The following is a 144,179-nucleotide window of genomic DNA, read 5'->3' on the forward strand; positions in this document are numbered from 1 at the left end:
TAAAATGTTAATATTTGGAAAGAGCTTTCTTTTGTAAAACACTTTACACGACCTCAGGTCATCCCAATGCCCTCAAAACTCACTGATATATTTTTGCTGAATTCAGTCACTGCTGTAATGTTGGAAACAGAGCAGGGAATTTGCGCACAGCAAGATCCCACAAACTGAGATGTGGTAAGTGACCAACTCATCTCTGGTTTTTGTTCAAGAACGGGCATTGGTCGAGGATACTGGGAAAAGCTTCACTACTCTTTGGCATTATGTCAATGAGGCAATCCACCTGAAATGTGAATATGTTCCTCTCTCTGCTGATGCTCCCTGAACTGCTGAGCAGCCTTTTTTTTTGTTTTTGTTTGAGTTTTCCGGAATCTGCAGCACTTTGCACAGTTTTTAACATTCCTTTCCCGGCCTATGACCCTCACTGGTAATGTCAGCATTAACTGTCCATTCCGAGAAGTTGGATGTAAACCACCTTTTTGATACGGTGCACATCGGGCGGTTTAATTCACATTTGACTTTCTGTAGCAGCTTTCCTTGAACTGATTGGCTTGCTCGGCAATATCATAGGTAGGTAAGGGTCAACAACATCACTGCTGAACTAGTCACATATGGGCCAGACAGACTAAGGAGGGACGATTTCTTCTCCTGAAGGATGTTGGTGAACCTGCTGAGCTTTGGGAAATTTCGATACCCTCATGAGTATTATAAATGACACGACGATTTTTATTTCTGATTCATTAATTAATTCAATTGAAAGTCCCCCGGCTGCCATAAAACCAGAAGAGGGAGGAGGAGAAGTTGGCGATTCGGCCCATGGAATCTGATCTGGCATTCAATGAGATTGTGGCTGAACTGATAAAATCCTCAACTTCGCTTTTCTGCCTTATCCCCATATCGCTTGATTCCCTTACTGATGAAAAATCTGTCTGACTCAGCCTTGCACATATTTATTGACCCGGCCTCTCCAGTTCTCTGCAGCAAAGAATTCCATAGGATCACTCCCCTCTGAGAGAAGAAATTCCTCTTCATCCTCCTCTGAAATGAACGACACCTCACTCTGAGATTGTGCCCGATAGTCCAAGACTCTCCCACAAGCGGAAACAACCTCCAGCATCTACACAATCAAGGTCACTGAGAATACTATATATCTCAGTAAGTTCGCCTCTCATTCTTCTAAACTCCAACGCGCCTAGGCCTAACCTATTTAACCTCTCCTCATATCAGTCGCTTTGGTGCAATTGGTCAACGTGTTTGGCTGTAAACTGAAAGGTCTGTGGTTCAAGACCCTCGAGGGCCGTATTCATCTCTATTTGATGACAGGCGCAGTAACGATGGGCCGAGGGAACTCTTTATCTGCTGTGAAATTCCAGCTACCTATAAATATCCATCCATACCCGAGATTAATCTAATGACCCTTCTCTGGACTGCTTCCAAAATATCTATCCTTAGGTAAGGAGACCAAAACTGCTCACATCATTGCAATATGCCCTGGTGGAATTTGTACTCGAGTCTCTGGAGTAATAGTTCAGGCCTCTAGATTACCAGTCCAGTAATAATATTGCGAAGAAGCCCAAAGACTGTAATATCATCACATCTAAAATATGGAGCAACATAAAATACTCCTGAATTGGATCACAGGTCTGGATCATCGGCTCAGGTATCTGTTGTGAGAGGTGATATTGATTCTACTGAAAGAAGACTGTTAACCTATCGCGGTTTGCATTTGACATTACATTCTCAAATATTGCTCAGTGTATCTAAACTTCTAACACTGGGTCCAGCCTTACAGGGGTCAATTTCATTTTCAGAGGCTAGTCCTTTATTGTCTTGTGTCTTATTCGGACACGTTGGTAATGGTGAATGGGAATTCGAGTAGCTCCATATAAAATATCAGTAATTCCAAAAATAGCATCTGAACAAAAGCAAGGCAGAAACATATGTATTACTGGGCCTTCCCACTGCATGAGCTGCACGGTCAGAGCGGTTGAAAGCTGGGATTATTTTTTTAAGAACGGAGCATGTTATGGGAGGCGTGGTAACAATGTTAAAAATTATGAAGGGTTTTGTTTGATAAATTGGGAAGACACTTCATTCACTGGCAGGAGGGTCAAAAATCAGGAGACACTAATTTATGAAATATTAATTTCCCCCTCTGATTATAAACCTATCATATTGCAACATGACGAGACAGGGCGGATGCAGAAAGAATGTTCCCGATGGTGGAGGAAGCTAGAACGAGGTCGCCGTCTAAGGACACGGGGTAAACCATTTAAGACTGAGATGAGGAGCAATATTTTCACCCTGGGAGTTGTGAACCTGTGGAATTCTCTACCACAGAACGATGTTAAGTCCAAAGTATTGTATGTTTTCAAGATGGAGTTAGATAAAGCTCTTGGGGTTCAAAACTCTGAAGGGACCATTTTTTTACGGGAAAAGTGGGAACAGGTTACTGAGGTGGATGATCAGCCATGATCAGAATGAATGGCGGAGCAGGCTCGAAGGGCAGAATGGTCTACTCCTGCTCTATTTTCTATGCACTGTATTAGATCAAATCTGTTTCTTGTCATGTTGAATGAGACCCTGTCTTTATTTCTATTAAAGTAACCACTGTCCCTGTCTATACTACACTGTACTGTTTGTGCTGCACTCTATTAATAATACGTTAGAACATCCAGAGGATTATATAACATTAAGTTCCTCCTCATTTATATTCCACATAAATTTGTATCTTTATATCACACTAGGTCCTGTCTCCCGATTTATATTACACCGACCATGTTCCTTTTGATCTCGATATTATAAATGATTGTACATGTTTGCTTGTTTCTCCAAGTACAATCATCGTTGATTTTGAGATTATGTTAATTCTAGTTAATATCTATAAGTAGTTGTCTAAAATGTGTATTTCCTCTGCTATCATGTGGGCAATATTGAGTTGAATACTTTACCAACATCCCAGTAATGAACTGGTCTTGGGAGACATGTCTACATGTGGACACCGGTGTACTGCAATTTCCAAAATTTAGTGGAAATCTCTGTTTTGTTCAAAATGATGAATTTACTCTTGTGTTATACTCTATCGATTGGAAAGGTTTTTTTCACGATGATGATTATTTTCCTGCCTCGATGTATATTAACCAATCACCGGATGCACTGGCAGAGTTAGACAGAACCGTGTTCTCACAGTATCGCCACGATGGTAATGGTGGCACCCATAGGAGAAATGTCCACCCAATCATACAACACTCATCTGGTTAAGAAGAACTAAAATCGCTGCAAAAACGTATTGGCGGTTAGTGTACGTGTGCATATGAAACATTTTGCTTAATGTTTGCAACTCCAATCATCACTGCGACGGTAATCAAGCACCTATCTATTCTAAGATCGTCCATAGATGCTCTTCCGACCATAAAATCATAAGACATAGGAGCAGAAGCCGTCCTTTCAGACCATCAAGTCTGCTTCGCATTCAATCATGACTGTTATGTTTCTAGTCCCCATTTTCCTGCCTTCTCCCCATAATCCCTGGTCCCCTTATTAATCAAGAACCTGTGTATCTCTATCTTAAAGACACTCAGTGATTTGGTCTCCATAGCCTTCTGCGGGAATGAGTTCCACAGATTCAAGACCCTCTGGCTGAATAAATTGCTCCTCTTCTCAGTTTTGAAAGATCGTCCCTTAAATCTAAGGCTGTGCCCTTGGGTTCTAGTTTCACCTACTGGGTCTCTCGCTTTTCTGTAAGTTTCAATGTGACCCCACCCCCACCGACGCCCCGCGCCCCACTCCCCTCACAGCATCTCATCCTCCTAAACTCTATCCAGTACAGATCCAGAGTCCTCAACCACTCCTCATATGACAAGTTCGTCATTCCAAGGATTAGTCTTGTGAATCTCCTCTGGAGCTTCTCCAAGGCCAGCACATCGTTTCTTAGATAAGGCGACCAAAATTGCTCACAATATTCCAAATGGGGTCTGACCAGAGCCTTATACAGCCTCAACAGTTACATCCCTGCTCTTGTATTCTAGCCCTCGCAACATGAATGCTAACATTGCATTTGCCTTCCCAGCTGCCAACTGAACCTGCATGTTAATCTTAAGAGAATCCTCAACTAGAATTCCTAAGTGCATTTGAGCTTCTGATTTCCTAACCCCCACCTCAATTAGAAAATACTCTATGTTTCCTCCAAAGTGCAGAACGTCACACTTTTCTACATTGCATTCAATCTGCCACTTCTTTGCCCACTCCCTTAGCCTGAACAGGTCTTTCTGCAGCCTCTCTGCTTCCTCAGCACAATCTGCCCCTCTATGTATCTGAGCATCATCTGAAAACGTAGCATCAGTGCCCTCAGTTCAAAAGAAATAATAAAAATCTTTATTAGCTTTTACATTACATCAGCCTTTAAAGGCTTCCGTATCCTCTGGCATCCCATTAATCTTCACCACATTGTATGCTTATTCCTTTGCTTTTATGCTGTCCTTGACATCCCTTGTCAACCATGGATACCCTGTCCTCCCCTTAGCATGGTTCCTCCTCTTTGGGATGAATTTGTGCAGTGCCTCGCGAATAATCCCCAAAACATCCTGCCACTGCTGTTCCACTGTCTTCCCTGTTGGGCTCACTTTCCAATCAACTCTGGCCAGCTCCTCTCTTTATTTTTTTAGTTACCTTTATTAATTTGCAATACCTTTACATTTGATTCCAGCTTCTACCTCCCAAACTGCAGGGTGAATTTGATCATACTGCGGTCAATGCCCCATGAGTGTTCCTTCGCCTTAAGTTCCCCACTCAAGTCTACCTCATCACGCATCACCAAATGAAATGAAAATCGCTTATTGTCATGAGTAGGCTTCAATGAAGTTACTGTGAAAAGCCCCTAGTCGCCACATTCCGGCGCCTGTCCGGGGAGGCTGGTACGGGAATCGAACCTGCTGCTGGCCTGCTTGGTCTGCTTAAGAAGCCAGCGATTTAGCCCAGTGAGCTAAACCAGACCCTAAATGCAGAATTGCCTGTTCACGACTGGGCTCTATCACAAGCTGCTCCAAAGTAACTTCTCGTCAATATTCCACAAATTCCTTTTCTTGGGATCTATTACCAAACTGACTTTCCCTGTCCTCCTGCATGTTGACGTCCCCAATGATTATTGTAATATTGCCTCTCTTATATGCGTTTTCTATCTCCTGATTTATTTTCTGCCCCACATTCTGACTACGGCTAGGGGCCTGCACATAACTCCCATCAGGGTTATTTTCCTTTCCGATTCATCAACGCTGCCCACAGGCATTTACGTCTTCTGACCCTAAATTGCTTGTTGCTATCTAGTTAATTTCATTCCTTACTCACAATGCAACCCGCCCCCTTTTCCCATCTGCCTGTTCTTTCGATAGGACACATAACCTTGGATATTTAGATCCCAGCCCTGATCCTCTTGCAGCAACGTCTCCGTGATGTCCACAACATTGTACCGGCTAATTTCTATGTGCGCAACAAGCTCACTTACCTTGTTCCGTATACTGCACACATTTAAGTCCAACACCCTCAGCTCTGCGTTGACCACCCCTTCTCATCATTGTGCCTTTTTCTGCTGTGCCTGAAGTTGCATACCTGCCGCTTTCCATACTCCCTACTCTAGTACGTGTTCTGGAAACTTTACTAACCTCCCCTGAGCCCTCGGCCCGTTTTACTCGGTCAATGTCTTGATCATTGACCTGCACTCTCACCTTCTCTTTTAACTTTGGTTTTCTAATTTTTCATACAAGCGACCCCCCCCCCCCCCCCCCCCCCCCCCCAATATTTAGTTTTCATGCATCACTTCTCTGCCTTGAATTTTATCTGCCACCTATCTGCCTGTGTACATGAAAAAGCCAGTGACCTGTTGCAGCCTAGGCTGGACGCATCCTTGTTACAACGCCAGGGACGGCGGGACTGTTATATGAGTAGAGATTGACTACGTTAGGATTGTTCTGGCTGGAGTTCAGAAGAATGTGTGAGGATCTTTTAGAGACTTATAAAATTCTAACAGGAGTAAACGGGGGAGACGCAGGCATGATGTTACCAATGATAGGTGTGTCCAGAACCAGGGGCCATAGTCTGAGGATTCAGGGTAAACCATTTCGGACAGAGATGACGAGACGTTTCTTCACCCAAAGATTCTGCTCTTGCCCCTTTAATCACCTGAGCATCAATTTTCCCCACTTTTCATATATGACACAGACATTAAGACATTTGTCCCAGACATTTCCATTCCTCGTGTCCCATTGGAATTCCAAGGACAGATTCAGTAACGCTCTGCTTATCTAAACGATTCCGTCAAATTCTCGCAGGCCAGGTACAGTACGGGGTTGTATACAGAGCAAAGCTTCCTGCACTCTGAACCAGCAAACACTCTCAGGCCAGACGCATCACAGGTTTCGATAAGGAATAAAACTTCCTAAAACCTGTCCCATTATATACTCCCAGGGCCCCAACAGTAAACATTTAGTTACTGAGTAAAGTTCTCTTAACAATCTCCCCTCAAATACTCGAAGGACAGGTACAGTACAGAGCAAAGCCCCCACCACAACATCCGCCATCTATCATGTGAAGGACAGGTAAAGCACATGTGAGGAACAGAGTAAAGCTTCCTCTTTGCCCTACCATCAGATACTTGCAGAGCAGGAAAAACGCAGGGTATGTGAAGAGTAAAGTTCCCCATACTCCGTCCCATTAATCGGTGTATAAAACAAAGGAATTATCTGTGCAGGAGTTTGGTGTGAAAATATCCACACACACGCACAAACACTCAGAAAAAAGGGACATCTGTCTTAATGTGTATAATCTCAAGCGTGTAACGGTGAACATCACAGTCGGCTCTATATTTATTAACATTAATCTTGGGCCGTCCCTGCAATCGACCCTGTCTTGCTTTGTACGAATGTATATCCTGAATCAGTAATCACTGCATTAGACATTATCTCAGTTTTCGTTAATCTCGACCCTGCATCAATAATTACGGCACTGGAATCTGTCTCACTTTATATTAATTTCCGCTCTATCAGCAATTAGTGCTCTAGAACCCTGTCTAAATTTACAGGAAGGAAGGAAGGAAGGACAATACTTTTTATTCGTCCATGGGATGTGGACGTCGCTGGCTGATCCTGCAGTTCTCACCCATCCCTGAGGGCATTTCAGAATCAACGACATTGCTGTGGAATCATCTGGAGTCATATGTAGGTCAGACTAGTTAAGGGCGACAGGTGCCCTTCTCTGAAGGACATCAGTGAACCGGATGGGTTTTGATTACACAGAACAAGGTTTCATGGTCATCATTAGACTTTTAATTCCAGATCTTTCTTGATTCAAATTTCACCACCTGCCGTGGTGGGAGCCCGGGTCCCCAGAGCTTGACTCTGGGTCTCTGGATTACGAGTCCGGCGACAATACCAGTGCACTACTGCCTTGTGCGTGGAAAGGGGAACTCACTTGTGTTTGGAAGAATACATTTTGTCGTGTCAATAACTATTAGCTGTTACGGAAGTTCGTTGCAAAGGCAAATACATATTTAAAACTCCTGCCGATCTGTTCTCATATCTTTGTTTCAGACTACACCTAGATTAATTAATGTCTCTATTCTCTCTCAGGCTTAATTCACTTACAAAAGCATAATGAATAACTATTTGGTGTTGTGTGATTGGTCTGGTAATGGGTGTGTAATATTTTGCTGTAGGTTGGAGCGAATCTTGTGACATTCACTTCATCACCAGGCTGAGGAACAGAAACACAGGAGCCATATTGAACTTCACATTGCACAACACAGTCACAAACTCCATTGTGTTGGATATAACTAATTCAGCCTTGTGTTCATCTGTGGAAATTACCCATTGTTTCCTTTCATGATCCGAATTGTCTTTCACCCTGTTTGCTGAATGGATTTCTGTTTGCTTTTGGTGTGGCCACTGATTGTGAGAGACAGAGTCTGAAACTGTGTGTGTATGAAATGAAATGAAAAATGCTTATTGTCACGAGTAGGCTTCAATGAAGCTACTGTGAAAAGGCCCTAGTCGCCACATTCCAGCGTCTCACCCGGAGAGGTTGGTACGGGAATCGAACCGTTGTACTGGCCTGCTTTAAAAGCCAACGATTTAGCTAAGTGAGCTAAACCAGTAATATCAAGGTGTTCATTCCATTGAAAAGACAAATATATTTTTCAGATTATTTACATATCGGTTCAGCTCGCTTTCTCTGTCTCAGGCTGCACCTAAATCAGTTGAACCCTCTTCTCTCTCTCAGACTTAACTCACTCACACAGGCACACAGCAGCCGAGTCTGGAACCTAGTGTTTAAATGGAACCTCGTGTTTAAATCTTTTTTGTTGAAGACACTTCTGAAAATAATTAAGAACCAAAACGTCATCAGAGGAAAATTCTGTGCCAGAAAGGCACCAGCTCATTAACTTAACCGCTCTCCCTCCCACCCCCCCCCCCCTCTCTCCCCCCCCCCCCTCGTTCTCAGACACCAAGTGACTTCAAACTTTCTACATTAGTATAACCTCTGTTAACAGATTGTTGCTTTAATTTCCCTTCATCTCTCCAGATTATTAATTGTATTATGACCAGTGAAGATCATCTGTGCATCTCCCGATCGGTTACTGTGTTTCCAAACAAATAATATAACTTTTTAAAGGGAATGGGAAGTGAGGTGAATGTAATGTTGAGGCCGGCGGCAATCTGTGTGGGTGTTCTTGATGCTGTCAGAGTGAGTTCACCCTCACAGGCAGGAAGACTGTTCACGGTGATAACATGAAACTGACGCCTGCTGTTTCATTCTCAGGCAACACAACTTCCTGTTTCTCTGCTGCCGGTTCCAAACCGCACATCTCACTTCTGAACAGAAAATAAATCCAGGGACCACAATCTGGTGAGAACATCTGTTAATGCGGCTTATATCTGCCCACAGAGTCAGGGCAGAGTCACACAGATCACATTGTGGTGACATTTACAAATGAACCTGTTGTGATCTGTTTAAAACTTCCATTCTAGGACATAACTGGATGGTCAGTGGATCAGTCACTGAGTTTCCCCGGTTCTCTGAAGCCAGGAAATGATATCTTGCTCGATTTCACTATTTTATCATTCTCCCTCTCCCTGTGTAATTTGTCTTTACTGTTTCTCAGCTTTTATCGCTCAACCCCGCGTCTCTCTTTCTCATTTCTTCGCTCAGTTTCACTCTCTCTCTCTGTATCTTTCTCCATCTTTCTGTGTGTCTATTTAATTAAACTTCTAAAACAAAACCATCAAGGTTTGAGTACAGTGATTAAAGAGAGACTATTACAACTGGCAGGAGGGTCTCTAACCAGAGGACACAGATTTACTGTATTGAACAGGAGGATTGTTTTTACACAGCCAGTTGTTATAAACTGGAACACACAAGGAGAAATTATGATGGAATCAGATTTAACAGCAACTTAGGAAAATGATGGATAAATATTTGATGGTATTAAGATCTGAAGGATGAGAGGGAATGGGACCAGTTGGATGGTTCATCTCTAATCATTGTCCCAGCACCTTTTCTGTATCTACCCCTGTCCTTCATTGAGGCCGAATAAAATACAATCATTACACAGCTTTGATCTTGTGCTAATCCTGGCTTTAGGCAGAACCTTGGTGTGTGTAGATAATTGCCACGAATCCTTCAGAAGGTCGTTGCTGTTTGCAATCCACTACTTTGGACAAAGTAACAGTCAATAGCACTTGTTTCGAAAAAGAACAATTATCGTTAACATTTGTGGCACTGATTCTTCCTGTGATGTGGCTTTGGCTTTTAGTCTTTGTGTCCGAAACTGATGGTTTAAACATAAGTATCCATAAACTGGGACGGTACGGTGGTGCGGTGGTTAGCACTGCTGCCTACGCATCTAAGGATCCGAGTTCGATCCCGGTCCATTGCATGTGTGGAGTTTGCACTTTCATGATAGATAGAATAGTACAGCACAGGCCCTTCGGCCCTCGATGTTGTGCCGAGCAATGATCACCCTACTCATATCCACCCTACACCAGTAACCCAACAGTCCCCATTAACCTTATTGTTTAGGACACTAAGGGCAATTTAGCCTCGCCAATCCACCTAACCCGCACATCTTTGGACTGTGGGAGAAAACCGGAGCACTCGGAGGAAACCCACGCAGACACGGGGAGAACGTGCAGACTCCGCACAGACAGTGACCCAGCCGGGAATTGAACCTGGGAGGCTGGCGCTGTGAAGCATTTATGCTAACCACAGTGTTACCCCTAACTGCGTGGGTTTCGCTCCCACAACCCAAAGCTGTGAAGGGTAGGTGCATTGGCTAAATTGTCCCTTAATTGAAAATATAAATAAATGGATACTCTAAATTTACAAAATAAATATGGTGTTCATAAGCTGCCGGAACCGGCTCTTGCATGTCTGTGTAAATAGAGAACTGTTGGTAAGAATGAGAAGACCGGTCTCTGTGATTATTATTATACCAGACCCCAGTCTGACCCCGGGCCCTGCAGTCTCTGTTATTGATACACTGGAGCCGGTCTCTGTGATTATTATTATACCAGACCCCAGTCTGACCCCGGGCCCGGCAGTCTCTGTTATTGATACACTGGAGCCGGTCTCTGTGATTATTATTATACCTGACCCCAGTCTGACCCCGGGCCCGGCAGTCTCTGTTATTGATACACTGGAGCCAGGCTCTGTGATTATTATACCTGACCCCAGTCTGACCCCGGGCCCGGCAGTCTCTGTTATTGATACACTGGAGCCGGTCTCTGTGATTATTATTATCCCAGACCCCAGTCTGACCCCGGGCCCGGCAGTCTCTGTTATTGAGACACTGGAGCCTGTTTCTGTGATTATTATTATACCAGACCCCACTCTGACCCCGGGCCCGGCAGTCTCTGTTATTGATACACTGGAGCCTGTCTTTGTGATTATTATTATACCAGACCCCAGTCTGACCCGGGGCCCGGCAGTCTCTGTTATTGATACACTGGAGCCGGTCTCTGTGATTATTATTATACCAGACCCCAGTCTGACCTCGGGCCCGGCAGTCTCTGTTATTGGTACATTGGAATAACTGACCCGAGTGTGTTTCCAAGCCCCAGTCTGACCCGCGGCTCGGTTCTCCGTAATATTAATACACTGGAGCCGGACTCTGATTCTTACCAGGCCTGAGTGTGGCCCAGGGCCGGGCAGTTGTGACGTGCTTTGGAAATCCACGTTGGATGAAGTTACCTCCTTATCTAGAATTTGCAACAATGACTCAGGAAGCCGTCCCCCGCTCTGTGGAGAGATGCCCGGAGTTGCAATATCTTTCATTTTTCTCCCTCCCTCTGAATGTCCGGAAATAATGGATAAAATAACAGCAAAATTATCGATAAAAGTACAGAAATACTAACATAGAAATGTCATCTTCGTTCTTTAGTGGAGTGTCTGAACTGTGGTTTGGACCCACAACCTTCTGACTCAGGAGTCAGAGTGGTACCAGTAGTGAATTAGATCCCTGCCTAGCTCCCAGTAGATTAGCACAGAGGTCACATTGTACAGCTGCTAGAAATCGAAAACAGAAACGGAAGATGTTGGAAATACTCAAAAGATCATCTCTAGATTCTGTTTCCTTTGCTCACATTCTTTATGGGCAGCACGGTAGCATAGTGGATAGCACAATCGTTTCACAGCTCCAGGGTCCCAGGTTCGATTCCGTCTTGGGTCACTGTCTGTGCGGAGTCTGCACATCCTCCCCGTATGTGCGTAGGTTTCCTGCAGGTGCTCCGGTGTCCTCCCACAGTCCAAAGATGTGCAGGTTAGGTGGATTGGCCATGCTAAATTGCCATTAGTGTCCAAAATTGCCCTTGGTGTTGGGTCGGGTTACTGGGTTATGGGGATAGGGTGGCGTTGTTGACCTTGGGTAGGGTGCTCTTTCCAGGAGCCAGTGCAGACTCGATGGGCCGAATGGCCTCCTTCTGCACTGTAAATGCTATGTCTATGCTCTCAGAGAATGATATCCAGTGGCGGAGAAATTTGGTTAACAACCGGCGTTGAGTTCCACTTCTTCCATTGTCAAACAAATCCAAGAGTGGGAATCGAACGCAGACTTAATGGGCCGAATGGCCTCCTTCTTCACTGTAAATTCTATGACGCCTATGAAGTTAAACGCATGCACCGTGTCACAATGGTTAGCACGGGGACGTCAATGAGCCAGGGCTCCGAATGATTCCGAACTTCGCAACTGTGTGGAGTTTGCAGGTTCTCCCCGTGTCTGCGTAGGTTTCGTCCGGGTGCTCCGGTTTCCCTTGACATTCCAATGGTCTACAAGTTAGGTGAAATGGCCATTCTAAAATTCACCCTTTTGTCTCCTGAGATGTGCAGTTTCGATTGGGTTACGGGAAAGTGCCAAGGGAGGTTCCTCTTTTGCAGGGTCGATGAAGACTCGATGAGCCGAATGGCCTCCTTCTGCACTACAGGAATACTATGAAATTCAGAAGCAGGAGTCTTCCCAAATGTGCCACTCTGGAGCGTAACATTGTCAGCCAGAAAGATATTTGCAGTTTGAAATCGATTATCATCCTTCTGATTAAGTGCCATCGCCAGGAAAAGTATTTCTCTCCTCAGATCATGCCTAGACTGCAGGGAAATTCCAGCAGATTCTGATCTTATCTATCATTCCACTGGACGCTGTCTGTGTAATACCATAAACCCCATCCCAATCATGAAGGCTGTTAGCGTTATCTCGCATTCGATAAAGCATTTGCTATTATATCAACAGCCACAGGAGCACATGCACATGTGCATACACACACAGACACGCACACAAACACACACACACACACACACACACACACACACTATGTATCAGACAAAACCTCGATTTCCGTGCTCCAAACACTGACAGTGTTTTCATGAAACTGGGCCCAGTGATGTGTTCCGTAATGCACTGGAGACTGATTTAGCACCTCAAGCAGTATATTTGTTACACTCTAAATAAGCCATGGCTTTGCTGTTTCTATTTGGTCTTACACAACAAATGTGGACACAAAGATGTGGCCTTTGTAATGGTTGCATTAATAGCCTCGCTGCCATTCAAATTTTAGTGCAATCCTCTACTAATAGTTCTGGAAACATTGGTCCTGTCAGTTCTGAATGAAACATCTTTCTGGTATTGCTAATTTGGACCCTGTTTCTGTTCGTGTTCCACCTTGATACTTCTCGCTGAATGTTGCACACAGTGCTTTTCTTAATATGGAGACACAAATAAATGCTTATTTCATCCTGTTTCTCATTCTCAACTAGCCATATCTGTTCATGTTCCTACAATGGTCAGTCCGTGTTATCACTATGCAGCTGATATATTCGTTTCTATTCGACCAGGTACTTTATTTATTATTACTGTACTATTTTAATTAATTGATGGGGTGGGAGCGTGATATGCCGTGATATAATCACAAACACACCTTAGGTAATGATAGGTAGAAGATAGAACAGTACAGGACAGAACAGGCCCTTCGGCCCTCCATGTTGTGCCGAGCAATGATCACCCTACTCAAACCCACGTATCCACCCTATACCCGTAACCCAACAACCCCCCTTAAACCTTACTTTTTAGGACACTACGGGCAATTTAGCATGGCCAATCCACCTAACCCGCACATCTTTGGACTGTGGGAGGAAACCGGAGCACCCGGAGGAAACCCACGCACACACGGGGAGGACGTGCAGACTCCACACAGACAGTGACCCAGCCGGGAATCGAACGTGGGGCCCTGGAGCTGTGAAGCATTTATGCTAACCACCATGCTACCGTGCGGCCTGATGTAAACAGAAACAAGGTCTAGTTTATTGTGAGTAGATAGCAGTAATAATTGATACAACCTCTGTTTCAGTTGAGATCACCAATAACGCTGCCATCTAATGGACAAACGTAGCTATGTCGTGAACATGATATTTCTTGTGCTTTCATCATGCGATATCGGCCTCACTGGCAGGATCACCTGCAATCTCATGATTGTTTTGGCTCTCCAGAATATTTCAGAGGGCAGTTAAGTATCAAGCACTCGACTGTTGGACTCGCATCACATAGAGGCCGTACAAGATCAGGATGGGAGGTTTCAGATTTGCTTTGATGGCCCTACTTTCCACAGATAATAGCTTTTTACATTCCAAGGTCTCATGTGGTGGGATTTGAACACATGTCCTCAGATAATTAGCTTGGACGTCCGAATTACTAGCCGTATAACATTAGCACTACGCCACTGTCGCCTGTTTTAGCAATAGCATAGAATTCTACCAGTTCAGAAGAATGCCAATCGTGTATTTGCTGCCGCAGTGAAAGAGCAATTTATCCAATACCACTTTTTTCCCCATGGTCCAGCATTTTTTTCAAATAATAATCCAATGTCCGCTTGAAAATATTAATTGAGGCCATGTCTACCACAATCACAAGCAGGCCATTCCAGATCATGGCCTCTCCTGCATTAAAATAGGTTTCCTTTTCCATACTTCCTGTTCCCAATTACCTTCACTATGTCCCCCTTGGTGCAAGATCCTTCCACCAATAGGAACAGTTCCACCCTATCTATTATGTCCAGATGACTCGTGATTTTGAATACCTCTATCGGCTCACCTCTCATTAGGAAAATCGTCGTAACATTTCCAAACTACCACCGTAACTGAAATTTCTCATCTCTGGAAACAATCTCAGCAATGTTTTCTGCATCCACCTTAATGGCTTCACATCCTTTCTTAGTTGTTGTACCCATAATTGGAAATATTTTTGCTGCACCAAGGTCTGGTACATTCATGTGTAAGAGGCAGAGTAGAATCGTGCTCCCGATCGCTGTGAACTTCACGACAAACCTCCTTTAAGTCCAAAAAATAGCTCTTCAAAACTCCTGGTTGTTTTCTGGCTCTTAGTCGATTTCTTATCCATATTTCTACTGCCCATTCTATTCTGTGAGCTCCAGATTAATGCAATATTTGACGGAGGATGGCATCAAGTAGTCTGAGATGAACTGGAGTTAATGGGAATCGGGAAATATTTTTTGCTGGATGGAGTCATAACTGGCACAATGGAAGATTGTTGTGGTGATTGGATATCAATGATTTCAGGTCCAGGACATCACTACAGGAGTTCCTCAGGGTAGTGTCGTCGGCACAACCATCTTCAGCTGCTTCATCAATGACCTCCCTTCCAACGTAAGGTCAGAAGTGGGGATGTTTGCGGATGACTGCACAATGTTCAGCACCATTCGGGACTCCTGAGATAATGAAGCAGCCCATGTCCAAATGCACCAAGACCTGGACAATATCGAGGCTTGGACTGACAAGTGTCATGTTCGTTCCACAGAGGTTCCAGCCAATGACCATCTCCTACAAATGAGGATCTAACTATCGCCCTTTGACATTAAATGGCATTACCGCCACTGAATCCATCATTGTCAACATTCTGGGGGTTACCGTTGATCAGAAACTGAGCTGGATTAGCCACATTAACACTGTGGTTACTAGGGCAGGTCAAAGGCTAGGCATCCAATGGCGAGTAACTCACCTCCTGACTCCCCAATGTCTGTCCACCATCTACAAGACACAAGTCAGGAGTGTAGTAGAATACTCTCAAATTGCCTGGTTGAGTGCAGCTACAACAACACTCAAGAAGCTCTACACCATCCAGGACAAAGCAATCCGCTTGATCGCTCCGCCTTCCAGAAACATTCAAACCTTCCCCACCGATGAACAATGGCAGCTGTGTGTACCGTCTACAGGATGCACTGCAGTAACTCGCCAAGGTTCCTTAGACAGCACCTTACAAACCCTCGACCACGAACATCTAAAAGGACAACGCAGCAGGGACCCCACCACCGAGAGGTTCCCTCCACGTCACTCACCACCCTTATTTAATATATATCGATGTTCCTTCACTGTCGCTGGGGCAAAGTCCTGACACTCCTTCCCTAACAGCACCATGGGTGTACCTATACGACAATGATTGGAGTGGTTCAATGAGGTAAATCCACCAGGACATTCTGGGGATGGGCAATAAATGTTGGTCTGCCCAGCGACACACACATCCCGTAACGTTTTTTTAAAATAGCAGGAAAGTTATGATGGAGCCGTATGAAACGCTCGTTAGACCACAACAAAACCATTGTATGCAGTTGTCTTCGGCACGCGACAGGGATGGTGCGACTGTCCGAGAAAGGGTGCAGAGGATATTCACCAGGATGTTGCCAGGGCGGCGGAGTTTCAGCTATGAAGAGCGGCTGGTTAGGCTGGCTTTGATTTCCTGAGAGCAGAGAGGGCTGAGCTTGGGCCTCATCGCATTGCAGAAAGGAACATAGACATAGGAAGAAACATATCCTCTTAGGAGACGAGTCAATAACTGGGGGGCGGGGAGGGTGGGAGCTTAAGGCAAGGAATAGGGCTTTCGAAGAAATACGTTTTCATCCAGAGGGTGATGGGAAACTGGAACTAATTCCCCGATAGTGTGGTAGAGGCGGGAAACGTCACAGTATTTAAGAAGCATTTGGATTTGAACACGAAATACCATAGCATACATGACTAGGGACCAATAGCTGGCCAAATGGGATTAGAATCGATCGGACTTTGATGACCAGCGCATACACGATGGGCCGAAGGGCCTTTTTCTGCGCTGAAAATCTCTATGACTTGATGACACTAAAATACTTCGGTTATTGAAAATATCAATAGCGAGAAGTATAATTTGGACGAACAGAGATGTTTAGATAGATGGATTGATGGACAATTGAACAGAAAGGAATAATCTGCATCTATCGAGTGACATTCATTCGTTCAGGAATTCCCGCTTCGCAGCCACTGATCTACCCTTTGAAATAGGCATTGTGATGACATCGGTATCAGAGCAACCAATTTGCATACAGCCAATTCCTGCAAACGGCAATGGGATAATTCCACGTAATGTGATTGGATTAGATTTAATTTGTTTACTGTCACGTGTACAGAGGTACAGTGATTTGTATTTTTCTGCGTGTAGCTCAAACAGATCATTAAATACATGAAAATAAAATATGTAAAAGGGGAACACAAGGTACACAATGTAAACGCATAGACACCAGCATCGGCCGAAGCTCACAGGACTGAAGCAGTGATAATAACGAAGATTGTCAGAGAATACGACAAGATATAGATAGGCTGCAAAATTGGGTGGATAGGCAGATGGAATTAACCTGGACAAATGAGAGGTGATGCATTTTGATAGATGCAATTCATGTTGGATGTATAACATAAAAGGCAGAACCATCAGGAGCATATAGACACAGAGAGATCTGGGCGTGCAGCTCCACAGATACTTAAAAGTGGCAGCACAAGTGGAAATGGTGGTAAAGAAAGCATATTATAGGACGGAATATCAAGTATAAAGGCTCGAAGATTCTGTTACAATTATATAAAACGTTGGTTCGGTCACATTTGGAATACTGTGCCCAATTCTGGTCACTACAACACCAGAAGGACGTGGAGGCTTTGGACACAGTTCAAAAAAGATTTACCAGGATGCTACCTGGTATGGAGTGTATTAGCTATGAGGAGATATTGAATATGTTCTCCCTTGAGAGACAGAGGCTGATGGGCGACCTGATAGAAGTTAATGAAATTATTAGAGGTATAGATAAGGTGAACGGTTAGAGGCTTTTCCCAGGGCGGAATTGAAAATTACAAGGGGCACAATCAAAGTGAAGGGAGAAAGGTTCTCTGGACTTGTGCGGGGTAGGTTTTTTTACACAAAGGGTGGTGGTGGCCTGGAATGCACTGCCAAGTGAAGTGTTTGACCTTTACGACTTATCTGGATAAGCACATGAACAGACGGGGTGGAGAAGGTTACAGGCTGTTGGTCTAGATAGGACACGTGATCGGCGCAGGCTTGGAGGGCCTAAGGGCCGGTTCCTGTGCTGTATTGTTCTTTGTCCTTTGGTCGTGTTCTGTTAATCTCAAAGTGTGTCGTTTAGGAGTCTGTTAACAGCGGGCTAAAAGCTGCTTTTGAACATGTTTGCGCGTGTTCGCAGACTTTCGTATCTCTTGCCCGAGAGAAGAAGTTGGAAGAATGAGTAAGCTGCTTGGGAAGGGTCTTTGATTGTGCTGCCCGCTTTTCCCAGGCAGCGAGCGGTGAAGATGCAGTCAGTCGATGGGAGGGGGTTCAGTGTGATGGACCGGGCAGAGTTCACGGCTCTCTGAAGTTTCTAGCGATCTTGGGCCGAGCAGTTGCCATACCAGGCTGTGATGCAGCCCGATAGGATGCTTTCTCTGGTGCATCTGTAAAAGTTAGCAAGTGTCAATGTGACTTGCCGAATTTCTATAAGGATGAATATTTGCATTAGCACTGGCGACTAATCCGCTGCTCATCTTCGAAATTGTGCCTTGGGGTCCTGTTACACTCACACAGAAGGGAAGAAAAAGTATTGTTTTAGTATCTTGGCCAAAAATGAGGCTGTTGATTCGTGTCAAACAACAATGTTGGCCTCAAGCTGGATAGATTGATAGTTCGACAGAGCGATAATAGATGTAGATGCGACAATTAGGCAGATAGGCATAAAGGGAAATTCCATGTTAAAACAAAATAAAAATAAGATAAATGACTTTGTATAAAACAACATATATTTGCAATTCGTGTTGGGTTTGTGGAAAATGTGCACTGCTTTCATTATATACGGAAATCTCTGTGTACCCTAAGTTAATTTGCTGCACGGCACATCCTGGATAAACTCTGTAATGATGTACTGGGGGTGGGGTGGGGTGGCGTGGAGGTTGGGATATCATTGGTTGAAAATCTGTATGAGTACCAAGGCTATGTCTAAGTAAATTGGCTCAGCTGTAATGACAAGCTGCCTCACGCCAAACATCATGGAAGAGAAGAGTTTGCAGCTGGAATTCAATCAAGTGCAAAGGGTGAAAAAGAAGATAAAGTGGTCCATACAATCCGCCTTTCGAGAGAGGAGGCTTTAATCATGACTGTTTCTGAAATGAAGATAATTTACAAGCCAACACATAAAACCCGAACGGAGATTCTTGTCAAAACTCACCTTGATTCCTGAATGTCAATGATAAGGAAGGATAAATAAAGCCAATATGTGATTTTGAATATCAATCTCCCTTTATTTGCAGTGCGTGTTGAGATTGTGGAATGGTTATAATTCATGATAATGCTATGGAAATTTTAAAAGGCCGTGAACTCCAACAGCTTTTTGTAACTGTTGGGAGGTGGATGAATGAGTCCTTGAAACATCCCACATCTCACATCTTCCACTCAGGGCGGCTCACTACACCAACAACTACTTGATTTGTGAGTGCTGGCAATCTCTGACTCCAATACAACCAACAGATAAAGCGACAACTGCTTCTGTTCAAAGCTCGATGATCAGGGTGAGCGGGACAAGATTGTTATTTTCAGTATGAGAATCCACAGGGCCAGTTTTCACGTTGGCACTTGTCACGGTGGATGAGAAAGAATGGAGTGACCGCGTAGACACTGCCGATTTAGGAAAATGGGAGTGAGAGAATCGGGATATCTAAGTAATCGATGGATGAAGAATAGGAGTGGGCAGGTTGTTGGCAAAGATCAGGAAGTGTGTAAAGGTGGGCGCAGAGATATGTAGGTGGCCGAACAGCATGGGTGGAGAGGGGGGAGTGGGGATGGGTACAAACATAGAAAATAGGAGTATGATGAGACCATTCTGCCCTTTGAGCTTGCTCTACCATTCATTATGATGATGGCTGATCATCCAACTCGATAGCCTGATCCCACCAGCCCCTCAAATCCTTCGACCCACTTTGAATTGCTTATTGAAAACATACAATATTTTGGTCTCAACTATTTTCTGCGGTAGCACATTCCACAGGCTCACCACTTTCTGGATGAATAGATCTCTACTCATCTCTGTCCTAAACAGTCTACCCGACTGTCCGACTGTGACCCCTGGTTCTGACCCCTCCCACCATCTGGAAAATCCTTCTTGCATCTACCCTGTCTAATTCTGTTCTGATTTTATACGTTTATATGAGATCGCCGCTCTTCTGAACTACAGCGAGTACAATCCTAATCGACTAAACCTCTCCACTTACGTCAAACCTATCATCCCAGGAACCCGTCTGGGAAACATTATCCGCAATCCCCTAGAGCAACACATCATTCCTCAAATAAGGAGACGAGAAATGCACACAATATTCAAAGTGTGGTCTCACCAACTTGTTGTACAATTGCAGAAAGATATCCCTGAACCTGCACTTGAATCCCTCGCTATGAGAGACAAACATATCATTTGCCTTCTTTACTGCAAGCCACACCTTCACCATTACCTTCAGAGGCTGATGTGCGAGGATACCCAGGTCTCTTTGTCTGTTCCCCTCTCCTAACTTATGGCTATTCAGATAATAATGTGCCTTTCCGATTCTGCTACCAAAATGAATAATGTTACATTTATCGAAATTATACTGCATCTGCCTTTCATTTGGACACCCACTCAACTTGACAAATCATACTGAATGTCCGCAGCATCCTCCTCACTCTCCCACCCAGCTTTCTATGGACTGCACATTTGGAGATGGTGCTTTTGCCCCTCATCTAAATCATTCATTTAGAAAGTGAATAACTGCGGACATAGCACCGATCCCTGCAGCACCCCATTCACCACTACCTGCCATTTGGGAAAAGACCTGTTGATTCCTACATATTGTTTCCTCTCTGCCAACCTATTTTCCATCCATGTCAATACATTACCCCTAATCCCATGCACTATGACTTTACGCTTTAATTTTCCTGCTAATCTCTTAGTTGGGACTTTGTCAAAAGCCTGTAAGTCCAACTAAACCACATCCACTGTCTCTCCATCATGAAATATACTCCTTACGTCCTCTAAGAATTCCAGACGTTTTGTCAAACATGATTTCTGTTCCATAAATCCATGCGAACTCTGCCTGATCCTGCCACTGTTTTCCAAATGTTCTTCTATAAAATCTTTGATAATAGATTCTAGAGTTTCCTCATGACCGACGTCATGCCTACTGGCCTATAATTCGCTGCTGTCTCGACACCTTCATTTATAAATAGTGAGGTTAGATTAGTTACCCTCCTATCCGGTGTAACTGTTCCAGAGCCTGCAGAATATTGGGCGACGACCTCCAAAGCCCCCACTATTTCTAGCGCTACTTCCTTAAGTACTCTGGGATGTAGATTACCAGGCCCTGAGGAGTTATTGGCCTTCAATCCGATTATTCTCCAGCACCATTTCTCTGATAATACTGATCTCCTTCTGTTCCTCCCTCTCTATATCCCCTGTGTTCCCCAACATTTCTGTTGTCTTATTTGTGTCCTCCTTTTTGAAGGCAGAACAAAGTATGTATTTACTTGATCAGCTATTTATTTGTCCCCATTATAAATTCCAATGTGTCTGACCGTCAGGGATCAACAATTATCCTCATTAATGTGTTTGTCTTCACATGGCTGTAGAAACGTTTACGGTCAGTTTCTATGTTTCCCTCAAGCTTACTCTCATACTGTTACCAAATTTTAAATCAACATTTAGGTCACCCTTTGCTGAACTCTAAGCAGCTCTTAAAATTCAGCAATCTTGGATGGCTTGCATGCATCTTCCTTGGATCTAATACGATCTCTAATTTCCGTTGTAAGCCATGGTTTGGACACCTTTCCATTTTTAAATTGTGCCAGTGAGGAATAAATAATTGCTGCAGTTTGCCCATGTCTTCCTTAAATATATGCTATTGGCTATCTACCGTAATCCTTTTAAGGAATATTTCCCAATCGACCATAGCCAACTGACGCCTCATATCATCTTAGTGTCCTATATTAGGTTTCAGGCCCTGAGTCTCAGAGTCAACTGTGTCACTCTCCAGCTTGTCGAAAAATTCAATCATGTTACGGTCGGCCATCTCCAAGGGGTCTCGCACAACTAGATTGTCATTGACGCCTTTCTCATTGCACAGTAACCATTTTAGAATGGCCTATTCTCTGGTTGGTTTCTCAACGTATTGGGCCATAAACCTATCTACTGTAGGAATTCCTCTTCTACGGTATTGTGACTAATTTGATTTGCCCTGTCTATGTGCAGATTAAAATCACCAATGATTGCAGATGTGTATTGATTGCATCCATCTCTAATTTCCTGTGTAATACCATTCCCAATATCACCACCACAGTTTGGGTGTACATATACATTCCCTACTAATGTTTCCGTGCTTCTTGGTGCTTCTCAGCTCGAACTATGCAAATTCCACTTCGTCTGAGCTAATATCCTTCCTCACTATTGCGTTAATTGCCTCTTTAGGCAGCAAATCCACTCCACCATCTTTTCCATTTTTCTCTTCTTCCTAAATAGCGATATGATACTCAACAAACTATTGGGATTGAAGGCTGACACGTCCACAGGACCGAATGGCCTACATCCTAGGGTGTTAAAGGAAGTGGAAGTATAGCTGGTGGATCGATTGGTGATAATATTCGAAAATTCCCTGGCCAAGGGAAAGAGTCCAGTGGATTGGAAAAATGCAATCTCTTTGTAATGTTTATCCAAAAATGGAGGAGGGCAGAATGTAGGAACCTACAGACCAGTTGTTTTAAAATCTGTTGTCGGGAAATTGGTGGAATCCATTATTAATGAAGTAATATCAGGACATTTGGAATGTCAAAATACAATCCATCAGCGTCAGCATGGTTTAACGAAGAGTACATCATTTTTGACAAGTTCTTCGAAGATATATCAAGCCGAGTGGATAATAGGGATGTAGATGTAATATATCTGTACTTCCAAAGGCGTTTCATGAGGTGATGCACAGCAGGGTAATGCACAAGGTTACAGTAAGACATTTTACAACATCAGGTTAAAGTCCAAATGGTTTATTTAGAATTGCGAGCTTTTAGAGTGTTCCTCCTTCATCAGGCTACATCACACGGGGTAAGGGAAATGTATTGGCTTGAATAGATGACTGGCTGACAGACAAAAGACAATCAGGATAAATGGGTCTTTTTTCTGGATGGCAAGATTTAACTAGTGATTTAGGTTCTCGGAGCCCAACTATTTATTATCTATATTAATGACTTATATACATGGCTGGAAGGTTCTATCGTCAAATCTACAGATTGCACTAAAATAGGTGGAACCAGGAGTTATCACGAGGCAATAAGAACGTTACAAATTGTTATAGTATGTTAGTTGAGTGGCAGATGGCGTATACCGTGGATAAGTACGAGGCAACATTATCTAAATGGGAATAATCTTCATGGTGCGCAGGTGCAGATGGATTTGGTTGTCCTCGTGCCTGAGGCGTAGAAAACTAACATGCAAGTACACAGATAATAAAGAAAGCGAATGGAATGTTGGAATTTATAGCTCATGAAATACAGTCAGTGTAAAGGCAAGGAGGTGTTGTCGCAACTATACAAGGTATCGGTGAGACCACACGTGGAGTACTGTGCACACGCTTGCTCCACGTTTTTGAGGAAAGATGTTGTCGTATTAGAGGCAGTTCAGTGGAGGTTCACCAGATTGTTGTCAGATATGAGGGGTTTCTCTCCTGAAGAGAGATTAAGCAGCTTAAGCCTCTACTCTCAAAAATTGAGAAGAATAAGAGATCAAAGTGAGGTATAGGGGATGATAAATTGCATGGATAAAGTGGACGTTGAGTAGATACTTTCTCTTCTGGGATATTCTGGAATAACAGGTCACAACCTCAGGATAAGAGCCAGCAAATTTAAAACAGAGATGAGGAGAAAATACTTCTCCGAAAGGGTCGTAAATATGGGGAATTTGCTACCCCAGAGTGCGGTGGACGCTGGGAGAGAGGGCATATTTAAGAAGGATTCGGACAGGCTGTTAATTAGTAGTGGGTTGAAGGGTTACGGAGAAAGGACAGGCCAGTGGAATTAAGACCATGATGAGATCAGCCAAGGTCGTATTTGAATAGTGGAGCAGCCACGAGAGTTTAAATTGCTTACTCTTCCTCCTAGTTCTTAAGGTCTAAGAAATAATTCTTCTGTTTTGTACCACCTGCTAGCTCTTGATCTGTAGCCGTGAAGGTAACAGCTCATCAAATAGAAATCAGGTGTGTTCTTAATTAATAAGGGGTTTTGTCGATTAATAAGGGAGTCAGTGGTTATGTGAAGAAGGCAGGCGAATGAGGATGAGAAACACATCGGCCATAAGACCATAAGACATAGGAAGTACGGTAAAGTTTGGCTCTGAGAGAAATGATTACCCTTTAATATTTTTGGTTCTAACTATTCTGAGGGCACGGGAGTGGGTTAAAGAACCCTACGCTTTTCGAGAGATGGAGATCACTAAATTTTTAAAAAGGGTAATTGAGGATTGTCAGATGGAGAAGTATTGAATTTCAGACAAAGCAAAGCTGAAAGTCGGCCTGGAGATATAATTCGCCAGAGCGGAACTGAGAGACACCGGTCAATATACATATCTGTTCCTGAAGTAAAAGTGACAATAGACAGAGGGCACAAAATCCCAAGCGGGGGTGGACTAAGGTACATAAGCGAAGGTATCTAACACTGTAACACATAACACGTCATCTTTCGTACTTTAGCAATGTGATTTAAGTAGGTCAATTCTGGGGCTGCAGAAACCTGTGTTCCGTGCACTTCTGAGACCCGGTACTACAATGATTCTTTCACCTTATAGTTTCCACTGGTTTCGGGAAAAATGCTGCATCCAAGTTGAATCAATTAAAAAGACTTATCATCATGGAAAGCCATTTATTCCCTCATTAACCAATAACGTGACAATGTGATCCCATCTATTAATGGTCAATATACCATCTAGATTTCTCCACGTTTTAATTGGCTGTTCTTTATTGTTCGACATAGGATCAAATGGCCTATTATCTGAGCTGGAATACAAGATTCTGGTCGCAGAGCAACTCAACCAATCAGACTGGAAATTGTAGTTTTGGATCATCGATTGACAGCGCCGAGAATGCAAACTTCCTGATGAAATTGTCTGCCTTTCCCACTGTTCTTGGCCTGATCATTGTTTTGGGTATCCCTATGAATTCAATTGCTCTCTGGTACATATTACGAATTAAGAAGTTCACATCGCCAACTGATATCTTCCAGTTTGACTTAACAATCCTTAACGTATTCGTCATCGTAGCTTCTCTCACTGCCATTGTGCAAATCACACAAATTACAATTCCACTGCTGCCATTCGGTTACGTGAGAACTATCGTGTGTCTAATCAACTTGTACGGCAATCCTCTCTTCATGACCTGCATTGCTATTGACCAATACATGGCAGTTGTCTACCCGAGCAGCTCTCGTTCATGGCGACATTCCAGATGTTATGTTGTTCTGTCCATTGCAATTGGGCTGGTAGTATTAGCCATGAGCTTGCTGGTAGCATTACACGCAAATTTCCACTTCCAGCCCCAGTTTCATGCAATACTATGATTTCTGTCTGGAAAGGGATTCTCATACATTTCCTCTGCCCCGAATTGCTAACATTTTTTATTCCAATTCCTTTTCTGTTCGCCTGCTATTTTCTGACAACAAGGAAACTAATTGAAGTCGGAGCTGGGAAGGAATCTATGGAAATGATGAAGAAGAAAGTGCTGAGAACCATTTGGGCGATTCTTGCTCTTCTGCTTTTTCTGTTTTTCCCCCTTTCATATGACGGAACTGTCTTTTATGTTGAATAACCTGCTGCGCCCCTCAGGTAAAATGATAATGCGATACGTTTGCTATATCGGCCATATACCTGGGCCTCCACTGCTCTCAGAATCGTCCTCAATCCCATTCTGTATATTTTTCGATCCAAAACGTTCAGTGGAGACCCAATTTCTGTTGTGTATAGAGTACCTAACTTATAGCACCATATAGCACCACTGTCACCAGACTCCTAAATGACCCTCGTATTGACTGACCTCATTAACACTACACCCTGTATGCTTCAACCGATGCCAATGCTTATGTAGTTACATTGTATATCTTGTGTTGCCCTATTATGTATTCTGATGTATTTTCTTGAATTTTGTTTAATTCCCTTTTCTTCCATGTACTGAATGATCTGTTGAGCTGCTTGCAGAAAAATACTTTTCACTGTACCTCGGTACACGTGACAATAAACAAATCCAATCCAATCCAATCCATTACAAACGGCGGCGCACTCCTTTTATTCCTAACTATTCCTAAACTGACTAGAGTCTCGGTTCCAATGCAGAATCTGACTTGCTATTTCGCCAAAATATGTGTCTGATGAACGTGAGGCCACCAGGTGCACCATGGTTTGTAACTGTCACTATAAATATTTGAAGGCTCTCAAAATCAAATATGCGAACTTTGACATGTTGCATTTACTCTCAACAAGTACTTGTTCTTCTCCACACTGGAATACATCTGTCACGCTACCTCTATCGATTATTTCCTTATATTTACCTAATGGATAGAAACGTTTGTCGAACATGTACTTCCCGTTGACAAACATCCTCCCCTAACTGATTTCGATCACCCATTGCCTCAACATTTCCACTGGCAAATGGCGATATCCACATTTCTCATTCAGTGCCGCAATGTCCTCACATGGGTGATTTTATGTAAGGAATTTCTAATAATGAATAATGAATAATAATAATTTATTTAGCTAAATTCATAACGTCATGGTGTCCCTGAGTAATTTCTAATCCAATAAGTAGTTTCTGAAGTATAGCCTCTGCGTAGGAAATGAGACAGCAAATTCCGGCAAACAGTAATGACAGAGTGAGCAGATTATGTGTTGCAGTGGTGATAATTGAAGCATATGCAATAGTCAGAGAATATTCCCCCTTGCTCTTCTTGGGAATTTTTATGTTGGGGTTTACATTCAAATAAAGGAGCAGAGCTGTCTCCTTACTATTTCACTGTCTACATGGCAGTACGATTGAGACTGGACTAGTAATCCAGAGACCAAGGGTAATGCTCTGGGGCCTCGTGTTCCAATACCACTATGGCAGATGGTGAAATTCGAATTCAATACAAATCTGGAATTAAAAGGGTAATGATGACCATGTAACCATTGTCGATTGTCTTAAAAAATCAATCTTGTTCACTAATGTCCTTCAGGGAAGGAATTAACCACCCTCACCCGGTTTGGCCTACATATGATTCCAGAACCACACAGCGATGCAGTGAACTCTTAGCTGCATCCCCCCCCCCCCCCCGCCCTCAAAATGGCCGAGCAAGCCACTCAGGCCAAAGACAATAATGGATGGGCAAACGAATGCTGGACCAGCCAGCGACGCCCACACCCCAAGAACGGGAGAAAAACAAGATATATAAATCGTTAGAGTTAAAGTAGTCAGCAAGATTACTTTTGGATTAATGCAGAGTTATGTGGATACTTTGGTGCATTGGAATGAGTTTGGAATAATATATGACTGTGTTTCAAGTGCAGTTTAAAGTGTGGGAATAGATTGGTTCCATTGCAAGAGACTGGGGACGTTGGAAATAAATTGGGATTGACATCGGCTTGGGGGAAAACAGGATACATGTTGGCACAAGGAACCGTCGAATACAGTGATTAGGACCTGAGCAGATCGTTTGATTTGTATTATTTTCATTCTAATAGCTATCGGGTGATTTCCCAGTTTCTCCGTGTAGACTCCCGTTAATGATAAAGTGCACACTCCATGTATTAATTGCTTCTTCAAGAGTATCAACAGTTGGTTGTCAACATAGATAATCACACTCATCACCAGATTTCAACGGTTTTTCGAGATTGAATTTAAATGTTGCTTGAATATATGAAAGTTGTGTTGTTAAATGGGAAACAAATAAAAATTGTTTGTTATTATTAATTAGACTATCTATATTATTTCTTAATCGCGTGGCATTAAATCAAACAAATTTGAATCCTTTGTTTGTTTCCACTGCTTTGCATTTATACACTGGTTCTAATGAAGTAAAACATCCTTATGCTCTTCTCAGGATAATTCAGAAATTCTGCTTAACAGGCTATAATGGGCGAAAATATAAAAGCTGACGACCAAAAGCTTGGTTACAGATCGAGGGTTTAATGAATGCCTTACAGGAGAGGACGGAGATAGACAGGCAAAACAGGCTATCGACTGAATTAGGACATATAATGCTCGGCACAACATCGAGGGCCGAAGGGCCTGTTCTGTGCTGTACTGTTCTATGTTCTATTTACCACCTTGGGAGCTAGAATGGTGGCGGATTGTAATCGAGTGATTAAGATAGTGGGTACGCTAAACGTCAGAATGGCAGAAGTGCACAGATACTGGAGAACTTTATCGCTGGAGGACGTTAAAGAGGCCTGGCGGCGAGAGGATATTGACGTTTTGAAACAAAATCAAATTTGTTTAACTTTCTATCCATTAATCTGCCCAATCATGTGTGAAACACTATCTCACTCTCACGTCTTGAAGTGAAAATCGCTCATTGTCACATGTAGGCTTCAAGTTACTGTGAAAAGCCTCTATTCGCCACATCCCGGCGCCTGTTCTGGGAGGCTGGTACGGGAATTGAACCGTGTTGCTGGCCTGCCTTGAAAGCCAGCGATTTAGCCCTGTGCTAAACAGCCCCTCTTCATTGATCCATATCGTTATCAATCTCGTGTCAAAAGTCTCTCTCTCTGTCATTAAATACATCTATCTATCTATCTATCTATCTATCTATCTATCTATCTATCTATCTATCTATCTATCTATCTATCTATCTATCTATCTATCTATCTATCTATCTATCTATCTATCTATCTATCTATCTATCTATCTATCTATCTATCTGTCTATCTATCTATCTATCTATCTATCTATCTATCTATCTATCTATCTATCTATTGAATACCTAAATCTGTCCCCCAAGAAAAATAAGTACTGTATACCTTGTTTGTCTGGTGCTGAATTTAGTCCCATGTCCCACCATTCTCACATATCCTGGGGTTGCATTGAGGTATCTCATCCACCACAGAACGAAACGTATCTGCAATTATTATATGATTATGAGATTGGAGAATGTAATCAAACAGTCGAAGCAGAAGACACTGATTTTCCAATGATATGGGTGAGTAGAATAATTACACCAACTGCACCCCTGGAAAGAAGACAGAGGGTGGTGGTTGATGGCAAATGTTTATCCTGGAGTTCAGTTACTAGTGGTGTACCGCAAGAATCTGTTTTGGGGCCACTGCTGTTTGTCATTTTTATAAATGACCTGGAAGAGGGTGTAGAAGGATGGGTTAGTAAATTTGAAGATGACACGAAGGTCGGTGGAGTTGTGGATAATGCTGAAGGATGTTATACGTTACAGAGGGACATAGATAAGCTGCAGATCTGGGCTGAGAGGTGGCAGATGGAGTTTAATGCGGAAAGGTGTGAGGTGGTTCACTTTCGAAGGAGTAACAGGAATGCAGAGTACTGGGCTAATGGCTAGATTCTTGGTAGTGTAGATGAACAGAGAGATCTCGGCATCCAGGTACATAAATCCCTGAAAGTTGCCACCCAGGTTAATAGGGCTGTTAAGAAGGCATATGGTGTGCTAGCCTTTATCAGTAGGGGGATCAGAGCTACGAGGTCATGCTGCAGCTGCAAAAAACTCTGGTGCGGCCGCACCTGGAGTACTGCATGCAGTTCTGGTCACCACATTATAGGAAGGATGTGGAAGCATTGGAAAGGGTTCAGAGGAGATTTACTAGGATGTTGCCTGGTATGGAGGGAAGGTCTTACGAGGAAAGGCTCAGGAACTTGAGGTTGTTTTCGTTAGAGAGGAGAAGGCTGAGAGGTGACTTAATAGAGACATATAAGATAGTCAGAGGGTTAGATAGGATGGACAGTGAGAGTCTTTTTCCTCGGATGGTGATGACCAACACGAGGGGACATAGCTTTAAATTGAGGGGTGGTAGATATAGGACAGATGTCAGAGGCAGTTTCTTTACTCAGAGAGGAGTAGAGGTGTGGAACGCCCTGCCTGCAACAGTAGTAGACTCGCCACTTTTAAGGGCATTTAAGTGGTCACTGGATAGACATATGGATGAAAATGGAATAGTGTAGGTCAGATAGGCTTCAGATGGTTTCACGGGTCGCGCAACATCGAGGGCCGAAAGGCCCGTACTGCGCTGTAATGTTCTATGTTCTATGTTCTATGATACATAAAGGGACATCTCTTCTTGCAGCTGCTCATACCTACTACAAAGTGGACGAGTGGCTGCCTGAAACTTCTCAGCCCTTGTTTCCTCTATTGTTCGAATTACAACTCAGTATTAATGACACGACACATTCTTCCTGAGTCCACACGGCCATTCACTGATTCCTGGTCGTTTAACAGGCAAGGGTGCAATTGCTTCGGGCCAAAACACTGCAATTGGGAGTAGGTGGAAGATGAGTGGCAATTTCAGCAGTAGAATGGGCCGGGCCAAGTTAGATGCAGAAAAATGACTCTGTCAAGGATCGGGAACAGGGATGACGGAGCAGAGATCTGTACAGGTTGGATGATGACCATGTTTGTATTTAATGGAGTGGAAATTTGAAAGTAGAATAAATGTCGGGTTGTTGGAGTGTGAAGTGTGGTGCAGAGAGGAAGGACACACCATTGTAGAAAAGGGCAAGGATGTTAGGGAGTGGGGAAGCGAGATGGTAATGTGGGAATCCAGGGCAGAAGGCAAGCACGTCTGATTAAAGATGGAGGATGTTTCAATATCCATATAGGGCTGGAAGATGGAAAGAAGTCAGTTATAAGCATGTCTTCGCAAAAGGGACTGATAAGTACGAAGGTGCAGATACCTCCTTCAGAGAAAAGATTTGATAGACAGTGGTGATTCTACAACTATCTTCGAAATGCAGAATGGCATGGAGAAAAGGTTATTTTTGTTCATTCTTGCGATGTGTGGATTGATATCTTGGCCAGCATGCATTGTCAATCTCTACTTCTCCTTGACAAAGCGCTGGTGAGCAGCGTTCTTCAACTGCTGCAGTCCCCGTGGAACGTGTACACCTACAGTGCTTTTTGCAAGCGAGTTCCAGTATATTGAACCAGCTACATTGAAGGAAAGGCGACATATTTCCAACTCAGGTTAGTGAGTTGCTTGGAGGGAAAATTCCAGCTCCTGGTACAGAAAATGAAGTCACCTCGAACATAGGTAAGCTGGCAAGTTGGATACATAACTGGCTCGGTCATGGAATACAGAGGGCAGCAGTGGAAAAGTGGTTTTCTGAATGGAGGCCTATGACGAGTGGTGTTCCACAGGAATCAGTACTGGAACATTTGCTGTTTGTAATATATATAAATTATCTGGAGGACAATGTAACTGGTCAGAATAGTAAGTTACAGATGACAAGATGATCAGTGGAATTGCGGATAGAGATGAGGACTGTCAGAAGATACAGCACGATATAGATTGTTGGGAGACTTGGATGGAGATACGGCAGATGGAGTTTAATCCGCACATTTTTCTTAATTCGTTCACCATTAATTCATGAGGGGGGGAGTTAAGAGTCAACCACATTACTATGTGTCTGGAGTCACATGTAGACCAGACGAGGTGAGGATGGCAGAGTTCCTTCCTTAAAGAACATTAATGAACCAGATGGGTTTTTACGATGATGGTTTCATGGTTAGACTTGTCCTTGATTCTTGTCCTTAATTCCAGAGATGTATTGAATTCAAATCATACCATCTGCACTGGCGGGGCATGAACCTGGGAACTCGGAGCATTACCCTTGGTCTCTGGTTTACTAGTCCAGTTAAATACCACTAGGTCCTGTGAGGTATGAATTTTGGAAGGTCTAATACGGGTGGGAAATATTCAGTAACTGGCAGAACCCTTAAGAGTATTGACAGGCAGAGGGATCTGTGGGTACATGTCAACCGTCACTGAAAGCGGCACCGCAGTTGGACGAGGTAGTCAAGAAGACATACGGTATACTTGCCTTCATTGACCGGGAATTAAGTATAAAAATTGGCAAGTAATGCTGCAACTGTATCGAACCTTAGTTAGGCCACACTTGGGATATAGTGTTCAATTCTGGTCGTCACTACCAGAAGGACATGGAAGCTTTGGAGAGGGTATAGGAGAGGTTTACCAGGTTGTTTTCTATGGAAGGCACTAGGTATGAGTGTTTGGATAAAGTAGGGTTGCTCTCATTGGAATGATGGAGGTTGAGGGGCGACCTAATAGAAGTCTACAAAATTTGACGGGGCATGGACAGAATGGATAATCAGAAGTCTTTTCCCAGGGTTGAAGAGTCAATTACTCGGGGACAGAGGTTTCATGTGCAAGGGACAAAGGTAAGAGGAGATGTGCGAGGGAAGTTTTATTTCACAAAGGGTATTGGGTGCCTGGAACTCGTTGCCGGTAGAGGTGGTTGAAGCAGATACGATGGTGACATTTAAGTGGCGTCTTGGCAAATACATTAATATAATGCGAATAGAGGGATATGGACCAAGGTTTTAGCTTTGACGGGCAGAATGGTCGGAGCAGGCATGGAGGCGAAGGGCCGTTTCCTGTCCTGCACTTTTCTTTGTTCTATATTCTTTTTAATGTCCCCAGGTAACTGCTACTCTTGTCCTTCTTTATGGTAGCAGTTGTGGGTTGGAAGGTATTGTGTGAGGAGCATTGGTAGGTTTCTGCAGTGAATCTCTAAATGTCAATATGTGCCAATGGTGGAGAGAAGAGATGTCGAAGACGTTTTTAATACTTGAATTACTTTAACTCTATTTGCCTTTTAACGGGATTCAATATACAAATTCACCTACAGACATCTTCAACCTGATACCATAGCAATTACTAATGAAAATTAATATTGATATGTTTTTGAGGAGAGCTTCACTAAATCTGAATCAGTGGTACATATTTGAGGTGTTGTAAAGACCAAATTGAGTCCTTCAATTACAACTAAAACTGCAGGACAATTCTTGTTGTTATTCAACGCTCTATCATCTCTTTTCGCCACAGTTACATTGGCTGCTCATTATTATTAGACCGAACCCCAAATAACTACCTTTGTTAATTGGACTGAAACAATCAAAAAACCCTGGGCAGAGGTGAACGCACGTCTTGAATGCTGGATTAACAAAGTTCCCGAATCAATGCACCTGACTGAGCGATCGTCTTTCTTTGTGCCCTTAACATCAATATCGTGTAGGCAGCACGGTAGCATTGTGGATAGCACAATCTTTTCATAGCTCCAGGGTCCTAGGTTCGATTCCGGCTTGGGTCACTGTCTGTGCGGAGTCTGCACATCCTCCCCGTGTGTGCGTGGGTTTTCTCCGGGTGCTCCGGTTTCCTCCCACAGTCCAAAGATGTGCAGGTTAGGTGGATTGGCCATGATAAATTGCCCTCAGTGTCCAAAAATTGCCCTTAGTGTTGGGTGGGGTTACTGGGTTATGGGGATAGGGTGAAGGTGTTGACCTTGGGTAGGGTGCTCTTTCCAAGAGCCGGTGCAGAATCGATGGGCCGAATGGCCTCCTTCTGCACTGTAAATTCTATGATTCTATGATGGCGCTGGGAAAACAATTTTATTGTGTAATTATAAAAGACTGAATAGAATTCCATCAGCAACTGATGCTTTCATGCTGAACTTAACCATCACCAACCTCTTGGTTATTTTGATTTCCGACAACAAGGAGTCCTATGTCAGACTCCTATTGATTGACTACAGATCCTGCCTTCAACACCATATTCCCAGTCAAGCTCAAATCAAAGCTCCGAAACCTAGGATTTGGGTCCTCACTCTGAAACTGGATCCTCGACTTCCTGAGCCATAGACCACAATCAGCAAGAGTAAACAACAACACCTCCCTCACGGATAGTCCTTAATGCGGGGTCCCACAAAGCTGCATACTTAGCGACCTAACATACTCCCTATACACATAGGACTGTGACAAAATTTGTCTCCACAGGTTTGCTGATGACACGACCGTAGTGGTCGGATCTCGAATAACGACGAGTCAGAATACAGGAGGGAGACAGAGAACCTGGTGGAACCTCCCTCACGTTAGCAAAACTAAAGAGCTGGTCATTGACTTCAGGAAGCAAAGTACTGTACACACCCCTGTCAGCATCAATGGTGCCGAGGTGGAGATGGTTGACGCCTTCAAATTCCTAGGTGTGCACATCACCAACAAATCTGTCCTGGCCCACCCACGTCGACGCGACGACCAAGATAGCACAACAGCGCTAGACTTTCTCAGGAAAATAAGGAATTGAGCATGTCCACATTGACTCATACCAATTTTTACAGATGCGTCCATAGAAGGCATCCTATCTGGATGCATCGCAAACTTGTATGGCAACTTACGGCCAGGACCGTAAGAGTCCTGAACACATCCCAGTCCATCACACGAAACTGCCTCCAATCCATTCACCCTGTCTACAGCTCCTGCTGCCTTGGAACAGCGGGCAGCATTACCAAAGACTCCTCCCACTTGGTTTATTCTATCTTCCAACTTCTTTCATCGGGCACGCGGTACAAAATTCTGAGAACACGCACTAACAGGGTCAAAGACAGCTTCTTCCCCGCTGTTACCAGAATCCTGATTGACCCACTTGGGGACTGAACTGACCTCCTCACGCATCTTCTCTTGTGAGTAGTATGCTCATCCGATCCTGTATCTTTGTATTTACATTGTGCATTCATGTATGTCCCATCGGCTGATAGAGGTCCACAAGATTATGGGGGGCATGGATAGAGTGGATGAGCAGGCACTCTTTCCCAGGGTGGAGGGGTCAGTCACTAGGGGGCATAAGTTTAAGGTCCGTGGGGCAAAGGTTAGTGGAGATGTGCGAGGCGGGTTTTTTATGTAGAGGGTGTTGAGTGTCTGGAACGCATTGCCAGGGGAGATTTTGGAAGCAGATACATTAATGGCGTTGAAAAGGCATCTTGACAAACACATGGATAGCATGTGTACAGAGGGATACGGCACAAGGAAGTGCTGAGGGTTTTGTCAACGGTTGGTATTGTGACCGGTACAGGTTAGAGGGCCTGTTCCTGTGCTGTACTGTGTTTTGTTCTATGTTTTTTTCATGTATGGAATGATCTGTCTGTACTGTAAGCAGAACAATACTTTTCACTGTGCCTCGATACACGCAACAATACATACATCCAAACCAATCCAGCTGGGAAGGAATCGGTGGAGCTGATGAAAAATAAAATGATGAAGACCATTGCAAGAATCTTATTCCGCCTCCGCTTCTGATTTGTCCCTTTTCACATCTGCGAATGATATATATATATATATATCACTGATTATTTTTACTGTGTATTTATATCTAACTGTCGGCTATTGTTACTCTTTCTATCTATGTAGCATTTATTGTCCATCTGTCACAGCATCTAATAATTGTTCTCTCCATATCAACATACACCTGTCCTCCAGATATCTATCCATCGTATATTTAATGATCTGCCCTTTGTGTCAATTTTTGCCACTTCATCTCTATCCGTCTCCAGCTGACATTCTTTTATCTATCTCCGTCATACACTTTGGCACGAGTCTACCTGCAGCCGAGGTCAGACAGCAAGCTCTTCAATCTTTCAGGATTGAAAGCGAAAACAAAAAAAAACACCGCGCCAAGTTCAGGAAATGTGTCTTCTCTGATGAATTTTGCTAGTCATCCCCATGGAACATCAGTTTCAGAGACACATGAAATGTCTCTCCCATGCTGTAGATTTTTCACCACGGATATAAACATCAAGAAAAGAATGGTCATGGAGCAACGTCACATCGGACATCCCCCGCCTAGTCACGTTTATCAAGACCCGACTAGGAATAGTTTTAACATTCTGTTACCTGTATCAACGGCATCCGACTCTTGCTGCAAAGTTGGATCTGCACATGGAGAAAGCAACCAATATCATTGGCCGACTCAGGAGAGGTGAAAAGTATCACACAAACCTGACTCTTGGAACCAAACTCATAGCTTATGTGGCCTGTGTTCTCAACGTCTTGCTGCATAGAGGTACAATATCGGTAACTTTCAGTCACCAGGAAAATAAGTCAATAATTTTCACCTTCAATATCCATGGTGTATTATGGTAGATCCTGCCAGGTCAGGATCGAGGATGTGACAGTCTGCGCAAAGGTAGATTTGATTGGATTGGATTTGTTTATTGTCACGTGTACCGAGGTACAGTGAAAAGTATTTTTCTGCAAGCAGCTCAACAGATCATTCAGTACATGGAAGAAAAGGGAATTAAACAAAATTCAAGAAAATACAAGAAAACACATAATAGGGCAACACAAGATATATAATGTAACTACATAAGCATTGGCATCGGACGAAGCATACAGCGTGTAGTGTTAATGAGGTCAGTCAATAAGAGGGTCATTTAGGAGTCTGGTGACAGTGGGGAAGAAGCTGTTTTTGAGTCTGTGCGTGCGTGTTCTCAGACTTCGATATCTCCTGCCCGATGGAAGTAGTTGGAAAAGTGAGTAAGCCGGTGGGAGGGATCCTTGATTATGCTGCCCGCTTTCCCCAGGCAGTGGGAGGTGTAGATGGAGTCCATGGGTGGGAGGCAGGTTTGTGTGATGGGCTGGGCGGTATTCACGACTCTCTGCAAGGAACTTCAGTTCACAGTTTCCCTCGTTATCCGCGGTTCCCTAAACTTGCCATACTTATCTTCTTCTGGACAGAAGCACGCCGATCCTGAATTCCTATTAACTGACATTTGAAAACCTCCCACATGCCAAATGTCGATTTACCCTCAAACACCCACCCAACCTGGATTCTTCAGTTTCTGCCTAACATTGTTAATGTTAGCCGTTCCATAATTTAGCACCTTCACGCCCCGATTACTACTCTTATCTTTATCCAACAATAACTTAAAACTAACAGAATTATGGTAGCTGATCCCGAAAACCTCCCCGACTCAATCATGAATACCGACCACATGTCCCGGCCCATTCCCCAATATCACGTGCCGCACGGCTCCTTCCCTAGTTGACATGTATATATGTTGTTTCACGAACCCTTCTGGAAGCTTCTTACAAACTCTGGCCCATCAAAGCTCCGAGCAATAAATGAGTCCCAGTAATTATAGGGGAAGTTAAAATAGTCCACCCCAACAATCCTGTTGCTATTATATTTTTCCAAAATCTGCCTACATATCGGCTCCTATACCGTCGGCTGTTTGTTGGGAGGCCTGTAGTAACCCCTCTGAGTGGTGCCATGGTGGATGGTGGTGCCATTCTAGTGGATTGCTTTGCCATGGCAGTTGTCAAGCTTTTGAGTCTTTTGGAAGCTGCACTCATCCGGGCAAGTGATGAAATGTCATTTAGATGTTGGCAATTTGGTTTTCTAAACGTTATTGGAGACAGTCCGAATTGTATGCTGAATGTAACAATGTAATTACCAGATATGAGAAGCTAATACATTTATTTACTTAAAAACTGCTAAGAGCTATGCACATGGTAAGGGGAAATGGTTTAGATCAGTTCCCCGTGGGGAACTCCTATTTTGTTTTTTCCTGCTTGTCAATGGGATATTTCGCATTCACCTGAATAAGCAAAACGAGCCTGGGTTAATATCTCATCCACACAGGCTGCACTGTCGACTCAAAGATAGAGGAGACAGATGCAGGAGCAGGAAAAAATTGTGTGCACATATATGTATATACGAAATAATAGATACTATGTTATATTATACATATGTGTGTGTTTGTTTCTGTAGGCGCCTGCATATATATATACATATATAATTGAATTAGCTTGATAGATCAATTAAAAAAGGGTGGAGATAGAAACATTGGCGAAAGAAGAGGGGGAATAGAAGTATGGAGGAAGAAAGAGCAAAAGGGGGGCACAGAGAGAGAAGAGAACGATTGTGGGATTAAAAGAGGGACAAAGAGAGAGAAGAGAGCGAAGGTTGGATTAAAGAGTGACTGATTTTATTAGGGGGGTGACAAATAATCTAGATAAAAGAAACATCCTGCCAGAGTGAATGATTTATTTAAGGACCTTGGATGCGTTTCGAAGGTCAATCCATATTTATTTACAGTTCATGTTGACAATATGGAAAATGTTGAATGTCAAACTCCGGATATGACATTCTAATGTTACTGACATCCGATCTCCTTCACATCTCGCACAGGCATCAGGGTCTAAAACAACACAGTCGTGTTGAACTGTGCTGCAGGTGAAAATCTGAGTGTGTTCTGAGAACTGACTTATTTCAATTGAAAAGCAAGATATAAATGAATAAATCGGTGAAGATGGAGAGGAAATTAAACTCCACACGCACACCGATACCTGATAAATTATAGAATATAAGGAATGAAGGTCTGTACTTTATAACGTCTTGTCTGGGGCTGTCAATGACTCGGCCACCAAAGATTTTGAGTATAGGAACTGACCAAATATACCACGCCGTTCTCATTGGCGAGATGATCCTTTCAATCTCGGTGTTTTGAAATGGATTCGACCGCTGCCTTCCAAGTATGTGAAAGGAAGTTCGGTACCTGAACTATTGTTCAGTTTAAGACCTGCCAGTGAATGTGTCCCTTTTGTCTGAGCTAGATTGGGCCCCAGGCAAATATTATAAAGTATTCCTGATGCAGACCAACAACAGCATCCACATGCATTGTTGCGAGGCGCTTAAGTGGCGCATGACCTGACCAAGGAGAGCTATTGGATAAACTGCAGCCCTGGAACTATAAACAGTCGCTAATCCCAATTTGCTGTTGGCAGGCGGGCAAATGACGCTCTGGGCGTTCCCCCTTTTCACTTGTATTTAACCTCGAGCTGACTCTGGCAAATTAAACAGACTCATCTGTGAAACCACAGCAGCATCCATTCAGCAGAGTCCCGGATCAAACTTCAGATTAAATGTCCTCAGCACAATAGCATGAAGAGAAAGGTGAGTGGAACGTTGAACCGTGAAGGAGGCATGGGCGGTTTGAATGTAGGTAAATACCACTATCATGAGAGGCAGAGAGGATGTCTGAGTAGAGAGCAAGGATACGGTAGCAGATATGGTTGAGTAGAGTAATATATTGGGAAGTGCAGAGCGGAGGTCAGTTGTCAACCCTTCACATAAATGCATCTTTTGACCCCCGTGATAAGGTGGATATGATTGGACAAGGCAGAGGAATAGAATTTCAGAGTTGCGTGAATAAAATGGCTCCCGGCAATAGGCCACATCTGTTTGAGAGAGTTCGGAAATACTTTGCTTGTCCTGGATAGTGCAGAAGTCTGTACACATTTATCTTCTAGAGGAAATTGAACAGAGATCAAGCAGTCAGTGAGCAAACATACGTTTGAGGTAGAGGGGACAAAGTCACCAGTAAATGTACAGATACTTCAAGGTGGATTGGGATTGTGAGACACTGCCACTTTGTGAGAAACTGGTACATATTTAAGAACTCAGCGACTAACTTAAATGAGTATGTCACCACCGTCACAGACTTCATCAGCAAATGTGTGGACGACTGCGTGCCAAAGAAAGCAGTACGTATGTTCACCAACCGGAAACCATGGCTCAACCGCAAGATTGACTCGCTACTGAAGGACAGATCTGAGGCGTTCAAGGCAGACGACCCTGTCCTATACAAGAAATCCAGGTACGACCTCCGCAAAGCCATCCGAGATGCCAAGAGAGAATATCATACTAAGCTAGAGTCACAGACAGACTCTCGGCGGTTGTGGCAAGGACTAAACAACATAACGGGCTACAAAGCGAAGCCGAGCAGTATCTCTGGCAGCAGCGCACCCCTCCCCGATGAACTTAATGCATTCTATGCTCGGTTTGAGCAGGTAACCAACAATCCGCTGTCGAGTGCCCCAGCAACCCATAATTCACCCATACCCACCATCACAGTTTCCGAAGTCAGATCGGCCTTCCTGAAAGTGAACCCACGGAAGGCAATGGGCCCGGAAGGGATCCCTGGTCGTGCACTCAGAGCCTGCGCATACCAGCTGGCAGAGGTATTCACAGACATCTTTAACCTATCCCTACTCCACTCCGAGGTCCCTACCTGCTTCAAGAAGACCACCATCATGCCGGTACCAAAGAAGAACCAGGCAACGTGCCTCAATGACTACCACCCGGTGGCCCTGACGTCAGTTGCAATGAAGTGCTTCGAGAGGCTGATCATGAAGTGCATCACCTCCATACTCCCGGAACGCCTTGACCCACTTCAATTCGCATACCGTCACAACCGGACCATATCAGACGCCATTTCCCTGGCCCTACACTCATCCCAAGAGCATCTCGAAAACAAGGACTCCTACATCAGACTCCTATTGATTTACTACAGCTCCGCCTTCAACACCATAATCCCAGCCAAGCTCATATCGAAGCACCAAAACCTAGGACTTGGCTCTCCACTCTGCAACTGGATCCTTGACTTTCTGACCAACAGACCACAGTCCGTAAGAATGAACACCAACACCTCCTCCACAATAGTCCTCAATACCGGTGCCCTGCAAGGCTGCGTACTTAGCACCCTACTCTACTCCCTGTACACACACGACTGCATGGCAAAACTTGGTTCCAACTCCATCTACAAGTTTGCTGACGATACGACCATAGTGGGCCAGATCTCGAATAACGACAATTCCGAATACAGGAGGGAGATAGAGAACCTAGCGGAGTGGTGTAACGACAACAATCTCTCCCTCAATGCCAGCAAAACTAAAGAGCTGGTCATCGACTTCAGAAAGCAAAGTACTGTACACACCCCTGTCAGCATCAACGGAGCCGAGGGTAGAGATGGTGAGCAGTTTCAAATTCCTAGGGGTGCACATCACCAAAAATCTATCCTGGTCCACTCGCATCCACGCTATCACCAAGAAAGCACAACAGCGCCTATACATCCTCAGGAAACTAAGGAAATTCGGCATGTCCACATTAATCCTTACCAACTTTTACAGATGCACTATAGAGAGCATCCTATTGGGCTGCATCACAGCCTGGTATGGCAACTGCTCGGCCCAGGACCGCAAGGAACTTCAGAGAGTCGTGAATACCGCCCAGTCCATCACACGAACCTGCCTCCCATCCATTGATTCCATCTACACCTCCCGCTGCCGGGGGAAAGCGGGCAGCATAATCAAGGATCCCTCCCACCCGGCTTACTCACTTTTCCAACTTCTTCCATCAGGCAGGAGATTCAGAAGTCTGAGAACACGCACGAACAGACTCAAAAACAGCTTCTTCCCCACTGTCACCAGACTCCTAAATGACCCTCTTATGGACTGACCTCATTAACACTACACCCATGGGGCAGCACGGTGGCCTAGTGGTTAGCACAACCACCTCACGGCGCTGAGGTCCCAGGTTCGATCCCGGCTCTGGGTCACTGTCCGTGTGGAGTTTGCACATTCTCCCCGTGTCTGCGTGGGTTTCTCCCCCACAAACCAAAAAATGTGCACATTAGGTGGATTGGCCACGCTAAATTACCCCTTAATTGGAAAAAATAATTGGGTAATCTAAATTTATTTAAAAAAAACACTACACCCATGTATGCTTCATCCGATGCCAATGCTTATGTAGTTACATTGTATATATTGTGTTGCCCTATTATGTATTCTCATGTATTTTCTTGAATTCTGATTAATTCCCTTTTCTTCCATGTACTGAATGATCTGTTGAGCTGCTTGCAGAAAAATACTTTTCACTGTACCTCGGTACACGTGACAATAAACAAATCCAATCCAATCCAATCCACTTTACAGATATCACCCTGGAGGAGAGGGACTGTGAGACACTATAATAACAATAACCTTTATTAGTGTCACGAGTAGCCTTACATTAATTGTGCAATGAAGTTACTGTGACAATCCCCTCGTCGCCACATTCCGGCGCCTATTGGGGTATACTGAGGGAGAATTCAGAATGTCGAATTCACCCATCAAGTACAATTTTCGGGACTTGCGGGAGGAAACCGGAGCACCCGGAGGAAACCCATACAGACACGAGGAGAACGTGCACACTCCGGACAGACAGTGGCCGAAGGCGGCAGTACTAACCACTGTGCTACTGCGCCGCCCTCGTAGCTCTATGGATACCTCCCTGATGAGAACGACTGTGAGACAGGAATATCTGTGCAGATATGTCCAGCGGAAGAGGGATTCTGAGACACTCGTCACTATACATATCTCACCCTTCAGGAGATGTAATGGCAAACAATAATCGCTATACAGATACCGGTCTGGGGAAAGGGACTGTGAGACACGAATCACTATGCAGATGGCCACTGAAGGTAGGATAAGTTAGTTTGTTGAGGATTGAGACTAATCATAGAATATATACCCAGTAATCATTATTAATCTTAAACATGAGTCGTAGAACATAGCATTTAAACTCTTGATAAGAGTAGTGGCTGTAATGAATGATGGGATTTAACCTAACTTGACCATGTTCTTAAGACAGGCCGAAGCGGACAGATATAATGCGGTCAGCAATAACATAGTCAGCTCAATAAGCAGTTCTTTTCAATAGCTCCAACATTGTGTGCTGAGACAAGCCTGGTACAAAGATGAACCAGCTTGAACATCCTGCGTCCAGACAAACAATGATACAGACAGAAACCACAGAGGTAAGGGGAAAATGGGAGTAGGAGTGAACAAGACAGAGCGGATACAAGAATCCTTGAAAATAATTGATGGCCAAGAAACGTGATGGGGTCAAATCATCAGCTGATCACGCAGTCACCATGCTGTCTAAAGTAAAATTCATTGTTTAAGGTAAAATAGACAGCTGCAAGGATTGGATTGAGTCCAACTGGGGTGGGCGACTGATTTTTGGAAATAGTACACCTGTTGCATCTGAAACAATGTAATACAGAGTGGTATTGTCAATTATCCAAGTCACTCTCCCCCGTCCGTTGACTAAGCTTGGAAAAGACAGCCTAACATAGAGGGAGGATCCCCACGTAAAAGCCAGCTCAATACTCAGTCCCTGAAAATGTTCCTACACCCCACTGGGGAGAGGGACTGTGAGGCACAGTCACTGTTCAAATCTCACACTTGGGAGAGTGATTGTGAGACACCAGCCGCTGTTCAAATGAAGAGGAACTGTGAGACATTTTCTTTTGGTGGAAGCAGGCACATTAGCAACATTTAAGAGGGATCTGGATAGATACACGAGTAGGGAGGAAATAGATACGGAATGGGTGAGGGCAGAATGTTTGTTTTTAATTAGGGCATCATGATCGGCACAGGCTTGGAGGGCCGAAAGACCTGTTCCTGTGCTGTACTTTTTTCTTCTTCTTTGTTATTTGTTCTTAATTGCTGTACAAATACCCCCGTGCGGGAGAGCGATGAGAATCACTAGTCACTGCACAGATACATCCGTACGGTAGAGGAACTGTGAGACACTAGTCACTGTGCAGACACCTCCCTGGAGAAGGTGGACGTGAGACACGAGCGCTGTATAGATACTTTATTGTGGGAGAGGGACTGTGAAACACAAGCCACCGCACAGATATCTCCCCGGGGAATACTCTCTGGGGGAGAGGGGCTGTGAGGCACTAGTCCCTGTACAGATACCCCTTGGGGAATACTCTCTGGGGAGAGGCGCTGTGAGGCACTAGTCACTGTACAGATATCACTCTGAGAGAGTGTTGTGAGAATGAACAGTCAGTACACAGATATTGTGCTTAATCTGAAAGGCTGAAGTGTAACTGTCGGTGTGTGCAGAGGTGCAAACGAGGACGGGGCTGAGAGAAATCAATAAGTATTATGATGTCTATCTTCCAATAGTTACTCATTTATGGGATATGGGCTTGGCTGGCTGAGCCTGGATTTATTTTCGCTGCATTGGGCTTGTCTAGGCGTACGCACAGTGCTGTAGAGGATGGAGTTCCTTGATAATAACCTAAAAACAGTGAAGGGAATATGATATATGTCAAAGTCAGAATTGTGAGTAGTCCGAAGGGGAATTTCCAGGTGTTGGTTCATCGATTTGTCTGCTGTCCTTCTTCTTCATGATGGGGTCGATCGTGGGTTCGGAGTGCCCTATCTAAGGAGCCCTGCCGAGTTCCTGCACTGCATCTTCTAGATGGTGCACACTGCTGTCACTGTGCGTCCGAGGTGGAGGGAGTGAATGTTTGGGAAAGGGGTAGAAATCAAGGGCTTTGCTTGTCCTGGATAGTACCGAGCTTCTTGGCTACCGCAGTAGCTTCACTTATCCAGGCAAGTGGGGAGTATTTCATCAAACTCCTCATTGTATCTTGCAGGCTGCGTGCAGCGATTGGTGAGGCAGAAGTGTGTTGCTTGCCGCAGGTTTCCTGTTCCCAGACCTGCGCTTGTAGCCACAGTCTTTATGTGGCTGCTCCAGTTCAGTTTTTGGTCAGTGGTAACGCCCATGTTGTTGATGGTGGAGGATTGAGCGATGTTAATGTCATTGAATGTCAAACGTCGATTGATTTATTCCTCTTTTGTTGGAGGTGATCATTGACTGGCACTTGTGTGAAGGGAATGTTATTTTCCACTTGTCGGCTCAAGTCTCGAGATCGTCCAAGCGTTGCTAAATGTGAGGATGGGCTGCTCAGGGCAGCACGGTGGCACAGTGGTTAGCACTGTTGCTTCACAGCTCCAAGGTCCCAGGTTCGATTCCCAGCTTGGGCCACTGTCTGTGCAGAGGCTGCACATTCTCCCCGTGTCTGCATGGGTTTCCTCCGCGTGCTCCGGTTTCCTCCCACAGTCTAAAAATGTGCAGGTTAGGTGGTTGGTCATGGTAAATTGCCCTTAGTGCCCAAAATTGCCCTTAGTGCTGGGTGGGGTACTGGGTTCTGGGGATAGGGTGGAGGTGTGGGCTTCGGTAGAGTGCTCTTTCCAAGAACTGGTGCAGACTCGATGGGCGGAATGGCCTCCTTCTGCACTGTAAATTATATGAAAAACCATTGTTGCAAATACTTCAGCCTTTTCTTTTGCACTGATACACCCGATTCCAAACTCATTGCGGATGGGATTACCTGTGGACTCTCCCCCTTCGATGAGTTGTTTATTTGTCCAACACAATTCAGGGATGAATGTGACACGATTGTACAGCTTTCCCTTACCAGCCTCCCCGAACTGGCGCCGGAATGTGGCGACTAGGAGCTTTTCACAGTAACTTAAACCTACTTGCGACATTAAGCGATTTTCATTTCAAATTTTCATTTTCATCAGATCGATTGGTTGTAGTGTTGTATAGTCCTGTATATTGCTTGCTGATTTAATTGTTTGATTCACAATTAGTCGTGACCTGTTACTTCAGCAGGTTTAACCCTTAATTGCTGTTGCGCCTGGCATGCACTCTATCACTCATTGTTTGATCCCCAGTCGAGTTTGTAATATTACACTGGGGGATGCGCCAGGTCACCAGTTTGAAAATGTTCATTGAGCGCGATTTAGTTGCTGCTGGCGCACAACCCATCAAGGTTGCCAGTCTTCAGTTGCTCGATCTTTTTGAAATCTATCCTTTTTGAATGATGAACAACATAACAAGATGCAGGATATTCTGAAAGTGAATACGGGTCTACGACTACACAATAATTGTCCATTGTTCATTCTTACCCCTGCTCTCAGGCACAGGTGCATCAACGGCAGGTAGGCTGGTGAGTGTTGGGTCAAGTACATTTCTGAGTGACAGAATGCCGCAGATCCAGTCTTGCATTTATGTCCATTTGGACTTGGCCAGCAGGTTCTATCTGTCTCGATACTGGAAAGTGCAGTTCGCCAAAGAGTGTACTTTCGGCTTTATTTTTACCCTTTGTGCTTCCCCCAACTCGTGTACAACATGAAGAAGCTCTGATTCAGAAGCGGGGCCCTGGGGCGTGGGGAGGTGGATGTGGTACGTGGTAATCAACAAGAGGCTTCTTTGACCATGCTTCACTTGATACCATCACACGTAATGGGTCCACAGTCGTTGGTGATGACTACCAGGGTAATTCCCTCCGAACTGTATGCTCCGGTGCCGCCAACTCTGCTGGGTCTGTCCTGACCCTGAGCCAGACCGTCGGGTATGGTGATGGTGGTGTCCATGCCACTGGCTGTCATGTAGAATTCCAACGAATAATTAAGCTGTTCTTTTACTATTATTTGAGGCACTAATTCCAATATTAACTTAATGTCCGAGGTGTTCGTAATGAGTACGTTACCCGGTCAAAAGGGCTGAGTTTCCTGTTGTTCTTTCCATTGCCAAGACCGATGTCACATGGTCTATCTCTATCTGGAGTAATTTCTCCTAGACATTCGAGTGTTTTTTTTCGAACGAAGTGGCTTGTTCGGCACTTTCACAGTCAACCGCATTGCTTTGGGCCTGGGTTCACATGGAAGTCAGTACTGATGGCACATTTCCTTCACTAAAATGCATTGGTGAACCATATGGGTTTTACGTGTTCGGAAAAGGTTTCGTGGTCATCATTAGACCATTAATTTCAGAGTTTTATTGTCTACCGTGGTGGGACAGGAACCCACGTCTTCAGAGTATTAATCGTAATTACTAATCTAGTGACAACCCCATTATAGAGTCATAGATACGCACAGCGCAAAAAGGCCCTTCGGCCCATCGAGTCTGCACCAAAAGGAACTACCACTAATCTCAAACGATTCCCACTTCCCAGCAATTGTCTCATATCATTGAATGTGACGGTGATTCAAATGCTTTTTAAAGGTTGTGAGGTTTCAAGCCTCCACTACCTTCCAAGTCAGGACATGCCAGATGCTCACCATCCTGAGTGAATGGAGTGAAAGACGGTGTAAAAATATCTTCCGGAAGGGAAGTAAATGGGGTTAGTTGTGGCAGGGGCAGTGTGCACATGTCTGCCTGAAACAGAGAGGAGGGTAGATAAAGGTCCAAGCACAGACAGGGTCATTAAGACAACAATCAGTGGGTAGACATCTTCCAAAGAGTGAATTAAAGACTCTACTCAATGTCTTGATAGCACTCAATACATAATCTCTCTTGATATTATTTTGAGTACTGTAATAACTTTATTCATATCTACCAATTTACAGGATTCTGATACCTACATGCTGCCGCCACTGCACCTTTCATATCCGTTGGTATCCAGTGTTTTCTGAGAAGTCAATGACGAAGGCTGTGTCCATGAAATATCATTGATGTGCTGGAGGAAAACACATCCAACTCAACAAACGATAATCTTACGTGTGGTCTCAACTCTTATTGGACAGTGAATCTTTATTATTTTTTCCACTGCTTTTCATTATTCTACATAACATCAAATGGCAAGTTTTATGACATGGAATGTAACAGTCACCACAACCTGGTCAGAGCTTCACTCCCCCAGTCAAAGTAGAAATACAAGTTTCGTGCCCTCAATTAACAGTACCTCCCACGCATGGGATCAGACTAATATAACCGTATATATCTGCTTCTTTAGCTTAGTGCTTCTATTAGGTATCAGTGGGAACGCAATTGCACTGTGGCACATCATAAAATCAAAAAAACTCTCGTCAGCAACTGATGTGCTCCTGCTTGATTTGACCATCAGTAACCTTTCGGTCATTGTTGCTTCCACGCTTAACATTATGGCGTTCACCATACATGTTATCTCAGTACAGTTATTTAATAATTTTATTCTTCTCCTGTATACAATCAACCTTTATGCCAACCCACCATTCATGGCCTGCATTGCCGTTGACCAATACATAGCTGTCGTCCACCCCATCAGGTCTCAGGCCTGGAGAAAGCGCAAATATTATGTTGCGCTGTCCATTGCAACTTGGCTGGCAGTATTTACTCTGAGTCTAGTGGAGTTTTTTATAAAGAGAACGGTATCACCATATAGTGTCCCATGCACGGAAATGGTCAGAGTGTGGAGACTGTGGGAAATCCTCCTGTTTGTTTCTGAAGTGATAGTGTTTGCGATCCCTGTTCTAATCCTGTTGATCTGCTATTTCCTGACATCTAAGAAACTGCTAGAAATGGGGAAAGGGAAGGAATCAATGAGGTTGATGAAAAAAAAAGTGTTGATGACAATTGGGGGGATTTTGACTGTTCTCCTTTTCTGCTTTGCCCCTTATCATGTGCCTGAATTATATTTTAGAGCAAAGGTTCTGCTGGATCCATCCTCTCCAGTCACAGTATTTTACCGATGCAATGTTGAATTTTACACATGGGTTGTCACATCTTTCTCTGCCTTTCTTAATCCCTTGTTGTACATTTTCAGGTCCCAGAACTTTAACTGGAGACCACGCTGCTGCTTCGTGTAATTAACAATTTCAAAATTGCCCTGGTTCCCAAAAGTAAAATAAATCATATGGATATTTTATCTTTAGCTGAATTCAATATTAATGTTTTTCCAACTAAGTTTGAAGACTATACAAGGAATACAGTGGGATCCCGAGTAACCTTTATTTGCCTCGATGTTTTATTCAAGGCAACATCACACAAAGGAAAACAACTGATTGTGCTGGGTACTCATTCCGATCCCGTGTCAGTAAATATCTCTACAGCTGATACATTCATGGGCTTGCTATCATTTTATTGATCTGTTGATAAGTTGGGATACATGGATGATAATGGCTTTTATATTTTAACAGTTGAGTTCATCCGCTCGGAAAAGGGTGACTGTCGACGTTACATTATGCTTGACATTACATTTCTCACGTTGCTCTCACACTGCTATTGACGATTATTCATCAATCTCTCTCCACTTCTCGCGTCCGCTACAGTCCCATAACATGTTAATAGAGGCACGGACATTCCAACTGCTCAGTTGGTTTCTATATAAAGTGAAATAAATTAATGGCAGGAAAACAACAACGGGAAAATGTGTACAAGTTTTAACTTCAATAAAAGAATGTAGTTTCAAGGGGACGTTGTGTCGCCTTATTGCAACGTGGAACTGTTTATTTAACGATCTGTCCATTGGAAAGCCAACTTTAGCACTTCCAATAAATATTGTGTCATTGCACCAAACCCATGGAATCTTACTTTTTAAAATAAAGTATTGTTGTTGATAAACAAAATGCTAGTGTGTTTGGCCTGCTGGCTTAGGATAAAAAACATTTTAAAAAATGTTTTATTGAAGCATATATAAAATTTTAACAGCTTTCAAGAGGGATAAACAACAATGCAAACAACAACCAAATCCAGCCAATGTGGCTTACATAAACAATTCACTAGTCCCCCTTTCCACTAACTGTTTCCAACCTCAACCAGCCCCTCCCCCCCCATACCTCCCTCTTTCACCCCCCCCCCCCACACCCCCACCCCACCTTTCTGCTAACAGCTTGATTTTCCCCAAAGCAGTCGATAAATGGATGCCACCTCCAGGCGAACCCACGCACAGATCCTCTTCCTGTGAACTTGATCTTCTCAAGCCTGAAAATCTCAGCCATGTCACAACCCATACCCCCGATTTCGCGGGCTCCGAGTCCATGCCAACAAATCCGTCACCAGGCTGCCAGGGAGGCAAAGGCAGAAACATCAGCCTCTCTCTGACACACCAAACATCGCCACCTCTGGACTCGAAATCACCCTTAATGACATGACATCGGCAAATCCTCGCCAAAATCCCCATAGCCTCGGAAATGATTAGCGGGCCCACCTGCACACCGCCCATACATATCCTCCACCCGTTCAGCCTGCTCAGCCTGCCCACAGTCATATGCACCCTGTGCACCACCTTAAATTGTATCTGGCTAAGCCTGGCACACAACGAAGACGCGTTGACTCTACTCAGGGCATCCTCCCACAACCTCGCCTCGACTTCCCTGTCCAATTCTTCTTCCCACTTACGCTTCACCTCCCCTATCGGGGGTCCCTCCCGTTCTTTGAGCTTTTTATACATTTCCGAGACCTTCCCCTCCCCCACTCCTGTTTTCGATTCTACCTTGTGCTGTATTCCCTGGCGTGGCAGATGCAGAAAGGTCGAAACGACTTCCGCACAAAGTCCGTCACTGCAGAATGTGGAACCCATTTCCACCGGGCTGCTCAAACTCCTCATCCAAACCCTCCAAGCACGAAAAGCTGCCGTCAATAAACCACTAGATTCCAGCTCGCTGCAACCTCCGAAACCCCCATCCAGCCCCACCTGTGCAAACCAGTGGTTTCCACAAACTAGTGCCCATACCGACGCCCCCTCCACTCCCATAGGCTTCCGCCACAGTCCCCACACACTCAAGGCCACCACTACCACCGAGCCTGTGGAGTACCGAGCCAACGAAAACGGCAGAGGTGCCATTACCAGTGCCTCTAAACTTGTTCTCCTACATGAAGCCGCTGCCACCCGCTCCCACACAGACCCCTCCCCCAATACCCAGACACTGACTATTGCTATGTTCGCCGTCCAGGAGTAAACTTCGGTAGGGCCAGACACCCCTCATCTCGGCCCCGCTCCAGCAGCATCTTCTTTACACGCGGGGTTTTACCCGTCCACACAAACCGGATGATCACCGCATTCACGCTATGAAAGAACATTTTGATGACAAAAATAGGCAGGGTCTGAAATACAAACAGAAACCTCGGGAGAACTGTCATCTTTCCGCCTGCACCCTCCCCAATAGTGACAGATGGAGCATATCCCACTTTCTGAAGTTCCACTTCATGTGCTTCACCAACCGAGCCAAATTCAGTTTATGTAGCTGCTTTCATTCCGGCGTTACCTGGATTCCCAAATATCGAAAACTCCCTCCCACTTCCTTGAACGGCATCCTCCCCAATCTCCTCTCTTGTCCCCTTGCTTGAACTATAAAGACCCCGAAAACTGGCCGAATTCCCCGTGGATCCCCATAATCTCACCAATCCCCCCCCCCCCCCTCAAAGCGGAATCCCTGCAGAACACCACTAGTCACAGCCCTCCAATCAGAAAAGCACCCTTCCATTGCTACTCTCTGCCTTCTTTGACCTAGCCAGTTCTGTATCCATCTTGGCAGCTCACCCCTGATCCCGTGTGACTTCACCTTTTGTACCTGTCTGCCAGAGGGACCTCGTCAAAGGTCTTACTGAAGTCCATATAGACTACATCCACTGACCTACCTCCATCAATCATCTTTGTGACCTCCTCGAAAAACTCTGTCAAGTTAGTGAGACACGACCTCCCTTTCACAAAACCGTTCTACCTCTCGCTAATACGTCCATTTGCTTCCAAATGGGAGTCGATCCTGTTTCGAAGAATTCTTTCCAATAATTTCCCTACCACTGAGGTAAGGCTCACTGCCCTGTAGTTTCACTGCATAATCCTTGCTACCCTTCTTAAAAAAAGGAACAACATTGGCTATGCTCCAGTCCTCCGGAACATCACCTCAAGACAGTGAGGATCCAAGAATTTCTGTCAAGGCCTCAGCAATTTCCTCTCTAGCCTCCTTCAGTATTCTGGGGTAGATCCCATCAGGTCCTGGGAACTTATCTACCTTAACATTTTTCAAGACGCCCAACACCTCGTCTTTTTGGATCTCAATGTGACCCAGGCCATCTACACACCCTCCTCCAGACTCAACATCCACCAATTGCTTATCTTCGATGAATACTGAAGCAAAGCATGCATTTATAACCTCGCCCATTTCCTCTGGCTCCACACATAGATTCCCTCGCCTGTCCTTCAGTGGCCCAACCCTTTCCCTGTCTACCCTCTTGCTTTTTATGTACGTGTAAAAAGCCTTGGGATTTTCCTTAACCCTATTTATCAATGACTTTTTGTGACCACTTTTAGCTCTCCTGATTCCTTGCTTAAGTTCCTTCCTACTTTTTTTATATTCCACACAGTCGTCGTCTGTTCCCAGCCTTCTATGCCTGACAAATGCCTCCTTTTAATTTTGACTAGGCCTATAGTATCTCTCGTTATCCAAGGTTCCCGAAATTTGCCGTATTTATCCTTCCTCCACGCAATGACATGCCGGTACTGATGTCGTTTCAACTGACATTTGAAAGCCTCCCACGTGTCAGATGTTGATATACCTTCAAACATCCGCCTCCAATCTAGGTTCTTCAGTTCCTGCCGAATATTTTTATAACTAGCCTTCCCCCAATTTAGCACATTCACCCTAGGAACACTCTTATTTTTGTCCACCAGCACTTTAAAACTTACTAAATTGCGGTCGCTGTTCCCGAAATGCTCCCCTACTGAAACTTCTACCACCTGGCAGGACTCACTCCCCAATACCAGGTCCAGTATAGCCCCTTCCCTAGTTGGACCATCGACATATAGTTTTCAGAAGCCCTCCTGGATGCTTCTTACAACTCTGCCCCGTCCAAGCCCCTAGCACTAAGTAAGTCCCAGTCAATATTGGGGAACTTAAAGTCTCCCATCACAACAACCCTGTTGCTTTGCTCCTTTCCAAAATCTGTCGACCTATCTCCTCCTCTATCTCCTGCTGGCTGTTGGGTGGCCTGTAGTAACCCCCCAACATTGTGACGGCACCCTTCTTATTCCTGATCTCTCCCCATTTAGCCACGCTGCCTTCTGAGGTGTCCTCCCGCGCTCCAGCTGTGATATTCTCGCAACTCCGCCACCCCTTTTACATCCCCCTCTATCCTGCCTGAAATATCTAAATGCTGGAACATTTAGCTGCCAATCCCGCCCTTCCACTAACCAGGTCTCTGTAATGTCAACAACATCATCGTTCCAAGTACTAATCCAAGCTCTAAGTTAATTTGCCTTACATGTTATACTTCTTGCATTAAAACATATGCAATTCAGAAAATAGGAACTTAAAAGTGCATATCGATAAGTTAGGGGAGTGGGCCAAAATGTGCCAGATGGTGTATAACGTGGATACTTGTGAAGCCATCCATTTTTCTCGTGGAAACGGGAAGGTAACTTATTATCTAACTTGGGAGAGACCAAGGTCCGCTTCAGAGTGATCTGGGTGTCCTCGCACATCAGTCACAGAATGTTAGCATGCAGGTGCAGCAGAAAATGAAGAAAGCGATTGCAATGATCATATAATAGTTTCCCTGCAGTGCAGAAAGTGGCCGTTTGGCCCAGAGAGTCTTCAACGGCCCTTGGAAAGAGCACACTACTTAAGCCGAGGTCTCCACCCTATCCCAGTAACTCAGTAATCCCACCAAACTATTTTGAATATTAAGGGGCAATTTGTCATGGTCAATCCATCTAACCTACACATCATTGGACTTTGGGAGCAAACCGGAGGAAACCCAAGCACACACGGGGAGAAAGTGCAGTCACGCAAGGCCGGAATTGAACCCCGGTCCCTGGAGCTGTGAGGCAGCAGTGCTAACGACTGTGTCACCATGTTGATGAAATAGAGTAAAAAGACAAGGAAGTGTGGCAAATGTGCAACGCATTGTTGAGATCGTACCGCGAGTACTGGGTTCGGTTTCGGTCCGCTTATTGGAGTGAAGATAGAACATAGAACATAGAACAGTACAGCACAGAACAGGCCCTTCGGCCCTCGATGTTGTGCCGAGCCATGATCACCCTACTCAAACCCACGATGCCGGTGCATTGGAAGCAGTTCAGACGAGGTTCAGAGATGAGAGGGCTGTCTTATGCAGAAAGGTTGAGCAGTTTAGACCTATACTCTCCAGCGTTTAGAAGAATGCGGGGATATCAAATTGAGGTATATCAGATGATAAAATAAATGGATAAAGTAGACGTGCAACGGATGCGTCCTCGAGTTCGATAGATCATAGTCTCCGGATAAGGGGAAACTAATTGAAAACTTCTCTGGGATGGGATTTGAAGTGCTTTCTGCCGGGACCAATAAGTTACCTGCATAACAGTCCCGGGGAATGGCCTGTTCTACAATTTGTGTGCCTTTTCTTAACATCAAAAACAACCCATTATCGGGGTTGAAATTGCCAATATCTTCATTCCCGAGACGGAGCCGTCATGTGCGCGGCAGCTGACGTCATGGCCTCCAGGGAAGTCACAGTCACACTTTTAACTCCGATGATGAAATCCCAAATGGCAGAAAATGCATTCATATGAAACAAAGTATTGCTGTTCACCGAGAGTTTCGCTAGGATCTTAAGTTCTCCTCAACCGCCTCGCAGCAAAGGGAATAATTTTGAAATGTAGTGGCTATAGTCATGTAGGATACGTTTTTTAAATTGACAGCGAGGCAGGAAAGTATAGTTCTCTGCCGGAAGGTATGGTCCCAGATATCGATCCTATTACTGCTGCTCAATTAATTAGCCTAAATTTCCCGGGTTTGGCTAGTCACATTGTTGCTAAATAATGTGGACTATATTGGCCAACATCCAGTTTACAGAAACTATCGTAGAGTCCACTAAGGTGTTTAAAATGCTGACTCGGTTCCCACAGCACGTGTCCCGTCTCCCTTAGGATCCTTGAGTGAATACATGATCCACCCATTCAAAAATTATTTGATGTATCTGAAACAAAATGTTTGGATGGAGAAATGGGATGTTGGCTGCAACAAAAAGAATCGAGATAGGGCTTAGACTATTGAATGACCTTGAGTAGAAATAGATCTCTGTTGATAGTTCGTGTTGAGAACATGGAAATGCAACCAGATATGGAAATTCTACTGCGTAGTTAAATCCAATCTACTGTAGACAGAGACTGACAATTAGGGTCCAGAACAATGTAATGGTATGGAGGGAACATGAGGCAGGAAATCCGTGTGCACTTACAGCTAATCTATTACAGCGTTTGACTGGGGAGAAACGTCTCTCATAATATTCTGGGGGCTCGGTGTGAGAAATGTGGATGTTTCACTGAGAGCGAGCATATAAGTTTCCGCGCGTGAAACCATCAATTTAACAATTGTAGAGAGGACATAATCCTATTCCGGAATTGGTGTGGGGTTCTGGGATAACCTCTACATCTGTCCCTCTGGCACAAGACGTTCCCCAGGCGAGAATGGAGCCTATATCCCAATCGAATGGGGCTGTGTTTAACCCTGCAAAGACAATAATTAATCGAATGCCGAAATATGTCCATTCGGTCAGAAAACTGCATCTTGTTTTGGTCTGAACTTAACGCCAATTGCTCGAGTGAGTGGGTAATAAAACACTACTCTCGCCAAGAATGGAATTTTATCCAGGTAGGCATTACGAATCAAACTAATAAGCAGAGTGTGAGAACCATGAGTTGGCAATGATTTGGACGAGCACAGTAATGACACCAAATGCAAATCGGGAACAATAAAAAGCCGCCAGACCTCACAGCTGTTTGTACTTGTTGGAAGTTGCATGAAGGGCTGCCTGAGATATCCTCATTTCCCGCTTGCTCTGGAACACCACCCATTCTCAACAACATTAACACAGTCCTTTCTGAGTCTACACCGATATTCATTGATTCTGGATCAGTTTACAGGTAATGGTACAATTATTTCAGTCCAAAACACAGAAAGCGAATTACACTTTCAGCAGTTGAGTGGGCCAAGCCGGATTAGCTGCAGTAAATTTCAGAAATGACGGATAAGGGGCGAGAATGGGTCAGTAGAAATCTGGAATGCTGGAATAAAGGACGTGGTTTGGAGCTTATGGTGTGGGAATCAGAAAATAGACCATGAGGATGAAGGATCAGGAGCGGAAATAAGAGATTAGAGACCAAGGGTGGAGGGTTAGAGAGTAGGGTTAGGAGAACAATGAAACGGGTGAGGGAGCAGATGGTGTTGACGAAGCAATGGAGAGGGAGGGACGTGTGAGACGAGACGCGAGTTGTGCTTGCAACTTACTGCAGGAGGACGACTGTAAGAGGCCGGATGCTGCAAGAATATATCCGGCCGAATGGAACGATAAATACGATGGTGCACGTATCTCCCTCTGAGAAAAATGGCTGATAGACACCAGGGAGAACAACAATATTCTCCCTGTACACAATAAGTAGAGACTAACGCAGAGATTCCAGCCAGGGTGCAAGTTTGTGCTGGCGGGAGCTGGACTGAGATACACAGTTAGTGTACAGGGCAGCACAGGAGCATATTGGCAGCGCTGCTGCTTCAGAGCCAGGGACCGAGGTTTGAGTTCTGGCCTTGGGCTACTTTCTGTGTGAAGTTTGTACTTTCTCCCAATGTCTGCGTGTATTTCCAACGGGTACTACGGTCCGCCCCCCCCCCCCCCATCCCCCAACCAACAGTTCAAAGGTGTGCAGGTTAGGTGGGGTTATGGGGCTACGGGAATAGGACGGGGCAGTGAGCCTCGGTAGGGTGCACTTTCTGAGGGCCAATACTTCCGCGATGGGCGAATAGGCTCTTTATGTACTGTGGGGATTCGATGATTCCGTGTCATAGTCACAGTAGGGAAGCTACAATATGTATGTATGCATTTACTGTGGTGAGTGCGATTAAGAGACAAGTCTGCGTCCATATACCTAGGTCTATAACTTCTAAAATGTAATTACTTTCAGGCAATTAATACATTTGATCATATCTGTTTGTTGCAGAATTCAATCTCCAATTTCACCTATTCAACTTCACCAATTCGGCATCCTGGCATCATAGAGATTCCTCACGTACATTTGTATCCCACCCATTTCAGAGGAGAACTACAGGCAGTCTGAACCACTGAGATAGCATTAAGGTGCTGAACTGCGTCATTCAACATTGAATAATTGATAGGATATTTCCCAACTGATATTCGACAATCTATCTGCTCATTTCCCTCGCATTACTCATCGGCTGTTTTTAAAAATATTATCTGATCAAAACATCAAATGGCTACGTTTATGACCTGGAATGCAACAGGCAGCCGTCCTTGGACGGAGGTCACCGCAGCCAGCCATACTGGAAATGCAAGTCTCGGGCACTTCGAAGCCATGGAACGGATTGAAACGCTCGTCCTCCCTTGTCTTCTCAGCTTCACTGTCGTGTTGGGCGTGGCTGGGAACTCAATTTCATTGTGGTACATCACAAGACGAAAGAAAGTTTCATCAGCAACTGCTGTTCTCCTGCTTGATTTAACCATCACCAACGTCTTGGTGATCCTGGCTTCTATATTTTATCTCATTCATTTGATCCCACAAATTAAGTTCACGAAGCGTCTCCTTGAAGCCCATCTGCTCATCGGTACAGTCAACATTTTTGGCAACCCACCATTCATGGCCTGCATTGCTATTGATCAGTACATCGCGGTTGCCCATCCAATCAGGTGTCATAACTGGCGAAGACCCCGATACTACGTCGCCCTGTCCATTGTAATATGGTTGTCAGTGTTAAGCTTGAGTGTGGCTGCCTTTCACTTCAAAAGAAACATCGTAGATGAAAGCATCTCATGTAAGGATAAGATATTAATGAGGAAGCCTTTGCAAATCTTCATGCTAGTTTGTGAAATGGTATCATTTGTCATGCCAGTTCTGGTCCTGGTGATCTGCTATGCTCTGACTGTAAAGAAGCTGAGAGAAGTAGGAGCTGGAAAGGAATCAATGAAGCTGATGAAGACGCAAGTGCTAAGGACCATTTCAGGAATTCTGGCTGTTCTACTTTTCTGCTTTGCTCCTTTTCACATCCCACAACTGTATTTTTCGAGTGAGGGTCTGATAGGTCCATTCAATAGAGTATCAGTTTTTTATGTGCCATGTTAAGATTTACACCTGGGCCCTCACTTCATTATCTGCTTTCCTTAATCCCATGCTGTACATTTTCAGGTCCCAGAACTTTCAATGGAGAGCACATTGCTGCGCCGTGTAACACACGGATGCGACTATGGTCAGGATATTGACAGCGTCTGAGTTAGAGATAAATATCACTTTTGCCTTGTTCACAATGTACGCGGAGAGAAGTTTCTGAAGTAAAGTGCAAACAGAATCATATTCTTTCTTCCAACGGAGGAGATGACATACCAATGAAAACCAACTAAACTTGAATGCAATCTCTCCAAACGTAGCCATGTGGATACATTGATATATTATACGTATATTGTAAATGCTGTTTGGTCCTATATTCGCTGTCTGTTAATTTGTTAATTCTTCTGTCTATGTATGTATTTGTGTCTGCCGATGTCTTTCAGTGCGTATATTTCAGACATTTTTCATCTTTCCATGCATCATTAAGTTTTCAATTATCACTGTATCTCATCACCATTCCATCATGTCTGCAAGCCTCGGTCTCTCCAGATACGTATCTATCATTCTATTTATTTTTAACTCTACCTGTATGTCTCAATATACCGCTAGATATATCAATATCTGTCTCCATCATGCTTTCTATTTATTTCCCCGGTCAGACATATCTCCTGATCACGGAAACCCTCGACACTAAAGAGGCTGTGTTATTCAACTAAGTGGACTGTCTCTGCCAATGCCTCTTTCTTTGTCACCCTAAGTACAAACGCCATGAAAACTATGGCCATGGGAAAACTTGTTGCATCTTCGCACCAAATCACACTAAATAACAGCTCACTTCAATTGATTCTCTAATTCTGCTGCCTGGAGTTCACGGCTGCAGTCCTTTGATGCACAGCTCGAGGTCAGCATAGGGAAATACACTGCCATCTTTGGCAGGCTCACGAAATGTACGTCTGATAGGACCAAACTAACCCTTGAGAATAAACTGATTATTACAAAATCTTTGTCCTCCGCACCTTTATTTATGGCTGCGACGTGTGGGGTATTTACAGCTATCCGCTAAAGAAGCTCAATTGTGTATATATTCGTTGTCTTTGATGCATTATCGGTGAGGGAGTGGCCGGATAGAAACGCAGATGCAACAGTGTTCTTAAAGGCGGAGTTCGCATGTGCGCTGGCACTAAACAAAGAGAGGAATCTCTGTGGATCAGGCAAACCCTCAGGCTAGAAGATGGTCGCATTACCAGGACCTTCTGAATCCGGAGGTGGCCGGAGCCAGGCGAGCAGCTGAGTGCCAAATATTCTGCTTCAAGCAGGTTAGCAAGCCTGATGTGAAGGACCTGCACACAGACCATCACACCTGGACGTAAATAGTTGGCGAAAGGAGGAAATGGCGCCACCACCTTTGAGCTGAAGTGCTCTACCAAGGGCAAGAGCGATTGTATCTTGGCAACAGTCGCCAATACCAAAGACAACACCCTGAAACGTCATATGCTTGCTTCACGTGCGGTATTGAGGCAAGTCCTGCCTCTCAAGTATTGTCCTCCATAACCATCAGCCAACATTAATCAAGAGAATAGACATTGTACAAATGTATTGTGAGCTGCGTGTCGATCGTAATTTCTAGTAGGTCGTGTGATGGAACCCACCTCTCCTTCGACATCCCAATCTGTATCTATCGCTTTGTAACGTTATATATTCACGTAGTTATAGCTAACTCTGCACGTTGTCTGTCTTCTTTGGCTCTGTGGCGATATGAATTGCTTCACTGATCGTCGTCTCTCATGATGCTTTATCACTGCATCTTCAAATCATTCAATATGGTTATCTGTCTCTTCAACTGCAACTTTATATTTTCCATAGCTATCATCATCATACCCATCCGACAATACGGTCAATATCCTCTGAAACCTTTCCAATGCTAATGATGATGACTTTTCTGACTAAAACATCAGGGATTCAAGTGTAGTTCCATCAATAGCATGATAAATGCGACAGCTCAGTAAAGCGAACGGCACAGAATGGAATAAACTGCACAAGTATTTTCGCTACAATACTCTTTACAACTCTTAGCTCTATATACAGGTGATTAAGAAGGCAAATGGAATTTTGTCCTTCATTGCTAGAGGGATGGAGTTTAAGACTAGGGAGGTTATGTTGCAATTGTATAAGGTGTTAGTGCGGCCACACCTGGAGTATTGTGTTCAGTTTTGGTCTGCTTACTTGAGAAAGGACGTACTGGCGCTGGAGGGTGTGCAGAGGAGATTCACTAGGTTAATCCCAGAGCTGAAGGGGTTGGATTATGAGGAGAGGTTGAGTAGACTGGGACTGTACTCGTTGGAATTTAGAAGGATGAGGGGGGATCTTATAGAAACATTTAAAATTATGAAGGGAATAGATAGGATAGATGCGGGCAGGTTGTTTCCACTGGCGGGTGACAGCAGAACTAGGGGGCATAGCCTCAAAATAAGGGGAAGTAGATTTAGAACTGAGTTTAGGAGGAACTTCTTCACCCAAAGGGTTGTGAATCTATGGAATTCCTTGCCCAGTGAAGCAGTTGAGGCTCCTTCATTACATGTTTTTAAGGTAAAGATAGATAGTTTTTTGAAGAATAAAGGGATTAAGGGTTATGGTGTTCGGGCCGGAAAGTGGAGCTGAGTCCACAAAAGATCAGCCATGATCTCATTGAATGGCGGAGCAGGCTCGAGGGGCCAGATGGCCTACTCCTGCTCCTAGTTCTTATGTTCTTATAAGTGGGTTTAATTAGGCGCATTGGCATGCATGCATATTCACTCTATTGCTGCCAGTCTTCTCTACTCATACCAGACCAATACGTATTCTCATTTTAGGTACTCCTTAAAAGCTAAAACCTCTAACTTTGAGCAAGCCTTTGATGCGCTTCCTTAGTAACTCCTTCAGTGCTTCGCTTCATATATTTTTTATCCTCCTGTGAAGGACTGGGTTTTATTCATTCCATTCAAGGATATATATAGATACACGTTGCTGTTATAGATATTAATAATTCCATTTTGCATTTGATATTCACTCGGAAATTGATCAAAATCCAAGAGATAATAATGGACGATCAGAATAAATGTAATTCAAGAAGGTTATAAATTCTTGCATTCAGGATCTGCGGTTGCTGTGGCAATAGCGGAAATTGGGTGAGGAAGAAAGACAGTGGAGTTTATCAGCCAGTATTCCCAGGATACTTTCCAGTTTCGTTACATAGACCAGGAATACACGAGAAACGTAACTGTGGAGATTTTACTGCCACAATTAACTCGTTTTAGCACGCTACTTACCACCATCACTGACATTTGACATAACAAACCAAGATGGAGCGTGGTCATTAGCTAGAGTAGGGTCTGAAGGCTGGGAACTTTCAGGGGTGGCACACAAGAATAATCATTTCTCCATGTTAAATGCCTGCAAACTTACATAGTAAATAGAAGCAGGGGTCGGCCATTCGGACCATCGAGGTTCATAACGATTATGGCTAATAAAGAAATTCAAACTGTAGATTTAACCTTCTCCCATATCCCTTGATCATTTATCCCAAGCGCTGTATCTAGGAATTTCCTGTTTCACTAGGAAATTGATCAAAATCCAAGAGATAATAATGGACGATCAGAATAAATGTAATTCAAGAAGGTTATAAATTGTTGCATTCAGGATAAGCGGTTGCTGTGGCAATAGCGGAAATTGGGTGAGGAAGAAAGACAGTGGCGTTTATCAGCCAGGACTCCCAGGATTCTTAAAATCACAGCGTTTTGGCCTCAACTACTTTCTGTGAGTAAATTCCACAGATTCACCAATCCTCAGTGAATAAATTTATCCTCACCTCAGTCCTAAGAGGTTTACCCCTTATCCTTAAAATATCACTCCAAGGTCTGGACTCCCCCAAGATCGGGAACATTCTTTCTGAACCTACCCTGCCTAATACTGCTGGAATTTTAGCAGTTTCTATGTGATCCGCTCTCATTCTTCTAAACTCCAGTGACTATAATCCTAACCGATTTATTCTCTCCAAATAATGACAGTCACGCCACCCCAGGAATTAGCCTAATAATCCTTGAGTGCACTCCCTCCATAGTAAGAACATCGTTTATCAGATAAGGACACCAAAGCTGCACAAAGTACTCCAGATATGGTCTCACCAATCCCTTACACAATTGCAGTCAAACATCCTTATTCTTGTCCTCAAATTCTCTCGCTATGAAGATCAACAGCCTTATTTACTGTCTGCTGCACCTGCACGGTGACCTTCAACGACTGATGTACGAGGGCACCAAGATCACGCTGAATATCCACCTCTCTCAATTTACACCCATTCAAATAATAATCCACATACGTTCCGTGATGATTTCAATAGAAGTGTTTGTTTTTCACGTTAGCATTTAAGGCTAAAGAGCACGAGGTGGATCAATGTGGGAAACAACGAAGTCAGAGTGAATCGCATGGAGATTGTGTGTAGTGTTCTTCCGGTGCAATGGATGGAATACTCAGGGAAGAATTAGACCAGTGGAGACGGAAATAATTCAGACCCACTTCGAGCTCGTTCATTCTGTCTGCCTGTCTACATTATATATCGATTTATCGTTCTTATTTGTAGACAGATAACAATAGACGGGACATTTGGGAAGTAGAGACGTTGAGTTAGATCCAACACCGGAAATCACATGCAGGTGGAACAAAAAAGCGAAAAGGAAGCGAAAAGCGGTGGCGATAGATTGTAAATAAAATCCAAAGGCAAATTCCATTATGCATGTATAGAGAAATTGTACTTGGGTTAAAATGGCAGGAAATGTGCAAGAATTCTTGAGATTATGCCTCTTATGAGATGACGATTATGGATGTGCCACTTTTATTATCAAACCTCTGTAAGGGCAACTGCAGGACCACGTTTCGGTTGTAAAGAGAAACAAACAAATTGTCACAAGAAATGTGGATTTCCAAACCTTGTTTGGGGCAGAGTATTATTACTAAACTGAATGAAAGATTTTCATTTTCTCAGATGTTGTCAACGGCTTCGCCCATCCCAAGTTGCCTTTGAACTGACAGGCGTGATGGCCATTTCAGTTGTGTGTGTGTGTGTGGGGGGGGGGGGTGTAGATAAGTGCATCTCTTGCTGTGTGGGTCGGAGGTCACGTGTAGGCCAGACCGGGTAATGAGCACAAATTTCCTTCCCTGAAGGACATTAGTGAACCAGATGGGATTTTCGCTTTTACAATAGGCAATGGTCATCATTAGACGTTTAATTCTAGATTTTTATTGAACTAAAATTTTACAATCTGCCGCGGTGCGATTGGAACCCGGGACTCCAGAGCATTATCTCTGGATTACTGGCCCAGTGACTACCCCACCGTCTCCTCGCGTGGACTCTTTCATATCTACCTGAATAGGCAAATTGAGTCTTCAGATACATAAATATGCAGGCAGGCAGCACCACCAACGATGCAGCACTCCTGCAGTGTCAAAAACTGAATTTCGGCCGAGATTACGTGTTCAGTCTTGATGAAGGATAGAATCTCCTGACGCCGAATGGAGAATTACTTAAACTAACATAATGTGTCACAAAACTTTAAATGAGTTGAAGGTAACAACCTATGTGTAGAAAGATGGGTGTTAGAGCTCAATGTTAATAAAACGATTTTATATCATACATACCCTTTAGTTAATCCTTTGCCAGGTGACGAAAACTACACAGGTGCTGGGGCACATTGATTAATATAAGAGGTGTCTCGTTCAAGAAGGAGATGAGGAGAACATTGTCGTCTCCCTCACAGGCTCACCCACCTGTGAAATTCTCTTCCTCAGAAAGCAATAAAGGCCTTGTGTTCAAGGCTCAGTTGGATAGATTGTTTATAGACAAGATTAATTGAGGATTACAGCGAGCAGATAGGATAGTGAATTTGAAACAACTAACACATCTGCCATTATCTTATTGGATTACGGAGAAGCTAAAAGTGCCCATTGGTCAACTTCTATTCCTAAGTGCTGTGTTTCTATGTTGCAAAGAATGATGTGCAAGAAGGCTGCCTTCATATATAGACGGTGTATTGATCCTTGAATGGTTGGAGGCTTCAGGGAGAAATAACAATTATAATTCTTCCTCAAGTCTGGCACCAGTTAGAAGAGCTAATATCGGGTATTTACCAAATACGTGCTGGAGTGTACTGAATAATGCTGTTTAATATCATAAAACAGGATAGAAACCTTTCGATCGTCAAGAAAAAAAGTGTGCAATTTCGACTGGATGTTTCCTGGTCTTTGACTTTAATTATTTACTTGGCAATCAGTATACACATTTTAGTATTTGAGTGAATAAATGAACAGTTCGTTATACAAACCCACTGGCTCCATCTTTATTTTAAAGTCTTGTGAAAAAGAGGCCGTCGTTATGGGGTGGATTGGCCACTTGAACTTCTCTTCTCAGTCCTGCATGAAACTAAATCGACAGCCACAGGTGATGTGCCTGAAGATTGGAGAGTAACAAATGTTGTGCCTTTGTTTAAGAAGGGCCGCTGGGAAAATACTGGGAAATACAGACCGGGGAGCCTAACATCTGTGGTGGTAAATTTATAGAAGGTATTCTGAGAGACAGGATCTACAGGCATTTCGAGGCAAGGGCTGATTTGGGACAGTCAACATAGCTTTGTGAGTGGAAAATCATGGGGGCGATTCTCCAATATGGAGCGCAAGTGTTTGCGCCGTCGTGAATGGCGTCGCATTTCATGACGCCATGAACCGGGCCCGGGTACGAACGATTCTGCCCCCCACAGGGGGCCAGCACAGGGCTGGAGCGGGTCACGCTGCTCCAGCCTCCGTTCGTGGTGCCAAATGTGCGCCGAGCCAAGCCGCACATGCGCAGTTGGGCCACGCCAATCTGTGCATGTCCGGGGGACTTCTTTAGCACGCAGCCCCGACCAACATGGCGTAGGTGTTCAGGATATAGCCGCGCCAGAAAGTAGGCCCGGGGGAGAAGATGTTGGCCAATTGCAGGCCAGACCCCATCGGAGCCCCCCCCCCCCCCCCCATTGAAGGAGCCCCCCCCTCTACACACACACACAGACACAGGCTGCCCCTGACCGTTCACGCAGAGTTCCCGCCGGTTGCGACCAGGGGTGAACGGCGCCGGGGCGACTCTGTCCTATCGGTGTGACTGTGTGACTGCTCGGCCCATCCGGGACAGAGAATCGGCGGCCCCGCTGATTGCACTGGCCCGCGGCCGGCGCTGCACCAAACGCGTTGGCGCAAATGGCGTCGATTCTCCGCACCTTGGAGAATCACGCACCGGCATTGAGGTGTTGTGGTGCGGTTGTGGTGATTCTCTGGCCCGGCACAGACTCAGAGAATCTCCCCCCCCAATGTCTCGCGAATTTTATTGAGTATTTGAAAGGGGTAACCAAGAAGATAGATGATGGCAGTGCAGTCGACTTTGTCTACATAGACTTTAGCAAGGCCATGATCATATTGAATGATGATAAAGGCTCGAAGTGCCACATGGCGTACTCCTGCACCTATTTTCTATATTTCTATGTTTCATTCGCTGTTTCTATCCGCCACTGGAAGGATTTCCGACTGATAATCAACCAGTTTGGCCAGGTTATGAATAAACCTGTCATTTTCATCAAGTCTTGAATTGCGGCACCTTCCCGGAAGTTCTGGGAGAGTTAGAGGCGCTGCTCAGTGGGCCACAAGATCTCTGGATGAAAATGAAAAAAAACTGAAAATCACAGACTGTCACGAGTAGGCTTCAATTAAGTGAATGTGAAAAGCCCCTAGTCGCCACATTCCCGCGCCTGTTCGGGGAGGCTGGTACGGGAATTGAACCGTGCTGCTGGCCTGCCTTGGTCTGCTTTAAAAGCCAGCGATTTAGCCCAGTGTGCTGAACCAGTCCCGTTCGCGGATAGATTCGCAGCTGAATAAACATACAGGTAAACAGACAGAGAGGCAATACACTGATGTCTATTCTTAGCTTAAATAGAAAGATAGGCAGAAATGCAAATATCTTGTTGAATCCGAAATAAAGACAAATGATTAAATTTGAATAGAGGCCAAGCACTATTTGTAGTTCGTGTTGAGTATGTGGAAAATGCTCAGTGTCACCTTTAAGTATGGAAATCTCAGCGCTGCACTGACAGCTGATCTAATGCACGGTGCAAGTGCGCAGCCAGGTTGATGATAGTTTCACGTCGAAGGTCACGACATGGAAATAAAGTGTATGCTGTCAACTGATCTTATAAATTATCCACTCTGCAATTGCAAGCTGTGATCCACCTCCTCAGCAGCCCGCATCAGAAGGAAGATAATCCAAACATTTCTCTGAGTTGGGAATTGATAAACAGATCCAGATCTAAACCTACCTGTCTTTTTATCTATCTTCTCCCAACGTTTCTAAATCCAGATCAATTTTTTCAAGCCTTAAAAATGGCTTTTATTCTATGGATATATGCATTTTTAAGTCTAAATCGATAATGACTAATGACGTCTCTTCGTTCCCACAACTATTCACATTTTTATCAAAGCTGTGAAGTCTGTATGCCAATATTTGTAAAGATTATCTTTTTTCATGAAGTCATGTTGGTGCCATTTATGTATTCCGATATCCAAGAAATCTTTAATGTGGGCGGAACGGTGGCACAGTGTTTAGCACTGTTGCTTCACAGTGCCAGGGACCCAGGTCCGATTCCTGGCTTGGGTCACCGTCTGTGCGGAGTCTACACGTTCTCCCCGTGTCTGAATGTGTTTCCTCTGCGTTCTCCAGTTTCCTCCCGCAGGTTGGGTGAATCGGCCATGCTAAATTGTCCCTTAATGCCCAAACGGTTAGGTGGGGGGAGGGGTGCGTTTCAGTAGGGTGCACTTTCCCAGGCCCGGTGCATACATGATGGGCCGAATGGCCTCCTTCTGCGCAGTAAATTCTATAATTTACTCAACAGTTTCTGCATTACAGACTGAAGGTAACGAGTGGTTAGTTTTCCAGGTCTGCTTGTCACTTTTTTTAAAGCCTTGATCACATTAATTTAAGTACAGACTACAGGAACTATCCCGAATCGTTGTGCTATAGATATAGTGACTCGGGCACGTGCCCCATGTCTTTGATGGGCCTCGGGTGGGTATCTCTTCTTAAGTAAAGTTAAAATACTTTGTTTATAAAGCTGGGTATGTTGGAGAACAGATAAACAGACAATGTACAAATTTCTCGTAATTGAAATGACCCATTTATGCTAGTAATGTGGCGGCTTGGTCGGCTAGAGGCTGGGAATTCTGCGGTGAATAACTTACCAACTGGCCTTGCAAAGCCTGTCTCCAATTACAAGGCACAAGACAGGAATGTAATGGAATATTCCATCCTTGTCTGGACGATTGCACTTCCAACAAATCTGACGAAGCTCAACGCCACCCATGATAAAAGAACACTCTTGATTGTCAGCTCAGCCCCCCCCCCCCCCCTCCGCCACTCAAGCTTGAATATTCACATCCTCCACCACTAACGGACAGTGGCTGCAGTGTGGATCAGCTATGAAATATATTGCAGTAACTGACGAATAGTCACTGACAGCACCTTCCTGATTTGCGACATCTACCATCTAGAAGGACGAAGGTAACAGGTGGATGGGAAGATCAGCCCACGAAATTCCTCTTTGAGCGACACACATGGAGTCAGAGTGATTTTCCAGCACGGAAAGAGGCCCTGCAGCCCATCGTGTCAGCACCTATCTAGTCTAAGTGTTGTAAATACTGATCTTGTTTACTGATGCAATTTAGGGAGAGGAATCCTTTGTTCTTACCTGGCCTCTGAGCGAATAACGAAGAATATCGCAAGGGTGAAATGTCTGCTTTTGAATAGAAACATGCCTCTGTGTGGAGTTTATATGGAGAACTAGGAAAACTCTGAGCATCATCATCGTGCATGGAACGTTCAGTGTGGACTAAAACCTGATTTATGCACGGTGAGTTTTGAATCGTGCAAACGGATTAGCTGCTGCGTCCATATTGGAAACAGCTTTTAATGGCCGCTGATTTACTGAATTACCTGTAAAACGTTAAAATGTCGAAGGTGAGTGATGACCAGAATCTTAGTGACCTCAGAGCCCACAGGGTGCAATCTGGCCTCTGCCCAAAGCATGGTAGCATAGTGGTTAGTACTGATGCTTCACAGCTCTTGGTCCCAGGTTCGATCCCCCACTTGGGTCACTGTTGGTGTGGAGTCTGCACATTCTCCCCGTGTCTGCGTGGGGTTGCTCCAGTTTCCTCCCACATATCCAAAGCCATGCTGTTCCGTGAATTTGACATTTTGAATTCTCCTTCTGTGTACCCGGAAAGGAGCCGGAGTGTGGCGACTAGGGAATTTTCATCGAAACATAATTTCAGTGTTAATGTAAGCCGGTTTGTAACAATAATAAAGATTATTATTGTTACCAGTCAAGCGGGAGAGTTAGTGGAACTCAACCCGCTTTTTCTTCATCCGGATTTGAACGTGGGTTCCCGGGTGAGTGGACAACTTTCCGACGAATATTTAATTTTAGTCTGACATCAGCAACCAAATCCAAGATGGGAGGAACCTGAGGTTCTCATGTGATGGATTCGCTGAGTCACTGTACCAACTGCAGCTATAAAATGTCCTGAACCCATCAGCTGTTTGCACATTTTTTGCAGTTGAGTGGAAGACAGCCTGAAATTTCGAATTTCGTGCTTGTATTAGTGCCGAATGTCCACACCAGAATCAAGTCCATCTGTAAATTTGCTCTGACATTCCCCGTCAATGCGCAGTCTATGCGTCAGGCAAATCATAACATTCGTCCAGAAGAAAGCAATCGAGAAGAAGTGGAAGGCGGGCGTTCTTTCAGGGGCTGTGCAGGTATAGAGAATGTGACGACCAATGGAAGAGAAAAGAGGTGGATCATGCTTCAGGAACGGAATGAGTGAGAATTTCTTCAGCAGAGCGTCTGTGTGGGGTAATAGAAAGTGGAGGTGAATAAGCAGGGAAGGAAGATGGGTGGACAGAAAGTGCGGATTGGTGCGAATATTGCAGACGTGGCTGAGCGGAGAGCGGGCATTGCAAGGGGCTGTTGTATCTGTAAAATCTCAGACACTCTGACCAGTGTATTAATGAAACGTTTTACCCAGATGTCTTTCTTGATGAGGCGAAAAAAGCACAAGACAACTATAAAATCAAACCAAGTTTGAAGAGTAAGAGGGAATCTCACAGAACCGTACAAAATTCAAACATGAATAGACAGGGTAGATTCAGAAAGATTGTTCCCGATGGTGGGGGAGTCCAGGACTAGCGGGCATAGACTGAGGATAAGGAATAAATCTTGTGGGTCTGAGGTGAGGCGATGTTTTCTCATCCGGAGAGTGGTGAATCTGTGGAATTTACTGCCACAGAAAGTAGTTGAGGCCAAAACGTTTTGTAATTTCAAGAAGCAATTAGCTGTAACTCTTGGGGCTTAATGGGTCACGGGATATGGGCGGGAGGCGGGATAACGGTACTGAACGTGATGATCGGCAATGATCATAATCAATGGTGGAGTATGCTCGAAGGTCAAATGGTCTTCTCCTGCTTCTGCTTTCTATGAATGTTTCGATGTATCTTTATTCAATATATTAACCCTTAAAATATTCCAATAACAATCACTATAAAGATTCCGGAGATTCGTGATACTACTCGTGCTGATAAACCTGATCAAGCTGCGGCTCCGATTCTCTGAGTTTCATGTTCTTCAGGGCTGTTGTCACAAAGGTGGACGACCTTCCGTCCTTTGGCATAGTGGCACAGGGACGGCGCGCTGGCACAGTGGATAGCAACTGCTGCTTCTGAGCACTAGGGACCCGGGTTCAATTCCATTCGGTGCCGGTCTGTGTGGAGTTTGCGCATTTTCCCCAAGTTTGAGTGGGTTTTCTCCGGGTTTTCCGGTTCCCGTCACAGTCAAAATATTTGCAGATTAGGTGGACTGGCCATGCTAAATTGTCCCTTTCTCTCCAATTGTTAGGTGGGTTGAAGGGAACTGCGGTCCCAGTAAGGTGTTATTTCAAATGTTTGGTGAGGATCGAGAGGCGAAATGGCCTCCTCTGCACTCACGGGATTCTCTGACCCTCTGGTGCGCCTTCAGAATGGTCAAGATCACCTCCACGCCGAGTCTTCACTGGCACGGGTCTTGGGTGTCTATATTGATCTCCCTTTGCGCGCTTTTGCAGAAACATCTCTGGCTTTCGGCCAATGAGGCAGCGGGAGGGGGGTTCCAAACCCCACTGGATCGGAAGGTGACCGCTGACGTGACACCGCTATTCATCGATGGCGTTGCTCGCACGTAACCTGTTGCCATATAAGGTAACAGCTGGAATCCTGGCCTCGAAAGTCGGGCAAGATGTTATAAATTAACAAGCAATGAATAAAGACAGCGTGATGCAGGGAAAGAATGACAGAGCAATGAAAAGGGATGCACAGGCAACTTAAGAGAAATATTAAAGAGATACATAGAACGAACAAGCAGATAGAATAACATAGAGGGTGCAGACCATTGGTAGTGACAGGGAAACACAGAATGTGAGATGGCGCGATTAAAACAAGGCGAGTGAGGGAAGGAGAGAACAAAGGGAAAAGAGATAGCAAGGGAAACACATGGGAGCTATTGAAATACTATGGACAGTGAAAGATCCTGCATGACTAGCGGTTTTTCCAATATATTTGTGTTTCCTCCACAGCTGGCGCAGTGAGCAGTTGTTGAGCATTTACATTCTCAAATATTATCAAGCAGTGGGAACAGAAAGAGTGGAAGTATCAAGGTGAGTATGAAGAAAAGAAAAAATGGAGAATAAAAGGCAGATAATGGATCGGGAATTAAAACAAATTCCACCAGAACATGTGAATCTCCACCGACCATCTGAAAGAGAGCTCCGCCCAGGTCCACTGTCCCACCCCATCCCCATAACCTTACACAAGGCGGACAGTACACCCAACCTGCACAACTTTGGACTGTGGGAGCAGCCGCAGAAAGGCCAGACAGAAACAGGGGTAAAGTGGAAACTCCATACAAACAGTCATCCAAGGTCAGAATTGAACCCGAGACCCTGACACTGTCAAGGAGCTGGACTAATCATTGTGCCATCGTGCCTGCGGCAGCACATCCATGCAGGTCAGAGGCTGGCATATTTCAGTCAACAGACGGATATTACCCCGAGGCAGAGAAATTGAGATACACCTTTCTCTAAATAACATCCCTTTGAGGGACAGGCCACCAAGAATGCAATTAATTCTGGCATATAATCAAATGGTTTGCAAGCAAGTGTGGGCTATCTGGCCCTTTAGCCTACTCCGCCATTCAATCTAATCTTCGTATATCTGATTGTGGTCTCAATTCCATCTTCCTGTCTGTAATCCCGCCCCCACCCCAGCCAGCACCCGTGGTTCCCTTAACTATCAACAATCTATCCAACTCAGCCTTGAATAAATTTAAAGACACAGCTTCCATTGTCTGGTTTAGCTCACTGGGCTAAATCGCTGGCTTTTAAAGCAGACCAAGGCAGGCCAGCAGCACGGTTCAATTCCCGTACCAGCCTCCCCGAACAGGCGCGGGAATGTGGCGACTAGGGGCTTTTCACATTCACTTAATTGAAGCCTACTCGTGACATTAAGCGATTTTCATTTCATTTCATTACTTTCTTGGGGTGAATTAGGAGAATTCCGCAGACTAATGACCGCCTGAGAGAACAAAATGGCCTAATTCCTATTTAAAATGTAGAATACTTATTCTTAAACTGTGCCCCTATTTGAGTCTTCTCGCGCAAGGAAACACTCCCCGTGTATTAACCGCAACATGTACCCTCAATACATTGTGTATTTCAATAAGGTTACCTCTCATTATTCTAAATACCAATGCCTAGATAATAACAAAGAACAAAGGAAAGTACAGCACAGGAACAGGCCATTCGGCCCTCCAAGCCCATGCCGACCATGCTGCCCGACAAAACTGCAATCTTCTACACTTCCTGGGTCTGTATTCCTCTATTCCCATCCTGTTCATGTATTTATCAAGATGCCCCTTAAATGTCACTATCGTCCCTGCTTCCACCACCAACTCCAGCACCGAGTTCCAGTCACCCACTACCCTCTGTGTAAAAAACTTGCCTCGTACATCTACTCTAAACCTTGCTCATCGCACCTTAAAACTATGCCCCTAGTAATTGACCCCTCAACCCGGGGGAAAAGCTTCTGACTATCCACTCTGTATATGCCAATCATAATTGTGTAGACCTCTAACGAAACAAATATTGTGTAAAGTCGGTTGCTTTTTTCTGTAGGATTTCAGAATGCTGCATTAATAATAGAAGAGAGCATTTCGCCGTTAGAGATTTGCTGAACAAATGCTTCAGTTCAAAAGAGGTTCTTCTTCTGGCTTGTAAGTTTAGACATCTGTTTTAAAGAAACAGACGTCTCCGTTGCCAGCTGTTTCTGTGGTGTAGTGGCTATCACATTCGCTTTACGTGCGAATGGTCCCCGGTTCGAAACCGGACAGAAACATCTGGTGCTGCCAGTTTAGTCTGTTGCTAAATATTACCTCAATCTCGTAACTGGTCTTCATCATCGAGGAATAGCCAAAGCTTGGAACTGCTGTGGGCCAGTGGCGCAATGGATAACGCGTCTGACTACGAATCAGGAGATTCCAGGTTCGACTGCTGGCTCGCAGTTCGGAGTTTTGGCGTCCCCTTTAGTTCAGTGGGTTGGACAGCTTGTTCTTGATGCAGAGCAAATTCAGCTGGACATCATCAATTCTCGTATCAGCTGTGGTTACTTATAAAAGCCCTGCCCTCTCTTTGTAACTTCAAGCAAAACATAACTTATCTTCAGTTCAGCAAAGTTCAATATCTGATGCTTTCATAAGTTGAGACATCAGTTTTAAAGAAACGGCTTCTTGCAATAAGTTACATGGTCTCTCCGCGGAACCATGAGAAGCCGCAGCAACACATTGAGGTTGAACATTACACGCGTCCACTCATGGCGAGGCTCCCAGCGGTTCCTGTGGTGTAGTGGTTATCACATTCGCCTAACACCCGAGTCCTGAGAAATATTTTTCAGAGTGGGCCAATGTAAATCAACCCTGCCGTCAGCATTTCGCCGTTAGAGATTTGCTGAACAAATGCTTCAGTTCCATATAGGTTCTTCTTCTGGCTTGTAAGTTTAGACATCTGGTTTCAAGGAACAGACGTATTCTTAGAAGAAGCGACATGTCCTCTCAGCCGAACTTTCCGAAGCTGCAACAAGGCAGCTGACTTGCAGGTGCCACAGGTCCGTTGGCGTCTGCGTTGCCAGCTGTTTCTGTGGTGTAGTGGTTATCACATTCGCTTTACACGCGAATGGTCCCCGGTTCGAAACCAGGCAGAAACATCTGGTGCTTCCAGCTTAGTCTGTTGCTAAATATTACCTCAATCTCGTAACTGGTCTTCATCATGGAGGAATAGCAAGATTGTTTAACTGCTTTGGGACAGTGGTGCAATGGATAACGCGTCTGACTGCGAATTAGGAGATTCTCGGTTCGACTCCTGACTGGCTCGCAGTTCCTAGTTTTGGCGTCCCCTTTAGTTCAGTGGGTTGGACAGCTGGTTCCCGATGCAGAGCAAAGTGAGCAGGGCATCATCAATTCTCGTATCAGCTGTGGTTACTTATGAAAGCCCTGCCCTCTCAATTTAACTCCAAGCAAAACAGAACTTATCTTCAGTTCAGCAAAGTTCAATATCTGATGCTTCGATAAATTGAGTGGTTATCACATTCGCCTCACACGGGAAATGTCCCCTTTCGAAATCGGGCAGAAACATCGAACATTTAGGATTTCGTGAAAGAAAAGTGTGCACAATTATTGGGCACAGAATAATTCTGTTTCCTGAATGTTGCCGGAATCTCATGTGTTCCAGGACAATGAGATTTCGTCTCACATGAGCCACGACACTGAATTGAACATGAAGGCCCAAGCACTGAATTTTCGGCAGGCAATGAGAGGTGAAGAATTTTCATATCTTGGCACACCTCGGATATTAGCAGCGAGTTCATCCACAACAGAATTTCAGCGATTTACAAATGAACATATTTAATCACCATTTCAAACATGTCTAAATGTGTGACAAATTCAACTTACTGCGGATGCTTCAAACGGAAACAAAAACAGAAAATACTGGATAATCTCAGCAGGTCTGACAGCCTCTGGGGAGCGAAATGGCAGCTGTCGTTTCCAGTCAAGTGGACTCTTTGTCAAAGCTGGAGAACTGGAACTGGAGATTCAGACGATTGTGGGTGGGGGGTGTGGGTGGTGGAGTGCTGTATTGGGCCTCGATAGAGGGCTAGCAATAGGTGGGAAATGACGAAAGTAAATGAGGCTATGAAAGGTGCTGCTGGCGCATCAAGCGGTCAGAATGTGTTAATGGCAGAACAAAGGTAAGCAGTGCGTCAGAGAACAATTACAAACAGGGATCAGATTGCTGAAGTAGGATGTTATGGGCTGGTGGTAGGTGGGCGATGCTGAGGGTAAAACATATCAATGGAAGGGATGATAAGTTGATGGAAAAAACATGTGGTGGAGGGGGAAGTGAGAGTTCACAGTCTGAAGTTGTTGAACTGATAAAATGAAAGGAACAAAGAGCTGTCTGAGTCCACCAGAATTAGTCAATAGAAATGTGAATGCCCACACATAGACAAACTTCTCGGGAACGTATTGGTTCCATGCAGTTTGAGCTCAGCTTCTCAAAGCAAACACAATGTGAATGAATCCCGCCGTCTGCGCCGCAAAGAAATGAAGAAAACATGCGGTTTGACCAACGGAAACCCTCATCGAAGGGCTCGGCCGGGATTTGAACCCGGGACTTCTCATAAATTCCGACAGCGACACACCCAAAGCGAGAATCATACCCCTAGACCAACGAGCCCCGCAAAAAGAGACAAAGCATACTGTCATTGCCATCGAAAATCAATCTAACATCTGCGGAGAACGCCAAAAGTACTGCACCATCTCAGGTTGTCAGGCGGCATTTGTCGACAGGACAACAAAGTTCGTCTTTCACCATCACCTTTTATTAAAACCGGGACAGGTTAGAAATGTGGTACGTCTTAACCAAATGAATTACCGGAGGGAGGAAACAGAACAACAGGAAAGGGCTCTAATGGGCGGAAAGTCAGGAGAGATTAAATGAGAAGAGGCCTTGGGACCCTGGCCACAGAGTTAGGATGGCATCAAATCAGAGAATAATGACACCACAGTATGAGGCCATTCCGGCCGCCATGTCTGTGCCAGCTCTCTGTTAGCTTAATGGAAGAAACAAAGAAACAAAATATATGTCTGGAGGAGCTATCACATGGCATATTGATCAACAACTACCGCCCGGACACAAAGAACAAGTGGCCTTAGGGGACCAATATTGCCAGCATTCTCATTCGGTCCCTGGCAATCAGAGAATTGGCCGTCACTGTTGAAATGCACAGAGTTATAATCCTGTTGTCGTCTCCGTGGCGCAATCGGTTAGCGCGTTCGGCTGTTAACTGAAAGGTTGGTGGTTCGATCCCACCCAGAGACGAATTGTTGTTCCACTCCTGGATGATATGTTTTTAGGGGCTGTTTAGGACAGGGCTAAATCGCTGGCTTTGAAAGCAGACCAAGCAGGCCAGCAGCACGGTTCGATTCCCGTAACAGCCTCCCCGAACAGGCGCCGGAATGTGACGACTCGGGGATTTTCAGAGGAACTTCATTTGAAGCCGACTCGTGACAATAAGCGATTTTCCTGTTCTGATAACACGTACCGTGCACCGGCTGCGGCATGGAGTTGCCTCTATCGCTGCAATAGCCTTCATGGCGCTGAGCTGGGGAATAGCTCAACGATACTGTGTCTCCCCCGATAACTCAGGAGATTGTGACACCTCCTCACGGACCTGCTAACAGACGAATGTTGAGCAGGAGTTGGCTATTCATCCCATTGAGCCTTCTCCAACATTCAATAAGTTCGTGACAGATGCGAACATGACCTCAGATTCACATTTCACCTACCCCGGATAACCTTTGATTACCTGTTCAGTTGAGAATCCAACCACATCTGTCTTAAAATCTTCTTTGGGCCGATCTCAGCGGTCTGTGGAGAAGAATCCCTCAGAAAAAAAGCCCAAAGATCTACATAACCGGGCCGGGTCGAGCAGTATCTCTGGCCATGATGTGGAGATGCCGGCGTTGGACTGGGGTGAGCACAGTAAGAAGTCTTACAACACCAGGTTAAATGATTCTGTTTGGTGATTCACCTGAGGAAGGAGCTGCGCTCCGAAAGCTCGTGTTTGAAACAAACCTGTTGGGCTTTAACCTGGTGTTCCAAGACGTCTTACTGTATCTCTGGCAGCAGCGCATCCCTTCCCGATGAACTTAATGCATTCTGTGCTCGGTTTGAGCAGGTAACCAACAAGCCGCTGTCGAGTGCCCCTGCAGCCCTTAATTCACCCATACCCACCATCACAGTTTCTGAAGTCAGATCGGCCTTCCGGAAAGTGAACCCACGGAAGGCGACGGGCCCGGATGGGATCCCTGGTCGTGCACTCAGAGCCTGCGCATACCAGTTGGCAGAGGTATTCACAGAAATATTTAACCTATCCCTACTCCACTCCGAGGTCCCCACCTGCTTCAAGAAGTCCACCATCATACCGGTACCAAAGAAGAATGAGGCAACATGCCTCAATGACTATTCTCCGGCGGCCCTGACGTCAGTTGCAATGAAGTGTTTCGAGAGGCTGATCATGAAGCGAATCACCTCCATACTCCTAGAACGCCTTGACCCACTTCAATTCGCATACTGTCACAACCGGTCAACATCAGACGGCATTTCCCTGGCCCTACACTCATCCCTAGAGCATCTAGAAAACAAGGACTCCTACATCAGACTCCTATTTATTGACTACAGCTCCGCCTTCAACACCATAATCCCAAAAATCGCGGGTTCGAATCCCGCCCGTGCCTCGGTGCTGATCCATTCAAAGTCCTCTGTAACGTTTCATTGTCTCGCAAACACTTGCAGCATGAAATATCATTCACCTATTTTCTTCATTGGACATTTCACCTTCAGCTAATGAAAATAATTCCAGACAATTTGGTCTCTGAAAAAAGCGAGGTTCAGAGCAGTTCCCCTTTTGTACCTTCTTCGTCAGAACCAAAATAAAGAAAACTAGTCTGTTGAGCCCTGCTATTATTCTGAGTTCTAACCTCCCGCATGTCCACCAAAGTCTTGGCATTCTTTCGACTTCGTCGCATCCATGGTGTGAACCGAGAACTCCAGGGATGATTTGCACAGATTAAGCATCGTTTTTTGATTAGAAACACCTATAGTGACAAAGATAGTGTATAAACAGCTGAAATTTAGATTTCTGTCTAGGTGTCTCGCCCTGATATGCATTGCAGTCAACACTGAATCCACTCAACAGCCGAATTCTAACACGGAGTAAACCGAATCCGGCAGCAGAGGGCGCCAAATTCAAGAACGGGCGTCAGAAACTCACCTGATGGTGTCGGCCAAGCCGATAGGATGGGAGGCGAGTGATGTCACAATAGACCCTCTCCCTGCACTGCACTAAGTTCCCTCTCTCCTACACAATCCCTGACTCAGTCCAGTCCAGTTCACTGGGAGAGATTCAGTCAGACATGGTTGTGATAATACTGACAGCGCTTTGGCACAGTAAGTAGATATAGTGCTAATTAAACCAGATTAGCATATTAATACACATAGGCTAGAGTATAATTAACGATCGGGAATGTCTATGAAGTGCCTGCATCAGAGGTCCCAGAAAATGCCGCAGATACAAGCAAATTTGTATCAACTCTGTTTAAACTCAGGGTGGCGCAATGGTTGGCACTGCTGCCTCATTTCACTGAGGACACGGGTTCGATCCCGGTCCCAGATCACTGCCCGTGTGGTGTTTGAACATTCTCACTCCCACAACCTAGATGTACAGACTCAGTGGACTAGCCACGCTAAAAAGCACCTCTTAATTGAACAAACTCTAACTTTATAAAGGAACAACAATCTGTTCATTTCAGTCCTTCACTTTCGCAGGCCGGCAATGTTCAATCCAGTAGCTCAGTCACCAGTGACAATAACAGTCTCAGAAGGGGCTTCGGTGAAGTTAAATTGCCAATATAAAGGCCCCAACATGTACAAAATGCAATGATATCAGGAGAAACCGCACAGCCACCGAGATGGATTATCACCAACAACTCAGCAATGAAGAAAGGTGTGGGTTCAGGACGATATCTGGCGTTTGCTGACAAATCTAAACAGAACGGTTACCTCAGTATAAGCGCATTCGATGTGGAGGATGGGGAGGTTTATTACTGCGCACTGAGAAACAGCGTTCGAGAAAACCTAAAGCCCCGTCCACAACCCTGAGTGAGTGTTTACAGCATCACTGAGGTTCCTTTCCGAGAAGGAATTGATCCCAGGCTCAGGCAAGCAATCATGTCTATTTACCGGACATGTCTCTGTCCTTGTGTAGATCAAGAGAGGAATAGTTTGGGAAATCTTGAGAGCTATGGTTGAAAATATCAGCCATGATTGAATGGCAGAGCGGACTCGATGGTCCAAGTGACCTAATTCTGCTCCTATGTCTAATAGTCTTATGGTCTTATTATGGTCTATCATACCGCAAATTGTATTGTAACTTTAAAACCAGAATATCTACCTACCGGCAGAGGGTGGCACTCAACTGAGGAGATGGACGAAAATCATGGCCTGCTCTTGCAGAAAGTCCAAGGACAAAGACTCCTCGTTCCCTGTTCTTTTAACGCAAAGCAGAATGGATCAATACGTGCTGCGGTACAAAATGTACAAGGTACTTAATGGGCGGCACTGTGGCTCAGTGGGTTGCACTGCTGCCTCATGCTCCTAGGATCCGCGTTCGATTCCCGGCATGGTTCTCTATCTGTGCGGAGTCTGCACGCCCTCGCCGTGTCTACGTGGGTTTCCTCCGGGTGCTCCGGTTTCCTCCCGCAAGTCCCGAAAAGACGTGCTGTTAGGTGAATTGGACATTCTGAATTCTCCCTCTGTGTACCTGAACAGGGGTCGGAGTGTGGTGACTCGGGAATTTTCACAGTAACTTCATTGCAGTGTTAATGTAAGCCTACTTATGACACTAGTGAAGATTATTATTACGACAATGTACGCTTAATGTAGAATAACCGCCGAGCAACATGAGAATTACTATCAGTTGGGACATGGGAAGCACATGGTGCCAGGTTTAGACTTTAATAGAAATCAATTTTTCGATCGAAAATACCTGGACTTTCTGTTGACACGACATGTCTTCTGTTCGATTCCCACGCAGATCAGGGTCAGACTTCGCCCATTTATGTTATGAAGAGACGTTGCATAGTTTTGGGTGTACAACATTATGAGGGGCATGGCAGGGTGGATAGGGAGCAGTTGTTCCCCTTAGTTGAAGGGTCAGTTACGGGGGGACACAAGTTCAAGGTGAGGGGCAGAAGGTTATGGCGAATTTGAGGAAAATCTTATTTAGCCAGAGGATGGTGACTGTCTGGAGTAAACTACGTGGGAGGGTGGTAGAGGCAGTGTGCTTCACATCCATTAAATAGTACCTGGCTGAACACACGGCACGTCTTCACATTCAAGGCTATGGAACACGTGCTGACAAATGAGGTCCTGTAGTTAGTCCTGTATTTTTCACATGTTGGTGCAGACTCGATTGATCGGAAGGCCTCATCTGAATTGCTTGGTTCTGTGCATCTGTGATTCTGAGTGCTATAACATTCCTGGCGCTATAATAATGACAAACTTCCAGGATTTCTACGTACATATTTATGTCCAGGTATTGGCTGCCCAATTTTACTGGCCTTGTCTTTCACTGGCGTGTCGCTGGCAATCAGAGGAATGCATTTCTCTGCTTCAATAAAGCAAGATGTGATAATGTTGTGATAACAAGTACCGTGAGCCGGCTGCGGCATTGGGATCGCTGCACCATTGAAGGATACGGCCTGCTGGACCTCTCGCAAATTCCGACAGCGAGACACTCAAAGCGAGAATCATACCCCTAGACCAACGCCCTTCTAATCCACAGAGCCCAAGTGGAGAATTGAACTGACTGGAGAACTGGATCTCAACGCTGACCTCCCGGACCTCGGACTTTGAATTGTTCCAAAGAAGCTCAACAGACATTTGTTGCTTCCATTGATCTGACAGAGAGCTGGCACAGACACGGCGGGCGGAATGGCCTCAATCTGTGGTGTAATCATTCTCTGATTTGATGCGAACCTCCCATTGTGGGAAGGAACCCAAGGCCTCTTCTCATTTAATCTCTCTTGACTTGCCCCCTATTAGAGCCCTTTCCTGTTGTTCTGTTTGCTCCCTCCGGGATTTCACTTGGTTAAGACGCCCTACATTTCTAACCTGTCCCAGTTTTAATGAAAGGTGAAGGTGAAAGCCGAGCTTTATTGTCCTTTGGACAAATGCCGCCTGACTCCCTGAGTTGTTCCAGTATTTTCCGCTTTCTCCGCAGATGCTAGAGTCACAGACAGACTCTCGGCGGTTGTGGAAAGGACTAAACAACATAACGGGCTACAAAGCGAAGCCGAGCAGTATCTCTGGCAGCAGCGCACCCCTCCCCGGTGAACTAAATGCATTCTATGCTCGGTTTGAGCAGGTAACCAACAATCCGCGGTAGAGTGCCCCAGCAGCCCATAATTCACCCATACCCACCATCAAGTTTCCGAAGCCAGATCGGCCTTCCTGAAAGTGAACCCAAGGAAGGCGATGGGCTGGGACAGGATCCCTGGTCGTGCACTCAGAGCCTGCGCATACCAGCTGGCAGATGTATTCACAGACATCTATAACCTATCCCTACTCCACTCCAAGGTCCGCACTTGCTTCAAGAAGACCACCATCATACCGGTACCAAAGAAGAACGAGGCAACATGCCTCAATGACGACCACCCGGTGGCCCTGACGTCAGTTGTAATGAAGTGCTTTGAGAGGCTGACCATGAAGCGCATCACCTCCATACTCCGGGAAGGCCTTGACCCTCTTCAATTCGCATGCCGTCGCAACCGGTCCACATCAGACGGCATTTCCCTGGCCCTACACTCATCCCGAGAGCATCTCGAAAACAAGGACTCCTACATCAGACTTCTATTTATTGACTACGACTTCGCACCGTAAAATCACTCTTCCCACTTCACCACATGTTTATTTGCGAGCTAGCCAGGAATCGAACCTGGAATAACCTGATGCTAGTCAGACGCGTCATCCATTACGCCACTGGCCCACAGCAGTTCCAGCCTTTTGCAATGCCTCGATGTAAAGACCAGTTACGAGATCCCAATGCTGATCCCAATGCCATCTTCTCTGCATTGGAGAGACTAAATGCTGACTGGGTGACCACTTTGCAAAACACCTTCGCTCCATCGACAAACTGGGGGCAAACTCTCCTGTCGCTTGCTATTTGAACTCACTGTCCTGCTCTCATGTCCACATGTCCGATCTTGGCCTGCTGCAATGTTCCCATGTAACTCAGTACAACGCCGAGGAAGAGCACCCCATCCTCCGAATAGGCACGGTACAGCCTTGCGGATTGTACAGTACGCTCAACAACTTTGTACCGTGAAATCACTCTTCCCACTTTACCACATGTTTATTTCCATCAACTTATTTTCATTGCTTCCATTGATATGTCTTCCTCTCCCATTGTCTCCACCTCCCCATTCCCCTAGCCAATCGCATCCCTCTTGGGAAATCCGCCCCTTGTTCCTCATTGTCATCTGCCATTAACACATTCTAATCTTCTAATCGCCTCTGTCAGCACAGTTCTTAACACTGATTAGAAACATTTATATTCCCTTTTTCTTTCGACCCAACACATTTTTGTTATTCTCCACCCATGGCTGGCCGTCTGTCGAGGCCCAATGCTTCACGCTCCCCCCCACCCCCACTTTCCCCACTTCACCCACACACTCCGCCAGTCTACACCTGACCAAAGATCCAGTTGTCCAGCTTCGACAAAGAGTCACCCAGACTCGAAACGACACTTGCCATCTCTCTCCACAGAGCCTGTCAGACCTGACGAGACTGTACTGTGTTTTCTGTTTTTCTTTCCCATTGACGCATAAGCAGTAAGTTGCTTTTATCGTATTTTAGACATGTTTGAAATGGTGATTAAATATGTTCATCTGCATCTGTAAACCCAAAAGATTCTGTGGTGTATGAACAAACTGCTGATATCCGAATCGTGGCAAAATAGGGAAGGCTTTTCTTCCCCTGGCATCTTGAATATTCCGTATTTCTGACTTTGTTGCAGGAATTTTGATATCTCATGAGAGACCAAATCTCATGTTCCTCGAACGTGCGAGATTGAGGAAGAAAGGTATTTTGTGCAAACATTCCTCACACAAAATGAGAAGCACGCAATGTTTCTGCCCGGTTTCGAAACGGGGACCATTCGCGTGTTAGGCGAATATGATAACCTCTACACTACAGAAACTGCTGGGAGCATCGCAATCAGTGGCCCTGTGCAATGTTGAACCTCAATGTACTGTAGCAGCTTCTAACGGTTCCTCTGAGAGGCCATGTAACTTATTGGAAGAAGCCGTTTCTTTAAAACTGATGTCTCAACTTATCAAAGGATCAGATATTGAACTTTGCTGAACTGGAGGTAAGTTATGTTTTGCTTGAAGTTAATTTGAGAGGGCAGGGCTTTCATAAGTAACCACAGCTGAAACGAGAATTGATGATACCCTGCTCAATTTGCTCTGCATCGGGAAACAGCTGTCCAACCCACTGAACTAAAGGGGACGCCAAAACTAGGAACTGCGAGCCAGCCAGGGGTCGAACCTGTAATCTCCTGATTCGTAGTCAGATGCGTTATCCATTGCGCCACTGGCCCACAGCAGTTACAGGCTTTTGCTATTCCTCGATGATGAAGAGCAGTTACGGGATTGAGGTTATATTTAGCAACAGACTAAACTGGAAACACCAGATGTTTCTGCCCGGTTTCGAACCCGGGACCATTCGCGTGTAAAGCGAATGTGATAACCACTACACTACAGAAACAGCTGGCATCGCAGATTCCAACGGACCTGTGTCACCTTCAACTCAACTGCCTTGTTGCAGCTTCGCATGGTTCGGCTGAGAGGCCATGTCACTTCTTACAAGAACACGTCTATTTCTTTAAAACAGATGTCTATACTTACAAGCCAGTAGAAGAACCTATATTGAACTGAAGAATTTGTTCAGCAAATCTCTAACGGCGAAATGCTCTCTTCTATTATTAATGCAGCATTCTGAAATCCAACAGAAAAAAGCAACCGACTTTACACAATATTTGTTTCGTTATTCAATGCTTGAGTTGAGTTTAAGAATTGACAATTATGTGTTTCTTATATTTGACCTCTTTGTGTTTTGGTGAGTAAAATGCTGCAGCCTAAGTACCGTTCATGTATAAGAAAGGAGGGGTAATACGAAATCAACATTGAGCCTGGATTCCCACACTGGCTTTTCCCGTTTCTCCACCAGGAAAACCGTTTTTTCTTTCCCAAAGCTGGTTCAGTTATGTCTCTGGCATTTCCTCTAAGTCAGTTAGAGCCTCGTTTGTGTCTGTCCTTTTGAGTACACATTACTATAAGACATCCTTCAATCTGGCCTGTTGCATTTGCTGATCCCAATGCCATCTTCTCTGCATTGGAGAGACTAAATGCTGACTGGGTGACCACTTTGCAAAACACCTTCGCTCCATCGACAAACTGGTGGCAGACTCTCCTGTCGCTTGCTATTTGAACTCACTGTCCTGCTCTCATGTCCACATGTCCGATCATGGCATGCTGCAATGTTCCCATGTAGCTCAGCACAACGCCGAGGAGCAGCACCCGAACCTCCGAATAGGCACGGTACAGCCTTGCGGATTTTACAGTATGCTCAATAACTTCGCACCGTAAAATCACTCTTCCCACTTCACCACATGTTTATTCCATCAACTTATTTTCATTGCTTCCATTGATATGTCTTCCTCTCCCATTGTCTCCCCCTCCCCATTCCCCTAGCCAATCGCATCCCTCTTGTAAAATCCGCCCCTTGTTCCTCATTGTCATCTGCCATTAACACATTCTAATCTTCTAATCGCCTCTGTCAGCACAGTTCTTAACACTGATTAGAAACATTTACGTTCCCTTTTTCTTTCGACCCAACACATTTTTCTTCTTCTCCACCCATCGCTGGCCGTCTGTCGAGGCCCAATGCTTCACGCTCCCCCCCCCCCCTTCCCCCACCCCCTTCCCCCCCACACACCGCCAGTCTACACCTGACCAAAGATCCAGTTGTCCAGCTTCGACAAAGAGTCACCCAGACTCGAAACGACACTTGCCATCTCTCTCCACAGAGGCTGTCAGACCTGATGAGACTGTCCTGTGTTTTCTGTTTTGCTTTCCCATTGACGCATACGCAGTAAGTTGCTTTTATCGTACATTTAGACATGTTTGAAATGGTGATTAAATATGTTCATCTGTAAACCCAAAAGATTCTGTGGTGGATGAACAAACTGCTAATATCCGAATTGTGGCACAATAGGAAAGGCTTTTCTTCCCCAGGCGTCTTGTATATTCCGTATTTCTGACTTTGTTGCAGCAATTTTAATATCTCATGAGAGACCAAATCTCATGTTCCTCGAACGTGCGAGATTGAGGAAGAAACGTATTTTGTGCAAACATTCGTCACACAAAATGAGAAACACGCGATGTTTCTGCCCGGTTTCGAACCGGGAACCTTTCGCGTGTTAGGCGAATGTGATAACCACTACACCACAGAAACTGCTGGGAGCACCGCGATCAGCGGCCCTGTGCAATGTTGAACCTCAATGTTCTGTTGCAGCTTCTAACGGTTCCGCTGAGAGGCCACGTAACTTATTGGAAGAAGCCGTTTCTTTAAAACTGATGTCTCAACTTATCAAAGGATCAGATATTGAACTTTGCTGAACTGGAGATAAGTTATGTTTTGCTTGAAGTTAATTTGAGAGGGCAAAGCTTTCATAAGTAACCACAGCTGAAACGAGAATTGATGATACCCTGCTCACTTTGCTTTGCATCGGGAACCAGCTGTCCAACACACAGAACTAAAGGGGACGCCAACACCAGGAGCTAACTGCGAGCCAGCCAGGAGTCGAACCTGAATTTTCCTGATTCGTAGTCAGACATGTTATCCATTGCGCCACTGGCCCACAGTTGTTCCAGCCTTTTGCTATTCCCCGATGATGAAGATCAGTTACGAGATCGAGGTAATATTTAGCAACAGATAAACTGGAAGCACCAGATGTTTCTGCCCGGTTTCGAACCGGGGACCATTCGCGTGTAAAGCGAATGTGGTAACCACTACACTCCAGAAACAGCTGGCCACACAGATGCCAACGGACCTGTGTCACCTTCAACTCAACTGCCTTGTTGCAGCTTCGCATGGTTCGGCTGAGAGGCCATGTCACTTCTTACAAGAACAAGTCTGTTTCTTAAAAATAGATATCTGAACTTACAAGCCAGAAGAAGAACCTATATTGAACTGAAGCATTTGTTCAGCAAATCTCTAACGGCGGAATGCTCTCTTCTATTATTAATGCAGCATTCTTAAATCCTACAGAAAAAAGCAACCGACTTTACACAATATTTGTTTCGTTATTCAATGCTTGAGTTGAGTTTAAGAATTGACAATTATGTGTTTCTTATATTTGACCTCATTGTGTTTTGGTGTGTAAAATGCTGCAGCCTAAATACCGTTCATGTATAAGAAAGGAGGGGTAATTGCAAATCAACATTGAGTCTGGATTCCCACACTGGCTTTTCCTGTTTCTCCATCAGGAAGACCGTTTTTTCTTCCCCAAAGCTGCTTCAGTTAAGTCTCTGGCATCTCCTCTAAGTCAGTTACAGTATCGATGGTGTCTGTCCTTTTGAGTACACATTACTTTCAGACATCCTTCAATCTGGCCTGTTGCATTTGCTGATCCCAATGCCATCTACTCTCCATTGGAGAGACTAAATGCCGACTGGGTGACCACTTTGCAAAACAACTTCGCTCCATCGACAAGCTGGTGGCAGACTCTGCTGTCGCTTGGTATTTGAACTCACTGTCCTGCTCTCATGTCCACATGTCCGATCTTGGCCTGCTGCAATGTTCCCATGTAGCTCAGCACAACGCCGAGGAACAGCACCCCAACCTCCGAATAGGCACGGTACAGCCTTGCGGATTTTACAGTACGCTCAACAACTTCGCACCGTGAAATCACTCTTCCCACTTCACCACATGTTTATTTCCATCAACTTATTTTCATTGCTTCCATTGATACGTCTTCCTCTCCCATTGTCTCCCCCTCCCCATTCCCCTAGCCAATCGCATCCCTCTTGGGAAATCCGCCCCTTGTTCCTCATTGTCATCTGCCATTAACACATTCTAATCTTCTAATCGCCTCTGGCAGCACAGTTCTTAACTTTGATTAGAAACATTTACATTCCCTTTTTCTTTCGACCCAACACATTTTGTTATTCTCCACCCATCGCTGGCCGTCTGTCGAGGCCCAATGCTTCACGCTCCCCTCCCCCCCTACCCCCCCCCCCCCGCACCCCTCCCCCACCACCCCCCCACCCCCCCCCCCCCCCCCCCCCCCTCCCCACCCCCCCCATGTTTGAACATGTTTGAAATGGTGATTAAATATGTTCATCTGCATCTGTAAACCAAATAGATTCTGTGGTGGAATCCAGTTTGAGCTCAGCTTCTCAAAGAAAACACAATGTGACGAATCCCGCTGCTGTTCCTCGAGTGGCTGTTGAGCTTCTTTGGAACATTTCACGACGCCGAGGTCCGGGAGGTCAGCGTTTAGATCCAGCTCCCCAGTCACTTCAATTCTCCACTTTGTCTCTGTGGATTAGATGGGTCACGTCCCTGTGGTTAACACAGATCTGGAGCATCAATTTTATCCAAACGCACTCCAGCTCAGACACTGTCTCTCTCTCTCGAGCATCATCTGTGGGGAAAGAAACGACGTAAACATTCCGAGTCCTGAGAAATCTTTTTCAGAGTGGGCCAATGTAAATCAACCCTGCCGTCAGCATCGCAAACAATTCGTAATCCCTGACCTGGAGTAAAGAGCCTGTCCTGGATTTAAACCCACGACCACTCCCATAGGCATTGCTTGAAAATCCTTAAACGAGAACCAGATCTCGAGACCAAAGAGCACAAATTTGAGACCGACATTCAGCAAAATATAACTTATGTTAATTTCGATATAATTTCTACATCTCACGGCTTTATATGTTGAGACATCTGTTAATTTAAGAAACAGCTGTCGCTTGCAACAAGGGACCTGGCCTCTCAAACAGACCATCAGAATCTGCAGCAACACAGTAAGGTTGTACATTCCGCACGTCCATTGATTGCCAGCGGTTTCTGTAGTGTAGTGGTTATCACATTCGCCTTACACGCGAAAAGTCCCCGGTTCGAAACCGGGCAGAAACATCGGACATTTAGCATTTCGTGTGAGAAAAGTTTGCACAATTATTGGGCACAAAATAATTCTGTTTCCTGAATGTTGCCGGAATCTCGTGTGTTCCAGGACTATGAAGTTTCGTCTCACATGAGCCACTACACTGAATTGAACATTAAGGCCTAAGGAATGAATTTTCGGCAGGCAATGAGAGGTGAAGAATTTTCATATCTTCGCACAGCTCGGATATTAGCAGCTAGTTCATCCACAACAGAATTTCAGCGATTTACAAATGAACATATTTAATCACCATCTCAAACATGACTAAATGTGTGACAAATGCAACTGACTGCGGATGCTTCAAACGGAAACAAAAACAGAAAATACTGGATAATCTCAGCAGGTCTGACAGCCTCTGGGGAGCGAAATGGCAGCTGTCGTTTCTAGTCAACTGGACTCTTTGTCAAAGCTGGAGAACTGGAACTGGAGATTCAGACGATTGTGGGTGGGGGTGGTGGAGTGCTGTATTGGGCCTCGATAGAGGGCTAGCAATAGGTGGGAAATGACGAAAATGTCTCGGGCAAAAAGAAAAAGGGAATGTAAATGAGGCTAATCAAGGCTATGAAAGGTGCTGATGGCGCATCAAGCGGTCAGAATGTGTTAATGGCAGAACAAAGGTAAGCAGTGCGTCAGAGAACAATTACAAACAGGGATCAGATTGCTGAAGTAGGATGTTATGGGCTGGGGGGAGGTGGGCAATGCTGAGGGTAAAACATATCAATGTAAGGAATGATAAGTTGATGGAAAAAACATGTGGTGGAGGGGGAAGTGAGAGTTCACAGTCTGAAGTTGTTGAACTGATAAAATGAAAGGGACAAAGAGCTGTCTGAGTCCACCAGAATTAGTCAATAGAAATGTGAATGCCCACACATAGACAAGCTTCTCGGGAACGTATTGGTTCCATGCAGTTTGAGCTCAGCTTCTCAAAGCAAACACAATGTGAATGAATCCCGCTGTCTCCGCCGCAAAGAAATGAAGAAAACATTCGGTTTGACCAACGGAAAACTTCATCGAAGGGCTCGTCCGGGATTTGAACCCGGGACCTCTCGCAAATTCCGACAGCGATACACCCAAAGCGAGAATCATACCCTAGACCAACGAGCCCCGCGAAAAGAGCCAAAGCAGACTGTCATTGCCATCGAAAATCAATCTAACATCTGCGGAGAACGCCAAAAGTACTGCAACATCTCAGGGAGTCAGGCGGCATTTGTCGACAGGACAACAAAGTTCGTCTTTCACCATCACCTTTCATAAAAACCGGGACAGGTTAGAAATCAGAAGGGGGTTCAGTGCAGTCAGATTGCGAATATACAGACCGGACGGTGTACCACGTGCTATGGTATCAGCAAAATCCGGCACAGCCGCCGAGATTGGTCATCATTAACATATTGACGATGAAGAAAGAGGAGATCTCAGGACGATATCTGGCGGCTGCCAACAAGTCTAAAAAGAATGGTTACCTCAATATAAACGCGCTCAGTGTGGAGGATGGAGCGGTCTATTACTGTGCAATGAGCACAGTGTTACAAAGCAGCTACAACCACGTACGAAAGCCTCAGAGAGTATTTTCAATTCCAGCAAATTTGCGTTCCTGCCCTTGTACCGGAGGATGGTTTGATCTGGATTCAGAAAAATACTCAGGTCTATTTCTCCACAATTGCATTGCCGTCTCTGTCCTTGTATAGGTCAATAGAGGAGCCGTTTCGGATTCGTGAGATTAATCAGCATGTCGCGATGCACAGTAAATTTAAGCTTGGAATATCCACTTCCGAGCAGCAGTAACAAAAGTTCTCAGATGTGGGGATAATAAAATCTTCCGAGACCGTTAACTTAGGTCGACCTTATGCCAATGAGTCTGAGCCCCCAGTAGTCTTCAGCGGAACATCGACTTTCTGATCGAAAATACATCAAATCTATGTTGACACTTCCTGCTTTCTGTTATGGAGGTTCCCAGATAAGGGACGTATTTCAACGAAAGTGTCGTGCTGTCCAAGTGAGTTCTGTAAAATCCACGGGCCTGTGATGATTCCACGTCTCACAAATGTCCATGCCCGCGGGACCATGTGTACGTTCCTTCCAGATACTTTCCGCACTGCCTCAGGGGACCAATATTCCCAGCATTCTCATTCGGTCCCTGGCAATCAGAGGATTGGCCGTCACTGTTGAAATGCACAGAGTTGTGATCCTGTTGTCGTCTCCGTGGCGCAATCGGTTAGCGCGTTCGGCTGTTAACCGAAAGGTTGGTGGTTCGATCCCATCCAGAGACGAACTGGAGTGTTGTTCCACTCCTGGATGATATGTTTTTAGGGGCGGTTTCGGACAGGGCTAAATCGCTGGCTTTGAAAGCAGACCAAGCAGGCCAGCAGCACGGTTCGATTCCCGTAACAGCCTCCCCATCGGAATGTGACGACGAGGGGATTTTCACAGTAACTTCATTTGAAGCCGACTCGTGACAATAAGCGATTTTCCTGTTCTGATAACACGTACCGTGAACTGGCTGCGGCATGGAGTTGCCTCTATCGCTGTAATATCCTTCATGGCGCCGAGCTGGGGAATAGCTCAACGATGCTGTGTCTCCCTCGATAACTCAGGAGATTGTGACACCTCCTCACGGACCTGCTAACAGACGAATGTTGAGCAGGAGTTGGCTATTCATCCCCTTGAGCCTTCTCCAACATTCAATAAGTTTGTGACAGGTGCGAACATGACCTCAGAATCACATTTCACTTACCCCGGATAACCTTTGATTACCTTTTCAGTTGAGAATCCAACCACATCTGTCTTAAAATCTTCTTTGGGCCTATCTCAGCGGAGAAGAATCCCTCAGAAAAAAAGCCCAAAGATCTACGTAACCGGGCCGGGTCGAGCAGTATCTCTGGCCATGATGTGGAGAAGCCGGCGTTGGACTGGAGTGAGCACAGTAAGAAGTCTTACAACACCAGGTTAAATGATTCTGTTTTGTGATTCACCTGAGGAAGGAGCTGCGCTCCGAAAGCTCATGTTTGAAACAAACCTGTTGGACTTTAAACTGGTGTTGTAAGACGTCTTGCTGTATCTCTGGCAGCAGCGCACCCCTTCCCGATGAACTTAATGCATTCTATGCTCGGTTTGAGCAGGTAACCAACAATCCGCTGTCGAGTGCCCCAGCAGCCCTTAATTCACCCATACCCACCATCATAGTTTCCGAAGTCAGATCGGCCTTCCTGAAAGTGAACCCACGGAAGGCGACGGGCCCGGGCGGGATCCCTGGTCGTGCACTCAGAGCCTGCGCGGACCAGCTGGCAGAGGTATTCATAGACATCTTTAACCTATCCCTATTACACTCCGAGGTCCCCACCTACTTCAAGAAGACCACCATCATACCGGTACCAAAGAAGAACGAGGCAACATGCCTCAATGACTAACCTCCGGCGGCCCTGACGTCAATTGTAATGAAGTGCTTCGAGAGGCTGATCATGAAGCGCATCACCTCCATACTCCTGGAACACCTTGACCCACTTCAATTCGCATACCGTCGCAACCGGTCCACATCAGATGGCATTTCCCTGGCCCTGCACTCGTCCCTAGAGCATCTCGAAAACAAGGACTCCTACATCAGACTCCTATGTATTGACTACAGCTCCGCCTTCAACACCATAATCCCAGCCAAGCTCATATCAAAGCTCCAAAACCTAGGACTTGGCTCTCCACTCTGCAACTGGATCCTAGACTTTCTGACCAACAGACCACAATCAGTAAGAATGAACACCAGCACCTCCTCCACAATAGTCCTCAATACAGGTGCCCCGCAAGGCTGGGTACTTAGCCCCCTACTCTACTCCCTGTACACATACGACTGCGTGGCAAAACTTGGTTGCAACTCCATCTACAAGTTGGCTGACTATACGACCAGAGTGGGCCGGATCTTGAATAACGACGAGTCCGAATACAGGAGGGAGATAGAGTTATCTGACAGAGCAGCAATCCAGATTCAGGTCCCACTGCATTGCTGATCCAACCAATGACAGGAATCGAGCAGCGGCAGCAATGTCTAGAATATCCCAATGGTGTTGGAGCGAGGCCATCAAACGGAAGCTGTGACCGGGGCACCGCAGACTCAAAGCTGAAAAATTGTGCGGCGGTTATCAGCTGCAGTCACAGGTGATGGAGCGGAAATAGCCACAGTTGAGCATCCAGCATCCCGTGACCATCCTGCACCTGCTCAACTCACTGAGAACAATATCGTGTCGGAGGGGTGGGGGCAGATTGAACTGACGCTACCTGCGCCTATTTGAAAGAATTTTTTCTATTGCTCTTTTCACCCTGCATATAAATCCCGCGGGGTTTTCCATTCTCAAGTTCTGACAATACCTTTTGAAATGTTCTATTGATTCTTCTTCTCTCATCAATTGTTGCGCCAGACTCCAAATGATAACAACTCACAGTGCAATCAACATCGTTTGATTTCATGAGGTGCGGTGGCCAAGAGGAAAGGCGTTGGTCTTGTAAACCAAATATCGCGTGTTGGAATCCCGCCCGTGCCTCGGTGCTGATCCATTTTAAGTTCTCTATGACGTTTCATTGTCTCGCAAACACTTGCTGCATGCCATATCATTCACCTATCGTCTTCATAGGGCATTTACCCTTCAGCTAATGAAAATAATTCCAGACAATCTGGTCTCTGAAAAAAGCGATGTTCCCCTTTTGTACCTTCTTTGTCAGAACCAAAATAAAGAAAACTAGTCTGTTGAGCCCTGCTATTATTCTGAGTTCTAACCTCCGCATGTCCACCAAAGTCTTGGCATTCTTTCGACTTCGTCGCATCCATGGTGTGAACCGAGAACTCCAGGGATGATTTGCACAGATTAAGCATCATTTTTTGATTAGAAACACCTATAGTGACAAAGATAGTGTATAAACAGCTGAAATTTAGATTTCTGTCTAGGTGTCTCGCCCTGATATGCATTGCAGCCAACACTGAATCCACTCAACAGCCGAATTCTAACACGGAGTAAACCGAATCCGGCAGCAGAGGGCGCCAAATTCAAGACCGGGCGTCAGAAACTCACCTGGTGGTGTCGGCCAAGCCGATAGGATGGGAGGCGAGTGATGTCACAATAGACCCTCTCCCTGCACTGCACTAAATTCCCTCTCTCCTACACAATCCCTGACTCAGTCCAGTCCAGTTCACTGGGAGAGATTCAGTCAGACATGGTTGTGATAATACTGGCGGCGCTTTGGCACAGTAAGTAGTTATAGTGTTAATTAAACAAGATTAGCATATTAATACCCATAGGCTACGTGTAATTAACGAAATGGAATGTCTATGGTGCCTGCATCAGAGGTCGCAAAAAGTGCCGCAGATACAAGCAAATGTGTATCAACTCTGTTTAAACTCAGGGCGGCACGGTGGCGCAATGGTTGGGCCTCACTGCACTGAGGACACGGATCGATTCCGGCTTGGATCACTGTCTGTGCGGAATCTGCACATCCTCCCCGTGTGTGCGTGGGTTTCCTCCGGGTGCTCTGGTTTCCTCCCACAGTCCAAAGATGTGCAAGTTAGGTGGATTGGACATGTTAGATTTCCCTTAGTGTCCAAAATTTCCCTTAGTGTCCACAATTTCCCTCAGTGATGGTAGGCTTATGGGGACAGGGTGGAGGTGTTAACCTTGAGTAGGGTGCTCTTTGCAAGAGCCGGTGCAGACTCGATGGGCCGAATGGCCTCCTTCTGCACTGTAATTTCTATGAAAGATTGCCAGCGGTTTCTGCAGTGTAGTGGTTATCACATCGCCTCAAAAGCGACAGGTCTCCGGCCCGAAACCGGACAGAAACATCCAACATTTCGTATGAGAAAAGTTTGCACAAAATAATTCTGGTTCTGAATATTGCCGGAAACATGTGTGTTCCAGGAATATGAGACTTCGCCTCACATGAGCCACTAAAATAAATTGAAAACTAAGTCACAGGCGCTGAAATTTCGATCGGCAATGAGAAGAAAATAAATTTCTTATTTTCGCACAGCTCGGATATTAGCAGCTAGTTCATCCACAACAGAATTTCAGGGATTTACAAATGCAGATGAACATATTTATTCGCCATCTCAAACATGTCTAAATGAACGACAAATGCAACTTACTGCGGATGCTTCAATCGGAAACAAAAACAGAAAATACTGGACAATCTCAGCAGGTCTGTCAGCCTCTGGGGAGCGAAATGGCAGCTGTCGTTCCGAGTCTTGATGACGCTTTGTCAAAGCCGGAGAACTGGAAATAGGGTCAGAGTCAGACTATTGTGGCTGGGGCGGGGGTGGCGTGCCACATTGGTCCTCGATAGAGGGCCAGCCATCGGTGGAGAATGACTAAATTGTCTCAGACAGAAAGAAAAAGGGAATGTAAATGAGGCTAATCACGGCTATGAAAGGTGCTGATGGCGCATCAAGCGGTCAGACTGTGTTCAGGGAAGAACAAAGGTAAGCAGTGCGTCAGAGAACAATTACAAACAGGGATCAGATTGCTGAAGTAGGATGGTATGGGCTGGGGGGAGGGGGGCAATGCTGAGGGTAAAACATATCAATGGAAGGGATGATAAGTTGATGGAAAAAACATGTGGTGAAGGGGGAAGTGAGAGTTCACAGTCTGAAGTTGTTGAACTGATAAAATGAAAGGGACCACCAGAATTAGAAAATAGAAATGTGAATGCCCACCCATAGACAAACTTCTCGGGAACGTATTGGTTCCATGCAGCTTGAGCTCAGCTTCTCAAAGCAAACCCAATGTGAATGAATCCCGCCGTCGACGCTGCAAAGAAATGAAGAAAACATGCGGTTTGACCAACGGGAAAACCTCATCGAAGGGCTCGTCCGGGATATGAACCCAGGACCTCTCGCAAATTCCGACAGCGACACACCCAAAGCGAGAATCATACCCCTAGAACAACGAGCCCCGCAAAAAGAGTCAAACCATACTGTCATTGCCATCGAAAACCAATCTAACATCTGCGGAGAACGCCAAAAGTACTGCAACATCTCAGGTAGTCAGACGGCATTTGTCGACAGGACAACAAAGTTCGTCTTTCACCATCACCTTTTATTAAAACCGGGACAGGTTAGAAATGTGGTACGTCTTAACCAAGTGAATTACCGGAGGGAGGAAACAGAACAACAGGAAAGGGCTCTAATGGGGGGCAAGTCAGGAGAGATTAAATAAGAAGAGGCCTTGGGACCCTGGCCACAGAGTTCGGTTAGCATCGAATCAGAGAATAATGACACCACAGTATGAGGCCATTCCGGCCGCCGTGTCTGTGCCAGCTCTCTGTTAGCGCAATGGAAGAAACAAAGAAACAAAAGATATGTCTGGAGGAGCTATCGATGGCATATTGATCAACAACTACCGCCCGGACACAAAGAGCAAGTGGAAACAAGATAGAAACCCAAATCTGTGATGGAAGGACACACAAAATGGGTGCAGCATTTACAGTGTGAAACTACTGAACACACACTGAGTGTGAAAGCTGTATTGAGCCCAGTGGAAAGATGCGCTGCTGTTCCTCCAGTGGCTGTTGAGCTTCTTTGGAACATTTCACGACGCCGAGGTCCGGGAGGTCAGCGTTAAGATCCAGCTCCACAGTCAGTTCAATTCTCCACTTTGGCTCTGTGGATTAGATGGGTCACGTCCCTGTGGTTAACACAGATCTGGAGCATCAATTTTATCCAAACGCACTCCAGCACAGACACTGTCTCTCTCTCTCTCTCTCGCATCATCTGTGGGGAGAGAAACGACGTAAACATTCCGAGTCCTGAGAAATCTTTTCCAGAGTGGGCCAATGTAAATCAACCCCGCCGTCAGCATCGCAAACAATCCGTAATCTCTGACCTGGAGTAAAGAGCCTGTCCTGGGTTTAAACCCACGACCACTCCCAGAGGCATTGATTGAAAATCCTTAAACGAGAACCAGACCTCGAGACCAAAGAGCACAAATTTAAGACCGACATTCAGCAAAATATAATTTATGTTAATTTCGATATAATTTCTACATCTCACGGCTTTATATGTTGAGACATCTGTTAATTTCAGACACAGCAGTCGCTTGCAACAACTGACCTGGCCTCTCAAACAGACCATCAGAATCTGCAGCAACACAGTAAGGTTGTATATTCCGCACGTCCGTTAATTGGCAGCGGTTTCTGTAGTGTAGTGGTTATCACATTCGCCTCACACGCGAAAGGTCCCCGGTTCGAAACCGGGCAGAAACATCGAACATTTAGCATTTCGTGTGAGAAAAGTTTGCACAATTATTGGGCACAAAACAATTCTATTTCCTGAATGTTGCCGGAATCTCGTGTGTTCCAGGACTATGAAATTTCGTTTTACACGAGCCACTACACTGAATTGAACATGAAGGCCCAAGCACTGAATTTTCGGCAGGCAATGAGAGGTGAAGAATTTTCATTCCTTGGCACAGCTCGGATATTTGCAGCTCTTTCATCCACAACAGAATATCAGCGATTTACAGATTTACAAATGAACATATTTAATCACCATCTCAAACACTTCTAAATGTATGACAAATGCAATTTACCGCGAAAGCTTCAAACGGAAACAAAAACAGAAAATACTGGATAATCTCAGCAGGTCTGACAGCCTCTGGGGAGCGAAATGGCAGCTGTCGTTTCCAGTCAAGTGGACTCTTTGTCAAAGCTGGAGAACTGGAATTGGAGATTCAGACGATTGTGGGTGGGGGGTGGGGGTGGTGGAGTGCTGTATTGGGCCTCGATAGAGGGCTAGCAATAGGTGGGAAATGACGAAAATGTCTCGGACAGAAAAAAAAGTAAATGAGGCTAATCAAGACAACGAAAGGTGCTGATGGCGCATCAAGAGGTCAGAATGTGTTAATGGCAGAACAAAGGTAAGCAGTGCGTCAGAGAACAATTCCAAACAGGGATCAGATTGCTGAAGGAGGATGGTATGGGCTGGGGGGAGGGGGGCAATGCTTAGGGTAAAACATATCAATGGAAGGAATGACAAGTTGATGGAAAAAACATGTGGTGAAGGGGGAAGTGAGAGTTCACAGTCTGAAGTTGTTGAACTGATAAAATGAAAGGGACAAAGAGCTGTCTGAGTTCACCAGAATTAGTCAATAGAAATGTGAATGCCCACACACAGACAAACTTCTCGGGAACCTATTGGTTCCATGCAGCTTGAGCTCAACTTCTCAAAGCAAACCCAATGTGAATGAATCCCGCCGTCGACGCCGCAAAGAAATGAAGAAAACATGCGGTTTGACCAACGGGAAAACCTCATCGAAGGGCTCGTCCGGGATTTGAACCCGGGACCTCTCGCAAATTCCAACAGCGAAATACCCAAAGCGAAAATCATACCCCTAGACCAACGAGCCCTTCAAAATGAGTCAAAGCATACTGTCATTGCCATCGAAAATCAATCTAACATCTGCGGAGAACGCCAAAAGTACTGCAACATCTCAGGTAGTCAGGAGGCATTTGTCGACAGGACAACAAAGTTCGTCGTTCACCATCACCTTTCATTAAAACCGGGACTGCTTAGAAATGTGGTACGTCTTAAGCAAGTGAATTACCGGAGGGAGGAAACAGAACAACAGGAAAGGGCTCTAATGGGGGGGGGGGGGGGCAAGTCAGGAGAGATTAAATGAGAAGTGGCCTTGGGACCCTGGCCAGAGAGTTTGGATGGCATCAAATCAGAGAATAATGACACCACAGTATGAGGCCATTCCGGCCGCCGTGTCTGTGCCAGCTCTCTGTTAGCGCAATGGAAGAAACAATGAAACAAAAGATATGTCTGGAGGAGCTATCGATGGCAGATTGATCAACAACTACCGCCCGGACACAAAGAACAAGTGGAAACAAGATTGAAACCCAAATCTGCGATGGAACGACAAACAAAATGGGTGCAGCATATACAGTGTGAAACTGCTGAACACACATTGAGTGTGAAAGCTGTATTGAGCCCAGTGGAAAGATGCGCTGCTGTTCCTCGAGTGTCTGTTGAGCTTGTTTGGAAAAATTCTCCACTTTGGCTCAGCGAATTAGATGGGTCACGTCCCTGTGGTTAACACAGATCTGGAGCATCAATTTTATCCAAACGCACTCCAGCTCAGACACCCTCTCTCTCTCGAGCATCATCTGTGGGGAGAGAAACGACGTAAACATTCCGAGTACTGAGAAATCTTTTTCAGAGTGGGCCCATGTAAATCAACCCTGCCGTCAGCATCGCAAACAATTCATAATCTCTGACCTGGAGTAAAGAGCCTGTCCTGGTTTTAAACCCACGACCACTCCCATAGGCATTGATTGAAAATCCCTCAACGAGAACCAGACCTCGAGACCAAAGAGCACAAATTTAAGACCGACATTCAGCAAAATATATCTTATGTTAATTTCGATATAATTTCTACATCTCACGGCTTTATATGTTGAGACATCTGTTAATTTAAGAAACAGCTGTCGCTTCCAACAGGGGACCTGGCCTCTCAAACAGACCATCAGAATCTGCAGCATCACAGTGAGGTTGTACATTCCGCACGTCTACTGATCGCCAGCGTTTTCTGTAGTGTAGTGGTTATCATATTCGCCTTACACGCGAAAGGTCCACAGGTCGAAACCGGGCAGAAACATTTAGCATTTCGTGTGAGGAAAAGTTTGCACAATTATTGGGCACAAAATAATTCTGTTTCCTGATTGTTGCCGGAATCTCGTGTGTTCCAGGACTATGAAATTTCGTCTCACATGAGCCACTGAACTGAATTGAACATGAAGGCCCAAGCACTGAATTTTCGGCAGGCAATGAGAGGTTAAGAATTTTCATATCTTGGCACAGCTCGGATATTAGCAACTAGTTCATCCACAACAGAATTTCAGCGATTTACAAATGAACATATTTAATCACCATCTCAAACATGCCTAAATGTATGACAAATGCAACTTACTGCGGATGCTTCAAACAGAAACAAAAACAGAAAATACTGGATAATCTCAGCAGGTCTGACAGCCTCTGGGGAGCGAAATGGCAGCTGTCGTTTCCAGTCAAGTGGACTCTTTGTCAAAGCTGGAGAACTGGAACTGGAGATTCAGACGATTGTGGGTGGGGGGTGGGGGTGGTGGAGTGCTGTATTGGGCCTCGATAGAGGGCGAGCAATAGGTGAGAAATGACGAAAATGTCTCGGACAGAAAGAAAAGTAAATGAGGCTAATCAAGGGTATGAAAGGTGCTGATGGCGCATCAAGAGGTCAGAATGTGTTAATGGCAGAACAAAGGTAAGCAGTGCGTCAGAGAACAATTCCAAACAGGGATCAGATTGCTGAAGTAGGATGGTATGGGCTGGGGGGAGGGGGGCAATGCTTAGGGTAAAACATATCAATGGAAGGAATGACAAGTTGATGGAAAAAACATGTGGTGAAGGGGGAAGTGAGAGTTCACAGTCTGAAGTTGTTGAACTGATAAAATGAAAGGGACAAAGAGCTGTCTGAGTTCACCAGAATTAGTCAATAGAAATGTGAATGCCCACACATAAGAACATAAGAAATAGGAGCAGGAGTAGGCCATCTGGCCCCTCGAGCCTGCTCCGCCATTCAATGAGATCATGGCTGATCTTTTGTGGACTCAGCTCCACTTTCCGGCCCGAACACCATAACCCTTAATCCCTTTATTCTTCAAAAAACTATCTATCTTTACCTTAAAAACATGTAATGAAGGAGCCTCAACTGCTTCACTGGGCAAGGAATTCCATAGATTCACAACCCTTTGGGTGAAGAAGTTTCTCCTAAACTCAGTTCTAAATCTACTTCCCCTTATTTTGAGGCCATGCCCCCTAGTTCTGCTGTCACCCGCCAGTGGAAACAACCTGCCCGCATCTATCCTATCTATTCCCTTCATAATTTTAAATGTTTCTATAAGATCCCCCCTCATCCTTCTAAATTCCAACGAGTACAGTCCCAGTCTACTCAACCTCTCCTCATAATCCAACCCCTTCAGCTCTGGGATTAACCTAGTGAATCTCCTCTGCACACCCTCCAGCGCCAGTACGTCCTTTCTCAAGTAAGGAGACCAAAACTGAACACAATACTCCAGGTGTGGCCGCACTAACACCTTATACAATTGCAACATAACCTCCCTAGTCTTAAACTCCATCCCTCTAGCAATGAAGGACAAAATTCCATTTGCCTTCTTTATCACCTGTTGCACTTGTAAACCAACCTTCTGTGACTCATGCACTAGCACACCCAAGTCTCTCTGAACAGCGGCATGCTTTAATATTTTATCGTTTAAATAATAATCCCGTTTGCTGTTATTCCTACCAAAATGGATAACCTCACATTTGTCAACATTGTATTCCATCTGCCAGACCCGAGCCCATTCACTTAACCTATCCAAATCCCTCTGCAGACTTCCAGTATCCTCTGCGCTTTTCGCTTTACCACTCATCTTAGTGTCATCTGCAAACTTGGACACATTGCCCTTGGTCCCCAACTCCAAATCATCAATGTAAATTGTGAACAATTGTGGGCCCAACACGGATCCCTGAGGGACACCACTAGCTACTGATTGCCAACCAGAGAAACGCCCATTTATCCCAACTCTTTGCTTTCTATTAATTAACCAATCCTCTATCCATGCTACTACTTTACCCTTAATGCCATGCATCTTTATCTTATGCAGCAACCTTTTGTGTGGCACCTTGTCAAAGGCTTTCTGGAAATCCAGATATACCACATCCATCGGCTCCCCGTTATCTACTGCACTGGTAATGTCCTCAAAAAATTCCACTAAATTAGTTAGGCACGACCTGCCTTTTACGAACCCATGCTGCGTCTGCCCAATGGGACAATTTCTATCCAGATGCCTCGCAATTTCTTCCTTGATGATAGATTCCAGCATCTTCCCTATTACCGAAGTTAAACTCACTGGCCTATAATTTCCTGCTTTCTGCCTACCTCCTTTTTTAAACAGTGGTGTCACGTTTGCTAATTTCCAATCCACCGGGACCACCCCAGAGTCTAGTGAATTTCGGTAAATTATCACTAGTGCATCTGCAATTTCCCTAGCCATCTCTTTTAGCACTCTGGGATGCATTCCATCAGGGCCAGGAGACTTGTCTACCTTTAGCCCCATTAGCTTGCCCATCACTCCCTCCTTAGTGATAACAATCGTCTCAAGGTCCTCACCTGTCATAGCCTCATTTCTATCAGTCACTGGCATGTTATTTGTGTCTTCCACTGTGAAGACCGACCCAAAAAACCTGTTCAGTTCCTCAGCCATTTCCTCATTTCCCATTATTAAAACTCCCTTCTCATCCTCTAAAGGACCAATATTTACCTTAGCCACTCTTTTTTGTCTTATATATTTGTAAAACCTTTTACTGTCTGTTTTTATATTCTGAGCAAGTTTACTCTCATACTCTATCTTACTCTTCTTTATAGCTTTTTTAGTAGCTTTCTGTTGCCCCCTCAAGATTTCCCAGTCCTCTAATCTCCCAGCAATCTTTGCCACTTTATATGCTTTTTCCTTCAATTTGATACTCTCCCTTATTTCCTTAGATATCCACTGTCGATTTTCCCTTTTCTACCGTCCTTCCTTTTTGTTGGTATAAACCTTTGGTGAGCACTGTGAAAAATCGCTTGGAAGGTTCTCCACTGTTCCTCAACTGTTCCACCATAAAGTCTTAGCTCCCAGTCTACCTTAGCTAGTTCTTCTCTCATCCCCTTGTAATATCCCTTGTTTAAACACAAAACACTAGTATTTGATTTTACTTTCTCACCCTCCATCTGTATTTTAAATTCCACCATATTGTGATCGCTCCTTCCGAGAGGATCCCTAACTATGAGATCATGAATCAATCCTGTCTCATTACACAGGACAAGATCCAGGACCGCTTGTTCCCTCGTAGGTTCCATCACATCCTGTTCTAGGAAACTATCGCGGATACATTCTATAAACTCCTCCTCACGGTTGCCCTGACCGACCTGGTTAAACCAATCGACATGTAGATTAAAATCCCCCATGAGAACTGCTGTACCATTTCTACATGCATCAGTTATTTCTTTGTTTATTGCCTGCCCCACCATCTCGTTACTATTTGGTGGCCGATAGACTACTGCTATCAGTGACTTTTTCGCCTTACTATTCCTGATTTCCACCCAAATAGATTCAACCTTATCCTCCATAGCACCGATGTCATCCCTTACTATTGCCCGGATGTCATCCTTAAATAACAGAGCAACACCACCTCCCTTACCATCCACTCTGTCCTTCCGAATAGTTTGATACCCTCGGATATTTAACTCCCAGTCGTGACCATCCTTTAACCATGTTTCAGTAATGGCCACTAAATCATAGTCCTTCACGATGATTTGTGCCACCAACTCATTTACTTTATTCCGAATACTACGAGCATTCAGGTAAAGTACACTTATGTTGGTTTTTTTACCTCTGTTTTGAATCTTAACATCTCCAGTTTTATTCCTTTTGTTATTACTGGGCCTATTCACTGTGCTCCCCTCAGTCACTGTACCTTGTACTGTCGCCCTTATGGATTTCTGACTATGTCTTCTCTGCCTTGCCCTTTTCCCCTTACTTCCTTTTGTTTCTGTCCCTGTTTTACTACCTTCCAACTTCCAGCATTGGTTCCCATCCCCCTGCCACATTAGTTTAAACCCTCCCCAACAGCTCTAGAAAACACCCCCCCTAGGACATCGGTTCCAGTCCTGCCCAAGTGCAGACCGTCCGGTTTGTACTGGTCCCACCTCCCCCAGAACCGGTCCCAATGCCCCAGGAATTTGAATCCCTCCCTCTTGCACCATCTCTCGAGCCACGCATTCATCCTATCTATCCTGACATTCCTACTCTGACTAGCTCGTGGCACTGGTAGCAATCCTGAGATTATTACCTTTGAGGTCCTACTTTTTAGTTTAACTCCTAACTCCCTGAATTCCGCTTGTAGGACCTCATCCCGTTTTTTACCTATATCGTTGGTGCCTATGTGCACCACGACAGCTGGCTGTTCACCCTCCCCCCCTAGAATGTCCTGCAGCCGCTCCGAGACATCCTTGACCCTTGCACCAGGGAGGCAACATACCATCCTGGAGCCTCGATTACGTCCACAGAACCGCCTGTCTATTCCCCTTACGATCGAGTCCCCTATCACTATAGCCCTGCCATTTTTCTTCCTGCCCTGCTGTGCAGCAGAGCCAGCCACGGTGCCATGAACCTGGCTGCTGCTGCCTTCCCCTGGTGAGCCATCTCCCTCAACAGTATCCAAAGCGGTATATCTGTTTTGCAGGGAGACGACCGCAGGGGACACCTGCACTGCCTTCCTACTCTTGCTCTTTCTTTTGGTCACCCATTTTCTATCTCCCTCAGTAACCTTCACCTGCGGTGTGACCAACTCGCTAAACGTGCTATCCACGACCTCCTCAGCATCGCGGATGCTCCAAAGTGAGTCCATCCGCAGCTCCAGAGCCGTCAAGCGGTCTAACAAGAGCTGCAACTGAACACACTTCTTGCACGTGAAGGAGCCAGGGACAGTGGACGTGTCCCTGAGCTCCCACATCGCACACGAGGAGCATGACACGGGTCTGGGATCTCCTGCCATGTCTTAAACCCTTGGTAAACTAAAACAACTACAATTTCAAAATAAAAATAAATAAATTAGGCAATGAAAAGAAAAAGAGAGACTACTTACCAGTCACTTACCAGGGTGAAAGAGCACCTCCTCACACTCTGCACCGATAATAGAAAGCAAAGAGTTGGGATAAATGGGTGTTTCTCTGGTTGGCAATCAGTAGCTAGTGGTGTCCCTCAGGGATCCGTGTTGGGCCCACAATTGTTCACAATTTACATTGATGATTTGGAGTTGGGGACCAAGGGCAATGTGTCCAAGTTTGCAGATGACACTAAGATGAGTGGTAAAGCGAAAAGTACAGAGGATACTGGAAGTCTGCAGAGGGATTTGGATAGGTTAAGTGAATGGGCTCGGGTCTGGCAGATGGAATACAATGTTGACAAATGTAGACACACATAGACAAACTTCTCAGCAACGTATTGGTTCCATGCAGCTTGAGCTCAGCTTCTCAAAGCAAACCCAATGTGAATGAATCCCACCGTCGACGCCGCAAAGAAATTAAGAAAACATGCGGTTTGACCAACGGGAAAACCTCATCGAAGGGCTCGTCCGGGATTTGAACCCGAGACCTCTCGCAAATTCCGACAGCGACACACCCAAAGCGAGAATCATACCCCTAGACCAACGATCCCCGCAAAAAGAGTCAAAGCATACTGTCATTGCCATCGAAAATCAATCTAACATCTGCGGAGAACGCCAAAAGTACTGCAACATCTCAGGTCGTCAGACGGCATTTGTCGACAGGACAACAAAGTTCGTCTTTCACCATCACCTTTCATTAAAACCGGGACAGGTTAGAAATGTGGTACGTCTTAACCAAGTGAATTACAGGAGGGAGCAAACAGAACAACAGGAAAGGGCTCTAATGGGGGGCAAGCCAGGAGAGATTAAATAAGAAGAGGCCTTGGGACCCTGGCCACAGAGTTAGGTTAGCATCGAATCAGAGAATAATGACACCACAGTATGAGGCCATTCCGGCCGCCGTGTCTGTGCCAGCTCTCTGTTAGCGCAATGGAAGAAACAAAGAAACAAAAGATATGTCTGGAGGAGCTATAGATGGCATATTGATCAACAACTACCGCCCGGACACAAAGAACAAGTGGAAACAAGATTGAATCCCAAATCTGCGATGGAAGGAAACACAAAATGGGTGCAGCATTTACAGTGTGAAACTACTGAACACACACTGAGTGTGAAAGCTGTATTGAGCACAGTGGAAAGATGCGCTGCTGTTCCTCGAGTGGCTGTTGAGCTTCTTTGGAACATTTCACGACGCCGAGGTCCGGGAGGTCAGCGTTAAGATCCAGCTCCCCAGTCAGTTCAATTCTCCACTTTGGCTCTGTGGATTAGATGGGTCACGTCCCTGTGGTTAACACAGATCTGGAGCATCAATTTTATCCAAACGCACTCCAGCTCAGACACTGTCCCTCTCTCTCTCTCGAGCATCATCTGTGGGGAGAGAAACGACGTAAACATTCCGAGTCCTGAGAAATCTTTTTCAGAGTGGGCCAATGTAAATCAACCCCGCCGTCAGCCTCGCAAACAATTCGTAATCTCTGACCTGGAGTAAAGAGCCTGTCCTGGATTTAAACCCACGACCACTCCCATAGGCATTGATTGAAAATCCTTAAACGAGAACCAGACCTCGAGACCAAAGAGCACAAATTTAAGACCGACATTCAGCAAAATATAATTTATGTTAATTTCGATATAATTTCTACATCTCACGGCTTTATATGTTGAGACATCTGTTAATTTCAGACACAGCAGTCGCTTGCAACAAGGGAGCTGGCCTCTCAAACAGACCATCAGAATCTGCAGCAACACCGTGAGGTTGTACATTCCGCACGTCCATTGATGCCAGCGATTTCTGTAGTGTAGTGGTTATCACATTCGCCTCACACGCGAAAGGTCCCCGGTTCGAAACCGGGCAGAAACATCGAACCTTTAGCATTTCGTGTGAGAAAAGTTTGCACAATTATTGGGCACAAAATAATTCTGTTTCCTGAATGTTGAATCTCGTGTGTTCCAGGACTATGAAATTTCGTCTCCCACGAGCCACTACACTGAATTGAACATTAAGGACCAAGCACTGAATTTTCGGCAGGCAATGAGAGGTGAAGAATTTTCATATCTTGGCACACCTCGGATATTAGCAGCTAGTTCATCCACAACAGAATTTCAGCGATTTACAAATGAACATATTTAATCACTATCTCAAACATGTCTAAATGTATGACAAACGCAACTTACTGCGGATGCTTCAAACGGAAACAAAAACAGAAAATACTGGACAATCTCAGCAGGTCTGACAGCCTCTGGGGAGCGAAATGGCAGCTGTCGTTTCCAGTCAAGTGGACTCTTTGTCAAAGCTGGAGAACTGGAATTGGAGATTCAGACGATTGTGGGTGGGGGGTGGGGGTGGTGGAGTGCTGTATTGGGTCTCGATCGAGGGCTAGCAATAGGTGGGAAATTACGAAAATGTCTCGGGCAGAAAGAAAAAGGGAATGTAAATGAGGCTAATCAAGGCTATGAAAGGTGCTGATGGCGCATCAAGCGGTCAGAATGTGTTAATGGCAGAACAAAGGTAAGCAGTGTGTCAGAGAACAATTACAAACAGGGATCTGATTGATCAAGTAGGATGGTGTGGGCTGGGGATAGGGGGCGATGCTGAGGGTAAAACATATCAATGGAAGGGATGATACGTTGATGGAAAAAACATGTGGTGAAGGGGGAAGTGAGAGTTCACAGTCTGAAGTTGTTGAACTGATAAAATGAAAGGGACAAAGAGCTGTCTGATTCCCCCAGAATTAGTCAATAGAAATGTGAATGCCCACACATAGGATGGTATGGGCTGGGGGGAGGTGGGCAATGCTGAGGGTAAAACATATCAATGGAAGGGATGATATGTTGATGGAAAAAACATGTGGTGGAGGGTGAAGTGAGAGTTCACAGTCTGAAGTTGTTGAACTGATAAAATGAAAGGGACAAAGAGCTGTCTGAGTCCACCAGAATTCGTCAATAGAAATGTGAATGCCCACACATAGACAAGCTTCTCGGGAACGTATTGGTTCCATGCAGTTGAGCTCAGCTTCTCAAAGTCAACCCAATGTAAATGAATCCCGCCGTCTCCGCCGCAAAGTGAAGGAAACATGCGGTTTGACCAACGGAAAAACTCAACAAAGGGTTCGTCCGAGATTTGAACCCGGGACCTCTCGTAAATTCCGACAGTGACACACCCAAAGCGAGAATCATACCCCTAGACCAACGAGCCCAACGGAAAAAGCCAAAGCATACTGTCATTGCCATCGAAAATCAATCTAACATCTGTGGAGAACGCCAAAATTACTGCAACATCTCAGGTAGTCAGGCGGCATTTGTCGACAGGACAACAAAGTTCGTCTTTCACCATCACCTTTCATAAAAACCGGGACAGGTTAGAAATCAGAAGGGGGTTCAGCGCAGTTAGATTGCGAATATACAGACCGAACGATGTACCACATGCTATGGTATCAGCAAAAGCCGGCACAGCCGCCGAGATTGGTCATCATTAACATATTGACGATGAAGAAAGAGGAGATCTCAGGACGATACCTGGCGGCTGCCAACAAGTCTAAAAAGAATGGTTACCTCAATATAAACGCGCTCAGTGTGGAGGACGGGGCGGTCTATTACTGTGCAATGAGCACAGTGTCACAAAGCAGCTCCAACCACGTACGAAAGCCTCAGAGAGTATTTTCAATTCCAGTACATTTGCGTTCCTGCCCTTGTACCGGAGGATGGATGATCTGGATTCAGAAAAATACTCAGGTCTATTTCTCCACAATTGCATTGCCGTCTCTGTCCTTGTATAGGTCACTCGAGGAGCCGTTTCGGATTCGTGAGTTTAATCAGCATGTCGCGATGCACAGTACATTTAAGCTTGGAATATCCACTTCCGAACAGCAGTAATGAAAGTTCTCAGATGTGGGGATAATAAAATCTTCCAGGACCGTTAACTTAGGTCGACCTTATGCCAATGAGTCTGAGCCCCCAGTAGTCTTCAGCGGAACATCGACTTTCTGATCGAAAATACATCAAATCTATGTTGACACTTCCTGCTTTCTGTTATGGAGGTTCCCGGATAAGGGACGCGTTTCAACGGAAGTGTGGTGCTGTCCAAGTGAGTTCTGTAAAATCCACGGGCCTGTGATGATTCCACGTCTCACAAATGTCCATGCCCGCGGGACCATGTGTACGCTCCTTCCAGATATTTTCCGCACTGCCTCAGGGGACCAATATTGCCAGCATTCTCATTCGGTCCCTGGCAATCAGAGGATTGGCCGTCACTGTTGAAATGCACAGAGTTGTGACCCTGTTGTCGTCTCCGTGGCGCAATCGGTTAGCGCGTTCGGCTGTTAACCGTAAAGGTTGGTGGTTCGATCCCACCCAGCGACGAATTGTTGTTCCACTCCTGGATGATATGTTTTTAGGGGCTGTTTCGGACAGGACTAAATTGCTGGCTTTGAAAGCAGACCAAGCAGGCCAGCAGCACGGTTCGATTCCCGTAACAGCCTCCCCGAACAGGCGCCGAAATGTGACGACGAGGGGATTTTCAGAGTAACTTCATTTGATGCCGACTCGTGACAATAAGCGATTTTCCTGTTCTGATAACACGTACCGTGCACCGGCTGCGGCATGGAGTTTCCTGTATCGCTGTAATATCCTTCATGGCCCGAGCTGGGGAATAGCTCAACGATGCTGTGTCTCCCCCGATAACTCAGGAGATTGTGACACCTCCTCACGGACCTGCTAACAGACAAATGTTGAGCAGGAGTTGGCTATTCATCCCCTTGAGCCTTCTTCAACATTCAATAAGTTCGTGACAGATGCGAACATGACCTCAGATTCACATTTCACCTACCCCGGATAACCTTTGATTACCTGTTCAGTTGAGAATCCAACCACATCTGTCTTAAAATCTTCAATGGGCCTATCTCAGCGGTCTCTGGAGAAGAATCGCTCAGAAAAAAAGCCCAAAGATCTACATAACCGGGCCGGGTCGAGCAGTATTTCTGGCCATGATGTGGAGATGCCGGCGCTGGACTGGGGTGAGCACAGTAAGAAGTCTTACAACACCAAGTTAAATGATTCTGTTTTGTGATTCACCTGAGGAAGGAGCTGCGCTCCGAAAGCTCGTGTTTGAAGCAAACCTGTTGGACTTTAACCTGGTGTTGTAAGACTTCTTACTGTATCTCTGGCAGCAGCGCATCCCTTCCCGATGAACTTAATGCATTCTATGCTCGGTTTGAGCAGGTAACCAACAATCCGCTGTCCAGTGCCCCAGCAGCCCTTAATTCGCCCATACCCACCATTACAGTTTCCGAAGTCAGATCGGCCTTCCTGAAAGTGTAGGCAACTGGCCCGGACGGGATCCCTGGTCGTGCACTCAGAGCCTGCACATACCAGTTGGCAGAGGTATTCACAGACATCTTTAAACTATCCCTACTCCACTCCGAGGTCCCCACCTGCTTCAAGAAGACCACCATCATACCAGTACCAAAGAAGAACCAGGCAACATGCCTCAATGACTAACCTCCGGCGGCCCTGACGTCAATTGTAATGAAGTGCTTCGAGAGGCTGATCATGAAGCGCATCACCTCCATACTCCTGGAACGCCTTGACCCACATCAATTCGCATACCGTCGCTACCGGTCCACATCAGACGCCATTTCCCTGGCCCTACACTCATCCCGAGAGCATCTCGAAAACAAGGACTCCTACATCAGACTCCTGTTTATTGACTACAGCTCCGCCTTCAACACCATAATCCCAGCCAAGCTCATATCAAAGCTCCAAGACTTAGGACTTGGCTCTCCACTCTGCAACTGGATCCTTGACTTTCTGACCAACAGACCACAATCAGTAAGAATGAACACCAACACCTCCTCCACAATAGTCCTCAATACCGGTGCCCCGCAAGGCTGCGTACTTAGCCCCCTACTCTACTCCCTGTACACACACGACTGCGTGGCAAAACTTGGTTCCAACTCCATCTACAAGTTGGCTGACGATACGACCAGAGTGGGCCGGATCTTGAATAACGACGAGTCCGAATACAGGAGGGAGATAGAGAACCTAGTGGAGTGGTGTAACGACAATAATCTCTCCCTCAATGCCAGCAAAACTAAAGAGCTGGTCATCAACTTCAGGAAGCAAAGTACTGTACACACCCCTGTCAGCATCAACGTGGACGAGGTGGAGATGGTTAGCAGTTTCAAATTCCTAGGGGTGCACATCACCAACAATCTGTCCTGGTCCACTCACGTCGACGCTATCACCAAGAAAGCACAACAGCGTCTATACTTCCTCAGGAAACTAAGGAAATTCGGCATGTCCACATTAACCCTTACCAACTTTTACAGATGCACTATAGAGAGCATTCTATCGGGCTGCATCACAGCCTGGTATGGCAACTGCTCGGCCCAGGACCGCAAGGGACTTCAGAGAGTCGTGAATACCGCCCAGTCCATCACACGAACCTGCCTCCCATCCATGGACTCTATCTACACCTCCTGCTGCGGGGGAAAGCGGGCAGCATAATCAAGGATCCCTCCCACCCGCCTTACTCACTTTTCCAACTTCTTCCATCGGGCAGGAGATACAGAAGTCTGAGATCACAGCTTCAAAAACAGCTTGAGAACACAGACTCAAAAACAGCTTCTTTGCCACTGTCACCAGTCTCCTAAATGACTCTCTTATTGACTGACCTCATTAACACTACACCCTGTATGCTTCAACCGATGCCAATGCTTATGTAGTTACATTGTATATCTTGTGTTGCCCTATTATGTAGTCCCATGTATTTTCTTGAATTTTGTTTAATTCCCTTTTCTTCCATGTACTGAATGATCTGTTGAGCTGCTTGCAGAAAAATACTTTTCACTGTACCTCGGTACACGTGAGAATAAACAAATCCAATCCAATAACACGTCTTGCTCCATTTTTACATAATAATAAATGGCGATGGTCTTTCTGACCGCCCTCTCGCATCCACCTTGAGAGATGAATATCACCCCCCCCCCCACCCCCCCCCACACACATACCCCTACCCCTCTCGGTGTCGGTTTGTTTCTGGGACCCACTGCCTTTCTGCTATAATGTGATTGACGGCACAGACACGTATAGGGATCTCTATATTTTTGTGCTGTTATTTCTTTATATATGTGTCATATTGCGATCACTTCTACATTTGCTGCTACGCAGATTCTCTCCAATCAGACGGAATGTGAACTGTGCAAACTGCCCGATGCTGACTGTGTATCAGGATCGTCAGTATTGATTGTACTGCTGTGTGGTGTTAGTATCCTCTTCAACCCTCATTTCAGCGTCCAGATGTTCCACTGGGTCTTGGTGGCTCCAGTCTGATAGAAACGAACAGAAAACAATAATAATTTCAAAATTCAGAATCAGCCTCATATTGACCAACGTAACGGTCACCTGCACCATACTCATTATTATTTAATTAACAATAATATCTGGTTACTCAGTAAGGGGAGAATAGGGGTTTTGCAGTGAAGGAAATACTGAGTAGCGAGATCATAACGAGGAGGGTGACGAGGCGGTTCCCCGCGATATTTCCTGAATCAATCGCTCTTCAGGGCAGGCAATTGTCTGTCAGAGCAGCAATCCAGATTCAGGTCCCACTGCATTGCTGATCCAACCAATGACAGGAATCGAGCAGCGGCAGCAATGTCTAGAATATCCCAATGGTGTTGGGGCGAGAGCACCAAACGGAAGCTGTGACCGGGGCACCCCAGACACAAAGCTGAAAAATGTGTGCGGCGGTTATCAGCTGCAGTCACAAGTGATGGGGCGGAAATAGCGACAGTTGAGCACCCAGCAGCCCGTGACCATCCTGCGCCTGCTCAACTCACTGAGAAGAATATAGTTACATAGATAGAACAGTACAGCACAGAACAGGCCCTTCGGCCCTCGATGTTGTGCGGAGCAATGATCACCCTACTTAAACCCACGTAACCCGTATACCCGTAACCCAACAATCCCCCCATTAACCTTACAATCCGGGCAATTTATCATGGCCAATCCACCTAACCCGCACATCTTTGGACTGTGGTGTCGGAGGGGTGGGGGCAGATTGAACTGACGCTACCTGGGCCTATTTGAAATAACTTTTTCTATTGCCCTCTTCACCCTGCATGTAAATCCCGCGGGGTTTTCCGTTCTCAAGTTCTGACAATACCTTTTGAAATGTGCTATTGATTCTTCTTCTCTCATCAATTCTTGCGCCAGACTCCAAATGATAACAACTCACAGTGCAATCAACATCTTTGACTTGCATAAGGTGCGGTGGCCAAGAGGAAAGGCGTTGGTCTCGTAAACCAAAAACCGCGGGTTCGAATCCCGCCCGTGCCTCGGTGCTGATCCATTCACAATTCTCTATGCCGTTTCATTATACCACAAACACTTGCAGCATGAAATATCATTCACATATCTTCTTCATAGGACATTTCACCATCAGCTAATGAAAATAATTCCAGACAATTTGATCTCTGAAAAAAGCGATGTTCAGAACCAGAATAAAGAAAACTAGTCTGTCGAGCCCTGCTGTTATTCTGAGTTCTAACGTCCGCATGTCCTCCAAAGTCTTGGCATTCTTTCGACTTCGTCGCATCCATGGTTTGAACCGAGAACTCCAGGGATGATTTGCACAGATTAAGCATCATTTTTTGATTAGAAACACCTATAGTGACAAAGATAGTGTATAAACAGCTGAAATTTAGATTTCTGTCTAGGTTTCCCGTCCTGATATGCATTGCAGTCAACACTGAATCCACTCAACAGCCGAATTCTAACACGGAGTAAACCGAATCCGGCAGCAGAGGGCGCCAAATTCAAGCACGGGCGTCAGAAACTCACCTGATGGTGTCGGCCAAGCCGATAGGATGGGAGGCGAGTGATGTCACAATAGACCCTCTCCCTGCACTGCACTAAGTTCCCTCTCTCCTGCACAATCCCTGACTCAGTCCAGTCCAGTTCACTGGGTGAGATTCAGTCAGACATGGTTGTGATAATACTGGCGGCGCTTTGGCACAGTAAGTAGTTATAGTGTTAATTAAAACAGATTAGCATATTAATACACATAGGCTATGTGTAATTAACGATCGGGAATGTCTATGAAGTGCCTGCATCAGAGGTCCCAAAAAATGCCGCAGATACAAGTAGATTTATATCAACTCTGTTTAAACTCAGGGCGGCACGGTGGCGCAATGGTTGGCACTGCTGCCTCATTGCACTGAGGACACGAGTTCGATCCCGGTCCCAGACCACTGCCCGTGTGGTGTTTGAGCATTCTCACTCCCACAACCTAGATGTCCAGGCTAAGTGGACTAGCCACGCTAAAAAGCACCTCTTAATTGGAAAAAAAACTCTAACTTTATAAAGGAACAAAAATCTGTTCATTTCATTCCTTCACTTTCGCAGGCCGGCTATATGGAATCCAGTTGCCCAGTCAGCAGTGACAATAACAGTCCCAGAAGGGGGTTCGGTGAAGTTCAATTGCCAATATAAAGGCCCCAACATGTCCAAAATGCAATGATATCAGGAGAACCCGGCACAGCCACCGAGATGGATTATCACCAACACCTTAGTAATGAAGAAAGATGTGGGTTCAGGACGATATCTGGCGGTTGCTGACAAATCTAAACAGAACGGTTACCTCAGTATAAGCACATTCGATGTGGAGGACGGGGTGGTCTATTACTGCTCACTGAGGAACAGCGTTAGAGAAAACCTAAAGCCCCGTACACAACGCTGAGTGAGTGTTTACAGCATCACTGAGGTTCCTTTCCGAGAAGGAATTGATCCCAGGCTCAGGCAAGCAATCATGTCTATTTACCGGACATTTTTCTGTCCTTGTGTAGATCGACAGAGGGATAGTTTGGGAATTCTTGAGAGCTTTGGCTGAAAATATCAGCCATGATTGAATGGCGAAGCGCACTCGATGGCCAAGTGCCTATTCTGCTCCGATGTCTAATGGCATTATCATCTTGTTATTGTCTATTATGCCGCACATTTTATTGTATCTTTAAAACCGGATATCTACCTACCAGCAGAGGGAGGCACTCGAATGAGGAGTTAAGATGGACGAAAATCATGGCCTGCTCTCGCAGATGAGTCCAAGGACAAAGTCTTCTCGTTACCCGTTCCTGTAACGAAATGCAGAATGGATCAATGTCTGCTGCGGTACTAAATGTACCAGTTACTTAACGGCGGCACTGTGGCTCAGTGGTTTGCATTGCTGCCTCACAGCTCCAGGAACCCGGGTTCGATTCCCGGCTTGAGTCACTGTCTGTGTGGAGTCTGCACATTCTCCCAGTGTCTGCGTGGGTTTCCTCAGGGTGTTCCGGTTTCCTCCCACAATTCGCAAAAAGATATGCTGTTAGGTAATTTGGACATTCTGAATTCTCCCTCAGTGTACCCGAACAGGCGTCGGAATGTGGTGACTAGGGGATTTTCAACGTAACTTCATTGCAGTCTTAATGTAAGCCAAATTGTGACACTAATGAAGATTATTATTATTATGTACAATGACCGCTGAACAGCATGAGAATTACTGTCAGTCTGGGACATTGGAAGCACATGGTGCCAGATTTAGACTTTAATAGAAATCAAGTTGTCGATCGAAAATACCTGAAGTTTCTGTTGACACGACATGTTTTATGTTGGATTCCCACACAGATCAGGGACAGACTTCGCCAAATTGAGACGAAGGGGCGCTAAGGGGCAATTCACCATGGTCAATCCAGGTTTCCTACACATCTTTGAACTGTGGGACGAAATCGTTTCTCGCCTTTTTGCTAAGTTGAGCGTGAGGTCAGGTGTGATGCCTGGATCTGGTATGTCTCTCTTCTGGGTGCCATGAATTGGATTCAATTTGAATTAGTTTTTGGAGCAGGCATGGAGCTGCATTAGGGGTTTGCCCCTGTCCACACTCTGAGCTCTAGCTTTGTAACTCTGATAAGGTCTTTAAAAAAAATTGAGCAGCCGGAGGAAACTCTCGCAGCCATGGGGAGAAAGTGCAAACTGCACACTCACGGCCGGAAGTGAACCTGGGTCCCTGGCGCTGTGAGGCAGCAGTGCTAACCACTGTACCACTCCTGTTCCACCGCACCGTCCCTGCTAGCAGGACAATAGAGGCATGGATTCTAAAAGCAGGGAGATCATGTTCGAGTTGTACAGAACTGCCGTGAGGCCACAGCTGGAGTATTGTGTGCAATTCTGGGCGCCACATTATAGGAAGGATGTGATTGCACTGGAGGGGTTGCAGAAGAGATTCACCATTATGTTGCCTGAGATGGAACATTTATGTTATGAAGAGAAGTTGCATAGTCTTGTGTGTACAAGATTACGAGGGACATGGCAGGGTGGATAGGGAGCAACAGTTCCCCTTAGTTGAAGGGTCAGTTGCGAGGGGACACAAGTTCAAGGTGAGGGGCAGGAGATTATGGGGATTTGAGGAAAATCTTATTTATTCAGAGGATGGTGACTATCTGGAGTAAACTACGTGGGAGGGTGGTACAGGCAGTGTGCTTCACATCCATTAAATAGTACCTGGCTGAACACATGGCACGTCTTCACATTCAAGGCTATGGAACACGTGCTGACAAATGAGGTCCTGTAGTTAGTCCTATATTTTTCACATGTTGGTGCAGACTCGATTGACCGGAAGGCCTCATCTGAATTGCTTGGTTCTGTGCATCTGTGATTCTGAGTGCTATAACATTCCTCGCGCTATAATAATTCCGCGAGTGACAAACTTCCAGGATTTCCGCGTACATATTTATGTCCAGGTATTGGCTGCCCAATTTTACTGGCCTTGTCTGTCACTGGCGTGTCGCTGGCAATCGAAGGAATGCATTTCTCTGCAGCAATAAAGCAAGATGTGATAATGTTAGGATAACAAGTACCGTGAGCTGGCCGAGGCATTGGGATCGCCGCACCATTGAAGGATACGGCCTGCTGGTGTGGGGGCTCAGCTCAACGATTGTGTCTCCCTCAGTAACAAACACTGACTCTGGAAAATGCAGGGTCTTTTCATTGCCATATGAGCATCCGATTTGGGAGCAGGGAGTTGGTCAATCGGCCACTCGAGTCTACGCCACAATTCAGTGACATCATGACTAAGGCCTCAGCTCCACATTCCGTGTAACCCAGGGGCGCTGGTAGAGGTATAATCAGTAAATTCGCAGATTCCGAGAACATTGTTGATGTGGTAAATAGTGAGGAGGAAAACCTTAAAACAGTGGCAAATTGACTCTGAAAATTGCGAGGTGATGCAATTTGGGAGGGCTAGAAAGGCAACGGAATATATAATGAAAGATAGGCCGCTCGGAATTACAGTAACCAGAGGGACCTGGGGTGCGTATCCATTGACCCCTGAAAGCAGCAGGACAGGTAAATACGGTAGTTAAGAAAGTCTTATGAAATAGTTGTGTTTATTTTCCGTTGAACATAAGAGCAGGGAGGTTATGATGAAGCTGCAGAAACGCTGGTTAGGAAACGGCTAGATCACTGTGTGCAGTTCTGGTCGCCGGACTACAGGAAGGATTTGATTGCAGTAGAGCGGGTGCAGTGGAGATTCACCAGGATGTTGCCGGGGATGGAGTGTTTCAGCTATGAAGACAGGCTGATTAGCTTAGGGTTGTTTTCCTCAGAGCAGAGAAGACTGAAGGGGGGCCTGATTCAGGTTTATTAAATCTATCTAATCCACCTATTCTGCATATTTTTGGGTTGTGGAAGGAAACCGGTGCACACGGCGGCAACCATCACAGACACGGGGAGAACGTGCAAAGGCCATGAACTCGCCCAAGGCGAGGATTGAATCCGGGTCCCTGGCGCTGTGAGGCAGCAGTGCTAGCCACTGTGCCGCCCCAAATAACCAAAGTCTTTGAGCAGGCTTTTGATTATATGACCTGAATGCTCCTCTGAAACTCCTTTCGACATGTAATGATGTGAAAAGCTCAATATGAATTTAAATTGTTGCATTTGTTATAGTTCAGTGAGACCTGATAGTTTACTGAGTGAGTGAGTCTGTACACCAAGATATGAACAAGAAGCAGGAGTTTTCGAATCACAGATCGATTCGTCAATCTTACATCTGTTATGAATGCAAGTTGCAATCGTAAACTGGTTTAACTGTGCAAGTGGACCTCACCTATTGTTTTTTGTGCGATGTTTTGTTACAATGTTTGTCATTCACTGTGGAAACTGAACTATCGATGAGGGCGGTATCTGCTGAGCAGCAGCTGGAACTGCCAGCGTGCGGTTTTTGTACGGGATCCCCCATATGTCTGTAGCAGTGTGGTCTGCATGGCACAGAAATACACGGCGCTGTCGGAGATCATTGTGTTACTGATCGTTAGCTCTGTAGTCTTTTTCTTTTCATCAAACGTAGAAGAAAACCGACCATTGAGGTCGGTTTTCCTTTGCACAGTCTGTCCAATGAGAAGAAACATGTAGCTTGGAGCTTTCCCGGGCTGCTGACTGTACCAATACACATAAGGGATAGGAGCATTTGTTTTCAAGTTGCAGGTTATTGTGACATTACTTTCCTCTTTAACCGTTATTTCAGGTTCCTTTTGTTCCACGGTGTCTTGATGGCTCCATTCTAACAGGAGTAACAGCGATAATGACAATCAGAGTCAGCTTCATATTATGCAAGACGATCATCAGCAAAATAATCACTGCCATTTTACCAACAATAAAATCTGTGTTACAGCAGCCAGGAAGAGAATGAAGGAAATACTTACGGAGAAGTGAGAAAACGATGAAGAGCGAAGGGAGATGGTTCCTCATGATCCTTCTTGAGTTTGTAACTCTACAATGAGAGAAACCATCTGTCAGAAACGGAAATACAGATCCCCGTCACACTGCATTGCTGATCCGGCCAATGAAAGGAATGAACAGGCAGCAGCAATCTCTCCAGTAATACAATTGGATCAGAGTGAGAGCAGCAACCGGAAGCTGTGGGTGGGGATACCGCAGTCTGAATATTCAGTGAAGTGTGCGGTGACTCTCAGCTGCACTCCGAACTGATGGAGCGTAAATAGTTCACTAGACCGTAACCATCCTGCACCTGCTCACAGTGCAAGGTACTGAGAAGAAAATATCGGGAAGGACATGGCGGACTAGAATCTTCGATTCAGGGATGAGGCCACACAATCTCAATTCCTGAGACACTTTGTAATCGTTATCTTATTCTTCTTTCAAAAATAGCATTTTTTACATAGCCGGGTAATTGCCTTTACATTTACTTCTTAAAGTTATTGTTGAATTTTCTTCCTTTATTTAGACACCTCTTCTGTGGTGTAGCAAATCGCAGTGTAGATAATGAATTGAATTTTCCTGGGCTTTATTTCTCCTCCATCCTTGTATTATGAAAAAAAATGAAAATCGCTTATTGTCACGAGTAGGCTTTAATGAAGTTACTGTGAAACACCCCTAGTCGCCACATTCCGCCGCCAGTTCGGGGAGGCTGGTACGGGAATTGAACCGTGCTGCTGGCCTGCCTTGGTCTGCTTTAAAAGCCAGCGCTTTTAGCTCAGTGTGCTAAACCAGCCCCATTATCCAAGGAGCTGCTCGTGGAAACAGCTCTGTGTCATCGTCTTTGACAGACCCACTTACATTTCAGTAATTCAGTTCCGTCTCTCCTTTACTTTCTTTGACCAAAGGAGAGATGGCCTTGTGGCGTCATCAGCAGCTTCCGTGCCTCTGGCTCCTTAGCAGTAGAGCTTTACGGCAAAGGAGAGTCCCTTTGACCCATCGTGTTTGCCTCGGCCATCAAGTACCTATCTAGTCGAAACCAATTTCTGACACTTGGCCCGGAACCTTGCATGCAATGGCGTTTCAAGTCCTCATCTGAACGCTTCTTTCTTGTTGTGAGTGTTCCCGCCTCGACCAGCCTTACAGACAGTGTGTTCCAGGATCTTACAACGCTCAAATTCCCACTAAATCTTCTGCCCCTGACCTTACATTTACGCCCCCTTGTTGTTGACCCCTCTACTAATGGAAATGTATCTTCCTATCTATATTACGCATAATTTTGAACACCTCGATTAGGTCCTCCTCAGTATTCTCTGCGTTAAGGATAATATCCCAGCCTATCCAGCCTCACCTCATTGCTGAAACATTCCTGCCCAGAAAACCTCCTGATTAATCTCCTCGGCACCCTCTCTGGTATAATCACATCCTTTCCGTAAGGTGGCGACCAGATGTGCACAAAATACACCAGCTGAAGACTAACCAGCGTTTTATACAGCTCCATAATTACCTCCCTGCTCTTATATTCCATGCCACAGTTAATGAAGGCTAGTATCCCGTATGTCTTCTTCACCACCTTATCTACTTGTCCAGTTGCCTGCGGGGATCTGTGGGCATGAACACTTGCCTCTGTACTTCTTGGCATCCTGCCATTCATTGTGTATTTTCTTGCAATTTTCGTCCTCCCAAAATGCATTAGGGTTAAATTCCATTTGCCACTGTTCTGCCCATCTGCCCGTCCGTCTATACCATCCTGCAATCTAAACCATTCCTCCTCGCTATTTAGCACACCGACGATTTCATGTTGTCTGCGAAGGACGGTTGAGGATAGCTCAGGAGATTGGAAAGCCAGAACGGTCTGGATTCCTGTTCCAGCGCTGGGGTGGTTGCGACCTGCCTACCAGTAACATTGCAATGGATTGGACCTGCCTTCCGACAGATAGCGCCAGAGAAAGAAATAATGAGAAGAATCCAGATTTGGATCGTCAGTTCTCATTCCTGACATTAATGTTTTGACATACAAATCAATAAACCGTAAGTCTATTCAGTAACCCCCATTCTGAACCGATTGAACATAATCCACCAGCAGAGGGCGCAAAGCCCAACATGATAGTTAGAAAGTCACATGAGACCAAAGCCATCAGTGATGTCACCGTGGGCCTTTGTCACAGTGGGCCTGGCTCCCTTGCTGTGTCTGGGTGGGACATTGAGCTGAACAGAGCTCGGGTTCCCTCTCTCCTCTCAATCTCTGAGTCATTCCATACCCATTCACTGAGAGATCCAGGCAGACATGTTTCTAATAATACTGGCGGGGATCTTGCACATTGAGTACTGGATTTTGCTCATCAAGACAGTTTAACAGATTGATGGGAATTTACACAGACTCATACAGTTAGATAGAGGATAATACCTTGATCCCGTTTAACCTCCTGCTCTTTAGATCCTCTTCTTTCACAGGCGAACTACTTGCAGATCCAGTTTCCGGTGACAGTAGCTGTGTTTGAAGGGATAGATTGCAAATATATAACCCCGGTAATAAGAAACATCCACTGATATGGACAGAAACGAGCACAGTGTCCAAACTGGATTATTAATGAAGTAGTAAGGCTGTAAAAACTGTAAAAAGATGGAATCTGAAGACAATATCTGCCTGTTGCTCATTAAATAAGCGGCCTAAGTGTGGTGGTCTTTTCCTGTGCAGTGAAACACAGCATCAGATAAAAACCAAGAACCCGCAAAAACCTCCTCTGCGAGTATTTGTGTAGTCTTCTTTAGCGCCTTGATCAGCCAGGTTAATTCCATCCCAGGCCCACGGGGAACAAACATTGGCAGGTTTGTTAATCAAACATTTGCACTGTTGTTTTTATCCTTGTTCAAATCAACCGATGTGAGAAATCTTGTGACGTAGCTCAATGTCTCAGCCGATACCTCCTCAGTAAATATCTCGCAGTTATCCCGTCATATTGACCGGCCTACATGGGCAGAGAAAGCTCTTGGATATGGAGTGATTATAACTGAACTGTCTTTCTAGAGCCTTCAACTCGGACGGATCCTGGGAGACTGTGCGTCATTCATCCCTGTAACAAAACGTGGAATATGTCTCGGTCTGGAATTTGATTTGACACAAGAAATAGACAACGACCTCTGAATATTGACTCACCGAACGGTACAATGATTATTATCTTCAAGCACCATGGAACCCGTGCTCTCTGGTTGTGACTTTAAAGAAATAAAATGAATTTAAATGGATTCTAGCCCTTCTTTTCTGATATGAAAGAGCAAACCAAAATCATGAACAGGCCTCTCGGATAACTGCGGAATCTGCGGAAACTGTCAGAATCACCCGGCAGGTTTTTGTACGGCGCTGAATGGTTTTCAGTTCACTGTGCCTCAACTGCACAGAGATAGGTGGCGGTGTCTGTCACTCGAACGTCACTAACATTCAGAGAGCTGTGTTTGTCTGCTGAAATGATTCGAGATGTAATCCTGTCCTGATCGCTGGTACCGCTCGCCAGGTGCTGCACGGTTCCATCCGGGTATTGTCTGTACCATTGTAGGATCTTTCCTGCTACTGTGGTGGAACAGGCCAAGGATGCAACATCTCCCTCGGTAACCACCATTGACTCTGGAGACTGTGATACCTCGTAACTGCCAGCGGCATCTGAGATGTAAAATAACATGAATAATTTAATATCACACAGACGGCGAGAATATGATATAGCACAATCAACTACAACATGACATAACAAGATATACAATAAAGGAAACTGTATGTCCCTATAACATGACATATCTGATGTGTGACATATTCCTGCCAGATATAGTGATCACACTCACACGGAGAGAAGAGTAAGCCATTCAGGGAGATAATCACTAAAGTGAATCTCAGCTTCATGTTGGATTCTATCGATCTGTGTTAAGTAGCTCTCAGTAGTTTTCAGGACGAGAGACAATGCTGCAGAGGCAGCGCTGTTGTATATCAAACTGAGTCCAACACCAACTGCACCGTGCCCGCCCGAACCAGATCTCTGGGGCTTCTGATCACAAAGTGAAGCTGTGAAGGAGCTTCAGCATTGGTGGAGTGTGGGTAGGAGAATGCGCACGCGGCAGACCAGCGTCACTGTGACGTCAGATTGAGGACACGTGTGACGTTTCCCTGCACATTTAGTGACGTAGGTCTGTAAACTGAGTGACGTCAGTGGGACTGGTTGAAGGGGCAGAAACATCTTTGCCGGAGCTGATCTGAACATCCAGCCCTGAGTTTCAGAGAATTAACAGCTGATCAGAAACAGAAAGGACGGGTTAACCTGGAGACTGGTTTGATGATGGATCTGACGGTCGGATTGGATTCGGCAGTGTATTTTTACTACCGTGTTGGAAACAGGTGGCTGACAGCTTGATTCGAAGTTAAGGTGGCTTCCTCCCGGTGTGGGTTTGAGCGGCTGACATCGCCACTGGTCGATGTGGCTGAATCTGCTCGAGTTTCTGTCGAAACGTCAACAGAATGGTGCTCGAAGACACAGTTCAAAGGGAGTGGGACTCTTGTTCATGGTATACTCAGTCTGTGAGTCCTACTTCTGATCAACTCTTCAGAGCCACTTTCTCCACCCAGATATAGAGAGAGTTTAGCTCCCTGAGTGGTGCTGTTGCTGTTTTGTTATTTTAGCCTCACTGCTCATCTGCTGACATGAGTAACGCAGCAGAGGTGAAATCCTAGAACTCCCTCCCTGACAGCACATAGACTGCAGCGGTTCAAGAAGGCAGCATCAAAGGTTAAACTAAAAAGAGCAACTTCTTCTGTCTTAACATCTGAGGACAGTACCCGAGAAACAGAATTTCCGTCACTCAGATCAGAAATACATGTTCAAACAGGAAATAATTATGTGTTTACAATTCCGATTGAAACCATGATTTCAAATGCGATGAAATGTGTTTGTTCCACAATTACCTCCCGAAAAGCCCACCTGCACCAGCCCCAAACAATCCAGACACTGGCTGACCGCTGTCAATCTGTAAAAATTGAAATTCGAAGCATCAACTTCTATTCCGCACCATTAAGAATCAGCTGTCTTTCGCAGGTTTTTCTTACTTCACTTTCTTGCGTCTCCAAAGGTGGTTTAACACCTGTAGGTGGCGAACTGTCTGTCAGTGAATGGGAACAATCCGAGCTGAGATACAGTCAGTGCCTTCGAAGAAGAATCGCTGCATAGATCCAGACGGGAGTCGGAATGGGTTTGCTGGTCTGGTTATTGGCAGCACGGTAGCATGGTGGTTAGCATAAATTCTTCACAGCTCCAGGGTCCCAGGTTCGATTCCCGGCTGGGTCGCTGTCTGTGCGGAGTCTGCACGTCCTCCCCGTGTGTGCGTGGGTTTCCTCCGGATGCTCCGATTTCCTCCCACAGTCCAAAGATGTGCGGGGTTAGGTGGATTGGCCATGCTAAATTTCCCGTAGTGTCCTAAAAAGTAAGGTGGAGGGTGGAGGGAGGGGAGGAGAGGAGAGGAGGGGTGGGGGGGTTGTTGGGTTACGGGTATCGGGTGGATACGTGGGTTTAAGTGGGGTGATCATTGCTCGGCACAACATCGAGGGCCGAAGGGCCTGTTCTGTGCTGTACTGTTCTATATCTATATCTATTGTAGGACGGAAACACAGCTGTGTCAGAAAACATTAAACAGACACTGGAAAGGAGAATAACCATTAGGGGGGAACTCTGTTCTTGGGGTTTGTTATAAATTATGCAATCACTGCCTTGTGAAATTTGCTCATTTCCTACAAACTGTCTGTCAACCAATAAAATTCCTCGGAGGTCTTCCGGGATACTGATTGTACCAGAACAGAGTATCAAAAACAGCTGTCGAGTATCTACAGTCCAGGTTAATGCTCTGTCGTTCCAGAACCCGTTAACTCAGATCGATCCTGGGGCACTGAATCTTCACCATTTGTTCCTGGAACAAAACACAAAACGTATTCACTATATGGGAGTGAAGATCGTACACGGAGCAACAGGGTATCATTATGGTTAGCACAATTGCTTCACAGCTTCAGGCTCCCAGGTTCAATTCCCGACTTGGGCCACTGTCTGTTGGGAGTCTGAACATTCTCCCCGTGTTTGCCTGGGTTTCCTCCTGGTGCTCCGGTTTCCTCCCACAGTCCAAAGATGTGCAGGTGGATTGGCCATGCTAAATTGCCCCTAGTGTCCAACACTTCCCTTAGTGTTGGGTGGGGTTACTGGGTTGTGGCGACAGGTTGGAGTTGTGGACCTAGGGTAGGGTGCACTTTCCAAGAGCCAGTGCAGACTCGATAGGCCGAATGGCCTCCTTCTGCACTGTAACTTCTGTGAAATCTATGAAAATAATCCCGTCATATAGACCCTGTGACCCGGCTTTGCTCAAAGTGACCTAGAAGAGCGGAACGGAGATGGCGAAACGTTCACACAATAATTCAGACAGCAATCTAAAGATCATAAAAAGACTAAATGTGAGTTAACGAACCGGAAATTAAGTTGTGAAATTCATTTTAGTAGAAATGCAAGTTATAAACTAACGAATATTATTATTCAGTTTCTGCTCGCTTGTTCTTAGTGAGTGTTGTGTTTGTTTTTGATGGTTTGGTAATGACACTGTGACCACCACAGGCTGAGTAATTGTGTCTGTCTATCAATGTGAGAGCGCCCTCTGCCGAGAAATGACTTGAACTCCCAGTGTGAGTGTTTGTACGGGACCCGCTGTATCTCTGCAGCAGTGTGGGCTCCTTGGCGCAGAAATACCCGGCACTGTCGGAGAGATCAGCCACGGCGATATTTAAAGGTACCGTTTGGTTTTCTTTGAGCAAAGCAGCCGAAAACCTGGCTGGGAAATCTGGAGATTTATCTGAACTGCCCTAACTATAGATTCTCATTACATTCCTCGGAGGTCTTCCGGGATACTGAATGTACCAGAAAAGAGTTTCAAAAACCGCTGTGGAATATCTACAGTCCAGCTTAATGCTCTGTCCTTCCAGAACCCGTTAACTCAGATCGATCCTGGGCCACTGAGTCTTCACCATTTCTTCCTGGAACTAAACACAAAATGTATTCAATATCTGAGAGTGAAGATAGCACACGGTGAACATTAGAACATCGACTCACCAGTCACCACATGGGGAATACATGGTGCCTGGATTAGAGTCCGACAGAAATCAATCAGATTTTGAATATGTTCTGGTATTAAAGCGAAAATTCAGATGAGTGAATGCTTCAGTTACTGGGAAAAGGAGGGGCATTTCCCAGAGACATGATTGGCTAAACAATTGACAGTTGGGCACCAAGCGTGAACCATATCTCCGCACCAAGAAGCCCAATTGTAAGATCGAGTATCAGCAAAATATAACTTATGTTAACTTCGATATAAGTTCTACATCTCATGGTTTTTTTATGTTGAGACACCTGTTTTTCAAATTCACCTGAGATTCACCTGAGGAAGGAGCAGTGCTCCGAAAGCTAGTGCTGAAACAAACATGTTGGACTTTAACCTGGTGTTGTCAGACTTCTTACTGTTTTTTTAAAGGAACAGCTGTTGTCTTGTAATAAGTGACCTGGCCTCTCAACCAGACAATTAGAATCTGCAGCAACACAGTCAGGTTGCACATTTCACACGTCCGCTGACTGCTGTAGTGTAGTGATTATCACATTTACCTCACATGCAAAATTGACGAAAATGTCTCGGACAGAATGAAAAAGGGAATGTAAATGAGGCTAATCAAGGCTGAGAAAGGTGCTGATAGTGGCGCATTAAGAGGTCAGAATGGGAACAAAGGTAAGCAGTGTGTCAGAGAACAATTGGCAACAGGGGTCAGATTGATCAAGTAGGATGGTATAGGCGGGGGGGGGGGGGGAGGGGTGCAATTGTGAGGGTAAAACATACCAATGGAAGGAATGAAAATAAGTTGATAGAAAAAAACACGTGTGAAGTGTGCAGAATAAAATTAAACAGACCAAGAGCTGCCTGATCCACCAGAGTTAGTGAATAGAGATAAGTGAATGTCCACTCATCGACAAGTTGATCGAAAATGTTTCGATTTTCCCGGGAACGCGTTGATTCCCTGCAGTGTGAGCTCAGCTCCTCAAAGCAACCCCAATGTGAGCCGCAAGGAAATGAAGTAAACATGCTGCGTGACCAACAGAAAAGGGCTCGTTTTGAACCCGGGACCTCTCGCAAATTTCGACACCGAGACACCCGCAGCGAGGATCATACCCCTAGACCAACGAACCCCTCGAAAGCAACCCAATCATACTGTCATTGACATCGAAAGTCGATCTAACATTTGCAGAGAACGCCGAAATTACTGCAACATCTCAGGGAGTCAGGCGGCATTTGTCGACAGGAAAAAAAAAGTTCATCTTTCACTATCACCTTGCATTAAAACCGGGACCGGTTAGAAATGTAGTACGTCTTAACCAACTGAACTCCCGGAGGGAGGAAACAGAACAACAGGAAAGGGCCCTAGCATGGGGGCAAGTCAGGAGAGATTAAATGAGAAAAGGCCGTGCCTTCCCTGGCCACAGAGTTAGGTTAGCATCGAATCAGAGAATAATGACACTACAGTATGAGACCAGTCCGGCCGCCGTGTCTGTGCCAGCTCTCTGTTAGCGCACTGGAAGAAACAAAAGATGCGTGTGGAGGAGCTGTCGATGGCAGATTGATCAACAACTACCGCCCGGACACAAAGAACAAGTGGAAACAAGATTGAAACCCAAATCTGCGATGTAAGGACACACAAAATGGGTGCAGCATTTACAGTGTGAAACTACTGAACACACACTGAGTGTGAAAGCTGTATTGAGCCCAGTGGAAAGATGCGCTGCTGTTCCTCGAGTGGCTGTTGAGCTTATTTGGAACATTTCAGGAGGCCGAGGTCCGGGAGGTCAGCGTTAAGATCCAGCTCCCCAGTCAGCTCAATTCCTCACTTTGGCTCTGTGGATTAGATGAGCCAAGTCCTTGTCAAGTTAACGCAGATCAGAAGCATCAATTTTATCCAAACGCACTCCAGCTCAGACACTGTCTCTCTCTCTCGAGCATCATCTGTGGGGAGAGAAACGTCGGAAACATCCCGAGTCCTGAGAAATCTTTTTCAGAGTGTGCCAATATAAATCAACCCCGCCGTCAGCATCGCAAACAATTCATAATCTCTGACCTGGAGTAAAGAGCCTGTCCTGGATTTAAACCCACGACCACTCCCATAGGCATTGATTCAAAATCCCTAAAAAAGAACCAGACCTCGAGACCAAAGAGCACAAATTTAAGACCGAGCTTAAGCAAAATATAACTTATGTTAATTTCGATATAATTTCTACATCTCATTGTTTTATATATTGAAACATTTGTTTTTGAAAGAAACAGCTGTCGTCTTGTAATTAGTGACGTGACCTCTCAGCCTCACCATTCGAATCTGCATCAACACAGTAAGGTGGTACATTGTACACATCGATTGGTTGCCAGCTGTTTCTGTAGTGCAGTGGTTATAACATTCGCCTCACATGTGAAAGGTCCCGGTCAGAAAGAAACCGGGCAGAAACATTAGACATTTAGCAATTCCTGTGAGGAACGTTTGCACAAAACACGTCTAATCCTGAATATTGCCGGAATCTCGGATGTTGGAAGAAAACGAGATTTCGTCTCACATGAGCCACTAAAATATATTCAACATTAAGTCACAAGCACTGAATTTTCGACAGGCAATGAGAAGAAAAGGATCTTCCTATTTTAGCTTAGTTCGGATATTAGCAAGTTCATCCACAACAGAATTTCATCGATTTACAAATGCAGATGAACGTATTCAATCCCCATCTCAAACATGTCGAAATGAACTACAAATGCAACTTACTGCGGATGCTTCAATGGGAAACAAGAACACTGGACAATTTCAGCATGTTTGATAGCCTCTGTGGATCTGTCGGCAACTGATGTTTCCAGTCAAGTTGATTCTTTGTCAAAGCTGGAGAACGGGAAATAGGGTCAGATTCAGACGATTGTGGGTGGCGTATTGGGCCTCGATAGAGGGCTAGCAATAGGTGGAAATGACGAAAATGCCTCGCACAGAAAGAAAAAGGGAATGTAAATGAGGCTAATCAAGGCTATGAAAGGTGCTGATGGCGCATCAAGCGGTCAGAATGTGTTAATGGCAGAACAAAGGTAAGCAGTGCGTCAGAGAACAATTACAAACAGGGATCTGATTGATCAAGTAGGATGGTCTGGGAGGGGGGGGGGGGATGCTGAGGGTAAAACATATCAATGGAAGGAATGATAAGTTGATGGAAAAAACATGTGGTGGAGGGGGAAGTGAGGGTTCACAGTCTGAAGTTGTTGAACTGATAAAATGAAAGGGACAAAGAGCTGTCTGAGTCCACCAGAATTAGTCAATAGAAATGTGAATGCCCACACATAGACAAACTTCTCGGGAACGTATTGGTTCCATGCAGTTTGAGCTCAGCTACTCAAAGCAAACCCAATGTGAATAAATCCCGCCGTCGACGCCGCAAAGAAGTGAAGGAAACATGCGGTTTGACCAACGGAAAACCTCATCGAAGGGCTCGTCCGGGATTTGAACCCGGGACCTCTCGCAAATTCCGACAGTGACAAACCCAAAGCGAGAATCATACCCCTAGACCAACGAGCCGCACGGAAAGAGCCAATCATACTGTCATTGCCATCGAAAATCAATCTAACATCTGCGGAGAACGCCAAAAGTACTGCACCATCTCAGGTAATCAGGCGGCAATTGTCGACAGGACAGCAAAGTTCGTCTTTCACCATCACCTTTCATTAAAACCGGGACAGGTTAGAAATCAGAAGGGGGTTCAGTGCAGTTAGATTGCGAATATACAGACCGGACGATGTACCACATGCTATGGTATCAGCAAAAGCCGGCACAACCGCCGAGATTGGTCATCATTAACATATTGACGATGAAGAAAGAGGAGATCTCAGGACGATATCTGGCGGCTGCCAACAAGTCTAAAAAGAATGGTTACCTCAATATAAACGCGCTCAGTGTGGAGGATGGAGCGGTCTATTACTGTGCAATGAGCACAGTGTCACAAAGCAGCTACAACCACGTACGAAAGCCTCAGAGAGTATTTTAAATTCCAGTAAATTTGCGTTCCTGCCCTTGTACCGGAGGATGGTTTGATCTGGATTCAGAAAAATACTCAGGTCTATTTCTCCACAATTGCATTGCCGTCTCTGTCCTTGTATAGGTCAATAGAGGAGCCGTTTCGGATTCGTGAGATTAATCAGCATGTCGCGATGCACAGTAAATTTAAGCTTGGAATATCCACTTCCGAGCAGCAGTAATGAAAGTTCTCAGATGTGGGGATAATAAAATCTTCCAGGACCGTTAACTTAGGTCGACCTTATGCCAACGAGTCTGAGCCCCTATTGTCTTCAGTAGAACATCGACTTTCCGATCGAAAATACATCAAATCTATGTTGACACTTCCTGCTTTCTGTTATGGAGGTTCCCAGATAAGGGACGTGTTTCAAAGAAAGTGTGGTGCTGTCCAAGTGAGTTCTGTAAAATCCACGGGCCTGTGATGATTCAACGTCTCACAAATGTCCATGCCCGCGGGACCATGTGTCCGCTCCTTCCAGATATTTTCCGCACTGCCTCAGGGGACCAATATTGCCAGCATTCTCATTCGGTCCCTGGCAATCAGAGGATTGGCCGTCACTGTTGAAATTCACAGAGTTGTAATCCACCTGTCGTCTCCGTGGCGCAATCGGTTAGCGCGTTCGGCTGTTAACCGAAAGGTTGGTGGTTCGATCCCACCCAGAGACGAATTGTTGTTCCATTCCTGGATGATATGTTTTTAGGGGCTGTTTTGGACAGGGCTAAATCGCTGGCTTTGAAAGCAGACCATGCAGGCCAGCAGCACGGTTCGATTCCCGTAACAGCCTCCCCGAGCAGGCGCCGGAATGTGACGACTAGGGGATCTTCAGAGTAACTTCATTTGAAGCCGACTCGTGACAATAAGCGATTTTCCTGTTCTGATAACACGTACCGTGCACCGGCTGCGGCATGGAGTTGCCTCTATCGCTGTAATATCCTTCATGGCGCCGAGCTGGGGAATAGCTCAACGATGCTGTGTCTCCCTCGATAACTCAGGAGATTGTGACACCACGTCACAGACCTGCTAACAGACGAATGTTGAGCAGGAGTTGGCTATTCATCCCCTTGAGCCTTCTCCAACACCCAATAAGTTCGTGACAGATGCGAACGTGACCTCAGATTCACATTTCCCCTACCCCGGATAACCTTTGATTACCTTTTCAGTTGAGAATCCAACCACATCTGTCTTAAAATCTTCAATGGGCATATATCAGCGGTCTCTGGAGAAGAATCCCTCAGAAAAAAAGCCCAAAGATCTACATAACCGGGCCGGGTCGAGCAGTATCTCTGGCCATGATGTGGAGATGCCGGCGCTGGACTGGGGTGAGCACAGTAATAAGTCTTACAACACCAGGTTAAATGATTCTGCTTTGTGATTCACCTGAGGAAGGAGCTGCGCTCCGAAAGCTCGTGTTTGAGACAGACCTGTTGGACTTTAACCTGGTGTTGTAAGACGTCTTACTGTATCTCTGGCAGCAGCGCATCCCTTCCCGATGAACTTAATGCATTCTATGCTCGGTTTGAGCAGGTAACCAACAATCCGCTGTCGAGTGCCCCAGCAGCCCTTAATTCACTAATATCCACCATCCCAGTTTCCGAAGTCAGATCGGCCTTCCTGAAAGTGAACCCACGGAAGGCGACGGGCCCGGATGGGATCCCTGGTCGTGCACTCAGAGCCTGCGCATACCAGCTGGCAGAGGTATTCACAGACATCTTTAACCTATCCCTACTCCACTCCGAGGTCCCCACCTGCTTCAAGAAGACCACCATCATACCGGTACCAAAGAAGAACGAGGCAACATGCCTCAATGACTACCCCCCGGCGGCCCTGACGTCAGTTGTAATGAAGTGCTTCCAGAGGCTGATCATGAAGCGTATCACCTCCATACTCCTAGAGCGCCTTGACCCACTTCAATTCGCATACCGTCACAACCGGTCAACATCAGACGGCATTTCCCTGGCCCTACACTCATCCCTAGAGCATCTCGAAAACAAGGACACCTACATCAGACTCCTATTTATTGACTACAGCTCCGCCTTCAACACCATAATCCCAAAAATCGCGGGTTCGGATCCCGCCCGTACCTCGGTGCTGATCCATTCAAAGTCCTCTGTAACGTTTCATTGTCTCGCAAACACTTGCAGCATGAAATATCATTCACCTATTTTCTTCATAGGACATTTCACCTTCAGCTAATGAAAATAATTCCAGACAATTTGGTCTCTGAAAAAAGCGAGGTTCAGAGCAGTTCCCCTTTTGTACCTTCTTCGTCAGAACCAAAATAAAGAAAACTAGTCTGTTGAGCCCTGCTATTATTCTGAGTTCTAACCTCCGCATGTCCACCAAAGTCTTGGCATTCTTTCGACTTCGTCCTAAGGTGTGAACCGAGAACTCCAGGGATGATTTGCACAGATTAAGCATCGTTTTTTGATTAGAAACACCTATAGTGACAAAGATAGTTTATAAACAGCTGAAATTTAGATTTCTGTCTAGGTTTCCCGTCCTGATATGCATTGCAGTCAACACTGAATCCACTCAACAGCCGAATTCTAACACGGAGTAAACCGAATCCGGCAGCAGAGGGCGCCAAATTCAAGCACGGGCGTCAGAAACTCACCTGATGGTGTCAGCCAAGCCGATAGGATGGGAGGCGAGTGATGTCACAATAGACCCTCTCCCTGCACTGCACTAAATTCCCTCTCTCCTCCACAATCCCTGACTCAGTCCAGTCCAGTTCACTGAGAGAGATTCAGTCAGACATGTTAGTGATAATACTGGCGGCTTTGGCACAGTAAGTAGTTATAGTGCTAATTAAACCAGATTAGCATATTTATACACATCGGCTAGAGTATAATTAACGATCGGGAATGTCTATGAACTGCCTGCATCAGAGGTCCCAGAAAATGCCGCAGATACAAGCAAATTTGTATCAAATCTGTTTAAACTCAGGGCGGCACGGTGGCGCAATGGTTGGCACTGCTGACTCATTGCACTGAGGACACGGGTTCGATCCCGGTCCCAGATCACTGTCCGTGTGGTGTTTGAACATTCTCACTCCCACAACCTAGATGTACAGACTCAGTGGACAAGCCACGCTAAAAAGCACCTCTTAATTGAACAAACTCTAACTTTATAAAGGAACAACAATCTGTTCATTTCAGTCCTTCACTTTCGCAGGCCGGCAATGTTCAATCCAGTAGCTCAGTCACCAGTGACAATAACAGTCCCAGAAGGGGCTTCGGTGAAGTTAAATTGTCAATATAAAGGCCCCAACATGTACAAAATGCAATGATATCAGGAGAAACCGGCACAGCCACCGAGATGGATTATCACCAACAACTCAGCAATGAAGAAAGATGTGGGTTCAGGACGATATCTGGCGTTTGCTGACAAATCTGAACAGAACGGTCACCTCAGTATAAGCGCATTCGATGTGGAGGATGGGGAGGATTATTACTGCGCACTCAGAAACAGCGTTCGAGAAAACCTAAAGCCCCGTACACAACGCTGAGTGAGTGTTTACAGCATCACTGAGGTTCCTTTCCGAGAAAGAATTGACCCCAGGCTCAGGCAAGCAATCATGTCTATTTACCGGACATGTCTCTGTCCTTGTGTAGATCAAGAGAGGAATAGTTTGGGAAATCTTGAGAGCTATGGTTGAAAATATCAGCCATGATTGAATGGCAGAGCGGACTCGATGGGCCAAGTGACCTAATTCTGCTCTTATGTCTAATAGTCTTATGGTCTTATTATGGTCTATCATACCGCAAATTGTATTGTAACTTTAAAACCAGAATATCTACCTACCGGCAGAGGGTGGCACTCAACTGCGGAGATGGACGAAAATCATGGCCTGCTCTTGCAGAAAGTCCAAGGACAAAGACTCCTCGTTACCTGTTCTGTTAACGCAAAGCAGAATGGATCAATACGTGCTGCGGTACAAAATGTACAAGGTACTTAATGGGCGGCACTGTGGTTCAGTGGGTTGCACTGCTGCCTCATGCTCCGAGGACCCGCGTTCGATTCCCGGCATGGTTCTCTATCTGTGCGGAGTCTGCACGTCCTCCCCGTGTCTGCGTGGGTTTCCTCCGGGTGCTCCGGTTTCCTCCCACAAGTCCCGAAAAGACGTGCTGTTAGGTGAATTGGACATTCTGAATTCTCCCTCTGTGTACCTGAACAGGGGTCGGAGTGTGGTGACTCGGGAATTTGCACAGTAACTTCATTGCAGTGTTAATGTAAGCCTACTTATGACACTAGTGAAGATTATTAGTACGACAATGTACGCTTAATGTATAATAACCGCCGAGCAACATGAGAATTACTATCAGTTGGGACATGGGAAGGCCGGAAGGCCTCATCTGAACTGGTGGTTCTGTGCCTCTGTGATTCTGAGTGCTATAACATTCCTGGCGCTATAATAATTCCGCGAGTGACAAACGTCCAGGATTTCTACGTACATATTTATGTCCAGGTATTGGCTGCCCAATTTTACTGGCCTTGTCTTTCACTGGCGTGTCGCTGGCAATCAGAGGAATGCATTTCTCTGCTGCAATAAAGCAAGATGTGATAATGTTGGGACAGCAAGTACCGTGAGCCGGCTGCGGTATTGGGATCGCCGCACCATTGAAGGATACGGCCTGCTGATGTGGTGGGTCAGCTCAACAATACTGTGTCTCCCTCAGTAACAAACACTGACTCGGGTAAATGCAGGGCCGTTGCATTGCCATATGAACATCCGACTGGGGAGCAGGGAGTTGGCCAATCGGCCACTCCAGTCGACTCCACAATTCAATGAGATCATGACTAAGGTGACCATGGCCTCAGCTCCACATTCCGTGAAACCCAAGGGCGCTGGCAAGAGGCATGATCAGTAAGTTCACAGATTCCGAGAAAACCTTTGTGGTAAATAATGGAGAGGAAAACCTTAAAACAGCGGCAAATGGACTCTGGAAAGTGTGAGGCGATGCATTTTGGGAAGACTAAAAGGGCAAGGGAATATACAATGAAAGGTAGGACGCTCGGAATTACAGTAACCAGAGGGACCTGGGGTGCGAATCCACAGACCACTGAAGGTAGCAGGACAGGTAAATAAGGTGGTTAAAAAGGCTTATGAAAGTCTTGCGTTTATTTGCCGTTGACTATAAGAGCGGGGGGTGGGGGCGGTTATGATGGAGCTGTAGAAATGCTTGTTAGACCACGGCTGGAGGACTATGTGCAGTTCAGGTCGCCACACTATAGCAAGGATTTGATTGCACGAGGGAGGGTGCAGTGGACATTCACCAAGATGTTGCCTGGGCTGGAGTTTTTCAGCTATGAAGACAGGTTGATTAGGTTGGGTGGTTTTCCTTAGAGCACAGAAGGCTAAAGGGCGACCTGATTGAGATACATTAAATCCACCTGATCCACCCATTCTGCATATTTTTGGATTGTGGGAGGAAACCAGAGCACCCGGAGGAAACCATCGCAGATACGGGGAGAACGTGCAAAAGCCATGAACTCGCCCAAGGCGAGGATTGAATCCGGGTCCCTGGCGCTGTGAGCCAATAGTGCCAGCCACTGTGTGACCCCAAATAACCGAACTGTTTGACCAAGCTTTTGACCATTCGACCTAAATGTTCCTCTGAAACTCCTTGGGACAAGTAATGATTTGAAAAGCTCGACATGTGCATAAATTGCAGCTTTTGTTGTAGTTTAATGAGACTTGATAGTTTACTGAGTGAGTGAGTCTGCACACCAAGATATGAACTCGAAGCAGGAGTTAAGGAATGGCAGATCGATTCATCAACCTTATATCTATTAAGAAGCGAGCTGCAATTGTCAACTGGAATAACTGTGTAAGTGGACCTCACTGTTGATGTTTTTGTGTGTTGTGGTTTGTTACAATATTTCTCATTCTCACTATGGAAACTGAACTCTCAATGAAGGCGCTGTGCAGAAGCTGGAACTGCCAGTGTGGGTTTTTTGTACGGGGTCCACCATATCTATGTAGCAGTGTGGGCTGCATGGCACAGAAATACACGGCGCTGTCAGAGATCATTGTGTGACTGATCGTTAGCTCGGTAGTCTTGTTCGTTTTATCAAACGTAGGAGAAAACCGATCATCGAGGTCGGTGTTTCTTTGTACATTCAGCCCAATAAGACGAAACATGTACATTGGAGCTTTCCCGGTCTGCTGACTGTACCAGTACACATAAGTGTTGGAATCGTTTCTTCTCAAGGTGCAGGCTATTGTGACATGACTTTCCTCTTGAACCATTATTTCAGGGTGCTTTTGCTCCACGGTATCTTGGTGGCTCCATTCTAACAGAAATAACAGCGATAATGACAATCAGAGTCAGCTTCATATTGAGTAATACAACTATCAGCAAATTTATCACTGTCATTTTACCAACAATAACCTCTGGGTTACAGCAGTCAGGAAGAGAATGGAGTGTTACTGGGAAGGAAATACTGACTGAGAAGTGAGATAACGATGAGGAGCGAAGCGAGATAGTTCATCATGATCCTTCGTGAGTTTGTAACTCTACAATGAGATCAATCCTCTGTCAGAGACAGAAATAGAGATCCCCGTCACACTGCACTGCTGAACCGGCCGATGAGAGGAATGAACCACCAGCAGCAACCTCTCCAGTAACACAATTGGGTCAGAGCGGGAGCAGCAACCGGAAGCTGTGGGCGGGGATACCGCAGTCTGAATATTGAGTGAAGTGTGCGGTGACTCTCGGAACTGGTGGAGCGGAAATAGCGACGGTTGAATCTTCACTACACCGTAACCACCCTGCACCTGCTGCTCACTGTGCAAGGCACTGAGAAGAAATAGATCGGGAGGGAGATGACGGACTAGAATCTAGAAACTTTGAGTCAAGGATGAGGTCACATGATCTATACTGCCGAGACACTTTGAAAGAGTTACTTATTCTTCTTTCAAAAACAGCATTCTCTACATGCTCCGGTAAATCCCTCTACATTTACGTCTAAAGTTATTGTTGAATCTTCTTGCTTTATTTACACACCTCTTCTACAGCTTAGCAGATCGCAGTGTAGATAATGAATGGACTTTTCCTCAGCTTTATTTCTCCTCGATATTTGTATTATCCAAGTATCTGATCGTGGAAACAGCTCCAAGCGATCTTCATTAACAGACCGTTTACATTTCAGCAACTTAGTTCAGTCTCTCCTTTACCTTCTTTGACCTAAAGAGAGGCGGCCTCATGGCGCCATCGGCAGTTTCCCTGCCTTAGGCTCCTTTGTCGTAGAGCTTTACGGCAAATAAGTGCTCTTTGGCCGCATCGTGTTTGCCCCGGCCATCAAGCACCTATCTAGTCTACAGCAATTTCCTAACACTTGGTCCGTAGCCTTGCATGCTATTGTGTTTCAAGTCCTCATCTGAACGCTCCTTAACTATTGTGAATGTTCCCGCCTCGACCACCCTGTGACAGGAAATGAGTTCCAGGATCTCACCACACTCAGATTCCCTCTAAATCGTCTGCCCCTTACCTTAAATCTATGCCCCCTGGTTGTTGACGCCTCTACTGAGGGGAAAGGTTTCTTCCTTTCTATGTTCCTCAAAATTTTGAACACCTCGATCAGGTCTTCCTCGGCCTTCTCTGTTTTCAGGACAATAATCCCAGCCTATCCAGCCTCTCTTCATAGCTGAAACACACCTGCCCAGAAAACCTCCTGATTAATCTCCTCTGCAGCCTCTCTGGTGAAATCACATCCTTCCCATAATGTGGCAACCAGAACTGCACACTCCAGCTGCGGGCTAACCAGCGTTTTATGCAGCTCCATAATAACCGACCTACTATTATATTCCATGCCTCAGCTAATGAAGGCAGGTATCCCGTATGTCTTCTTAATCACTCTACTTGTCCTGTTACCTTTGGGGATCTATGGACATAAACACCAATGTTGCCCTTGCCTCTGTACGTCGTAGCGTCCTGCCGTTCATTTTGTATTTTCTTGCACTGTTGATCCTCCGAAAATGCATCACCTTTTCAGGGTTAAATTGCATTTGCCACTGTTCTGCCCATCTGGCCAGTCTGTATATCTCAACCTGCAATCTGCACCTTTCCTCCTCTCTATTTAGCACACCGCCGATTTTCATGTCACCAGCGAACGACAGTTGGAGATAGCTCAGGGAACTGGAAAGCCAAAACGGTCTGGATTCCTGCTCCAGCTCTGGGGTGGTTGCGACCTGCCTCCCAAAGGCCAAGCATGATGATTAGAAAAACACGTGAGACCAAAATCAGAGGTATCCTCAGTGATGTCATAATGGGCCTGGCTCCCTGCAGTGTGTGGGTGGAACAATGAGCTGAACAGAGCCCAAGTTCCCGCTCTCCTCTCAATCTCTAACTCATTCCATTCCCATTCACTGAGAGATTCAATTAATATGTGTCTAATATAACTGGGTTCTTGCACATTAAGTACTGGACGACGCTCATCAAGCCAGTTTAACAGATTGATGGAATTTACACAGCCTCATAACGTTAGATAGAGGTTTACCTCCATCCTGTTTATGCTTCTGCTCCTTTGATGCTCTACATTTACGGTCGGACTATTTGACGGTCCAATGACACTGTCCCCGGTGACAGTAGTTGTGTTTGAAGGGGCGTCAGTGAAGTTAGATTGGAATATGTTACAATTATATAGAACGTTTGTTCGGCCATATTTCGAATACTGTGTCCAATTCTGGTCACCGCACTACCAGAGGAACGTGGAGGCTTTGGAGAGAGTACAGGAAAAAGTTTACCAGGACGTTGCCTGGAATGGAGGGTATTAGCTATGAGGAGAGGTTGAATACACTGGGATTGTTCTCCCTTGAGAGACGGATGCTGAGGGGCGATCTGATAGAAGTTTATAAAATTATTAGGGATATAAATGGGGTGAACAGTTAGAGGATTTTTCCCAGGGCGGAAATTTCAATTACAAGGGGGCACAAGTTCAAGGTGAGGGGCGGGGGGGGGGGGGGAGTGATTCAGTGGGGATGTGCGGGGGAAATTTGTTTTACACAGAGGGTGGTGGTAGCCTGGAATGAACTGCCAAGTGAGGTGGTTGAGGCAGATACGTTAGCGACCTTTAAGGCTTATCTGGATAGGGACCTGAACAGACGGGGTATAGAAGGGTACAGGCGGTTGGTCTAGATCGGACATGTGGTCGGCGCAGGTTTGGAGGGCCGAAGGGCCTGTTACTGTGCTGTATTGTTCTTTGTTCTTTAATATACAACCCAGGTATAGCGAACATCCACTGATAAGGACATAAGCCGGCACAATCTCCAAACTGAATTACTAATGATGTAGTAAGATTGTAAAAAGATGGATTCTGAAGACAATGCTTGACTGTTGCTCGTAATGTAAGCAAACTGACTGTGGAGGTCTCTTACTGTGCAGTGAAACGCAGCATAACATAAAAACCAAGAAACCACTCAAAACTCCTCTGCGAGTATTTGTGTCGTCTTCTTTAGCGCCTTGATCAGCCTGATTAATTTCATCCCAGGTCCACAGAGAACAAACATTGTCAGGTTTGTGTAACGAACAGTTCCGTTGTTTTATTTGCCCTTCTTCAAATCAACTGATCTGAGAAATCTTGCGACGCAGCTCAATGTGTCGGCCGATACCTCCTCAGTAAATATCTCGCAGCTTATCCGGAATACTGACCTGCCTACATAGGCAGAGAAAGCTTTTGCACATGGAGTGATTATAACTGAACATTACTGACTGTTTTTCCAGGGCTTTCAACTCGGCCGGATCCCGGGAGACGTACTGTGCATCACTCGTCCCTGTAACAAAACGTAGAATGTGTCTCTATTGGAAGTTGATTTAACACAAGAAATAGATAACGACCTTTGAATAGTAACTCACCAAAGGGCAGAATGATTATTATCGTAAAGCACCATGGCATCCGTGCTCTCTGGCTAATACTTCTGCAGGCAAAAACAGCATTTAAATGGATTCTGGCCCTTCTTTTCTTATATGAAAATGTAAACGCAAATTATGAACAGGCCTCACTCATTGCGGCATATCCAGGGAAGAGTGTTACTAAAATCCCTGCTCTCTGATAACTGCACAGGCTACATACTTTCTGAATCACCACGGCAGGTTTTTGTACGGCGCTGAATGGTCTTCCGTTCACTGTGCCTCACTGCGCAGAGATAGGTGGCGGTATCTGTCACGCGAGCGTCACTAACATTAAGAACACCGTGTTTCTCTGTAAAACTGAACCGAGATGTTATCCTGCCCTGATCGCTGGTACCGCTCGCCAGGTGCAGCGTGGTGCCATCCGGGGATTGTCTGTACCATTGTGGGATCTGTGCTGCTACTGTGATGGAACAGTCCAAGGATGCAACATCTCCCTCGGTAATCACCATTGACTCGGGGGACTGTGATACCTCTTCGCTGCCAGCGACATCTGAGAAACATGCACATGTACAATAATTGTGATTAATTTAATATCACACAGACCGCGAGAATATGATATAGCACAATCAAATACAACATGGCATAACAATATATACAATAAAACAAACTGTATGTTACGACAACGTGACATATCTGATGTGTGAAATATTCCTGACAGACATCGTGATCACACTCACACGGAGAGAAGAGTAAGAAATTCAGGGAGATAATCACTAAAGTGAAGCTCAGCTTCATGTTGGATCCTATCGATCTATGTTAAGTAGCTCTCGGTAGTTTTCAGGACCAGAGACAATACTGCGAAGGCAGCGCTGTTGTATATCAAACTGAGTCTAACACCAACTGCACCGTGCCCGCCCGAGCCGGGTCTCTGGGGCTTGTGATCACAAAGTGAAGCTGTGAGGGAGCTTCAGCATTGGGTGGGGTGTGGGTCGGAGAATGCGCATGCGGCAGAGCATCGCCTCTGTGGGGTCAGACTGAGGACACGTGTGACGTCACCCTGCAGATTTAGTGACGTCAGTCTGTAAACTGAGTGACGTCAGTGGTACTGGTTGAAGGGTCAGAAACATCTTTGCCGGAGCTGATCTGAACATCCAGCCCTGAGTTTCAGAAAATTAACAGCTGATCAGAAAGAGCAAGGACGGGTTACCCTGGAGACTGGTTTGATGATCGATCAGATTCTGCAGTTTATTTCTACTGCCGCTGCTGGAAACAGGTGGGTGACAGTTTGATTCGAGATTAATGTGGTTTCCACCCGGTGTGGGTTTGAGAGGCTGACATTGCCATTGCTCAATGTGGCCGCATCTGCCCGAGATTCTGTCGAAATCCCAACAGACTGAGCGTTAAGAAACAGTGCCAAGTACGGGAGTGGGACTGTTGTCCACCATAAACTCAGACTGAGTCCTGGTCCTGATCAACTCTTCAGAGCCACTTTCTCCACCCAGAGATACAGAGATAAGTTTGGCTGCCTGAGCGGTGCTGTTGCTGTTTTTTTTTTTGCCTCACTGCTTGTCTGCTGACATGAGTAACACAGCACAGGTGAAATCCAGGAACTCCCTCCCTAACACCACATGGACTGCAGCAGTTTAAGAAGGCAGCAACAAAGGTGAAAGTAAAAATAGCAACTTCTTCTTTTGTCTCAACATCTGAGGACAGTAGACGAGAAACAACATTTCCATCACTCAGATCAGAAATACATGTTCAAACAGGAATTAGTCATGTGTTTAAAATTCCGATTAAAACCATTATTTGCAAATGCGATTAAATGTGTTTGTTCCACAATTACTTTCCGAAATGCCCCGCCCGCACCAGCCCCATACAACCCAGATACTGCGTGGCCGCAATGTCGCTATCTTATCTGTCAAAGTTGAAATTCGAAGCAACAACTTCTATTCCGCACCACCAAGAAACGGTTGTCTTCCTCAGGATTTTCTCACTTCACTTTCTTGCGTCTCCAATTGTGGTTTAACACCTCTTGTTGGGGAACTGTCTGTCAATGAATGAATGGGATACAGTCAGTGCCTTCGAAGAAGAATCGCTGCACAGATCCAGACGGGGTTAGGAATGGGTTTACTGGTTATTGTAGGACGTAAACACAGGTTTGTGAATTGTGTCAGAAAACATTAAACAGACATTCGAAAGGAGAATGAACATGGGGGCGGGGGGGGGGGGGGGCTCAATTCTTGGGGTTTGTTATAAAGTAAGCAACCACTACTTTGTGAAATGTGCTCATTATCTACAAATTGTCTGTCAACCAATAAAATAAACCAACCATATAGACACTGTGTACCGACTTTGATCAAACAGACATAGAAGGGGAGAACGAATATGGAAAAAGTTCACACAATAATTCAGACAGAAATAGAAAGATCATAAAAAGGGTGAGTTAACAAACCGTAAATTAAGTTGTGAAATTCATTTTAGTAGAAACGCTTGTTCATATTTAGTGTTGTGTTTGTTGACACAATGGTTTGGCAATGACACTGTGAACCTCACAGGCTGAGTAGTTGTGTCTGTCTGTCAATGTGAGAGCGCCCTCTACGGATAAATGACTGGAACTCCCAGTGTGAGTGTTTGGACGGGACCCGCTGTATCTCTGCAGCAGTGTGGGCTCCATGGCGCATAAATACACGGCACTGTCGGAGAGATCAACCACGACGATATTTAAAGGTACCGTTTGGTTTTCTTTGTGCAAAGCAGCAGAAAACCTGGCTGGAAAATCCGGAGACTGATCTGAACTGCCCGAACTCTAGATTCTCATAACATTCCTCGGAGGATTCCCGGGATACTGAGTGTACCAGAATAGAGTTTCCAAAACAGCTATGGAATATCTACAGTCCAGTTTAATGCTCTGTCCTTCCAGAACCGTTATCTCAGATCGATCCTGGGACACTGGGTCTTCACCATTTGTTCCTGGAACAAAACACAAAACGTATTCAATGTCTGGGAGTAAAGATAGCACACGGAGCACACGGTGAACATTAGAACATCTTCTCACCGGGCAACATGACCATTATTATCAGTAACCAACATGGGGAACACATGGTGTCTGGATTAGAGTGCAACTGAAATAAATCAGATTTTGAATATGTTCTGGTATTAAAGCGGAAATTCAGATGAATGAATGCTGCACTTGCTGGGAAAAGGAGGAGCGTTTCCGACAGACATGATTGGCTAAACTGTCGAAACTGATTACAGTTGGGCACCAATCAGCGTTCGTTCTGGAATAATGATATCTTCTAACTTCCTCTTTCTCCCAGACTTTCTCTGTCCCCCCACCTCTGTCTTTCTCCCCATCACACGAACCTGCCTCCCAACCATTGACTCCATTTACACCTCCCGCTGCCTGGGGAAAGTGGGCAGCATAATCAAAGACCCCTCCCACCCTGCTTACTCACTTTTCCAACTTCTTCCATCGGGCAGGAGATATTAAAGTCTGAGAACACGCACGACCAGACTCAAAAACAGTTTCTCCCCGCTGTTACTAGACTCCTAAATGACATTCTTATGGACTGACCTCATTAACACTTCACCATGTATGCTTCACCCGATGCCGGTGCTTATGTAGTTACATTGTGTAACTTGTGTTGCCCTATTATGTATTTTCCTTTCTTCCCTTTTCTTCCCATGTAATGAATGATCTGTTGAGCTGCTTGCAGAAAAATACTTTTCACTGTACCTCGGTACACGTGACAATAAACAAATCCAACCCAATCCAATCCAAGGTCTGCTCGCTCTGTCGCTCGGTCTTTATGTCTGTTTCCCCTTTCTCTGTTTTTGACCCTCACTCTCACACCTTCTCCGCGTGTTTCTCTTTCTCTCGTTTCCCTGAAGTTCAGACTACAGAATATCCAATTCGTCCAACTTTGCACGGAAATCACCAAAATGTTCAATTAATAGGAGCAGCTACAACAGGTAAAATATAATATCCACAGCTGATGGGTAGGATTAAAATGGAAACACTTACATGTAGATCAGAACATTGATATTTGTGTGAGTCAGGCTTCATAGTGACATCTTTTTACGTGTTGGTATTTTCGTGCCGGGATCTCATCGTGACCTTTGTGGTTCCATATTGTTTAAAACTAGTTTGTTAAACCAATGTGCCTGATATATTACACTAAACAATGGGAATCGCCAGGATTTAAAATACAGTTTGAATTATCTCCGTGTATAAGTTTATCTTCATTGAAATAAATCGGAATAATAGCAATATAAACCAAAAGTAATGCCACATCACCACGCAACTGGCAGTACGGTAGCACAAGTGGATAGCACTGTGGCTTCACAGCGCCAGGAACACAGGTTTGATTCCCCGCTGTGTCACTGTCTCTGCGGAGTCTGTACCTTCTTTCCGTGTGTACGTGGGTTTCCGCCAGGTTATCCGGTTTCCTCCCACAGTCCAAAGACGTGCAGGTTAGCTGGATTGGCCATGATAAATTGCCCTTAGTGACCAAAAAAGGTTAGGAGGGGATATTGGGTTACGGGGATAGAGTGGAAGTGAGGGCTTAAGTTGGTTAAGTGGGTCGGTGCAGACTCGATGGGCCGAATGGCCTCCTTCTGCATTGTATGTCTGTGTTCTATGCAGTAACATCTATCAATAATTTGAGAATTCGATGATTTTCCAGGAAAGGTCCACATACCTCAGATGGCCACCAGATGGAGCTCGCCTACGGTGTTTTTCTGTTTAGTCCACTGGGTACATGATTGGCATTATGGTGGTTGTGATACTGCTCTAGTAATCCAGGGCGTCAAATGGCTCTTCGAAATGACCCTTTCCTTATTGTACTTCTCAAAGATTTACCTGAATATTTCCCATTCTATCTCCCTCTGACTGAGGGTCAATAATGCACTCACAGTGTATCACATCCCCTGTGTTGGCTCTAAACTCAATCGTTTTGCCGTCAATTGATCATCTTCCAAGATATCATTCCTTTTCATGTCTGTATTTGATGATCAAACCAATAAAGTTACCCTACCCTTGTCTATCTCTGTCTGAAAACCCTGTCAGGAGGAATGTTGAGCCGCCATTCGTGTCCCCCATTAACCTTTTCTATATTAACTATTATTTCAAACTAATAGGTTCCTATTGCGGCTCTCAGCTGGACTGTTTTGTTTGCTGTGCTCGTGAGAGTGAATTACATACCATGACCAATGCCGAAACCTTCGGTTACAGGGCGACACGGTCTTCTTTCTTCGCAGCGCCAGGGCCCAGGCTCGATTCCCATATCAGTCACTCTCAGTGTGGAGTCTGCACGTTCTCCCCGTGACTGCGTGGGTTTCCTCCGGATGATCTGGTTTCCTCCCAGAAATCCGAAAGACGTGCTTGTTCGACAAATTGGACATTCTGAATACTGCGTCAGTGTACCCAAACAGGCGCCGTAGTGTGGTGTCTCGGAGCTTTTCACAGTACCTTCATTGGAGCGTTCATATAAACCTACTTGTGACAATAATAAAGGTTATTATGATTTTATTTTCTATCGTTGGGATTATTTTGATGATCAGACTGATCCAATGATTTTTTTTCCTTCCATGACTATTTTCGATTGTTCCGCATCTGAATGTACCCTCCAGTTCCCACCCTCCTGCAAATCAGTTGATCCCTTCCCAGCAGCCCTCGCCAAACTCCCAACTGGAAGCCTACTTTCCCGCCGCCTCTGAGTCAGTTGCGCCAGTCGGACAGTACATTGTCAGGAATGTTGATGGAGGAGTCTGCAAAATGAGTGTGTGATTCAGTGAAAATTGTTACTGAAATTAAAATGAAAATTGCTTATTATCACGAGTAGGCTTCAATGAAGTTACTGTGAAAAGCCCCTAGTCGCCACATTTCGGTGCCTGTCCGGGAATCAAACCGTGCTGCTGGCCTGCTTAATCTGCTTTAAAAGCCAGCGATTTAGCTCAGTGAGCTAAACCAGCCCCTGGGTCAATGGGTCAATAGTTTGGGTCAATGGGGAGATTGTGACCTAATGGTATTATCACTGGGTAAGTAAATCAGAAATCCCGTTAGAATCTCACCAGGGCGGGTGCTGGAATTTAAATTAATCAAGATGGTTGTTGTGAAAACCAGTTCTATGTGAGACTGCAGTTCCACAGCAATGTGATTGCCTCTTTTTTTGACAAATATTTCATTGGCATTTTTAACATTTATTAACAAGATTTATACTCAACATGAGACAGAGCCATTGGCAAAAACACAAAAGAAGTAACCATAGAACATAGAACAGCATAGCACAGAACAGGCCCTTCGGCCCTCAATGTTGTGCCGAGCCATGATCATCCTACTCAAACCCACGTATCCACCCTATACCCATAACCCAACAACCCCCCCCCCTTAACCTTACTTTTATTAGGACACTACGGGCAATTTAGCATCGCCAATCCATCTAACCCGCACATCTTTGGACTGTGGGAGGAAACCGGAGCACCCGGAGGAAACCCACGCGCACAGGGGGAGGACGTGCAGACTCCACACAGACAGTGACCCAGCCGGGAATCGAACCTGGGACCCTGGAGCTGTGAAAAATTTATGCTAACCACCATGCTACCCTGCTGCCGCCATGCAACAGAAAAATCGTAAACATCTGTACAACAGGTTGTCACTTTCTCTGTGACCAAGGTTCCTGTGCTCACGCTCCCTTATTTACATTTCTATTTACATTCAATGCCAGAACGTTTAACTTTATTTATGTTTATATTCGTTTTGAATGGAAGGAGGGGAGGGTAGACGTCCTGTTTCCTCAGTGAATTTTCGTGGGTGGTCCACTTCCTTGGTT

General features: G+C 45.4%; 1 protein-coding gene and 17 non-coding genes across 18 annotated transcripts; 11 read left to right on the top strand and 7 right to left on the bottom strand.

The window, feature by feature from the left end:
• Positions 1–56,526: 56,526 nt before the first annotated feature.
• On the top strand, positions 56,527–57,381 carry LOC119959958 (somatostatin receptor type 1-like). Its single transcript, XM_038787931.1, has one exon. The coding sequence runs from the start codon at positions 56,527–56,529 to the stop codon at positions 57,379–57,381; it is 855 nt and encodes a 284-aa protein (XP_038643859.1).
• Positions 57,382–71,817: 14,436 nt separating this feature from the next.
• On the top strand, positions 71,818–71,890 carry trnav-uac. Its single transcript has one exon. It is a non-coding gene; the product is annotated as a tRNA-Val (tRNA).
• A 791-nt stretch (positions 71,891–72,681) lies between these two features.
• trnav-uac lies at positions 72,682–72,754 on the top strand. Its single transcript has one exon. It is a non-coding gene; the product is annotated as a tRNA-Val (tRNA).
• Positions 72,755–74,854: 2,100 nt separating this feature from the next.
• Positions 74,855–74,928, top strand: trnan-guu. The gene has a single exon. It is a non-coding gene; the product is annotated as a tRNA-Asn (tRNA).
• Positions 74,929–81,795: 6,867 nt separating this feature from the next.
• Positions 81,796–81,868, bottom strand: trnav-aac. Its single transcript has one exon. It is a non-coding gene; the product is annotated as a tRNA-Val (tRNA).
• Positions 81,869–82,197: 329 nt separating this feature from the next.
• On the bottom strand, positions 82,198–82,270 carry trnar-acg. The gene has a single exon. It is a non-coding gene; the product is annotated as a tRNA-Arg (tRNA).
• Positions 82,271–82,364: 94 nt separating this feature from the next.
• trnav-uac lies at positions 82,365–82,437 on the bottom strand. The gene has a single exon. It is a non-coding gene; the product is annotated as a tRNA-Val (tRNA).
• A 1,676-nt stretch (positions 82,438–84,113) lies between these two features.
• trnav-aac lies at positions 84,114–84,186 on the bottom strand. The gene has a single exon. It is a non-coding gene; the product is annotated as a tRNA-Val (tRNA).
• Positions 84,187–84,685: 499 nt separating this feature from the next.
• trnav-uac lies at positions 84,686–84,758 on the bottom strand. Its single transcript has one exon. It is a non-coding gene; the product is annotated as a tRNA-Val (tRNA).
• Positions 84,759–86,798: 2,040 nt separating this feature from the next.
• Positions 86,799–86,871, top strand: trnav-uac. Its single transcript has one exon. It is a non-coding gene; the product is annotated as a tRNA-Val (tRNA).
• Positions 86,872–89,092: 2,221 nt separating this feature from the next.
• Positions 89,093–89,166, top strand: trnan-guu. Its single transcript has one exon. It is a non-coding gene; the product is annotated as a tRNA-Asn (tRNA).
• Positions 89,167–95,055: 5,889 nt separating this feature from the next.
• Positions 95,056–95,128, top strand: trnav-cac. The gene has a single exon. It is a non-coding gene; the product is annotated as a tRNA-Val (tRNA).
• A 1,052-nt stretch (positions 95,129–96,180) lies between these two features.
• On the bottom strand, positions 96,181–96,270 carry trnap-ugg. The gene is given in 2 exon segments: positions 96,181–96,216; positions 96,235–96,270. It is a non-coding gene; the product is annotated as a tRNA-Pro (tRNA).
• Positions 96,271–104,393: 8,123 nt separating this feature from the next.
• Positions 104,394–104,466, top strand: trnav-cac. The gene has a single exon. It is a non-coding gene; the product is annotated as a tRNA-Val (tRNA).
• A 2,420-nt stretch (positions 104,467–106,886) lies between these two features.
• Positions 106,887–106,964, top strand: trnan-guu. Its single transcript has one exon. It is a non-coding gene; the product is annotated as a tRNA-Asn (tRNA).
• Positions 106,965–110,870: 3,906 nt separating this feature from the next.
• Positions 110,871–110,942, top strand: trnat-cgu. The gene has a single exon. It is a non-coding gene; the product is annotated as a tRNA-Thr (tRNA).
• A 15,967-nt stretch (positions 110,943–126,909) lies between these two features.
• trnap-ugg lies at positions 126,910–126,999 on the bottom strand. The gene is given in 2 exon segments: positions 126,910–126,945; positions 126,964–126,999. It is a non-coding gene; the product is annotated as a tRNA-Pro (tRNA).
• A 1,087-nt stretch (positions 127,000–128,086) lies between these two features.
• trnan-guu lies at positions 128,087–128,160 on the top strand. Its single transcript has one exon. It is a non-coding gene; the product is annotated as a tRNA-Asn (tRNA).
• Positions 128,161–144,179: the final 16,019 nt, after the last annotated feature.

The sequence above is a fragment of the Scyliorhinus canicula genome, unplaced genomic scaffold, assembly GCF_902713615.1.
Source record: "Scyliorhinus canicula unplaced genomic scaffold, sScyCan1.1, whole genome shotgun sequence".
NCBI lineage: Eukaryota > Metazoa > Chordata > Chondrichthyes > Carcharhiniformes > Scyliorhinidae > Scyliorhinus > Scyliorhinus canicula.

Coding starts and splice junctions, on each gene's coding strand:
- LOC119959958 (XM_038787931.1), top strand. CDS start 56,527: ATGACCTGGAATGCAACAGGCAGCCGTCCTTGGACGGAGGTCACCGCA.